The sequence below is a fragment of the Phascolarctos cinereus genome, unplaced genomic scaffold (genome assembly GCF_003287225.1).
Source record: "Phascolarctos cinereus isolate Bilbo 61053 unplaced genomic scaffold, phaCin_HiC Scaffold_1;HRSCAF=81, whole genome shotgun sequence".
In the NCBI taxonomy this organism is placed as follows: domain Eukaryota; kingdom Metazoa; phylum Chordata; class Mammalia; order Diprotodontia; family Phascolarctidae; genus Phascolarctos; species Phascolarctos cinereus.
Window position 1 is genome coordinate 129,014,113 of NW_027555514.1, and position 118,540 is coordinate 129,132,652.

The window sequence follows — 118,540 nt, forward strand, 5'->3', positions numbered from 1 at the left end:
ATAAACATGAATATTTTTGAAGACTTTTATAAATTAATGAAAGGACAGCTAGGTTGCATAGTGGATAGAGTGCCAGGCCTGGAGTCAGGAAGACTCATTTTCATGAGGTCAAATTTGGCTTCAGACACTTACTAGCTGTGTGATCCTGGGCATTTCACTTTAATCTTGTTTGTTTCAGTTTCTTCATCTGTAAAATGAGTTGGAGAAGAAAATGGCAAATCACTCCAGTTTCAAGAAAACTACAAATTCACAGAGTTGGAACCAACTCAAACCACTCAACAACAACAAATAAACTAAAGAAGAATGAAATGAGAAGAACCAGGTGAACAACTTATAGAATAACAACACTGTAAAAATAAAAACCAAAAAGAAAACTTCAAAATCTGTAAAAACTATGATCAATACAATGTCCATTCTTGGTTTCAGAACACCTATGATGACACATGCCATCCATTACTGAGAGATGAAGAATTTAGAGTATAAAATGAGATATATCTATTTCTGGTACCACCACTGAGAATTTGTTTTACTTGACTATGAAAATTTGTTACAAGAAACTTGTTTTTCTTTTCTTTCTTTTTAACGGTGTAGAGAGTGGGAGGATGATTTAATAATGGGTTAAAGTTAACTTTAAAAAAATGGAGGGAGGATGCTACAGATGTGGAAAGTTTTTTGTATTTTCAGATGATGGCACCATATCATTATTTTTAATTGCCTTACTTTATTACAAAAACCTCGCATTAAGTGAAAGTAATCTGTAAAAGTGAAATACAAACCAAAACATCAATAAAACTTCAAAAAAAAAAAGGAAAAGGAAAAAACTCAAAAAATGTTCCTTGGTTACTTCTCATCTCCATATGCCAGCTGATTCTGGGTCACTCCTGACCACAGAGGATTTAAGAGGGCTATCGACATACGAAAAAGAATGTGGTGCCATGGGGCACAGACAAAGAAGAATGTACATGTGACACCTTATGAAGCATATAGTTGGCAAGCATTTATTAAGCATCTGCTAAGTGCCCTGAACTGTGCTAAGCATTGGAGCTATGAGGAAAGACAAAAATAGTCTCTCCCTTCCAGGTTGACAATCTAATGAGAGAGACACCATTTAAAACTATGCATTAATACATACACAGACAGCATAAATTGGAGATAATCTCAAAGGGAAAATTCCTCATTAATGAGGTCCAGGAAAGGTTTCTTGCAGGAGAGGTTTTAGCTGAGGCAGAGATGAGAAATGAGAGTATTCCAGGCATGGGAGAGAGCCAGTGAAAATGCAGTCAGGAGATGGAAGGTACAGCAAGGAGGCCAGTTATCACTAGATCTTAGAATACATGGAGGGAGGTAAGGTATAAGAAGACTGGAAAGGTAGGGAGAAGCCAGATTATGAAGGGCTTTAAAAGCCAAAAAGAAGATTTTTATATTTGATCCTGGAGGTTAACAGGGCCACTGAATAGAAGCTTCTATTACCTGGAGTTTACTGAATGGGAGAGGGTTGGGAGACAGCTGAGTGGAAGACAGATGTGGCATACAGGACAGTCCTCTACCACTGGGACTGCAGGGAATCACTAACTCTAATGAGGTCTGAACTAAGAGGCTTGGGTTTGAACCTTAACTCAGATAGTTACTAGCTATGTGACCTTGGCAAATACGTGATGTTTCAGAGTCTCAGTTTCCTTATCTGTAAAACAAGGATTCTAACACCATGTAGAATGTGCTTTGCTAGATACTGGGTGAAATAAAAGTTCAAATATTGTGGTCCTATACTCATGGAGCTTACAATCTAGGAAGGGCAGATGAACTTGGATTCAGGAAGGTCTGAGTTCAAAACCTATCTTATACACTTACTATATTAACTGGGTGTCACTGGGTGAATCACCTAAACTATGCTTCAGTTTCCTTATTTGTATAATGAGGGGGTTGGACTGGTAGCCCCTAAGGTCCCTTCTAATTTCAAATCTATGATCCTATGTGGGATATTTGCAATGATTAACATAATAAATCATAAATGCATGAGTGCCTGAGAGGTATAAATGAAGTGGAACAGGAGGCCCAAAGAACAAAGGGCATTAACCCTATAATTGGGATGAAGTAATGAATGAGGGTGGGGAGGGGTGGAGGAGGGTAAGGGTAAAGTGGTATTTCAGAAGATCTTTAAAGAATGGTTAGCAGCCCAGAAAGTTATGATAGGCATAGTCACAGAGCTGGGAAACACTGCAGCCCAAATAGGGGGTGGTCAGTAGTGCAGTTTGGTTTTAGGACAGAGTTTGCAGAGAAGAATATAATAGGAGAAAAGGCTAGAAAGTTAGGGTAGTACCAAATTGAGAAAGAGCTTCAATACAGAAAAAAGACATTGACTTTGGTTGTCAGTGGGGAAATGCTAAAGCCTTTTCAGCCTCGCAGGAATGAGTAACCAGATATATGCATAAAAAAGCCTGAATCTAGTAAAATATGATTTGGATAGGAGAATGAGTGGAGGAAAAATCCTAATAGAGGAGGATACTATAAAATTCTAGGGAGGTTGTAATGAGGACATGTCTTCTGGTGGTAATAGCAGAGATAGAGAAGAGGGAACAAATGGGAGAGACATGGATGAGATGGAGGGAACTGGATTTGGCAACTGATTAGATATGAGGTGAGAGAGAAGAAAGTATCAAAGTTAATCTCAAGTTCTGTGCTAGGCACTGGGGAAAGAAGTGAAGACATGTACACCTACAGACATATAAAACATACAAACAAAATAGATACAAGGTAATCTTGGGAGAAAAGGCCCTAGCTAGTGGCGAACCAGGAAAGGTTTCATATAGGAGGTAGTGCTAGACCAGAGCCGTGAAAGAAACAAGGGATTATAAAGGTCAGATGTGAGGCGTAAGTACATTCCAGACCTCAGGGATAGCCAATGTAAATGTATAGAGATGGAAAGGAGAAATGAAGTACCCTGTATAAGGAAGAGTAAGGGTAGTTTGGCTGGAAAGTAGGGTACATGAATGGGAGTAATGTAAAATAAAGCTGGAAGGGTAGGTTGGAGTCTGGACGTGAAGATTTTAAAAAGCCAAACTCTAGAGATAAGAGGGAGTCTCTGGAGCTTATTGAGTAGAGGGCTGATTTGGTCAGAGCTGTACTTTAGGAAAATCACTTTGACAGTTGTATGGAGGATAGAATGGGGCAGGGAGAAACAAGGAAAAGCAATTACAGGGCTATTGTGCTAGTCTAGGCAAGAGGTGATGAGTTCTTAGGGGAACTAGGTTGCTGGCTACATGAGTGCACAGGAGGGAACAAACAGAATGGGACAGATAACATTTAGAGAAGAAAAGTAAAAATTTAGCAATTGATTGGATATGCTGTGTGTGTGTGGGGGGGGGGTAAGTGAACATTTGGAATTGAAAAAGCCGAGGTTGTAGATCTGGGTGACTAGAAGTATGCTGGTGCCCTTGGCAGAAACTGGGAAGCACAGAAGAGAGAGAGATTTTGGAGAAACATTAATTCTATTTTGAACATGTTGAATTTGAAATGTTTACATAACATCCAATTTGAAACATCCAATAGGTAGTTGGTGATGTCTGGCTAGAGCCAAGAGAGAGATGAGGACTAGATATGTAGACTGGGAATCATCAGCATAGAGATAACAATGAAACATGTAAGCTGGAGAGTCTACTAAGACACTATAGGAAGAGAAGGCCTGAGCCAGATCCTTGAGGTATACCCACAGTAAGGGGATGTGATATTAAAGATGGTCCCTCAAAGGAGCCTAAGACTAAGTAGTCAGATAGGTAGAAGGAAGTTCAATAGAGTGCAGTGTCACCAAAACCCCATACCCACCCCCCCAAAAGAAACCCAGAGAAGTGAGAATCTCTGGGAGAAAAGTGTGGTCAACAGGGGCAAATGCCAGGGGGTCAAGAGGGATGAGGTCTGAGAGGTCAGCAGACTCATCAATTAAGAGATTATTGACCAGCTTGAATAGCAGTGGTACTGACAGAATTAGTGATGTCAAATGACAGGATAACTTTTTTTGCAGGAAGAGGGGAGCTAAATTGTGGATATAATGATTAGAAAGTGCTGGTGGGACATCTGGGTAGAGAGTAATGTTGAAGGCAGTCAGAGATGCAGTCCTGGAACTCAGGAGAAAGGTTGGGGACTAGAGCTAGAGATTTTTGAGTTACACGATAATGAATGATATTGCTATGGAAAGACAGAAGAAAGCCAAAGACAGAATTTTGGGAAACACTTTCAGTAAGGTATTAAGATGATAAGTCAGCAAGAAATAGGTGTGAAACTAGGAAAGTGTACTGTCACTAAATTCAAGGGAGAAGAGAAGGAAGAGTGTTCCACTGGATCAAAACTATAACCATTCAGCTTTTGAATTCCTGTCCTGGGGCTTGTACTGCCCTGGTCAGTGAGCACAAACTCACACGGCCCACTATATCAAGCCCACCTTAGGCATTTTTCACATTCATAGAATCACAGATTTTGGGCTGCAAGGGACCTCTAAGGCCATCTCACCTAACTGTCTTATTTTACAGATGAGGAAATTGTTACAGGACATTTAAACATGTCCAAGGTCATATCTAGCCATCTTGCCAACAGTCCCAATATCATAAGACTGTCCCCCTACTTTCCATCTCTTCTTCTGGGAACCAAAATCAAAACAATACTATCTTTAGTACTGGTAATGGCATGTCAGTTAACACCTCTAGGGCTCCACCTACCATTCCCCTTACTTTATAATCTCATCCTAAGAGAATGAAAGCTTCTTGAAATTTATTTTTGTATCTGTATACCCTTCTCACTCAGCACAGCGTTTAGCACAGCCTCCTAAATGGCCTCCTGGCTTTAAGTCTTTCCACAAAACCTACCAAAGAGTTTTACTTAATATTTAGTTCTAATCATGTCACTTACCCATTTAATAAACTCCAACGGCCCCTTATTGCTTCTAGGGTCAAAGCTTCTCTGTTAGACTTTTAAAGTCCTTTACAACATGGCACCCAACCCACCTTCCCAGCCTTATTACACATGACTTCTCTTCCCACACTCTGCAGTCTAGTGAAACTATCCCTATTGCTTTTCCTAATAAATGTAGGTCTCTGTTTTCCTTCTCTGAGTCTCTGCACTGGCTATGTCACATGCACTCCCACCTCAATTCTAACTCTAAAAGTCTTTTTATTTTTTGCCTTGAAAGCTGCTCAAATATCATGCCTTTCCTAATCATCCTCTCCCGCAGCTACTAGTGCCTTATAAATTTACCTTGTACTTATTTTGTACAGATTTCATAGACGCTTATTTATGTTTATATCTCCATCCACAGACTGTAAACTCATTGAAGGCAGGTACAGATGCTTCATGTTTGTGTTTGTATCCTCAGGAACTAGCAAAGTGCCCTTCACACAGTAAGTGCTTAATAAATACTTGCTGATTGATTTGTGCCTAATAACTTAGCTTTTTCATTTATTCATACAGAGAAAGACTTCTTTCAGTTGTAACATCAATAAATCTATTTGGAGAGGTCTCTGGAGCACAAATAGCTTCAGGGAGATGTTATCTGAGCTCACTTCCCTAGCCTCATTCCCATCACTACAATCAAATTATCATTAAGTTACCCTTCTCCCCTTATTCCCTGAAAAAACAGAAGAACTATATACCCAGCAGTATAAATTAAGACAAAGCAAAAGACAACAAATCTCACTTCCAATATAGTGAATAACATTAATTTCTATTTTTAAAATTAAAACAGCATGCTTGTATCAAAAAAGTGTATCAAACTAGATTTTTGTTAAATGAAAAAAAAGTTTAAAGTATATGTAGAGAATGAGCACTTTAGCAAGTAAAGACCCAATCTCATCCTGCAACAGTTTCTTTCATTCATGTTATTTTTTAAGTTCTGAATATATTACATAAGGATAACAATCAGGTAACCAGGGAGGTGAAGGATGCTAAGGAGATTAGTCTGGAAGACTGAACCAAGAAATGCTTTAAATTTAGTAATTTCTTGAGCCCTTTTCAGGACAGGAAGGCTGACCAGAAGGCTCATCCAAGAGAAGTTGTAACCACCATACAATTTATAGGCCTTTTCTTATTCCGACATGAAGTTAACAGCATCACAGAATGGCAAAGTACAATAGTCTTCTAGACCAACCTATACCTAAAAATAAATTCCACACTACAAAATACCAGATAAATGGCTGAAAGCCTTTGCTTGTAGACCTCCACTGAAACTTCGAAAGCCTCATATGAACTGATGCACAGTGAAATATACTATTTGAAGTTATAATTATATAAAATATGGTAATTGATTCCAGCTTGATGCAAATAAGAAAGAAATGCTGCCATTTCACTATTCAACTAATTGGAAACTAGCTCTAAAGAGAAGCAGCTCTTGCCTCTCCTTTTTAGAATGTGGCAGGGACTAGACTCTTGCTTTTCTATTTGTATTTCCAATTCATGGCACAGTGCTTTCCACTGCTAAGTGCATTAATAAATAAATTCTTACAGTCATTCATTCTAGTTGGTGCAGCAGATGGAACAGACTCTGGGAGTCTGAAAGATGTGAGCTGAAATACAGCCGTGGACTTCCCGGAGTTGTGACCCTGGCAAGTCACTTAACCTTTGTTTACCCTAGTTTCCTCATCTACAAAATGAGAACACTTATAGAACCTACCTCCCAGGGTTGTTGCGAGATAATTTGTAAAGTGCTTAGCATAGTGCTTGTACACTGTCCTGATACATATTAGCTATTATCATTAAATTAAACAGAACAATTTACAATTCGGTTGTGGAAAGAACGTCAGACTTTGTAGTCAAGAACACAATGGTTCAAATTTAATACCACTGGGGCTTTGTGCCAGTCATTTCACTGCTCTGCAAAATAAGTGGGCTTGAATAGGGAATGGCTCAAAGAACTTTGTAGAATTCTGCCAATCTAGGGTTCCCGGATGAGCAAAGCAAACGGTCGCTACGAAAGACATGCAACCTCTCCCCCTCCAAAGCAACACTACAAGCCTGCGATGTACCACGTGCCTCGTTCTTTGCTGGGAAGCACGCTGAGCGTGGGGGTTGGGCGAACGTAAAAAGCGCGCACGCACGTGCAGTTGTCGCCGTCCTCCTATGCCTTCCCACGCGCCCCTCTACTGCGCAGGTGTGGGCGCTCTGGGCTGCGCTGGGCGGGAGAGGCGGCTTGTGGGGTCGGGCCTCGGAAGTCCGGCGGGCTTGGCCAAAAATGGCGGGCTCTCTGGGTTGCCTGGTCATGGCAGGTGGAGGCGAGAGCAGCGACAGTGAAGAGGACTACTGGGACATCGGGTACATGGATCGTACGCCTCAGGTAGAGGGAAAGGCCGTGGTTTTGTCCCTGCAGTCGCCGGCCACATCCCCACCCCACCCTCCGGCCGAGGATGAGGCCGGGCCGAGGTCCAGGCCTGTAGTGAGTCCGAGGTCTCGTGAAAGCAGCGCCCTTGAGCCGCCCAACCCGAACAAAAACGTACTGGGGGCCTCACCTCCTGGTCCGGTGCTTATTTCCGATAAAATGTGACTTGGGTTACCTGCCCCACCCCCCAGCTTTTTGTTGGATATTGGAACAAGTACTATCCTCCCCTCCCCCCCAACTTCCATATATACCAGGATTTAGCTGTGTTTTGAGAGTTGTGTTTAATTTTGCCTTATTTTCATCTTGACCATTATGTTTAAAGATCCCTCAGGTAAAGACCCTCTTTTTGTGATTAACAAAAAGTTCATGATAAACATATCATTTATGATATTTTTGTCATAAAAGATTATGATAAAAAAGTGATTCCCTTTTTTGTTGGTTTTTAAAAAAGTATCAGACTAAAGAGGATGCTTAGTGTTGTGGCTTAATGCTGAACACAGTGGCAAGATGAGTAAGAAGCATGTTTCATATGCTTTTCTGGTGGCCGATTGGACTAAAGTGGTTGCTGAGGGTCCTTTCCATCTTTTAAAATCTATGACTCTTTTTGTGCTTCTTTAGACGATGAAAGGATCATTAGTGACTGAAGAAAAAGATGAAACTTTTAAGAAAGCTTTGACTTCAGGAGATGTTTCGCTGGTTGAAGAACTTCTCAATTCTGGTGAGAGAAAAGTTGTGGACTCAAGTTAATTAACCCTTGACCAAATTGTGACAACTCAAAAGATTTCAAAGTTTTTCTTTTTTTTCCCCCCAGCATAAAACACCTCTGTATAAAATGCTGCTATGAGCTAGAGTACAAAGGGATTTGTTATATTGACTCTCCTAATTTTTTTTCTCTTTTTGCATAATCTTTTCACATTGAATATTTCTGATCAGTAGTTTCTGGATACACACACATAAATAATCTAATGTTGAAAGTAAAAATATTGCTAACTATTAAGTACTACAAATGTATTTTACACCCCACTTCCTTTTCTGAGTCTTTTATACTGGCTATATCTCAGGTCTGCAGTGTTCTGCCACCCTGATGTTGGCCTCTTAGTTTCCCTTCAAGACCCATTTCAAATTCTGACTATTCCGGGAAACCTTTCTTGGTCCTCCCAGCTACTAATGCCTTCCTTTCTCAGAGTAACTTCCATTTTCTCTGTGCAGTTAAGTCCCAATTAGTTCAACTAATGAATCCTTCGATATTCCAGTTCCCATTTTTGGAAGTTAAAATTTTATGTAAAATGTGGTAATTGATTCCAGTCTAATGGAAACATGCCGTGAACAATTTTTAAAAATAAGGGTTTTTTAATTAACATAATAGTAAAGGATAAGGAAAATGCATTTTTGATTTATCTTATTACAGAGTAAGAGTAGTTAAAAAAGCAAAGTTTAAAAAATTCTGAACAGTGCATCTAAAGAAAAGTCTACATTGATGATATGTTGAAAAGATCATTATTGCTGTTTAGAACATTTTAGCAGCGTAGATTGAACTGTCTTTTCTTTGCATCTTCATACATATGCTGGTAGTTCAGAGAGCTTTATCCATATCTCTAAGGATTTATAAGCTTTCGTTTTCATGAAATGAACCAAGTGTAGTTGGATAGCCTAGAGCATTATTTAAAATGAGGAATGTTTTAAATGTGATATTGTTGTCCTCGCAGTATTTTTCAACATGTGGGCTAAAATAACCTGAAAATCAGTCTTCAAAAACAGCTGTCACCCATGCTTTCTTAGTTGACTGCCAAAGAATTGGAAATGATTGATAATCATTGCCTCTGAGGGTGACAATTTTGAGACCAATAAACAAGCATTGGTTTTCATTAAAAACCTCCCAATAAAAGTGTTAGGGAATCCTTAGACCCTTTAAATCCAAATCAAGTTTTTTTCTTCTTTAGAAATGAAAGTTTGGATCTGTCTATAGAGACCCAGCTCACACCCCTGTTGTTGTTCAGTTGTTTCTTTTTTAGTGTGTCAGACTTTGTGACCTAGATTGGGATTTTTTTGGCAAAGATACTGGAATAGTTTGCTATTTCCTTCTCCAGCTCATTTTACAGATGAGGAAACTGAGGCAAACAGAGTTAAGTGACTTGCCCAGGGTCACACAGCCAGTAAGTGTCAGGCTAGATTTGAACTCGGGAGGATGAGTTTTCTTGACGCTAAGCTTGGCACTCTGTCCACTGTCCCACCTAGCTGCTCTAATTCATATCCCTCTTCTTTTTCAAACCTCTGATGAGTTCTGCTCAACTTCCTTAGCACTTAATAGCTATACCAATCATATTATGCTTATCCAATACTGTATTGTTATAATTTCCTATGCAAAGGGCTGATGATAAATGGAGTTTGGATAGCCTGGGGGGGGGTGTAGGAGGGGACTCTATTATGGAGGGCTCCAAATACTTGGATGAAAAGTTTTTTCGCAATCTGATGCTCGGTTAGTTTTTTTGTTTGCTTTAGAGAGGAGTGACATACTTAAATACTTTTTTTTCTTTTTGGTGAGGCAGTTGGGGTTAAATGACTTGCCCAGGGTCACACAGCTAGTAATTGTTATTTGTCTGAGGCTGGATTTGAACTCAGGTCCTACTGACTTCAGGGTTGGTGCTCTATCCACTGCACCACCTAACTGCCCCAGACATACTTAAATATTCAAATAGATTTTTGAGTTCATCAATTTAGATGTGTACTCCTACAATGAAGATAAAAATGTATCCATGCTGACTCATCCTGTCAACTCTTGTCCATGTCATCCCATAAATTTTTCATAGTGGGTCTACTCAAAGCTGCCTTTGCTTTCTTCTGACAATAGGAAAAGTGGACTGGAGTATTGACTGTTCATCTGTGTTTCTTCACTGTTACTATGTGATAGCCCATCTTCTCTTCTTATCCCATAATTCCCTCAGGATGTCTTTTATGTCTTTGGCATTCCTCCTTGATTATATTTGCTGCCTGCTCATTCCTATTATTCACCTCTCTGTTTCCCTTTGTTGATATTCAGTTTTAATTTTTTGGAGACAGTTTCAGCCAGAAGCGATACCAGGGGAATTTTGGTATTAAAAAGATGTGCCTTTATTTTCATAGGAAGATTGAGATCATTAATGGAGCTTTGTAGTTTCTTGAAGGTATCTTGCTGTCGTATTCAGTTCAGAGTCCAATCCATCCATCTCTTGTCTTTCCCAGAGTTGAGAGTTTAGCAGCAGTATACAAGATGGAATGAGGATATTAGGAATAGGTGTCAGGGAGACTAACCTGGAGAGTATTGCATTAATTAGATTTGAAGTGATGAGCAAGGGTGATGGCAATATAGAAGAAAACATCAGCTTCAGAAACATTTGACAGGAACTTGACTGAGGCAGCATCGCCCTACACTTGAAGTCAAAAAGCTGGATCTTCATCACACTTCTAAAACTTACTAGCTGTGTGACTATAGGAACGTCACCTAACCTTTTTGAGTTTCTGCAGAGTTATTTGTAAAATGTGGGTAATAATAATATGCACTTCACAGGCTTATCAAAAAGATCAGATGAGATCATGTATGTAACTTACTTTGCAAACCTTCAAGTGCTACATAAATATAAGCTGCTACTTTGATGAGAGTAAGAAATTGAAGATGACTTTTAAGGTTTTGAGCTTGGAGAACTGGGAGAATAATTGTTTTACATCTTCCCATAGTGTCTCCCTTAATGTAGAACACATAGTAGCTGTTCAATAAATATTAGTCAGATGCATTAATAAATGAATAAAAGCAAGACTAGCAGAACAACTTTGTTTTCTTAATAGTGGAGATAAAATTGATAGTAATTTTACTTTATTTTTTCAAATGAAATCTTCCTTTCCCACCGTACCTTTCCACCACACTCTGTTGAGAAAGCATGAAAAACAGTATTTTTGTTACAAACTTAGTCATGCTAAACATTACCCCTCAAAAAAATCTCAATCTCACCTCTCAGGCAGTAGGTATCCTGTTTAATCCTATGAAATTACGTCTTGTATTGACCAGAGTTCCGAAGCCTTTCAAAGTTGCTTGTCTATACAATATTGTTTTTGTTTTATAAGTAATGCTCCTACTTCAACTTCTTTCTGTATCAGTTCATACAAGTCTTCCCAGATGTCTCTGAAACCACTCTTTCGTCATTTCTTATAGCACAATAATATTTCCATTACATTCATATATGATAATTTGTTCAACCATTTCCTAATTGATTGGCACCCCTCAATTTTTGATTCTTTGCTACCACAAACAGAACTATTATAAATATCTTGTACAAATGGGCCCTCTTTTCCTCTTATGATTTTTTGTGAGTATAGACCTTTATCGGTGGTTCAAAGAGTATGCACAGTTTAATACCTTTTGGGGCTTACAATTAGTAACAGTATTTCTTTGTGAAACTTTCTTTTCATGATGGTATGCCAATACCAACAGTCAACTGTAAGATATCACACTAGACTGGCTAAGGCTTCAGCCTTAGAAATAAAGTAGTTGGGCCATCTTTTCCAAATTTAAGGGCAAATAAATATGCTATCTGTATACATATGTACAACATAATATGAGTATACCAAACTAGAAATAATGGTTTTTAAAAGTGTAATATAACTCAGACAAAGCATGTGTTTACTTCCTTTTATTTTTTGAAATTGATATGTAGTTGAGAAATGTATAAGCAGTTGAACTTTACTATGCCAGATGTAGGATCTTGAGCAGACAGATAAGTGGTATTGAAGAAATATAGATCTATCATAGGTAAAACAGAGAGGTAAAATAGTGTAGTGTATAGAGAATCTGGGTTCAGGTTTTGTCTCTTGTATGCATGGGTTGTGTGTGACCCTTACGGATTACTCTAAGGTAAGGTGCCAGCCTACATTAGTAGAAAGAATTTTCCTTATCCAGGATTTGTTTATACCAATGAAATTACATGTCCAGTCCCTATATTGTAGGTAAAACAGATATAGTCCGTCCTTTTCATTTGAGGCTTCACTGACACTGGGAGTTTTGAATAGTGCCGAAGTCCTGGAGTTCCTAAAATTTATTTCCCCAACCTCTTCTAACATCCTCAGAGCTTGTGTGGCACAGTGGAAATTATATTGAGATTGGAGAGGACCTGGGTTTAAAATATTGGCTTTATTACTTTCTGTGTGACCTTGGGCATGTCACCTCTCAAAACCTCAGCTCCTCAACTGTAAAATGAGGGAATTGAACTAGGTGTCTTACAAGATCAGTTCCAGGTCCAAGTCTTTGATTCCTTATAATATGGTTGATAGGTCTAGCTCCAGGAACTGTGAGGGCATAGCAGTTTTTTTCCTAGTGTTTACAGGTATTTTCTCCTTGGGGAGGGGGGGAGGGAGAGAAACCTCTGCCCTATATAAAACCAGTTCAAAACAAAAAACATCTCATTAATGCAGAATCAAAAAGTAGTCTGTTTCTGTGGATATTCTTCCTCCAAACCTTGTTCTTATCCCAAAGGTCTCCTCTCATTTAACTTTTATACAACCTTTCTTCTTTCTGCTTCAAAACTCCCAGGTGTATATTTTACATATTCTAAAATATTTTAGTTAGTGTATAGTCATAGAATCTCAGAGTTAGAAGGGAAGACATCTTGTTCAGTCTGTGCCTGTATGGGAATATCCTTAATAATATCAACATTGGTAGTCACTCAGCCTTGTCTTTAAAAAGTTCAATACCGGGGGTGGAGCCAAGATGGTGGAGTGAAAGCAGTGACTTGCTTGAGCTGTCCCCCAAATCCCTCCAAATACTCATAAAAAATGGCTCTAAACAAATTCTGAAGCAGCAGAACCCACAAAAAGAGTGAAACAAATTTCCAGCCCAAGACAACCTGGATGATTGATCAGAAAGGTGTATCGTGCTGGGCTGGGAGCGTAGGGCAGCACAGTGTGGGCGCGCAGGCTCCAGCGAACCTGGAACAGGCCTCAGAGGAGTGAATCTTGGGCAGCTGTGGAGGTTTCCAGACTCCTCAATCCACGAATGCTAAAGACAACTTAGAAGGTCAGTGGGAAAAGTCTGTTTCAGTTGGTGGTCAGAGAGGAAGGCGGGGTTCAGCTCCATTCCCCAAGAGCGTGGCCCGGGGGGGGGGCCGCTGCTTCCCGAGCTTCTGGCCCACAGACTGAGGGGGAATCCAGTGGCTGAGCAGAGAGGGACTGCAGGGATCTCTTTGCCAGTGCTGAGGCAGGAATCTCTTGCTTTGCCTGTGTGTGGATCTGGGTCACAGTTCTGGGCGGCAGTGCTGGGGTGAGGAGGAGCTGGCGTGGTGGAGCTTGTAGTGGCTGTGGAGAGAAACCCTCCTCACAGTTACGGGACAGAAAGGAATACTTGTGGTCACAGGCCAGGAAAGGAGTAAACACTTCGCCCCTTATCATACCATCTTGGTAGAACTGAAAATTTACAGGTCCCTACAAGTATATCTGAAAACAGCTACACAAACCCCTGAAGCTTGGGACAGTACACTCTCCACATTGGAAGCAGACTCTTACCTTAACAAAGAGTTTAAAACTCAAGTAATTGGCCGGGATCATGAGCAACAGTGCAAAAAGAGTCAGACTATATTATCTTACTTTGGTGAAAAAGAAGATCAAAATATACAACCAGAAGAAGACAACAAAGTCAAAGCTCCTACATCCAAAGCCTCCAAGAAAAATATGAATCAGTCCCAGGCCTTGGAAGAGCTCAAAAGGGATTTTGAGAAGCAAGTAAGGGAAGTAGAGGAAAAACTGGGAAGAGAAATGAGAGTGATGCAAGAAAATCATGAAAAACAAGTCAACAGCTTGCTAAAGGAGACCCAAAAAAATACTGAAGAAAATAACACCTTAAAAAACAGCCTAACCCAAATGGCAAAAGAGGTCCAAAAAGCCAATGAGGAGAAAAATGCCCTAAAAAGAAAAATTGGCCAAATGGAAAAGGAAGTCCAAAAGATTACTGAAGAAAATACTTCCTTAAAAATTAGGATAGAGCAATTGGAAGGCAGTGACTTTATGAGAAATCAAGACACTGTAAAACAAATCCAAAAGAATGAAAAATTAGAAAACAATGTGAAATATCTCATTGGAAAAACAACTGACCTGGAAAATAGATTCAGGAGAGAGAATTTAAAAATTATTGGACTATCTGAAAGCCATGATCAAAAAAAGAGCCTAGACATCATCTTTCAAGAAATTATCAAGGAAAACTGCCCTGATATTTAGAACCAGAGGGCAAAATAGAAATTGAAAGAATCCACAGATCTCCTCCTGAAAGAGATCCCCAAAGGAAAACTCCTAGGAATATTGTAGCCAAATTCCAGAGTTCCCAGGTCAAGGAGAAAATATTACAAGCTGCCAGAAGGAAACAATTCAAGTACTGTGGAAACACAATCAGGATAACACAAGATTTAGCAGCTTCTACATTAAAGGACCAGGGCATGGAATATAATATTCCGAGGGCAAAGGAGATAGGATTACAACCAAGAATCACCTACCCAGCAAAACTGAGTATAATCCTTCAGGGGAAAAAATGGTCATTCAGTGAAATAGAGGACTTTCAAGCATTCCTGATGAAAAGACCAGAGCTAATAGAAAATTTGACTTTCAAATACAGGACTCAGTGGAACATGAAGAGGTAAACAGGAAAGAGAAATCATAAGAGACTTATTAAGATTGAACTGTTTACATTCCTGCATGGAAAGATGATATTTGTAACTCATGAGACTTTGTCAGTATTAGGGTAGTTGAAGGAAAAAAATTGTATGTATGTATATAATAGATAGATAGAGGGCACAGGGTGAGTTGAAGATTAAGGGGTCATATCTGGAGAATAAAATTAAGGGATGAGAGAGGATGATACTCGGAGAAGAAAGGGAGAGGTAGAATGGGGTAAATTATCTCACAAAAAAACAGAAAAGAAAAGTCTCTCACAGTGGAGGGGAAACAGGGGAAGGTGAGAGGGAATGAGGAATCTTATTCTCATAGGATTTGGCTTAAGGAGAGAATAACATACACATTCAATTGGGTATGGAAATCTGTCTTACCCTACAGGAAAATAGGGGAGAAGGGGACAAGAGAGCAGGGGGTGATAGAGAGGAGGGCAGATTGGGAAAGAGGGTAATCAGAAGCAAATACTTCTGAGGAGGGACAGGGTCAAAAGAAAGAATAGAATAAATGGGGGGCAGGATAGGATTAAGGGAAATAGAGTTAGTTTTTCACAACATGTCTACTATGGAAGTGTTTTGCATAACTGCACATGTATAACCTATATTGAGTTGCTTGCCTTTTCAATGAGGGTGGGTGGGGAGGGAGGGAGTGAGAAAATTTGGAACTCAAAGTTTTAAAAACACATGTTTTAAAAAAAATGTTTTCACATGCAACTGGGAAATAAGAAATACAGGAAATGGGGGTACAGAAGTCTATCCTGCTCTACAGAAAAATAGAAGGGGAAGGGGATAAGAGAAGGGGGGGAGAGATAGAAGAGAAGGCAGACAGGGGAAGGGTATTCAGAATGCATGCCATCTTGGGGTGGGGGGAGGGGTGAGAAATTTGGAACTCAAAAACTTGTGGAAGTGAATATTGAAAACTAAAAATAAATAAATTTATATTAAAAAATAAAATAAAATAAATAGAAAAAAAAATAAGTTCAATACCAAGGAATTAACTTCTGAGCCTCATTCAGCTTTTGGGGAGCTATAATTGACAGGATCAAGCCAGAATATGTCAGTTTATAACTTTCATCCGTTGTTCCTAGTACTACCTTCTGGAGCCAAAGAGAATGTATTTGATTTTCTTGTCCATGTGATAGTTCTTGAAGATATCACCTGTCACCTCTCCCACCCACATATCTCTTCTTCACTTTTGCCATTCCCCAATTCCTTGAACCAGGCTTTGTGTGATATAACTTTTAGTCCTTTATCATCCTGTTTAGCTTTGTTTGTACATTTTTCAGCTTTTCATGTGTTTTCTAAACTGTGGCACCCAGAATCATATGTGATTTCTTATATGGTCTGAATATGTCAGAGTAATTCAATTTAATAAGTATATAAGTGCCTAATATGTGCCAAGTGTTGTGCTAGGTGCTAGATATACAAAGACAAAATAGTCTCTTCCCTTAAGAAGCTTGCTTACATTCTAGTTCAGGGTAATAGCGGTTACCTGATTACGTATATGAATATGTACGAAGTAAATGCAATGTAACAGGAGGCAGGTGGAGGTAAGAAGGAAAAGCACTAAATGTTGTGAAGATCACGAAAGGCCTCTTGGAAGAGATGGCGCTTTAGCTGAGCCAATAGGCACGGGTGAGAAGAGAGGATATTTCAGGCATGGGAGACAACTTGTCCAAAGGCATACAAGTTTGGAGATATAATGTCGAGTATGAACAACAGCAAATAGACCAGTATGACCAGAATGTAGAATGTATGAGGGGAACTAATGTAAAATCAGCCCACAAAAGGATATATTGGAGCCATATTATAACTACAGCAGAATAGCCATGGCTGTTATTGAGGATATTATGTTTCTATTAATGAAGCTTTAGATCCTCTCCTATTTTGAATATCATACTATTAACTCATGCTTATATTGAGCTTAATAATTAAGCCCACTAAATTTCTCAGATTGTTTTCATATTAATTTCTAACCACATTTCCATTATCTTATACTTATGCCATTGAGTTTTTGAACTCAGGTATAGGTTTGTATATCTCTGTCTCTGTCTCTCTGTGTCATGCATGCACATATATTAGTCTATACATAATATACATGCATATGTGAGTGTGTGTATATATATATATTTGTGTATGTATGTGCATATATACATATGTGTGTATAAATATATTACATGCATAAATGCTTGTTGAATTTGCTCTGGCTATTGTTTGTGGGAGCCCTTACCCACTCTCCCCTTCCCCCATCTAAAAGGATGAAGATAGACCAGCCAGTTCTCAAGTGTCAGTAGTCAGTAAACATTTGTTATGCACTTACTATGTTCTAGGCCTCTAGGTCCTCAAGTGAAGCCCTTTGATTGAATCCAAACCTCACAGAACAAATCCCCTTAATAAAAGGGTTTGTTCTGTAAAACTTGGACTCAGTCAAAAGGCTACACGCGAGGACCGAGAAGGCCACATGTTCCCCACCCCTGTTAGGAACTGTGCTCAGCACTGAGGACACATATATAAAAAAGAAAGACAGTTCCTGCCCTCAAGGAACTTAAAATATAATTGGGGAAAAGAAAACACACAAAAGGAGGTATTTGATGTTGGGTGTTAATCCGCACCTTCTGCTAATGCAAATGCTGACTTAATCCTTCATAATTTCTGTGTTTAAGAATCCATAGCAAATTGAGGAGAGCTGCATAAATGTCTGTATCATACCTGACTATCTTTTTTTTTCAGTTTTGTTATAAAAAAATTATAAAGTGTTTGTCAGAGAGACTGTACAGCTGTCATTTGTTTTAATAAATAGGCATTTAAAAAACATTTAAATGCTTACTTAGAGATAAGTACTGTGCTAAATGCTAGGGATACAAATAGAAAAGAATATAGTCCTTGTTCTCAGTGAACTTAAATTCTAATTGAAGAAGATGTTATAAGTAGAAGAGTTGTACTGTAGTGTGAATAGAAAAGGCAGGTGTTCTAAGGGTTTAGCTACAGAGATCAGGGTAAGGCCCACTAGTCCTCAGACTGTTTTCATGTGTCCTGCTTCACAGGAGTGGCTCATCATCCCCAAAAACTGCTGTCTTTACTTTGGGGTCTTTTTGGTTGTAAACAAATAGCACATTTGGTGACCTGAATCCTATCAGGTAAACAGTTTTGTTTGAAAGAGATCTTTAATGGGGACCAATAAGCACAAAAATTTTGGGGAAATTTCTAGTTTGTGTGTATTCCCAAAGGGCAGTGCAGAGATGCATGCATGGTGGATATGGGTAGAGCATGGCATATTGCCAATGAATAACTGTAGGAAAATGATATAAAATATGTTTTCAGATCTATAAGTGGAAAAGGAATTGGGCCAATCTTGCAGCAAGCAATTGTGTTGAACTCCAACTAACATAAAGATATCTAGAGGAAGGTTCCCAGCACATCAGCTGGGCCCTCTATAGAGAATTTATGGGAAAACATGGACAAAAGTTGCATACGCTTAATTATATTGCAGTCAGTACTCTTGGAAGAAGTCTCTTCAGTGAGATCATGAAATTGAAGTATTGGGTAATGTGTGAAACAAATATTACTGGTGATTGAAGTGGAAATAACTTGGATATGAGGTGTGAGAAAGAAGGGAAGAAGCAGGTCAGGTATTATATGCATTAATTTCCCTAAGCAAAAAAGGAAAAAGGTGGTAGAGAAATATGTTGGATCAATACTCACTTGTGATAGCCATATGTTGGTATCTTGGGACCAACAGGTTTGGACGTGTTTAGAAAAAGGGGTGAGGTGGGAGAGGGCAGAACAGCTTCAAAGTAGAGGTAGAAACTTCACCCCAGCTGTTCATGAGATAATGGATTTAGAGCTGGAAGAGACCTTTGGGTTAATGCAACCCATTCATTTTATAGCTGAGAAAAATGAGGCCCAGAAAACTTAAATGAGTAAATGCTCAGAGTCAAAGGAATTACCAGAATTTGAATTACAGTTAAATCCAGCAATCTTTTGCCTGTATCTTTGTGCGTAATAGAATAATAACAACAGAATGGAAAGTTGAAAGTTGGATATTGATATACTATGAAGTTTCTTTACATAATTTAATTAATATCATGCCTCTTGCCATTAAAATCTATAAAATGTTTCATATATTCTTCTAGGGATCATATAAAGTAGCCTTTAACACAGTATTCTACTTCCAGAAGTCATTGTCACCAAGGGCTTTCTAGTATAATAAGAAATCCATGCCTTTACTTTATATACATTCCTTAAATCTAAATCTGTTTTGGTTAAAATGTATTTTAGCTATAGTGATAGAACCACTGAATTTTAGAGCTGGCAGGAACCTGAAAAATCATCTAATCCATCTCTCCAGTAAGAAACTGAAGCTCTCAAAACGTGTACATACTTTGAAGTCACAACAATAGTGATAAAGCAGTATTTATTTTCTCACTCAAAAGTGTGTTTCACAGCCTCTGGAGCTTTTTACAAGGTTCCATCTAATCTCAGGACTTATTTTTATGTTTACAGGAATGAGTGTGGAATCCAGTTTTCAGTTTGGATGGACTCCTCTTATGTGTGCTGCTACTATTGCTAATGTAGAGTTGGTGCGTATCTTGTTGGACAGAGGGGCTAATGCAAGTTTTGATAAGGGTAAGATATTTAAGAATTAACATGATAAATTTGATTATTGATATATATTATGTTGATGAATCCCAGTTAGTGCACTTTGATAAACAAAATAATTTCATCTGTATAATGTTTTAAGTACCAACCAAAATTAGATTTGAAATAATAGACATTTTGAAACTTTCTGTTAACACTTAACCACTCACCTCTCCTGTTCCTGTATTGAAAATGACTAAGAATGTGCATGTTCTTTGGTCCACAAAAAGATCTCAACATGCACTAAAATATTTATAGCAGCACTTTTTGTAACTACAAGGAGATGGAAAAAAAGTAAATACTAATTGCTCTTGGAATGTCTAAACAAATTATGGTAGGTGAACGTAATGGAATGCTTTTGCATTGTAACAAATGAAAGTGAAGGACACATTGAAGCATGGGAAGATATCAATGAACTGATACAAAGTGAATAAGGTAAATGGAAAGAAAACCAACAAAAAGCACAAAACTTAATGCTGTGTAAATTATGATGACCAAGTTGGTCCACAAGAAGAGTTAAGAAAACATATCTCTCCTTTGCAGAGATGGGAGATAAGTACAGATCAGTCACGCAATAGGCATTAAGCATCTACTGTTAGCCAAGCACTGAAGACATAGAGACAAAAATGGCAGACTCTTACCTTAGGGAGATTATATTACATTGATTATATTGCATATATTATCAAACTTTGTTGATATTTAATTATGCTGAAGTGCCTTGTTTTCTCCTTAATTCTTTTCAGTGGGGGATGTGGGGAAAGGAAATAGATGAAAGTTAAAGTAATCTGAAAACAAGAGTAGTAATTTTTTTAAAAAAAGCTTCAAACTAAAGAAATTAGTAGGTAGTTATTGTTGCATCCATTGTTACCAACTCTTAACACCTTGTATTGATAGGTATACTTGCCTTGCCTTGATTATGATAGTATAACTACCCTTTTACACTGAGACACAGTCTTTGGACTCGAAAGTCCTATTCATTGCCCTGATCATTGGCCTATGGACCTAAGGGATGCCATGAGAGTGGAATTCCCTGTCAGAGAGATATGGGGTGTGTTCTTTTCTGGTTTCATGAGATGAAAACATGTTCTTCCTCCTAAAGCACTGACTCTGGATATCTCCTTTCCCCCTATTACTCCCTACTTTGTCTTATACTTATCTGTGTACTTATTGTATTTATGCCTCCAGCCCACATTCTCTGTCTCTCTGTGTGTCCCCCACCCACCCACCCCCCACACGAACACAAATGGCTTGCCTGTACCACCTGCCCACACCCAAACTCCATTGCAGTCACTCAGCTCTGCCTCCCCTTTCCAGCTATGAAACTGCCCCTGCATGCCCTGGGACAATTCCTCTTTATTCCACCTTTGGGGACTTTGTATATGGACAATGGTAACTTACCTGAACTCATTCCTTAATGATTAATTTACTCCCTGATCAGTCATACCCTCCCCACCTCAATGACTCTAACTGCCTCCCTCTCCCCCTCAGATGATATTCATTGCTCCTACTTGCTCCTTCCCCACCCCACTGTCCTTCCCACCCTCTCCTCCAACTTCCTCATTCTCATTTCCCTCAATCCAACCCCAGCAATATTCCATTCTAAAGCTCCCCATCTCTTTCATTGTGCTCTCTGGAATACCTGCTCCATAAATAACAAACTAACTTTCATCTTAAACTTCCTGCCCTGTACTATGATAACTCCCTCAAGCACCTAACCTCTTAGTTTCTCACCTTATTTTTCTGTGACCTGTTCTTCCATCTCATCTCAGCTACATACAGAGATGGTCATGCTCTTGATTATGCTGTCACCCACAAATGTACCACTTCCATGCTTTCATGTTCATAAACTCTGAAATTTCTTTAGCCACGTATTCTGTTGTCATTCCACCTCTCCCCACCTCTCCTCTGCCCTGCAACCCCCAAAACCCAGTCTTCATCTTCACACTGACCCCCTTTTCCTCTGCCTCTTAGTTCTTTCCCAGGTCATCACTCCTACACTAACCTACACCTTCTTCTCTTCCCAGTCTTAACTTGGTCAACCAGTTCAACTGTAAGCGATCCTCTTCTCTCAAGTCCCTTACCTCCTTATCCTATCAAAAATCTTTCCCTGCCAAGCTTCTTCCCCGGATTACTCCTACTTGCACGTTGCTTAACAAAGATGGAAAAAATCATGGAACATGTTGACTGGATTATTTTGCATAATCTCAGTTGGGTCCTCATTGCAGCAAAGAAATCCTTTAATATCTCCTTAATTGACTCACAATTGCACTTAAAAAAGAAACTTTTCCAAGCCATTCTCAAGCCTTCAGTGACTCCTCCTCCTCCCCTCTCAGCTGAGAACTTGCTTCATAGGTCATTGAAAAAAATTAGGGCCATTCACATTCCCTCTTCTCCATTCCTTTTTATCTCACATCACTAAGATGCCTTCTGCCATGATCTCTTCCTTTATCCCTCTCTCACGTGAAGAGATGACAATTCTTGCTAAGGTAAATCCCTCTATTCATACAAGTGATTCATTCCCATACCATCTTCTCTAGCAGAGTGCTCCCTTTGTCATCTTTACTCTCATGCGCATGTCTCCCCATCCTCAAAAAACCCTCACTTGATACATCCATTTTTGTTCATTATTGTCCTTTAATTTCTCTGGCCAACCTCGAGAAAGCTGTCTACAATCAGTGCCTCACATTTCTTCTCTCTCCCTTATTAATTTTCTGTGGTCTGGCTTCTAGCTTCATCATTCAACTGAAACTACTGTCTCCAAAGTTACCAGTGACCTCTTAATTGCCAAGCTTAATCTTCATCCTTCCAACTTCTCTCCAGCCTTTGACACTGTCACCCTCTTCCTGATGGGCTCTTGTTTCTAGGTTTTCATAGCATTGCTCTCTCCTGTTTCTCCTCCTGCCTGTCAAATTATTGCTTCTCAGTCCCCTTTGTTGGATCTTCATCCTGGTCATACCCATTAATTATGTGTGTCCTGCATGTCTGCCCTAGGCCCTCTTCTCTCTATATACAATTTCACTTGGTGATGTTCTCAGTCCCATGTATTTAGCAATCATTGCTATATAGTGGACTCTCAGATTTATGTGTTCAGCTCTAACTTCTCTACTGACTCCAGACTTTCATGTTTTAGCTAGGAAGCTAGGTGGTGCATTGACTAGACTACTGGGCTTGGAGGAAGACTCATCTTCCTGAGTTCAAATCTGGCCTCAGACACTTACTAGCTGTGTGACTTAACCTTGGGGTAAGTCATTTAACCTTGTTTGGCCTCAGTTCCTCATCTATAAAATGAGCTGGAGAAGAAAATGGAAAATCACTCCAGTATCTTTGCCAAATAACCCCAAATGGAGTCATGGAAAGTCAGATATGACTAAACAACAACAACACCTCTCACAGTGTCCCCCTTCTGTCTTCTGATACTGCCACCACCTTGACTATGACAATAGCCCTTTCTCAAGTCTCTCTCTCTTCCTGTCTGTCCTCTACTCAGCTCTCAAATTGATCTTCTAAAGCCTAAGTCCTACTATGTCACCCTCATTCAGTCAACTCTAGTGGCTCTCTTTTGTCTCTAGTATCACATATAAAATCCTCTGTTTGGCTTTTAAACCCTGCCATAACCTGCCACTTTCTACCTTTCCAGTCTTCTTACAAATCCAGTGACATTGGCCAACTTTGAGGTAGACACTCCCATCTCCCAATTCCAGACATTTTTACTGGTGGTCCCCCTTACCTGGAACTCTCTCTCCTCATCTCTGACTCCTCCTAAGTTCACTGGCTTCCTTCAAATCTCAGATGAAGTCCCGTCTTCTACAAGAAGTCTTTCCTAGTCCTCCTTCATCTTAGTGCTCTCCCTTTGAGATTATCCCCAATTTATCCTGTCTGTATCTAGTTTGTACATACTGTTTTGCATGTTGCCTCAGCAATTAGATTGTCAGCTCCTTGAAGGTAGGGACTGCTTTTGCCCTTCTTTGTATGCCTAGGACCTAGCACATTACCTGGTACATAGTAGGTACTTGTAAAATACTTTTTAATTAAGACCCTTTGTTATTTTTTTTATTCTGTTTTTCTGTAGCATCCAACATGGTGCCTTGCATACAGAAGGTGATTATTATATGTTTAAATTAAGGAAAGGTAATTATTTGAAGAGCTGTCTTTGGAATTTAAATTCAATTCTTAAAAGGCTTGAATTAAGATAATGTAAAGAGCGCTGAGAGCTTTGAGTCAGGGCACCTGAGTTCTAAATCTCTAGAGATCTCTTAAAAAAATCTATGAATTTAATATCATTGTCCATACCTTTTAAAAAGTAAGCTGCAGTTTTATAATTTAATGACAACTCTTAATATATTTCTTTCTCACCTTTCCTGTGGGGGGTGAGTAGAAGAAATAACAATTAAACTATAAATGCTACTCTCCTCTTTTGTTAGTAATAAAGGAAAAGCTACATTTTAGATTCTTCCTCTTGTACTTTGAAGCCAAGAACCATAGAAGAAAATAAAGGACAGCCAGCATGTGTCAGGAGAAAGTTTATTACAAGAAGTCCATAATTATTTTGCTCAGATTATTGAAAATCCTTATAGGTGAACCATCATCCTGCTAAGGGTCCTACCTCCTCACATAAAGTGCCACAGTTGTCTTCCTTTCTACTCTTGGAGATTCCTAAAGATGTCCAGACTTCCCCTTTTTTTTCATTTCTTCTGAAACCTCAGTATTTCTACTAGTGTATTATGTCTTAGTTCAGAAATGAGGAGGAATATAATTCTCATACCCAGTGCCCAAGTTGAATCTGGGAAACCTTCCAGAATAGGAAATTGAGGGGACAGCTAGATGGCACAGTGGATAGAGTACTGGCCCTCGAGACAGGAGGACCTGAGTTCAAATCCAGCCTCAGACACATGATATTCACTAGCTGTGTGATCCTGGGCAAGTCACTTAACCTGCATTGTCTCACCCAAAACAAAACCAAAAAAAACTGAATAGGAAATTGAATTGTTTTTATGTAGAAATTATGTTAAAAAATATTTCGTCCTATAATACAACTATTAGCATATTTCAACCATATTTTCAGCTAAATGGCTTTTTATGGAATATCCTAGGAACCTGACCCCAATTTCAGACATTTGTAGGATTTAAAGCTATAAAGGACCTCTTGGACATCTAGTCCAGCACCCTTATTCTACAGATAAATGACTTGATCAGTATTATACAGTGACAAGAGAATCAGGAATCAAATGCAGGTCTTTTCACTCCAAAATGCATAGTTGTATTGAACAACATTGTTTTTAAGAGAAAAGTGTTTTGAATTCTGAATTTTAAAAATTGATGGACAAAACAACTTTTAGAATGTAATCTACTTGCCAGCTAACTCTCTGGAATATTTGTAGGTTTTTAGTGAGGAGAGTGGGTCCAGATCTGTAATTTCATCAAGGGGAGGACTTTTGAAACTCCCTCTGCTGATGCAGATGAGCAATTTGTCTGTAATGTAGCCTTAAAGAGTCAGCACTGAGAGGTTAAGGGACTTGTCCATGGTTATTTACTAGTATATGTCAGCCAGGACCCTGAAATTCATAATTGTAAAGCTAGTCCCATATTCCACTGTACCATGCTAACTCTCTTTATTATGTGCTATTAAAACAACTATATTTTTTCTTAATGATATGTATTTTCTCTATTTCACTATAGATCAATATACTATTTTGATGGCTGCATGTTCTGCACGTGCTTCAGAGGGTCAGATTTTGAAGAGTGTAGAACTGCTACTTTCGAGAAATGCTGACCCAAATGTTGCTTGCAGGTAAGGGAAATTTCTGAACTACTAGTAAAAACTAAGTAATTTTTTCTTCAGTTATATTGGATTTTTGAACTTTTGCCAATCTAGCCTCTGCTCTTTATCATGAATAAATGCATGTTTTCCTGGCCACTAAAATTGTAATTTTAAATGGCCCAATGATGATATCAAAAATAACACATGGTGGTGGCAGTCTTTCACTTTTTTATTTTCAGAGGTAAAGAAGTGAGACAGTGATGAGGAGAAAAGGCTACCTATGTATTTTATGAGCCACGTGCTTTAAAGAATAATATAACTCAGCGATGGCAAAGCCTTTTATGTGTCCTTCAACTTCAACTAGTTCGAATTTTGTAACATTGGTCAGTTAAACAAGTTGCACAAAAGGCACAAATTCAATCATGAACTGTGACCATCAACCAGTTACATGTCAGTTGTAATAAAAATTGATTTAATTTCTTGAGTTATTTATTCATCTGTACTCCCACTTTTATCTTCTCACTCAGTAAAAGACCTCACCTTCCAAAAATAATTAAAGCTTCAGCTCCCTCTTCATAATCTAATCCCCTCCAACATTTCTAGTCTTCTTACGCCTTACTCCCTGACACTTACTCTTCAATCCAGTGACAGTGGCCTTCTGGCTGTTCTACAGACAAGACACACAATCTCTCAGCTTTGGGCATTCTCTCTGGATATCCTCCATACCTAGAATGCTGTTTCTTCCTGCTCTGCCTACTGACTTCTGGAGCTTCCTTTAAGTCCCAACTAAAATTCCACCTTTTATAGGAAGCTGTGCGTAAGCCCTCTTAGATTTAGTATTTTCTGTCTGTTAATTGTTTCCTATTCATCTTTTATGTAATTTGCTTTGAATATATCTGTTTACATGTTTTCTTTCATTAAATTGTAAGCTCTTTGAGGGAAGGAATTGTCTTTTTACCTTTTTTTGTATCCCCAGCACTTAATAGAGTGCTTGATACATATTAGACCCTTAAATAAATGTGTTTTGATATGCTATATTTTGTTAAGGCATTATCCATTTAATAGATATAGAGTTTGCAGTTTTTGCTACAACAGGAAATGTTGTTATAAATATTTTCTACATAAGGGTTCTTTCCCTTTGTATTTTGGTTTTCTAGTGGTGGTATCCTTTGGCTAAACGATATCCATGAATTATTGAGTTTTTTGAGTGTTGTTCCAAATTGCTTTCCATAATGATTATACCAGTTCACAGCTCCACCCAACAGTGCATTAATATGTATGTTCTCCCATGGTCCCTCTAAAAATTGTTATTTTTTTTTGGGTCATCTTTACTAATCTAATGGATGTGAGCTGGCACCTTAGAGTTGTTTTAATTTGCATTTCTCTTATTAGTAATTGGGAGCATTTATTCATATGGTTGATGACGGCTTTGAGAACTGCCTGGTAATTCCTTTGGCCATTTTCTTAGAGGAATTTCTAATATTTTCTTCAGTATAATTTCATGAAATATTAACATTTGAAGGGAATTTAGAAATTGGTCCCAGTCCTCCCATTTCATAAGGAGCTGAGGTTCCATAAATTTGGATAGTAACTTCATTTCTCTGAACCTCTTCTATAAAATGAGTGTCTATAATAATACCATTACTACTGGTGATGATACTTAGGAAAATGCTTTGTAAACTCTGTGTGTGTGTGTGTGTACATGCTGAGTATTACAGTTATATTTATCATGTATTTTAAATATATTAACGAGAAGAACATGCTCTAAGAAAAGTAAACCTACATAGATTTTTTAATGTGACTATATAAGAAAACAATGAAATAGTGATGTATGGTGTTACGGCTTCTTGATTCATTTTTGTCAAGCCTCTTCTGGAAGTAAACACACAAATCTTATAGCTAGAAAGAAAATATATTTTATTATCAGAAGAAATGAGTTAGATAATTGAGTTTCCCCTAGTTCTTTGGAGACTTTGTATTCTGTTTTCCTTCCCAATCTAAATCATTCTCAAATTTTTATTAACCGAGTAAATTTCATAATAGCCTTCTGTCTTCATGTGATAGTCTTTTATTTGCATTCTTAGAATTTAAAATTTGTTACATAGCTAGGATAAACTTCAGACCTTATCTGTTGATGAAAGAAAACTGTATTTTTTTAAGATCTGACAGATTTACTAAGCTTAAAGAGTATCTTAGTATTTAGCAAACTATTCTTTTTAAATTTAATTCACAGAAAGCTTTTGCCCATTTTAGTTGATTGTAGAATTCTTAACTTGGTTCAATTTTCCTTTCCAGGCTTATTACACATTACCAACATCTGATGACACTGCACTTGTCTTCTTGCATTTCCTCAAACAGGAAATTACATCTTCTTGTGCTTTGGTATAGGCTCTACACACCTCCTTATCCCATGCCTAGAATGCATACTCACCTGATATCTAACTCTTAGAATCCATAGCTTGCTTGCTTCCTTCCTTCCTTCCTTCCTTCCTTCCTTCTTTCCTTCCTTCCTTAATGAGGATTTTCCTGACACTCCCAGCTCCCTCTCTGAAATTGCCTTGTATTTATTTTATGTGTAATTGCTATTTCCTTATGTGTGGACATATTGCTGATAGAATATTAGCTCCCTAAGGGCAGGGACTATAATTTTTTGTCTTTGTTTCTCTAGCACCTAAAATAGTGTCCAGCATATAGAAGGCACTTCATATATGCCTGTCAGTTGATCAATTCATTCATTACTTCTGATCAACAGTAAAAATAAATTTTAATATGAGGATAGAATTATATAGTATCAATATTCCTGGCCTTCAAATTAGAAGGCCTTGGCTCAGATCCTACTTCTTCAGAAGTTTCTTGCTAATTATGTGAACTTGGCTAAGTCATTTTTTATCTTCACAACAATGGTAAGCAGCCACTTCTGAAACTGTTCTTCTTGTTCTTCCAGAATCAAGAAATCTGTGCTACAGTGGCATAGATTTCTTACCCTAAATCAGTAACAGTCCCACATACTGCTAGGTTCATGCTAGGCTAATCTGAAGGTATTTGTTTCCTGAAGATTAGACTGTTGTATAGCACTAGTTTGTCAGTTGTTGGCATTGTCTTTTGTTTTTCTACCTCACGTTGCTTTGTGCTGTGGTGTGACATCCAGGTCTGCAACCTGAAACATTTGGTTTCTCTATACCAGCGACTACTGCAGTATCTCTCATAGTCATTGAAATGTGTTTCTTAAGAATCACTAATTTGATAAGAGAATACTGGAACTTGAGAATGCATTGCTGAAAGGTAGAATCTTTCTAGGCATTTTCCATGGATTGGGAAAAATCCAGCGGACTGACCTCATAGATGTAAATAAATTAGTATGCAAAAGTATTGTGAAAACTTCAATTTCTTTGTCAGAAAACCTTTGAAATTGAAATGAATGGCCTGTGAGACGGGATTGTGACAGAGGGGGTCACTTAAAACAACAAGCTAGCAAGGTTCTTTTAAGTCTTTTATAAGTATAAAGAAAAACATTTCAGTTTTTGAAACAGTAAGTGACAAGAAATCTTGTACACTGGACCAGAATGAAATCTGAAGGCATCAAGATGTAACTAAATTTGAAGTTTCTTTTTCTGTTTTATTTATGTAAGCATTTAGAGGTATAAAACTTCCCCTAAGAACTGCTTTCGCTGCATCCCATAAGTTTTGGTATGTTGTCTCATTATTGTCATTCTCTTGAATGAAATTATTGATTGTTTCTGTAATTTTTTGTTTGACCCAATCATTTTTTAGGATTAGATTATTTAGTTTCCAATTATTTTTTAGTCTATCTTTCCATGGCTCTTTATTACATGTAATTTTTATTGCATCATGATCTGAAAAGGATGCATTTAATATTTCTGCCTTTCTGCATTGGATTGTGAGGTTTTTATGCCCTATGTGTATGCACCATGTACCGCCCGAGAAAAAAGTATATTCCTTTCTATCCCCATTCAGTTTTCTCCAGAGGTCTATCATACCTAACTTTTCTAATGTTGTATTCACCTCCTTAACTTCTTTCTTATTTATTTTGTGGTTAGATTTATCTAGTTCAGAGAGGGGGAGGTTCAGGTCCCCCACTAGTATAGTTTTGCTGTCTATTTCTTCCTGTAACTCCCTGAACTTCTCCTCTAAGAATTTGGATGCTATACCATTTGGTGCATATATGTTTAGTAATGATATTACTTCATTGTCTATGGTGCCTTTTAGCAGGATGTAGTTTCCTTCCTTATCTCTTTTGATGAGATCTATTTTTGCTTTTGTTTTGTCTGAGATCAGGATTGCTACCCCTGCTTTTTTTACTTCAGCTGAAGCATAATATATTCTGCTCCAGCCTTTTACCTTTACCCTGTATGTGTCACTCTTTTTCAAATGTGTTTCCTGTAAACAACATATTGTAGGATTATGGTTTTTAATCCATTCTGCAATCTGTTCCATTTTATGGGAGAGTTCATCCCATTCACACTCACAGTTATGATTACTATCTGTGTCTTTTTCTCCATCCTTTTTCCCCCATTTATGCTTTTTTTCTTCCTTTCCCCCCTCACTAGTGTTTTGCTTTTGACCACCTCCTTCAGTCCCTCCTCCCTTTATTATCCCTTTCCCTTTTCTTCCCCTTTATCTTACTGCTTCTTCCCTCCCTTCTTCCCCCTCCCTTTTCTTTCCCCTTTTCCCTCCTACTGCCTATAGGGCAAGTTAGATTTCTATACCTAACTGATTATGTTATCCCTTCTTGAGCCAAATCTGATGAGAGTAAGGTTCAAACAATGCTCACCCCCTCCCTTCTTTCCCTCTGCTGTAATAGGATTTTCTGTCTTTTCCTGTAATGTAATTTACCCTTGTCTGCCTCCTTTCTCAGTACATTTTCTAAGATCAGATTAATCCACTTATTTGGATCCATTTAACCCACTTGATTAGATTTTTTTTTGTCATTACATCAAAGTCAACTAATATCCACCTCTTTATGTATACTCCTTTAACATGGTGTAATAACAATACAGTTCTCAAGGTTGCAAGTGTCATCTTCCCTTGTAGGGTTAAACAGCCCTTATTAACAACATATTGTATCTTTCTGTCCCATTTACCTTTTTATGTCTTCTTGAGTTGTACTTGAAGATCAAATTTTTTGTTGAGCTCTGGTCTTTTTATCAGGAAGTTTGGAAGTCCCTATTTGTTGAATATCCATCTCCTCCCTTGAAAATGATGCTCATTTTTGCTGGGTAGTTGATCCTTGGCTACAGTCCAAGGTCCTTTGCCTTATGAAATATCATGTTCCACACCCTACGGTCTTTTAATGTAGAAGCTGCAGGGTCCTATGTAATCTTGATGGTGGTTCCATGGTATTTAAATTGCTTTTTTGTGGCTGCTTGCAGTATTTTCTCTTTTATGTGGTAATTTTGGAATTTAGCTATTATATTTCTTGGCGTTTTCAATTTGGGATCTCTTTCAGGTGGTGAGCAGTGGATTCTTTCTATGGTTATTTTACCTTCTTGTTTCAAGACTTCAGGGCAGTTTTCCTTTATGATTTCCTGAAAGATACTGTCTAAGCTCTTTTTTTCCAACATTATTTTCAGGTAGTGCAATAATTTTTAAGTTGTCTCTCCTGTATTGATTACCCGTGAGGTATTTTACATTTTTGTCTATTTTTTCATTTTTTTTTTGTTTCTGTTTGACTGATTCTTGCTCTCTCATAGAGTCATTAGTTTCCATTTGTCCAGTTCTAGTTTTAACAGATTGTTTTCTTCTGTTAGTTTTTGTACTTCTTTCTCCAATTGGCCAATTGTATTTTTAAGGGATTTGTTTTCTTCAGCATACTTTTTTTCCAGTTGGCCAATTGTATTTTTTAAGGACTCGTCTACCTCTCTCATTTGACTTTTAAAATCCTTCTTGAGCTCTTCTAAGAAGGCTTTTTGGGCTTCAGACCAGTTCATATTCCCTTTTGATATTGCAGATGTAGATTTGCTGACAATGTTGTCCTCTTCAGAATTTCTGTCTTGATCTTCACTCTTCTCATAATATGAATCTATGGTGCATTTCTTTTTACTCATAGTGTTTCTTTATTCCCTGGCCTTTAAAGACATTGAGCTCTCCTGCTGGGGAGCAGAGGGCACTAATCTAAGCTTCTTGTGTTGGGAGGCTAGGTCTTGGTCACTGGCTTTGTGTGCTGGAGCCTCTTATGTTGGCAGTTGGAGGCTGTAGGGTTCTGCCAGCTTGCCTGGTGTTGGGTTGGAATCAGCAAGGTTGGAACTTTCAGGCAATTCTAGGTTGCCTGCTTTTCCTTTCCTTTAGCTTTCTTCAGTTCCTTTTAGATGGGTGCTGCAGGGTGTTTATCTGCCTGGGGCCCCTTTCAGCGCTGCCTCCCTTAGATCTGCTGAGGCACTTGGAGGCTTCTGTGCTGTAGAATGCCGAGGCACCTGGTGGTTTTCTGAGCTGGTTTCCACTGGTTCTTCCACCCTTACTGAGGCATTTGGAGGTCCAGGTGTTGGTGTTTGCCTGCTTTACCACCTGAGCTTCAGGATTTCCTCCTGGTTGGCAGTTGGAGGCTGTAGGGTTCTGACTGCTTACCTGGTGTTGGGCTGGAATCAACAAGGCTGGAATTTTAGGAAGACTCTAGGTTGCTTTCTTCAGCTCCTTTCAGATGAATGCTGCAGGGTGTTTATCCCCCTGGGGCCCCTTGTAGTGCTGCCTCACTTAGATCTGCTGAGTCACTGGGAGACTGGTTTGTTGTAGAATGCCAAGGCACCAGGATCTCCTCCTGTATGCTAAAGTGAGGCTGGGCTATTGCTTTGATGCTCCCCATCTTTCTTCTGGTTCAGCTGTTCCAGGGTTTTTTCGGGGATGATATTTTCTGGGTTTTCAAAGGTTGATGGGGGAGAGTGAAAGCGACTACCTTTTTACTCCACCATCTTCATTCATTGAAGTTTCAAGAAAATAAAATATTCACAAAGATTATCCTAAAGAGCAGTCGTATGCTTTGCTCTCTACCACTGTCTTTAAACTTTCCTGTTTTCTTCTATTCTACATTATTTGATTATTAAAAGATTAATACTGGAAAAAAAAGAATCACAAGTTTTGTATATTTCTTTGCAACAGTAGCCACAGAATTAAAAACACAATAAAAAAGAAATGAAATGTATGTGTAGCATGGAATCCTGCATTCAGCAAACTGAGAACTAACTAAATATGGAAAATAACCTTAGTCTACTTTCATTTGGTCAAGCTTAAACATTTGAGTCAATTTAGTGTCAAAGTACAAAGCCTTCATTAAAATGAAGCCATATCAGAATTATTGCTTTGTCTTGACTAATTTGCACTGAACCTTAATGTATCTTAAAGCTTTATTAGCTATTCTAGCTACAGTATCATACATTTGACTGAGTTTATGGTCTGCTAAAAAACCGGAGAATTTTTTAGAAGACTTGTCCAGCTTTGAAAGAGGTACATTGTGTGGTCCCCCACTATAATGCTCTTATTCTCTCCTTCTTTCTGTAATTCGTTTAGTAGCTTTTTCTTTTGATTTCATTGGCTTCCTTTAAGTCCCAACTAAAATCTCATCTTCTGTAGGAAGCCTTTCCCAACCCCTAGAGGCTTTCTTCTGTTAAATATTTCCTAGTTATCCTTTGTTTAGCTGTGTACATATTTGTTTCTTTATTGTCTCCCACTAGATTGTGAGCTCCTTGAGGGCAGGGACTGTCTTAGCTTTTTTTGTATCTTTTTTTGTATTAGCATAGTGCCTGGCACATAGTAGATATTTAATAAATGCTTATTGACTATAAAGCATTTAGATGCTATGTCATTCAGTACATATATGTTAAGTATTTACATTAATTCATTTCTGAGGTACCTTTACACAAAATGTACTTCCCCTGTTTATCTTTTTTAATTAGTTCTACTTTTGTTCTTTGTGAGATCATATTTGTTACCCTTGCTTTTTTGAGTTGAATTGAGGCTCAATAGATTTTGTTGTAGCCTTTTATTTAAACATATATATATATATATATATATATATATATATATATATATATATATATATATATATTTATTATGTAAAAATTTAAAAATTATAGTTGTGTGTTTTTCTTTTAAGTATGTTTCTTATAAACATTGTTTTTGTTGGATCCATATTGTTGGATTTTGTTTTCTAATTTATTCTGCCATCATCCTTCGTTATAAGTTAGTTCATACTATTCGCATTCACAGAGATGATCATTTTTCATGCATTTCTCTCCATCTTATTTTTTATAATTTTCCCTCTCTTTACTCCCCCACATCCTCTTTATTATCAATTCTTATCCTCTTCACTTTTTTTTAAACTCCTCTTTGTAATCTCCCCTCTAAGTTTGTTTTGTTTATGATGAATCCTTTCCTTTAAATATCCTCCCTCTGATTTCTTCCAGTCTTCTCTTCCTATTTCCTCCTGTTTCCCTATTCAGTTTAATTTATGTCTATACCAAACTTTTTATGTGGCTTCTTTTGACCAGTTCATATGAAAGTGAGATTTGGATGACTTTCTGTATTCTCATGCCTTTCCTTGCCCTTGACATCATGGTTATATAAGAATATTTATATCATCTCTTTCCTTAAAATGTACTTCATCTTTATAAAGTCCCTTCTTATTGCTTACTTGTTTCTCTCTCTGAGTTTTTCATCTGAAATGGTTGGAAGTCCTATTTCATCAAAGTTTCACTTTTTTCCATGTAGGATTATATTCAGTTTTGTTGGTAAGTTCCTCTTTCATCTTTTGGAATATCATATACCATGCTGACCACTCAGTTACAGTGGTAGCTACTATTTTCTTGTATGATACTGTGATTCCTTGAAAATTGAAAATTCTGGCTACTTGCAATATATTTTTTTGATATGAAGGCTGTAGATTTTGTTTATGATGTTCCTGGGGTTTTTCATTTGGGGGCTTCCTTAAGGATGTCATCATTAGTTTCTTTCTATTTTTACTTTGCCTTCTTATTCTAAGATTTCTTTAAATATATGTCAACAGAGCTTTTTTGGGGGGGGGGGGCAATGTGGCTTTCAGATGGTCCAGTAATTTTTAAATTCTCTCTCATTGATTTGTTTGCTAGTTAATTTTTTTTTTAGCTACTTTATAATTTCAATTTTTTTCCAATCTCTTGAATTTTGTTTTAATATTTATTTTGGTGTCATAGGGTCATTAACTTCTATTTGGTCCATTCCAATTTTCAGGTTTAATATCTGTCATGCTCAGCTGTTAATTCTCTTTCCAAGTCTCTCCTCCATAGATCTCTTTTGTTTTTTTAGTGTTTTAGTGCTTCCATTTCATTTTTAATATCATTTGTAACTTTTTTAAACTCTTGCTTCATTTCTTCTAGGAATTCTAATTAATCTTGTGTTCAGCTGTTTTTCTTTGAAGCACTGCTGGTAGGTGATATGAAGCTATTCTTTTCTTCCAGGTTTGAGTATTTGGCATCTCTGGTCTCATAGTAGCCCATTATCTTTTTTTTTTTTTAATTAGTCTTCAGCCTTACATCCCTGATTGGGACTTTGTTTTAAGACCAAACTCTATTAACTTTTGGCAATACTTTTGTATCCTTGTGTAGTTCTGGACTCTCTCATCTGCATCCTGCCTCTGTGTTCTCTTGAGTCTTTCATGTTGTGTTAAAGTATTATGGGGTACTTTGTACTAAACTTTCAGTGGACCCTATGTAGCCTGCTGAACGGCATAATTTGCTGCCCTCCTGGACTTTCTAGGCTTCAGACCCTGGTTTGGGTTTATTCCATTCAAATCAATAAATATATATTAAACACCCACTGTGTACCAGGCACTATGTTAAGTGCTGGTCTAGGCAAAAAGCCTGCAGACTTGTTGCTGGGTAGAGTGCCAACAGAGAGCTTTTACCTCCAGCTCCTGTCAGCTATCTGGAATATTTTGCAGGTTCAGAGTGACAGTACTGCATGCTTACCTCTCTTCTCCTCCCAGGACTAAGTCTGAGATCCTCTCTCTGGGTCAGGGCAACAACTTTGCAGCCCTCTTTTACTTCTGAATTGCAGCATCAATTGTTTGACCTCTGTGCCCTGAGGCTGTCAAATCCTAATCCCCTTTCTGGTATCATAATGATATTGCTGTGATACTATTCTACACTTGGGGTTTGAAACCTCTGTTTCATAATTCCCTTGCTGGCCACTTGCCTATGGGTCGAATCTGTGATCTTGTACTGGAAACTGGGATTTCTCCTTAGAGTTCCAAATCATTACTTGGTCTAATGCATTTTTTTAGATCTTTGTTGGAGTATTGGTACTGTATAAGTTTGTGAATAATGGAATACCACAATCTCAGAAAAATCAAAATTTTAGATAATCTAAATGACAATGAAAGGATCTTATTGGCTATAAATATGGTGTGGTATACTATATTGATTTATTTATAAGAATTAGTAGAAAAGGTATGACCATAGACCTGAATGAAAAAAGGAGGTCTTTGTTATTGAGCTAAGGGCTAACAAATACTTGGGGTACTAGATTTCTACCTATGAAATACTGAAAGAACCAGAGGAAGATTTCCATTTTACTGAATAGATCCCTTTTTTAGTATATATGTTGTTTATATTTCTTTTCTATCTCAATTACATATGAACAAATTTTAATTTTTTTTTTAAAGTTTGACTTCAAGTTCTCTCATTCTCTTGCTCCCTCCCCTCCCCTCTCCTTGAGAAGGAAAGCAGTTTGATGTAAATTATACATGTGCAGTCATGGAAAACATTTTCACATTAGCCATGTTAAAAAAGAAAACAGAACCCTCCCAAAATAATAAAGTTAAGTATTCTTCAGTCAGCGTTCAGATTCCATCAGTTCTTTCTCTGGAGGTGGATAGCATTTTTCATTATAAGTCTTTTGTATCATTGCATTGCTGAGGCTAGCTAATTCACTTGATCATCCTACAATATTGTGAAGACAGTTGATCATTGTACAATTTTACTATTATTGGGTACAGTGTTCTCCTAGATCTGCTCATTTCACTTTGTATGAGTTCATATTAGTCTTCCCAAGTTTTTCTGAAATCAGCCTTCTTGTCATTTCTTATAGATCATCATGATCATATACCACTTGTTTACCCATTCCCCAATTGATGGGTATCCCCTTAGTGTCTAGTTCTTTGCCACCACAAACAGAGCTACTGTATTCTGTATTTTAGAATATAAAGGGGGGTGGAGCCAAGATGGCAGAGTAAAAGCAGTAACTTGCTTGAGTTCTCCTCTAAACCCCTCCAAATACCTGTAAAAAATGGCTCTAAACAAATTCTAGATCAGTAGAACCCATAAAAAGACTGAGTGAAACAAATTTTCAGCCCAAGACAACCTGGATGGTTGATTAGAAAGGTCTACTGCACTAGGCTGGGAGAGAAACTCAGTTCAGTGTGGGTGTACAGGCAAAACAGGTCTCAGCTAAGCTGGAACAGGCTTCAAAGGACTGAATCACAGGCAGCTGTGGCAGTTTCCAGACTTCACAACACACAAACGCCAAAAACAACTTAGAAGGTCTATAGGAAAAGTCTGTGACCACAGTGAGAGAGAGAAGCTAGGGCCCACGGCACACCCCCGGGACAGCAGCTACTCCCAGAGCTTCTGGGCCCACAGACTGAGGGGGTATCCAGTGGCTGATCAGAGGGGAATTGCAGGGATATCTTTGCTGGTGGTGAGGCAGGATTCTGTTGCTTTGCCTGTGCTTGGATCTGGGTCACATTTCTGGGTGGCAATCCTGGGGCAAAAAGGAGTGATGATGTGGTGGAGCTTGTGGTTTGGTGAAAAGAGAATCCTCCTCACAGTTCCAGGGCAGAAAGAGTGCTTGTGGTCACTCATAGACCAGAGTGCAGGCCAGGAAAGGAGTAAACACCTCGTCCCTTATTTATCATACCACCTTGCAAGAACTGAAGATTTACAGGTCCCTAGAAGTATTTCTGAAAACAGCTGCACAAAACCCCTGAAACTTGGGACAGTACATTCTCCACACTGGAAGCAGACCCCTACCTTGACAAAGAGTTTAAAACTCAAGTAATTGGCTGGGATCATGAACAAACTGCACAAAAAAAGTCAGATCGTAGAATCTTTCTTTGGTGACAAAGACGATCAAAACATACAATCAGAAGACAGCAAAGTCAAAGCTCCTACATCCAAAGCTTCCAGGAAAAATAGGAATCAGTCCCAGGCCATGGAAGAGCTCAAAAAGGATTTTGAGAAGCAAGAGAAGTAGAGGAAAAACTGGGGAGAGAAATGAGAGTGATGCAAGAAAACCACGAAAAACAAGTCAACAGCTTGCTAAAGGAGACCCCCCCAAAAAAAATACTGAAGAAAATAACACCTTAAAAAATAGACCAGACCAAATGGCAAAAGAAGTCCAAAAAGCCAATGAGGAGAAGAATGCCTTAAAAAGCAGAATTGGCCAGATGGAGGATGAGGTCTAAAAGGTCACTGAGGAAAATAATTCCTTAAAAATTAGAATGGAGCAAATGGAAGCTAGTGACTTTGTGAGAAATCAAGGCATTGTAAAACAAAACCCAAAAGAATGAAAAAATAGCGTACAATGTGAAATATCTCATTAGAAAAATAACTGACCTGGAAAATAGATCCAGGAGAGAGAATTTAAAAATTATTGGACTATCTGAAAATCATGATCAAAAAAAAGAGCCCTGACATCATCTTTCAAGAAATTATCAAGGAAAACTGCCCTGATATTTTAGAACCAGAGGTCAAAACAGAAATTGAAAGAATCCACTGATCACCTCCTGAAAGAGATCACCAAAGGAAAACTGCCAGGAATATTATAGCCAAATTCCAGAGTTCCTAGGTGAAGGAGAAAATATTACATAGCAGCCAGAAAGAAACAATTCAAGTATTGTGGAAACACAGGATTTAGCAGCTTCCACACTAAGGGACCACAGGGCTTGGAATATGATATTCCAAGATAGGAGATAGGATTACAGCCAAGAATCATCTACCCAGCAAAACTGAGTATAATCCTTCAGGGAACAAATGGAAATTCAGTGAAATAGAGAACTTTCAAGTATTCTTGGTGAAATGACCAGAACTGAATAGAAAACTAGACTTTCAAATACAAGATTCAAGGGAAGCATGAAGAGGTAAACAAGAAAGAGAAATCGTGAGGGACTTATTAAGGTTGAACTGTTTACATTCCTACATGGAAAGATGATCTTTGTAACTCGTGAGACCATTGTCAGTATTAGGGTAGTTGGAGGGGGGAAAAATTGTATATATAGATAGATTTATAGATAGATAGAGGGCACAAAGTTGAAGATGAATGGGTGATAGCTGGAGATTAAAATTAAGGGGTGAGAGAGGATTGTACTGGGAGAAGGAGAAAAGGAGAGGTAGAATTGGGTAAATTATCTCACATAAAACAGATAAGAAAAGGCTTTTACAGTGGAGGGGAAATGGGGGAAGGTAAGAGGAAATGAATGAATCTTATTCTCATCATATTTGGCTTAAGGAGGGAATAACATACACACTCAATTGGGTATGGAAAGCTGTCTAACCCTACAGGAAAATAGGGGGGAAGGGATAAGAGAGCAGGGTGATGATAGAGGGGACAACAGATTGGAGAAGGGGGTAATTGGAAGCAAACACTTCTGAGGAAGGACAAGGTCAAAAGAGAGAATAGAGTAAATGGGGGGGGGTGAGATGGGATGAAGGGAAATATAGTTTTCCACAGCATGACTACCATGGAAGTGTTTTGCATGACTACACAAGTATAACTTATATTGAGTTGCTTGCCTTCTCAATGAGGGTGAGTGGGGAGGGAAGAAGGGAGAAAATTTGGAATCCAAAGTTTTAAACACAAATGTTAAAAAATTGTTTTTCACGTGCAACAGGGAAATAAAATATACAGGCAGTGGGTTATAGAAATCTGTCCTGCCCTACAAGAAAATAGAAGAGGAAGGAAATAAGAGAAGGGAGGGTGGAGATAGAAGAGAGGGCAGATTAGGGGAAAGGGTATTCAGAATGCATGATGTCTTGGGACTGGGGGAGGGGCAAGATGGGGAGAAAATTTGGAGCTCAAAATCTTGTGGATGTGAATGTTGAAAACTAAAAATAAATTAATGAATTTAAAAAACAAAAAGAATATAAAGGTTCTTTTCCTTTTTGCCTGATCACCTTGGGAAACAAACCTAATAGTGGTATTACTGGGTCAAAAAGTATACATAGTTTTATAACTCTTTGGGTATAATTCCAGATTACTCTCCAAAATGGTTGAATCAGTTCACAATTCAAACAGTGTATTAATGTACCAGTTTTTCCACATCTCCTCTAATATTTGTCATTTTCCCGTTCTATTGTTTTAGCCAATCTGATAGGTGTAAAATGCTGTCTTAAAGTTGTTTTAATTTGTATTTGTCTAATAATGATTTAAAGCATTTTTTATGACTATAGTTTAGATTTCTTCACTGGAAAACTGCCTGTTCATATTCTTTGACCAGTTGTTATTTGAGGAAAGACTCATATTCTTCTAAGTTTGACAAAGTTCTTTACACATTTGAGATATGAGATCTTTGTCCATGTTTATAAAAATTTCCTCCCAGTTTTCTGCTTTCCTTGTTATCTTGGTTATATTAGTTTTATTTGTACAAACCCTTTTTAATTTAATCAAAATTATCCATTTTATATCTTACCGTGCTTTCTATCTCTTGTTTATTCATAAATTCTTCTGTCAGTAAGTCTGGTGGTTAATGTTTCCATGTTCTAGTTTTCTTCTGATAGTTCCTTTTATTTCCAGGTGATGTATCCATTTTGACCTTATCTTAAATGGTTTAATACTGCTCTATACCCAATTTCTGCCAGACTTCTTTCTAGTTTTCCCAACAATTTTACCAAATAGTGTAAGCTTATCCCCAAAGCTTAAATTTTTTCATTTATCAATCATGATTACTATAATCATTTACTATTGTGTATTGTATGTTTACTCTGTTCCACTGATTCACCTTCTTATTTCTTAGCCAATTGATAATTACTGCCTTATGATATGGTTTAAGATCTGGTACTGCTAAACTTACATCATTTACATTTTTATTAATTCCTTTGATATTCTTGACCTTTTGTTCTTCCAAATACATTTTATCATTATTTTACCAGCTCAATAAAATAACATTTTGGTAATTTAATTGAGATGGCATTAAATAAGTAAATTAGTTTAGGTAGAACTTCCATTTTTATTATATTGGCTCTGCTTACCCATGAATAATTACTGTTTCTTCAGTTATTTAAATTTGACTTTATGTGTGTAAAAAGTGTTTTGTAATTATGTTCCTGTAGTTCCTCAGTTTGTCTGGGCAGGTATATTCCCAAGTATATATGTAGTCTACAGTTATTTTAAATAAAATCTCTCTTACTATTTCTTCTTGCAGGGTTTTGTTGGTGATATATAGAAATGCTAATGATTTATGTGAGATTATTTTACATCCTCCTATTTCGTTAAAATTATTGTTTCACCTAACTTTTTTGATTGAATTTTTAGGATTTTCCAAATGTATCATCATATTGTCTACAGAAAGATATAGTTTTATGTCATTCCATTTCTGATTCCTTCTATTTCTTTTTCTTATTGCTATTGCTAGCGTTTCTAATATAATACTGAATAATATTGGTGATAAAGGGTATCCTTGTTTCACTTCTAATCTTACTGGGAAAGCTTCTAGCTTGTCCCTGTTACAAATAAAGCTAACTGATGGTTTTAGGTAGATGCTTCTTATCATTTTAAGGAAAAATCCCTTTATACCTGTACTTCCTAGTGTTTTTAATAGGAATGAGTATTGTATTTTGTCAAAAGCCTTTTCTGTATGTGTTGACATAATCATATGATTCTTGTTACTTTTGTTATTGTTATTATAATAACTTTATTGTTATAGTAATTATATTCATGGTTTTTCTTATGTTAAACCATCCTTGCATTCCTGATATAAACACCACTTGGTCACTATGTATAATCTTAGTGATATATTGCTGTAGTCTCCCCAGCTAGTATTTTATTTAGAATTTTTGCATCCATATTAAACTGGTCTATAATTTTTTTTTATAATTTTCTTTCTCTATATGTGCTGTTCCTGATTTAGGTATCAGCATCATATTGTTTCATAAGAGGTAGGACTACTTTGTCTATTTTTCCAAATAATTTATTTAATACTGGAATTAGTTGGTCTTTAAATGTTTGGTAGAATTCATTTGTAAAACAATCTGGTCCTGATGCTTTTTTCTTAAACTCGTTTATGCCCTGTTCAGTTTCTTTTTATAAAATAATTTTATTTAGATATTCTATTTTCTCTTCTGTTAATGAAGGCAGTTTATATTTTTAAAATATTCTTCCATTTCACTTAAATTGTAAAACTCATTTGCATAGAATTTGGCAAAATAACTCCCAATAATTGCTTTGATTTTTATCTTTGTTAGTGATATATTCACCCTTTTCATTTCTTTCTAGCTGCTTGCAATATTTTCTCCTTCACCTAGGAACTCTGGAATTTGGCTATAATAAATAATAATTTTCATTTTGGGATTTCTTTTGGGAGGTGATTAGTGGATTCTTTCAATTTCTATTTTACCCTCTGGTTCTAGAATATCAGGGCAGTTTTCCTTGATAATTTCTTGAAAGATGATGTCTAGGCTCTTTTTTTGATCATGATTTTCAGATAGTCCAATAATTTTTTAAATTCTCTCTCCTGGATCTGTTTTCCAGGTCAGTTGTTTTTCTAATGAGATATTTCACATTGTATGCTATTTTTTCATCCTTTTGGTTTTGTTTTACAATGCCTTGATTTCTCACAAAGTCACTAGCTTCCATTTGCTCCATTCTAATTTTTAAGGAATTATTTTCCTCAGTGACCTTTTAGACCTCATCCTCCATCTGGCCAATTCTGCTTTTTAAGGCATTCTTCTCCTCATTGGCTTTTTGGGCCTCTTTTGCCATTTGGTCTGGTCTATTTTTTAAGGTGTTATTTTCTTCAGTATTTTTTCGGGTCTTTTTTAGCAAGCTGTTATCTCATTTTTCATGATTTTCTTGTGTCACTCTCATTTCTCTTTCCCATTTTTCCTCTTCTTCTTGTACTTTTCAAAATCCTTTTTGAGTTTTTTCTGCTGTTTGCTCATGATCCCAGCCAATTACTTGACTTTTAACTCTTTGTTAAGGTAGGCTATGCTTCTAGTGTAGAGGGTGTACTGTCCCAAGCTTCAGGGGTTTTGTGCATTTGTTTTTAGAGATAATTCTATGGACCTGTAAGGTTTCAGTTCTTTCAAGGTGGTATGATCTAAAGAGAGGTGTTTACTCCTCTCCTGGCCTGTACTGTGTACTCTTTTCTGCCCTGGCACTGTGAGGAGAGTTCCCTCTCCACTTCTGCCACAACCTCTGCTATGCCAGTGCTCCTCCTCACCTCAGGACTGCCACATAGGACTACGACCCAGATCTAAGTATGGGCAAAGCAAGAGAAACCTACCTCAGTGCCAGCAAAGGTATCCCTGTAATCTCCTTCTGATCAGTTGTTCAATCTCCTTACTGCCTGTGGGTTGAGACCTCTAGAAGCAGCCACTGCCCCAGGGCTCTGCTAGGGCCAGGGCTGGACTATGCTTCTTGCTCATCCAGGTTCAACAGACCTTTCCCACTGACATTTTAAGTTGTCTGGCGTTTGTGGGTTGAGAAGTCTCAAAACCACCATAGCTGCTTGTGATTCAGTCCCATGAAGCCTGCTGAGGTCTTTGCCTGTATGGCCCACTGAACTCTTCTCCCAGCCTCGTACAACAGATCTTTCCTGTCAACCATCCAGGTTGTCTTGGGCTGGAAATTTGTTTCACTCTGTCTTTTTGTGGGTTCTGCTGCTCTAGAATTTGTTTAGAGTTATTTTTACAGGGATTTGGAGGGATTTGGGGGAGAGCTCAAGCAAGTCACTGCTTTTACTCCACCATCTTCAGCAAGTGACCATCTTATCTCCACCTAATTTTTAATGTGTGTTTCCATGGTCCCTTATTAAATATAATTTTGTTACATTATAACCTAAAAAGGATGCATTTGATATTTCTGCTTTTCTGCATTTAACTGTAAAATTTTTATGCCCTAATATATGGTCAGGTTTTGTAAAGGCACCATGTACCACTGAAAAAAAGGTGTATTCCTTTATATTCCTATTCAGTTCTCTCCAGATATCTATCATAGCCAGTTTATCTAAGATTCTATTTATCTCCTTGACTTTACTATTTTTTTTTTGGTTAGATTTATCTAGTTCTGGGAGGGGAAGATTAAAGTCCCACACTGTTATAGTTTTGCTATTTATCTCCAGATGTAATTCATTTAGCTTTTCTCTTAAAATTTTGGATGCTCTAGAATTTGGTGCATATAGGTTTACTATTGATATTCATTATCTGTGGTACCTTTTTTCATAATGTAGATTCCCTGTTCATCTCTTTTAATTAAAGCTATTTTAGGTTTAACTTTGTCTGGATCATGATTGCTACCCCTGCTTTTTTTTTTAATCAGCTGGAGCATAATAACTTTTACTCTAGCCCTTTATTTTTACTCTACATGTATCTCTCATTTTTAAATGTGTTTCTTGTAAGTAACATATTGTCTGGTTTTGGTTTTTAATTTTTTCTGCTGTTTCCATTTTATGGGTGAGTTCATCCCGTTCACATTCACAATTGGGATTATTAATTGTATTTCTCTCCATCCTATTTTTTAACCCTTTCCCTCCTTCTCTTTTTTTACCCTGTCCCTCCTCAAAAATTTGTTTCTGTTTCTGACCTCTACCTCCCTTAAACCTCCCTCCCTTTTGTCAGCCCCCTTTCCATCCTCTTTGCCTGCTACTTCCCTGTAGGGTAAGACAGATTTCTATGCCCAACTGAGAGTGTGTGTGTGTGTGTGTGTGTGTGTGTGTGTGTGTGTGTGTGTGTCTGTATGTTATTCCTTCTTTGAGCCAATTCAGATGAGAATAAGTTTCAAGTATTACCAGCCACTCTCCCTCCACTCCATTTTCCCCTCCATTGTATTAGCTGTTCCTTTTACATCTGTTTTATGTGAGATAATTTTCCCTTCTTCCTCTCCCTTCCCCCTTCTCCCAATGAATCCCCTTAACTTTATTTTTTGAAAGTGTCCCCTAATAGGCATCTCATACCCATGCTTCTGTGTATATATACTCCTCCTAACTGCCCTAATGATGATAAAATTTTTAAAAGTTAAAATAATCCTCTCATATAGGAAAGTAAACATTTTAACCTTAGTGATTCCCTTTTCATTTCTCTTTTATGTTTATCTTTTTATGTTTCTCTTAAGTCAGATTTTCTATTCATCTTTGGTTTTTTCATCAGGAATGCTTGAAAGTCCTCTCTTTCATTAAATATCCGTTTTTCCCCTGATGGATTACACTGTTTTGCTGGATAGGTTATTCTTGATTCCAAGAATCCATATTCCAAGCCTTCCAGTCCTTTAATGTGAGACGAACCTTTCCTTGCCCAAGTTGTCTTGGGCTGGAAAATTGTTTCACCCAATCTTTTGTTGGTTCTGCTACACCGTAATTTGATTTGAGGTGGTATTTTAGAATTCTTTGGAGGGGAATTTGAGAAAACTTGGCTGAGTACTTCTCTACTCCACTATCTTGGCTCCATATTAGAGAATATGTAGAAAGGTATATAAATTAGACAATATTATATGTTGAAAAGTGTGGTGGGTTTACAGTCTTCCCTTATGTAGGAAGTGTCCACATCAAAAAATTTTCAAAGTACAGATTCAGTGATGCCCTCAATAGTTATTGAGGTATACAGGCCTTCTTATCTCTATTAAATTTTCTATATTGCTGTGGTTTTAATTAGTGTCCAGTTTTATTACTTTTCTAACTTTTCTAGTGTCATTTGTGGTTTCTTCCTGCTCTCATGTTCTTTTTCTGCTTCTAGGCTCAGGTAACCATAACCATGCTTCTTAGATTTAACTACTTACAGCCCGTGTGCCACTTGAAAGGATTCTGGCTGGCCTGTGAAAAATGTAGAGGATGTAAAAGAGGCCTGCCCATGGGCAGTAACATCTGGCAACATCAGTGCTTCAGAAGAAGCCTGCAGATATTACTGTATTATATAAATATTCTCTTTGAAAATGGCCTCTGTCAGGGGCAGAGCCAAGATGGTGGAGTGAAAGCAGTGACTTGCTTGAGCTCTCCCCCAAACCCCTCCAAAGACAACTTAGAAGGTCAGTGGGAAAAGTGTGCTTCTGCGGTGCTGAGAGAGAAAGGCAGGGTCTCAGATCCAGTTCCCCCCAGAACGCAGCCCTAGGGTGGGCAGCTGCTTCCGGAGCTTCCAGCCCACAGACTGAGGGGAAAAAAGTTAGAATAGAGCAGTTGGAAGCTAATGATTTTAGGAGAAATCAAGACTCTGTAAAACAAATCCAAAAGAATGAAAAATTAGAAAATAATGTGAAATATCTAATTGGAAAAACAACTGACCTGGAAAATAGATCCAGGAGAGATAATTTAAAAATTATTGGACTATCTGAAAGCCATGATCAAAAAAAGAGCCTAGACATCATCTTTCAAGAAAGTATCAAGGAAAACTGCCCTAATATAGTAGAGCCAGAGGGCAAAATAGAAATTGAAAAAATCCACCGATCTCCTCCTGAAAGAGATCACCGAAGTAGAACTCCTAGGAATATTGTAGCCAAATTCCAGAGTTCCCAGGTCAAGGAGAAAATATTACAAGCTGCCAGAAAGAAACAATTCAAGTATTGTGGAAACACAATCAGGATAACACAAGATTTAGCAACTTCTACATTAAAGGACCACAGGGCATGGAATATAATATTCTGGAGGGCAAAGGACATAGAATTACAACCAAGAATCACCTACCCAGCTAAACTGAGTATAATCCTTCAGGGGAAAAAATGGTCATTCAGTGAAATAAAGGACTTTCAAGCATTCTTGATGAAAAGACCAGAGCTGAAAAGAAAATTTGACTTTCATGCATAAGACTCAAGTGGAACATGAAGAGGTAAACAGGAAAGAGAAATCATAAGAGACATATTAAGGTTGAACTGTTCACATTCCTGCTGGAAAGATGATATTTATAACTCATGAGACCTTTGTCAGTATTAGGGTTGTTGGAGAGGGGAAAATTATATGTATGTATATAGATAGATAGCTAGGTAGCTAGGTAGAGGGCACAGGGTGAGTTGAAGATTAAGGGGTCATATCTGGAGAATAAAATTAAGGGATGAGAGAAGATTATACTAGAAGAAGAAAGGGAGAGGTAGAACAGGGTAAATTATCTCACCAAAAAAACATAAAAGAAAAGGCTCTTACAGTGGAGGGAAAACAGGGGAAGGTGAGAGGGAATGAATGAATCTTATTCTCATAGGATTTGGCTTAAGGAGGGAAAATAACATACACATTCAACTGGGTATGGAAATCTGTCTTACCTTACAGGAAAGTATGAGGGGAAGGGGACAAGAGAGCAGGGGGATGATAGAGAGGAGGGCAGATTGGGAAAGGGGGTAATCAGAAGCAGATACTTCTGAGGAGGGACAGGGTCAAAAGAAGGAATAGAGTAAATGGGGGGGGCAGGATAGGATTAAGGTAAATAGAGTCAGTTTTTCACAACATGTCTACTATGGAAGTGTTTTGCATAACTGCACATGTATAACCTATATTGAGTTGCTTGCCTTTTCAGTGAGGGTGGGTGGGAGGGAGGAGGAGAAAATTTGGAACCCAAAGTTTTAAAAACACATGTTTAAAAAAAAGTTTTTACATGCAACTGGGAAATAAGAAATACAGGAAATGGGGTACAGAAGTCTATCCTGCCCTACAGGAAAAATAGAAGGGGAAAGGGTTAAGAGAAGGGGGGAGATATAGAAGAGAGGGAAGACTAGGGGAAGGGGTATTCAGAATAGATGCCATCTTGGGGTGGGGGGAGGGGTGAGATGGAGTGAAAATTTGGAACTCAATATCTTGTGGAAGTAAATTTTGAAAACTTTATATAAAATATATACAAAATTTATGTATATATATATAATTTATATACATATAATATATATAAAATTTATATTAAAAAATAATGAAATAAAATTCTTAAGAAAAAAATGGCCTTTGTCAAAAAATTAATCGTTTCATATCATTTACATGTGACAACCACGCACCGTAAGGATGAAGACTTGAGTGATATTGATAATTAAAAACAATAGATAACTTTTGCATGGTTCAAAATCAACTGATCAGTCTCTAAAAGTAGGGTTACCCTTTCCAATAACATAAAGAAGTTTTGATGATTGAAGACCTGCCCCTTCAAAAGATAGCCCAGGATTGGGTATAGATCATGAATAAGTTTGCTCATCTCATAAATAGTCATTTCCTTAATTGTGAGAGGCAACATGGTATACTTGAACCTGAGAAATACCTTCATTATGTGAGTAATTATTGAAGGATTTACAAGAAAATATAGGCTAAGATGAGAAAGTGTAAGAGGATTTCCATCTGCCCCAGTGGAAGGTATGTCTAGCAGCCCATCAGAGTATAAATCCGGTAGCATTGGAGATAGTTGAAAGCCTCAGTCAAGTCCCAGCTTGATCATGTAGTGTCTGTGTGACTTCTGACATGTTATCTAGCCTCCTTGAACCTCAGTTTCCTCATTTGCTGAGTGAGGATGATAAAACTTGTAGTACTCAAAGGATTGTGGTGAGGATCAGATGAGATAAAGCAAGTGAAGAGTTTGTCTTTTTAAATGAATATTGTTCTCCTTTCTTAGGAAATTGTGTATCTTGCCCCAGAAAGAGTTGAAAATTTATTTTGCAGTCTAATTGGGCTGTCTTGTGTGCAAATTCACTTTTAAAGGGTTCTTACACTGTATTCAGCCTATTCATTTTCACATTTGTCAAAGCCCCAAGAAATTTACCTTTTTCAGTCACTTAGTCATGATGACTAACAAGTATGGTATGAAGTCTTGGAAATTCTCATGATCAGTCTTCACATTTGAAAGTTCCCTGACATAGATATCACAGTTGTATTGATTTTTATTTATTCCCAGTGGTTCAGATTAGTTAGAAGTATTTTCTTCAAATTCTCTTTAAGTCTTAGTAATGGTAGTAATATATTTTTCTGAGAACTTGCTTAAGTTTCTGAACTCATTCTTAACTGAAATTTTTAATCTTTTCCTCCCAAACACTTCTACCTTCCAAACTTTCCTATTACGATTGAGGCTACCATTATCCTTCCATTCTGACAGGCTTGGACCTTGATGTTACTTTTGATGCCTCACTCTCACCTTCCACATCCAATCTTTTGCCAAGGTCTGTCAATTTTACCTTCATAACGTCTCTTGCCTGTACCTGCTTCTCTCCTCTGATACCACCATCACCTTGGTGCAGACCCTCAACATCTCATACTGGACTATTGCAGTAACTTGATAGGTCGGCCTGCCACACTCCAGTCTCCCCGCTCCAGTCCATCTACCGTATAGCTGTCAGTGTAATCTTCATTAGTGCATGTCTGACCATGTCATACTCCTATTCAATAAACTCCAGTGGCTCTCTGTCATCTCTAAGATCAAAAATAAAATCTGGCATTTAAGCTCCTTATAACTTACCCACACACAGACATACACACACATACACACCCCTACACTTACCTTTCCAGTTTTCTTACACTGTTCCCTACCCCCAAAGTACTCTTTGATCCAGTGATCTGGCCTCCTTGATGTTCCTTAAAAACACTATTTCTTGACTCTGTAGTCATTTTCACTGGCTATCCCCCGTGACTGGAATGTTCTCCCTCTTCTCTTCCTCCTACTCTGGCTTCCTTCAAGTCTGAGCTAACATCCCACCTTCTACTGCAAGTTTTTCCAACCACTCTTAATTCTAGTACCTATCATTAGATTACAATACAGTGTCAAAAGTTCTATTTTGGGCAACTTATTTCTGTTCTTTTTATTATATGATAAGTGATGCCAGTGAAATAGAACACAGATCTTCTCCCAGTTTGCTGTCTGTATGCCCATCCTTTCTTCTAACTTATTTGTGCATTAGTCATGGCCTAGGCAGGGTAGTAACATAATACTTTAATTAAAACGATATTTCCTCTTGCCAATAATAGGATTTTTGAGCTGCTATTAGAATATGCAGATGCTAGCTATAATGAAATCTATTAATAAAACGTAATTCTCTTCATATCTCATTTTGTGAATCAAGAGCTTAATTGGGTCAAGGATGAAGATATCCTTCATGTATCTCAGTCCTACAATAAAATATGAAATACTACTGGTTATAAAATAAAACAACACAAAAAAACTTCTTGATAATTTAGGTAAATGGAGGGGAGATCTCAGACATAAATTGCCCTAAATCACAAATAATTATCAGATTGCATGTACAAAACAGAAATTTTTATTATTTGTTTCTTTTTTAATTTAGTTGAGTACCTGTTGAATATTACTTAACAGATTTGAAACTGACCTAATTATTTTTCCCAAAACCCATCTTCCTTCTGAATCTACATATTTCTCTTGAAAACCACCATATTTCCCAGTCACTCAGGTTTGCAACCTGGTTTTTCATCTTGATTCTTTATTGTCCCTAACCCCTCACATTCAGTCAGTTGCCACATATTGTTTCTACTTAAACCAGTATCTCTTGTTTCTACTCACATCATTACCACTCTAGTTAAGGCCCTCAACACCTCTTGTCTAGACAGTTGCAATAACCTCCTCACTGGTCTCCCTGGCTGCAAGGCTAAAACTTTCCAATCTTCAATCCATCTTCTATACAGTTGCCAAACTGATTTTTTTTTTTTTAGCAGAGAGTGCGTTGGGGTTTAATGAGTTGCCCAGGATCACACAGCTAGTAAATGTCTAAAGCCAGATTTGAACTCAGGTCCTCCTCACTCTAGAGCCAGTGCTTTATTCACTGTGCCACCTAGCTGCCCCCCCCAACTGATTTTCTTGAAGTACAAGTCTGAACCCGTCACTCCCCTTCTCTGTAAATTCCAAAGGTTGCCTGTTGGGTCAAAATTCATTTCATATAATTTCTAAATAATGAACAAATATGCCACCATCCTAATTTCAGAAATTAATAATAACACAACTTTTAAGGTTTACCTTTGAAAGCTCTTTGCAACCTGGCCCAACCTCCCTTTCAGGTGTTATATTGCTTTCTCTGTCATACTCCATGGTCTAGTTAAACTGAACTTATTGTTGTTTGTCATCCAGGGCCATATATCTTCTGTTTTTGTACCTTTTACATAGGCTGTCTTCTAGTGCCTAGAATGTACTTTCACCTTACTTCTCCCCTTTGAAATCCCTTATTTCTTTCAAAACTCTACTCAAGAAGCATCTTCTGCATTAAACTTCCTCATCTCTCCCCAGCTGCTAGTCTCTCCCTTACCTCCTATTGATTTTGTATGTACATGATAGTATGTAAACTCCCTGATATCAGGGACTGTTTCATTGTTATCCATGTATCCCAGAACCTAGTACAGTGCATGGCATATGGGCACTTAATAAATGCTTCTTGATTAATTAAATTCGTGGTGTAATAACTGTCCATCCTTTGCCTTATACTCTTAGAATCATAATATTTGGACCTGCAGGAGACCTTAGAGATTGTCAACTCTCCAGATGAGGAAATTAAGGCCCAGATAGTTTCAGGTCATAGAGTTAAATAGAGGGTAGAGAGAGTTTTCAAATTCAGATCCTGTGATTTCATATCTAATGTTTTTTCCATTCTATATGTTCCAATAAGTTCAGAACAGAGTAGACAGAAGGAAATGTTGCAATTATTATATTAACAACTGATTCTTAGTCTTGTTGTGATAATTGTGAAATGAACAGTATTTGTGGTCTCTATTCATTATTTAGAAATAATTTGAAATGGATTAATTTAATTTTTTTTCCCTTTTTCTTTTATGCCCTCTAGTGGACATTCTATTAAGATGAAGTTAGTAATAGCAGATAGGAAGAAAAGTTATGCCCTAGATAATCCATAAATTTCATCATGTTCTGAATATGTAGAAATGAGATTTATACATATAAAAATATACTGTCTGTAATTTATATGTACTCTTGTAGTATTATACTTAAAGTCTTTACTATGAAAAGGTTGGGGAGAGGTTAACTTACATAATGGTAAATCAGCAAACTATACTTGGAATTCTTGAAAAAAAAATTTTCACACATTTTATAGATGAAGGAATAAAAATCAGATTTCATCCAGGTCATGCAATTGTTGACAAAACTGAAAAGAACACACAAGCATCTTACTATGCACCAGGCACTGTGCAAAGTGCTCTATAATTATTATTTCATTTGATCCTTATATGATTACCTCAAATGAGGTGATATTTGTAAAGTGCCTAGCACAATACCACGCATATAGTAGGCTTTTAATAAATACTTGTTTCCTTTCTTCTCCTAGCTGCCTGGTGCCCTCTAAAAATTATCTTGTGTAGTCAGTCCTGCTATAATGCTTATTTCAAAAACTCAAATTTGTGTCAGTGGGATTGAGCATTAGGGAACGATTTGAGCATGGTGCAGATTTTATGTTTATGCACAAAATAGCAAAAACTACACCCCTTTACATAATTCACAAGATGCAAATCTTCTGAAGCCTACTTCCACACAAAAAAGTTTTCTTTTTCAAGGTAAAATGATATATTCATTGTATATCTTCTGAATTACAATAGGACCTGTGGACTAAAAAGGCCTGGTTTGCCCCTATGACTTTTTGCACTACCGTGACTGGTCCCCTTTATTCATCTCCCTTGCTCCAGTTTTAGCCCATTAAGGCTGCTCTCTCCTCCTTAGCAGGTTAACTTTGCCAGCCTTGGCTTTGTTAGAACTGAATCACAGGCCAATGTGCAACCTAAGGCCATAAATACCTTTCATGTAATATTTGTGTATTTCTTAACCATTTAACTGTACTACCATTTTTGTGAGGTACCTGTTTTATGTGTAACTGATAAAGTATTTAGAGTGTGGTTTCCAGACCGCATTTTCCACATAAGCCCTGTGGTTTTTATTGTTGCATTTTACATAGCATGGTGATTTTTAGGAACATATATGTCCCATTGTAGTAGAACTACTTTTTTAATATTTTCTTTATATACTTATATATGGCATGTTTTGCCTCCCCTAGTAAGATGTAAACTCCTGGAAGAGTTCCTTCCTTCCCTCCTTCCTTCCCTCCTTCCTTCCTTCCTTCCTCCTTTCCTAGGTGGGGGTAGAGGGGTGCCGTATCCTCAGCACCTAGTACAGTGCCTGGCAAATAATAGATGTTTGATAAGTGCTTGTTGATTCATCATGCATTTTTCCTTTTTTTTTTTTTTTTGCTTTTAGGCAATTGGGGTTAAGTGACTTGCCCAGGGTCACACAGCTAGTAAGTGTCAAGTGTTTGGTCTGAGATGGGATTTGAACTCAGGTCCTCCTGATTTCAGGGCCGGTGCTCTACCCACTGTGCCACCTAGCTGTCCTTTTTTTTTTTTTTGCTCAATAAACATTTATTGAATTTAATCACATCATAGTGTGTGTGTGTGTGTGTGTGTGTGTGTGTGTGTAAAATTACAAAAATGATAGCATCTTCCTCAATGGATATGACAGTGCAGGTGGCAAAATGTAGCCATTCTATTACATAAACATTCTGTGATGTCAGCTAAGCTGATTGACAAGAAATATATATGGACTTGTAAAGCTTGAAGTATTAGTGACTAAGTGAATTAGGAAAAGCAGCCCCTTCAAATCATCTAAAACATGTGTATTGCTGTCTCGCTCTTTGTTTGATAGGTGGCTCTGTGCAGGTTGAAAACGTCTTCTCCAAATTGAGTATCAGTAGAATGCTACATATAACATCGCTAACCAGTGAAGAAAGCTAGATTTGAACATAAATAGGTGAGAGACAGAACAGCTGAATGTTTCCACACTTCACTACATTGGCCAACTAGAATCCATTTACTGAAGCAGGATGAGATTAGCTAGTGACATGATAGTGGAGATGGTGTCTGACTGCAACAGGAATCTGAATCTTCTAGTAATATGGACAGGAGCAGATTAAAGGAAATGACAAACATTTAGCAAAATAAATGGCTATCTTGATTCTAGCTCAATATCAGTCAGTACCTCTACAGCAGGGGTTCTCCCTGTGAAACCCAGTGAATACTGTTAGTCTTTAAAGTTCTTGATATTAGTCGGTTTTAATTCTTGTAAATATTGTACAGTCTTTTGATGCATCTCGCTCACCTGTTGCATGTTCTGTCAGTAACTTGAATTTACTTACTAATAAGCAATAGAAGCCCCTTGAAGATTCCATATACTGGTGGCTTGGTGATTAGCTAAAGTTTTGGGATAGGCTACTAAGGATAGTAATATCTAAAATAGATATCAGAAAGCCCTTTTGGCAGTTCTGTAGGCATATATAGAGGATAGGTTGGCGTCATTAAAGTCTCCATGTAATTACAGACAACAAAAATTACTCTATACCATAGCTATTAGTTGAGTATGTGAGAACTAGAATGTTTGAATGAATCTAGTTTCAATGACTATCTCAAAGTGAAAAGTCCTAAATTAATCCTGTCATCTCCAGATATATTTCCTATTGCAATGGGAATTGCTTAGTCAGTAATAAACATAAATAGCCATTTTACTTTTAGCTCCCTCTAGCTAAGCTAAACATAGATTCAGCTCTTAAAAGGAGATAGAGAAAAATAGAATTTCTCTTCTTTGAAATGCAAGGGATTATTATGAAATAAAATTATGCTTGGATTTCTGTGAGTACTTCTTCCTCTGGTATAGATGATAGCCTTCCACCTTTTCTCTTATCCATGTTTATTCACAAATCGTCCCCAAAGAGTCCACTATGCTAGTTTTTCTTTCTTTCTTTTTTTTTGTTTAGTATATCTCAGTGGTACCAGTATAGCATTCAGACCATTCTCCCACTTTTTTCTCACTCTTACTCCACGATCAATTTCCCCTTCTTTTTTGTGCTACAACAAAAATTTTAAGTGTTTGCTGTATTAATGAATATTTTGTTAGTCTTGGGAAGAGAAAAATATTTTCTGGTTTCTGTCTTTTTTTTAAAAAAAAAAACTATTTAATATGGTAGAAGTAAGTGCAACAGAAGACTCTGGGAAGGTGTCAGGGTAGGTCAGAAAATTCCAGTCTCCAAATTTCCCCCATGAAAAAGACAGAATATTGCCTTATAGTGAATGTAGAGCAGCAGAAATAAATAAAAGTGGGGTAAAGCAGTTGTCCTCATTATTGTGTTTGTCCTTCGGACTTTAGGAAAGACAAGACTTCAAGGAAGGGAGGTTCAGCCCAAGTGAAATGCAAACACTTTCAGGCAGACTCTGTAGATTCAGTGTGTGACAGTAAGCCCTGGGCTGGCTGGATTGGGACGCAGCCTCGGTCTCAGGAACTTTCACCTTACATACAGAGTAGGAGTTGGACAGCTGAGTAGGAGAAATTGAAGGACCCTCTGCTGTCTTGAGATTCCAATCTCAGCTGTGTTGACTGGATGTGGTTCAGAGCTTCAGCTGTGGGTGAAAAGGAGTGAAGACACACCTAGTGAGAGGCAATAGCAGTGGGGCAGGGCTCTGCTAGCTGAGGGCACTTGTAGAAGAGCAGAATGTCTGGTTTCAGCTCCAGGGCAGAGGGGAGAGCTGGCTGGGGTCCCTAGTCATGGCTTAAGGGTGGAGAGGAGTGCCTATGGTTGGGCTTCCAGACATAACTCAGAAAATAACAGTAAGAAGAACTTTAGGCCTTGGGGCACTGTTCCCCATACCTCAGGAATAGAACCAATTAGGATAATAAGCTGCTAAAAATAAAACAAAGTTAAAATGAGTAAGCAAAGAAGAAAGAACTTGACCATAAACATCTACTATGGGGATAGAGGAGATCTGGGTTCATATTCAGAGTAAGATATCGAAGTTTAAAAAGATATTCCTAATTCAAAAAAGAAACATCAAATGGTCAGAAGCCCAAAAAGGGTTCTTGGAAAAATTTAAAAAAACAAATGAGACACTATGGAAAAACTAGGAGGAGAAAAATAAAAGTGATCCAAGAAAATTAAGAAAAGAAAGTCAACTAATAGGAAACAGAGATCCAAAAACTTACAGAAGAAAATAACTCCTTGAAAACTAGAACTGGGCAAGGGGAAGCTAATGAAATTATAACACACCAAGAAAAAATAAACCAGTCAAAAGAAAAAAAAGAAGAGAATGTGAAACTTATTAGAAAAACAACTGATCTGGAGGACAGATCGAGGAGAGACTATATGAGAATTGTTGGACTACCTGAAAGTTACAATCAAAAAAAGGATCGATACAATATTACAAGAAATTGCTGAGGATAATTGTCTTGAAGTTTTGAATGAGAGGGTAAAATAGAAATTAAAAAAATTCACTGATCACCACCTGAAAGCTATCCCAAGATGAAAACTTACAGGTGTTATCAGCCAAGTTTCAAAGCTTACAGATAAAGGAGAAAATATTACAAGCAACAACAACAAAAGAATTTAAATACCACAGAGCTAAAATCAGGATCACACAAGATCCCAGCAGCTTCTACATTAAAAGACCATAGGTCTTGGACCATAATATTTTGAAGAGCAAAAGCGCTGGGGTTGCAACCAAAAGTAACTTACCCAGCAAAGTTGAGTATCATTCTGGAAAAAAAAAATGGGACATTCAGTGACCTGAAAGATTTTTAGGTTTTTGTGACAAAAAGACTAGAACTCAATGGAAAATTGGATATATAAGATTCAAGAGAAAAAACATAAGGGAAACATTAAAGAACAATTATAAGAGATTAAATTAGGGCCAGGGATGGGAAACCTGTGGCCTCACGTGGCCCTCTAGGTCCTCAAGTACAGCCCTTTGACTGAATCTAAACTTCCCAGAAAATATCCTCTTAATAAATTCTGTGCAGCAGGTTCCCTACCTCTGGGTTATACGTGAAAATGTTATCAGTACTCTTTAAGTCTGCCATTATTCCTTGGGTAGTTTGAAAGAAAGGCTTGGGCTGAACTGAGAATGTTGGGTTGATTCTAAAAAATAAAGCTGGGTGGGAAGAGGTGAAAAGGAGCAATTATCTCATACAAATGAGGCATGAAAGGAAGAACTGATATAAAAGAAGCAAGTAGAGGTGGAGGGCTGGTAGTGCTGGAGCCTTACTCATTGGAACTGGGTTAAAGAGGCAACAACATATACATCTAGAAGGGTATAAAAGTCTAAATTTATGAAGAATAAGAAGGTGAGGGGATAGGATGTGGGAAGGGCTTTTAGAAGGGTGTATAGATTAAGAATTGGAGGTAGAGGATAAGGGAGGGACTCTTAGAGGAGTGGGTAGGAGTAGGAGGTCAAGGTAGTGGTTAGAAGCAAACAGGTAGGATACAGTTAGGGTAAACAGGGTGAGAAAGATAAATAGTGAGGAAAAACAGGATGGAAGGAAATGTACAACTAGTAATTATAACTTTGGAAATGAATGGGATGAATTTACTCAAAATAAAAATGGATTACAGAATGGATTAAAAATCAAAATCTGGCAATATGTTGTTTACAAAGAAACACAAATGAGAGATACACAAAGTCAAAATAAAGGGCTAGAGTAGCATTTGTTATGCTTCAGCTGATGTAAAAAAAAAAGCCAGGGGTAGCAATCATGATCTCTGACAAAATTAAAGCTAAGATAGATTTAATTGAAACAAATAAGCAGGGAAATTGTGTCAGTATTGTTTTAGAAATGCTACCAAGAAGAGAAGAAAAAGAAATTGAAGGAATCAATGGAAAGTGAGGTAATAAACTATCTTTGTAGATGATATGATATGTTTGAAAAAATCCTTAATATTCAACTAAAACTTAGCTGAAATTAATAATTTTAGCAAAGTAGTAGGATGTAAAATAAACCCACATAAATCATCAGCATTTTTATGCATCACCAACAAAACCCCAAAAGAAGAGATAGCAAGAAATACCCCATATAAAATAACTGTATTCAGTATAAAATACCTGGAGAGTTTACCTGCCAAAACAGACCCAGAAACTACATGAACATAATTATAAAACATTCTTTATACAAATAAAATCATATTTAAATAATTAGAGAAATATTAATTGTTCATGGGTAGGTTAAGCCAATATAATAAAAACGACAATTTTACCTAACTAGTCTAATGCCATTCTAATTAAATTTCTTTAAAAAATCATTTTACTCAGTTAGAAAAATAATCACAAAATTTATTTGGAAGTACAAAAGATCAAGAATTTCAAAGAAACTAACAAAAACCTATATAAAAGGAGGTTCAGCAGTACCAGACCTCAAACTGTATATTATAAGGCAAGAAACAGCAAAACCATTTGGTACTGGCTAAGAAATAGGTTAATTAATGGAAGAGAGTAGACATACAATACACAGTAATAAAGGATTATAGTAACTTTGTGTTTGACAAATGTAAAGATTTAAATTTTGGGGATAATAATTCATTATTTGGTTAAAAAAAAAAATGTTGGTGAAGTTGGAAAGCAGTGTGGCAGAAATTGGGCATAGACCAATATCTTAAACCATGTACCAAGATGGATACGTGTATCAAAATGGATACGTGACCTAGATATAAAGGAGATAATCACAAGAAAATTAGAAGAACATGGGACATGTTACATTTCAGACTTATGGAGAACAATTTGTGAATAAACGAGAGAGCATTGTGAGGTGTAAAATGGATAATTTTGATTGTTAAATTTAAAAGGGTTCGCATAAATAAAACCATTGTAGCCAAGATCAGAAGGAAAGCAGAAACCTCCAGAGAAAGAAATGATAAATAGGAATATGTATATTATGGTGTTACATGTATATGTATATACACATACATACACATATACATTAATGTGTGGATATATACATGTATATACATATATGTATATATGTGTATTTGTGTTTAATTGTAGCCTTCTCTAGGGTGGGATGGGTGGGGAGAGAAGAAGAAAGAAAAGTGCACAGCAGAGAACAAAAGAAAACTTAGAAGGAAAAACTGGGTAGCTTTGAAATAATGTATAGTAATTACCTAGTTTTAAAAAAAGTGAACAGTCTGAAATGAAAATTAATTTATAGTGAGTCTTTTTTATATTCTGTTGCGTATGTGGAAATATTCTATTTTTTCTCTTTGTATTTAAGTTTAAAATGAATAAAAAAATTAAAAGGAAAAAAAAGTATAGCCTTGAAGGCTCTTCTCAAACCAGGTTTTATCTTTATATTCTTTAAAATCATGTAGCAGCAGAAATAATTTTGTTAAATGCTGCAGCAAGTCTTGACACCAAGTATGTATGCTGTAACGAAGTGAAATATATGCTCACTTTAATGATTTCCTAGGTGATAGAAGGTACAAAGCAGATTCCAGACAAAATAATCCTGCAAGGTTGGCAAGGTACTCCAAATGTTGTTATTTGCAGATGATGTAGTAATTGCATTGGAAGCCAAAACACTCTAGTCTTTTCAGTGAAAAACCACAACAATGCGAGATAAAATGGGGGTTAGCAAAATTTTGGTGCAAAATAAAGAAAATTAAACATGTTTATTAGACACAAAAAATAAATCAGTAAGCATTTATTAGGCACTTATTTCCTGCCAGACATAATTTCTTACACAATTTTATTTATATTTTAAAGGGAAACACTAGCATTGAAATTTTGTCATAGAAATAGTCTTTGCATTATACATCAGAGTTCTGTGAAATATAATTTTGGGAATATTATTTTGATATAAAGATGTTATTACTACCTTGTAGATTATATTCTATTTATGACTTGCATGAAATTGTAAAGCTGAGTCAGTGATTATAGCCCATATCTATTTGTAATTGATGTAGTACAAGGTATTGAGTTTAGAATCCTAAGAGCATGTGGCTCTGCTACCTTCTGCCTCTGTGACCCTGAGGAAGTCATTGTGCCTCTTTGGGTTTCAGTATTCCTCATAAAAATGGAAAGATTTTGATTAAATCACAAAGTTCCTTTTTAATTCAAAATCCTATGATCCTATAATCTATAAGTCATGACATCATCGTAATAGAAAAAAGATAGCATAAATAAATTGTTATAATTTCTCCTGATTAAGGACTTGCCAAAAATAGATAACCTCTTATGAACTGAAAAGTCACTTATAAAAATAATTGGCACTTATAAACCAAGTTTATAAGTATCTTGTCATTGCAATGGCTAAAGGTGTCATTAGCAAAGAAAATACTTTTTTTCTGTCTTGTCAACTATAGTTAGGTCTGCTTAGACTGTTGTGGTTTCACAGCCATTATTTACTCAACAAACATATTAAATGCCTGTTTGGCATAAAGCTCTGTGCTAGGTGGTGGGGAAGATATAAAGTTTAGAAAGGGTATCAGCTCTACTCTCCTAAAGCTTACGGACTAGTAAGTACTCAGTGAGAAAGAAAATTTTATAGCCTTCCCAGCAACGCTTCATTGAAGTATAGGAGCTCTGGCAGAAACATTAAGTTATTCTTGGAATAACCAAAAAGAATGATAAAGCACTTGAACTATAAATTTTTTTTTCAGTTGAGAAAAAGGCATTTAGTAGTATTCCAGGGTGTCATTTATACTGTAATAAAAGCCTTATCAAATGTTTTATAAATGCTGTTTTCATGGAAGATGTTACATTTTGCTCCCCAAAACTGATAGAGATTACTCATACACATATAGGATTCCAGAATGAACAAGTTCTTGTTCTATATATGATAAAGCTTTGGAGAGCCATCCTGGGGCTATAGTAATCTCTGTAGGTTTTTCCATAGCTCCTTATCCAAAAGTCCAGTGGCCTTTGGACCTAGGTTCCCAATAAAAGAGAGATTCTTGGTCATATACCCAGAAATATAAGCATTTAGGTTAACAGAATTATCCCTTCCGTAACGTGACTTTCCCTATCGCAGTTTTGATATATCACTTACATCCTGCACATTATTATGGGTGTATGCTCTGGGTCCTCCTTCTTTCCCTCTCGACGTCCTCTTTCTTAGTGATTTTATCAGCTCTCAAAGGTTCAGTTATCAGGTAACTTCTTTTAGATCTAAGTTCAAGTCTTCTTCCTGAACTACATCACCAACTGCCTATTGGATCTTTCCAGATGGATGTTAGATAGGCATCCTAAACTCATCTGTCTAGAACAGAATTCATTATCTTTCTCCACCCACCCATCTTCCTAATTTTCCTTTTGTCAAGGGCATCACTAGCCTTCCAGTCCCCCAGGTACTCAATCTAGGAATAACCTTTAATTAAGCTCTTTGTCACTTCCCAAGTCATAACATCTCTCACATCTGTCCTTTTGCTTCCACTCTAACCTACTACCCTTCTTGAAGCCCTCCTCACCTCTCTCAAACTATTACAGTAGCCTTATAATTAGTCTCATGATGGACTAATTCAGTTTCTTACTTTTCTATTGAATCTTCCACTTAGCTGTCAAAGTGACATTCCTAAAGGACAGTCTGACCGTATCATTACCCTATTCAAGAAGTTCCAGTAACTCCTCTTGGCTCAAGGATAAAATAAAAACTTTTGTTTGATGAGCAGTGCCCTTCAAAGCTTGATTCTAGCCTACCTTTCCAGACATTTTTTACGTTTTTCCGTTTGTGCACTTTGTTTCATCTAAATTGTACCTACTACCTCCTATAAGAGCCTTTTCTAATCCTTAGTATTAGTGCCTGCTCTCTGAGATTATCTCCAGTTTACCCTATATAAATCCTGGTTTTGTACATAACTATTTATATGTTGTCTCCCTCCTTCAGACTGTGAAATCCCCAAGAATAGGGACTGGGTTTTTTTACCTTTCTTTGTCCCCCCCCATCCCCCAAACACAGAAGATAGTCTCTGACACATAGTAGGTGCCTATTAAATGCTTTTTGATGACTGAACTTTTCCATTTTTCATCTTGTTTATTATTATTATTATTATAGTTTCATCTTTAAATGCCATTCTGATGATTTAGTTTAGTTTCTCACTAATTTTTTTGTGTGCTTATTTTTTTCTCTTTACTGCTTCTCAGTATTTTATGTATTGAAACTGTTCATGACTTTTCATCATTCTCCTTAGTAAGAGTCCCACTATTGTATTTGCTGTTTTGCCTGGATAAAAGTGATTTTTTGCTCCTTCATCAAATGATCCAGAAAGGAGATAGGAGAATCTCACAAGAGTATTTTGCAATTCTTCTGTAATGTTTCCTAAGTGAGTTTATATTATAACTTACTAATATGAGGAATGTTGGCTGCCATATTGCTCTATTTACTTAGGAGATAAATACTAATGGGTAAGTTAATAGTTAGAGGTAGTCTAAAAATTTGTTCTTACTAACCTCTTCTCCCTTTTCTATTATTTTACCACCATTATTATTACAGAAATATAAAAGGTCTACCCTTAGCTAAAGACAATTTTGTGTTTTTCTTTGCTTTATGGATTACCATCACCAAAGAGTTCATCACCAAATGCCCAGGCTATTATGATGAGCCTCTTCATACTCACCTAAGCTCATCCTTGGAAAGTAGATATAGTCTGTTTTGAGATCCCTATTCATACTTGCACAAAGCTCTATCCCACTGCCTCCCTGTAGCATGATAATAAAATTATGTCATAAGCAAAAATAAATTTTTACAGTAAGATTTTCAGCGTTCAAAATTATTGTATACCTGGTTATTATAATTAAAATTTTCTGAGTAAGAATCTTCAAATGTAAATTTGTTCAAGCCTGGTCAATTCTTTTATATGAGTGAAAAAGATTTAAAGTTTCATGATGGAAATTATGACATTCTTTTAATAAATATTACATAGAGTTTCACTAGAGGGTGCTATGTAAACATTTATCATACAATATGAAGAAAGCCTCTTTCCTTTTATTTGTTACTGTTATTGGTATGGTTTGCCCATTTTAAAATATATTGACTTGTCATAAATCTTCATTTTATATTCTGTACCATAACACCAAGATAGAAGTTTGAATAATTGAAAACAAGTAGCTGTTAATAACAGTATTAACAGGTGTTCTCATTTTAATATTGAATATTTTGTTTTGTTTTCTCCCTAGGAAATGTATGACTCCAATCATGTATGCAGCTCGAGAAGGCCATGCTCAGGTTGTTGCTCTCCTTGTTGCTCATGGAGCAGAAATAAATGCCCAAGATGAAAATGGTTATACAGTATGATTCCTTCTATTCTCTATTGTTAAAGGCTCTTGTTTCTGCAATATTGATAACATATAGAAAATTCCTTAAGTCTATAGGAAAAGCTAGGAGGTAGTAGACTCATTGGACATGTTCTTTGCTGATGTCAGAAAAATGGCACCTGCCTCAAGCAAACAGAACCTCTGCTTATCTACAAAGCCTTACACTTGGCCCCCAAATGGAGATATTTTATAGGAGAAAATGTTTGCACTAATTAACTGTTAATTAACAAGTTAATTGTTAATTAACTGGATGGATCTTTTTATTCCATGGAACCACAAAATTTTGGTTTTGTCTATTACTTTATTTTTATTAAAATTGATATGTGACAGGGTTTGGAATTAACTTTAGGAGTAATCAGGCTTACAATAAGATGAAATTAATCCTATTTATCAATATTTGTTTAATAATGATTTCTTATTCTACTGAACAATGTTTTCAGTTTTACTCTTTTTTCTTTGTTAGGCCTTAACATGGGCAGCACGACAGGGTCATAAAAGTGTAGTTTTGAAGTTGCTTGAACTGGGAGCTAATAAAACAATACAGACCAAAGATGGAAAGACAGCAGGAGAGATTGCTAAACGAAATAAACATCCAGAGGTATTGTCCCAAACGTAAAATATAACTTCCAAAGATGGAGGAGGTGGTAGAAGGGGAAGATGAAGACAACCTGATGGTTTTTGTGTAGGTACTTAATCACAGCTTGTTGAATGAGTCCAAAAGATCATTGTGGTAATTAACTGTCATATCAAAAATAACTTTTGTTCTAATTTTTCAACACAATACAAAAAGAAACTTGGAGATACTAACATCATCCATGCTACTGGGTCAAATTAATCCCCACAATAAATTTTAACATTTATGTGTTATTTCTTAAACCTGCATAAAGCAGTCTTTAACTAGTTTACTGCTAGATTAATTTACACATAGACTGTATTTGATTTCATACAATAATAATTATATTACCATGCATAATTTACTTGTTAAATTATGTCCCAAAGATTAAAATAATTTTTTTTGTTTGTGTGAAATCAGAATTGTATAAAATATACTTTAAGCACTGGCCAATAGCTTTCTATTTGAATTTTGACATTTACATTTTGAGTTGTATATCTTTAAGATATGAAGATACGTTTCCACGTTGATATTATGTATCTTTAGTTATGTTTTTAGAGTTTGCATTTTCTAATTTGAGATAGATTTTTTTGAAGTCTGTCTTTCCTAACTCTTATTTTAATTTTAAAATATACGTGATCCTCTAATTGTTTTCTTCAAGGAATTATTTTGAGAAAATGCTTTTTGTCTCCTTCACCTTACTAAAATTTCCAATAAGGATATGAGTGAACATGTGCTTCAGTTAATTTAAAGTTAACATGGTAGTCACCATTAATGTTAACTATATTTAAATGAGTTTGTTAAAATTTTCAGCTCTTCACTTTACTTTCTTTCAGCTCTTCACTTTACTTTCTTTGACTGTGAATCCATTGCAAGGAAAGCTCCAACACTTAACTAAAGAAGAAGCTATATGTAGACTTTTGACAACAGATGGTGATACAGGAAAAGAGCACAAATTTAGGTAAAGTTATATCACTAAAATTTTAAATAAATTAAATGCTAACTCAATATTAAATAAGTGAATTGTTAGATATTGAATGGCTGTAAGTAATCATTGAATAATATGACTATTATAAGTTACTTGTTAACATAATATTGCAATAAAATAGGATGATCCATTTAGAATAAATTGCATTTTAAAATTTCACAAAAATGTCACAAATTAAACATGTCCCCCAGCACCTCCCACCTTCCGTATTAGTGTAGAGGGCATCTTTCCATTCCCTCAGTCTCGTAGCCTGGGAATCATCTTAGATTCTTCACCCCACCTCCCCAATCCTATATCCAAGTTGTTGCCAAGGCCTGCTGATTTTACCTTTGTAACATCTACCAAATACACTCCCTTCTCTTCTCTGGCATTGCTGTCTAGTACAGGCTTTCATCACCAGACACTTTGATTATTGCAATAGCCTTTGGATGGGTCTGCCTGTCTCAGGTCTCTCTCCACTCTAATCCATCCTCCATTCAGTCACGAAAGTGATTTTCATAAAGCTCAAGATTTATCATATAATCTCCCTACTTAATATCTTGTGGCTTCCTATTGCCTCCAGGCTATGTTCTGTTGGGCATTCAAAGCCCTTTAAAACCTAAACCCCTCCTTTCTTTCCCATTTTCTTACATCTTACTCCTCAGAATATATTCTATGATACAGTGACACTGGCCTCCTGGCTGTTCCACAAATAAAGCCCTCCATCTCTCAGCTCCAGGCATTCTTTTTTGACTGCCCCCCTTGCCAGAAATGCTTTGCCTCCTACAGGAAGCCTTACCCAACCCCTCTTGATTACTGTGTCTTTCCTTTGTTAATTATTTCTCATTTATCTTCTATATAGTTTGCTTTGTATGTATTTGTTTGCATGTTGTCTCCCCCATTAGATTGTAAGCTTTTTGACAGCAGACACTGTCTTTGCCTCTTTTTGTATCCCCAGTGCTTAGCATAGTGTCCTGGCACCTTTTGTTTTTGTTCAGTTGTTTCATTTGTGTCCAAGTCTTCATGACCCCATTTAGGGTTTTCTTGGTAAAGATAGCAGAATGGTTTGATATTTCCTTCTCTAGCTCATTTTACAGATGGGAAAACTGAGGCAAACAGAGTTAAGTATCTTGCCCAGGGTCAAACAGCTGGTCAGTGTCTGAGCCCACAGTTGAACTTGGGTCTTCCTAACTCCAAGCCCTGAGCTCTAGCCACTGTACCACCTAGCTGCCCTACCTAACCCATAGTATGCTCTTAATAAATAGTTACTGACTGATTGACTAATTATATATAAAGTCTGCAAAACACTTTACAATATTACCTCATTTGATCTTCACAAGAACTTTGGGAGCTATGTGTTATTATCCCCATTTTACAGCTGAGGAAACTGAAACAAATAGGTAAAGTGACTTACCGAGGCTCAAACAACTAGCAAGTATCTGAGGCCGAATTTGAATTTGGGCCTTCCTGACTGTAGGTCCAAGATGATGCTTAAGCAGCATTGTACTTTGTTTTCCACTTCTTCATATTTTTAAGAAGGTAGAAATTTTACAAGTAAAAAAAAAACCTTAATATTTATGACTATTACAATTAAATTAAGGAACTTAGGTGAATGATTAGCCAATAATAATGTTATCCTGAATACCAAAAGATAGTTCTAAACTAGGAAGTTATTGGCACTGAGTCCCATATTTGATCATCACAATTTTATACCTTTCACACTTCAGAAATCTTGATATTTAATTTAGTACATTCAGTGTCTAGTTTATGTCTATAAAAATATCTTTGATTTATGTGAATATTTAACAAATATTAATTACTGGTGTATGTACTTTCCTCCTCTCAAATTGTTATGAATATACATAGTTCATATACAGCTTTTGGTGATCTGGAAGTATTTTTACATGGACTTGGACTTGAGCATATGACAGAATTACTAAAAGTAAGTTTTCATTTGAAAAAATTTCTAGTGTATTTTACTGTGAAATTACATTCAGATTTTTACAATATCTCAAAGAATTTTATAAGGTGTTTTTTTTTTAATTTTTGAAACTTCTTTTGCTTCATAATGGATCTGAAAGTTTGCTTTAGTAACTCTTTAGTACCATCTTACACATATATACAATATCAAGAGTTTTAGTAGTTCCTACCACCTGACACTTAGCTATCAGGAACTCCACAGCTATTTTCCTTCTTAGCAAAACATTAGTTCTTAAAGAATAGTCATTCTTTTCATGAATTCCACTATTCTGTAATCATTCTTTTCATGTTATTCAAGTATTTATATGGATTCTTTATTCCAGTTGACCTTGAATCTTCATCTAGAAACCTCATCAGCTAAAGAAACACTGAGTTAAACAAACTAAAGGATATTTTAGTTTGATATAACATTAGAAATAAATTGTGTTCTTGAAATAAAACTTCTACAATTTCATAGAATTATTTATTTTTAAGAGGGAATGTATAGAACTAAAGTTAAAAAACCAAAGTTTATTTTGTTTTATATTCTATAATATTTTAAATTGAATATTTGTTATGTTTTAATTCATGTAAATTTTGGAAAGTGGACATTTGCCTACTCTTTGGGGGAGAATATAAATAGAAACAATTTTTTCCTTCTCCTGAATTAACAAACTTTTTTTTTCTTCTCAGGAAAGAGACATAACCTTACGGCAGCTTCTGACAATGAGAAAGGAAGACTTCACAGAGGCTAGTGTTTTTTACAACATTGAATTGTATTATATTTTTGTATTGCCATTTTTGTTTGAAGCTTATTTTTAATTTTAAATTATAGAATAGGGTTTCATTCAGTGATAGAGTTTTTACTATTTCTTTCATTTTAAGTCACCAGTTCCATATGCTTTCTTAGCATCATAATTTGCTTTAGCAAAAAATTAAAAAGCACAATTCTGCTGTTAATTTGGTTTTTTATTTGGACTCAAGAGATGTGTCAATATGGGTAAAATAGTGTTTGCATTCTAAATACAAAATACATTTATAAACCAGTAGGCCATTGTTGAGTTTGACTCTTTCAATGTATCTCCCAGACTTTTTAACTTCTCTATAGGATCTTTGTGAAAACTGTGTGATTATCTTGCCATCTAGTGGTTTTAATGAGCAGCTACTGTTTGTAAAGCGTTATACAAAGAATGAATGCCCAACTGAAGTTATACAGAGAAGATGGCCTATAAAAGTTACTGCATTTAAGAGAATAATTTAAGGTTTTTGTGATTTTGTTTGTGTTGCTGTATCTCTGGCTTCTAGCAAATGTCTGGCATGTAATAATCAATAGATGCTAGTTACTTGATTGAGTGAAAAATAGAAGAGGGTCTGATAAAGGAGAGGAGGAGGATTATCATATAATCATATCATATATAATCCATACATACCACTGACTCCTATTTTTTTAAAATGAAATACTATTGTAGTGTTTAGTTTACTTGCATATTGAAATCTCAATAATCCTTAATATGTTTAGATTCTGTATCACAGTTAGTGTAAATAAGTAATTATGTTAATAAATAATAACAAACATAGTAAAATAAATAAGTTCCTAAAATGGAAACATAGTTAAAGGTACATACTAAAAATTAACCAATCTCAAATCAGAAGCTTATTCATTTCATTTTTGCAGTGTTATAATGAATAGAGAGATAAAGCTGGCCACGGACCCAGTCTCCATTCAGTTAAGTTCTACCTCTGACATATACTGGCTGTGTGTAAGTCAGTCTAGTCAATATTTATTTAAGCACCTGCTAAGGGCCAAGCACTGTACTGAGGGGTGAGGATACAGAGAGGCAAAAGACATTCCTTACCCTCAGGGAGTTCACAGTCTAATCAGAGAGACAGCATGAGCATAGCTATGTACAACAAAAGCTTTTTACATGGTAAATTGGAGATAATCAAGGGAGGAAAGGCAAATTAAATAACCTCTCAGTGCTCTAGACAACTCTTCGAGAATATTAGTTGTAAAGAAGATACTGTCCTGCATTGGTAGAAGAATTTTCTTCGTTCAGGAGACAATAGGTCCAGTTATTATCCTTACTTATTTCAATATGTTATTCATCAAGTAACTAGCTTTCTTAGAAATCTAGTGTTATAACTCTCCTAATCATTATAACTGAAATTTTATTTTACATTTAGAATGGAATTACTAATATTAGAGACCAGCAAAAAATTCTGGATGCTGTTAAAGAATTACAGGTAGAGGAAATAAAATTTGGAGAATTGACTGAAGTAATAAACTTGGAGATCAGGTAAGATAAATGTATTTTAGCCAAATTATTTATTAGAACAGAAGTGTAATTTTTTTTTCAAAACTAAATGTTGTTTTTAATTTGCTGGTGATTATTCTGCTTATTTAATAATATTTTAGACAGTCCTTAAAAATTTTGCAAGGCAAATACTATTTTAAAAAAATACAATTTCCCTCAAAGAATTTTGTAGGGAAGATTCATGCATTAGGTAAGAGAGTTATGTTATGTGACTTCTAACTCTAAAATTCTCTGATTCTATAATTTTGGTTTTTTACATCAATTTTTAAAAGCATGATACAAACAACTGAAATAATACATAGTCTTATGAACTCACATATATTTTCTCTCTTGCCTTATTTTCTTGTGGCATCTTATTAGAGGCAAGTACACAAGTGACTACTCACTCTTCTTGGTATGGCTCCCTGTTTCTTTGTTTCGATGAGTCATTTTGAAACTTAAGTCAACATATCAAGAAAATTCATGTTCAAAATTATAAAGTCTGTCAGGTCCTAAATATTAATGATTGAAAAATTGATTGTAAAACTTTAGAATGTCATATAGACCATATATACTCTATATATGCCCTAAGGCCATATAGGAAAAATAAACCACCTACTTTTTTTCCTAATTCTTTATTCGGATTTGTATCAGCAGAGAATTCCTTAGCTGTTAGCTAGGCCTATTCGGTCACTAATGGAGTTTCATGAGTAAATGCCATTCAGAAAATACCAATACTAGCAGTACACCCTGGAAAATACTCATTTAATGTTGCTAATGATTAGTATTGCCCCTGAGCAGTGCTAATGTTTAGATCCACAAATTTATTCAGTCCTAATCTCTGATCATCTAAAATTCAGAGAACTGACTTCATTATGATTAAATTTAAGAACTGGAATGAAGTCAAGGACTGACTATAGCTTCCATATAGAGAGTGGTATCTATTCCTGTTCCCTCATTATGTCTTATGAATTTGAATTCCTTACCAGGGATTCGTCTACATGAGTTAGTCCTCTTGGTGTTATTATTGTTGTTGTTTTTTTCTTAATAACGCCAATACCCCCAAAAAGCATGCAGAGAACACAAAAAAGTGTTATGTATGTAACCATGAATTTCCTTTTCGTGCTGTTTGTTGCTTTTAAAAGGTATAAAATAAATTTCATTTTTTGACTTTCAGAACTGTTCTAGTTGGCTGTACTTTATTCTGACCTTTCTGTGTTCTGTGCATTTTAAAATGTTTCACTGCTGCCTTTTTTTGTAATTACAGCCAGCCTCCCTTCTCTCTACCAATGTTGTTCTCCCCTCCCCCATTAAAAATTGAGGAGGGGGGGACTTCTATCAAATAAGCATAGTCAAACAAATTGAGTTCACACAGTGGCCATGTGAAAAAATGTCTTTTTCTGTGTCTCATGTCTGTCACTTCTCTGGAAGTAGGTAAAATGTCCTCTGGAGACATAGTTGATAATAAGAACAAGACTGTAAAGAAAAATAACTTTAAAAGACATCAGTCAGAGTCCTTATGTCTTTTAAAGTTATTTTTCTTTACAGTCTTGTTCTTGTATAAATTACTTTCTTAATTTTACTTGTTTCATATTAGTTTATACTATTCAGGATTCTCTGCAAGTGGTTTTTTTTTAAACTAATATGTAATCCATTTTTGTAATCTATTACATCAATATACTGTAATTTATTTATTCAACCATTTCCCGATTCGTGGCCAGCCCATTAGATTCTAGTTTTTTAAATTTCCTTTTTTCCCCCTTTTAATTCCCCCCCTTAGGATCAGGAAGTTTATTTTGCTTCAAGTGTTTCCCACCTGGGTATTATCCTTCCTCTTAACCTATCCCTTATGCCTGCTTGTTTCCCTCTTGAGTTTAATATATTTCTACATGAAATTCTGTGTGTTCAGCTTTACTTTGCCCATTTCAGATAAGAGTGGGGTTCATCTGAGCCATCCCTTCCTTCATTTTATATTCTCTTCTTCTCATGTACCCCAATCACAGGAGATAGCAAGTTCCATTCCCTTCTAACTCATTTGTGCAGTAATATATTCTAACTTTTTCTTCCCCTTCTCTTTCCCCGTTAAAACCCTGATTGGTAATTGAAACGATCTACCCCCAGGTCCTGCATTTTTCTTATTTAACTCTCTTAATACCCTTTAAAGACATTAAGGTTCAGAAAGAATACTTGTTTCTTTTCTCACTATTAGAATGTTAGCACTCCATCGTCAAAGGGTCCATCTAGATGTTCGAATAAATTTGCCTTTCTAGGTTTAACTTTATTTTTACTTTTTTTCAATAAACGAAAATCATTTCTCCATTACTCTTCCCTGTCCTGTTGAAAAGAAAAACTTTATTACAAATGTTCATAGTCAAGTCAAACTAATTCACGTTAGCCATGTTTCATTCTTAAGTCACTTCCCTATGAGGAGGTGGATAGAGTGTTTTGTCATGAATCCTCTGGAGTCATGGTTGGTCATTGCATTAATCAGAGTTCTTAAGTCTTTCAAAGTTGTTTGTCTTTACAATACTGTTGTTATTGCAATAATTTTTCCCCTGGTTCTCACTTCACTGTGCATTAATTTGTTCAAGTCTTTCATTTTTCTCTAAAACCATACTCTTCTCCGTTTCTTAAAGGACAGTAGTATTCTAATTTTATTGAAATCATAATTTTTTTTCAGCCATTCTCTCATTTTTGGATAACTCCTTAGTTTACATTTCTTTGCCATCACAAAAATAATTGTTGCAAACACTTTTGTATATAAGGTCCTTTTCCTCTTTCTTTACCTCTTTCTAATTCGGCAGTTTAGTAAATAGGTCATAGTTCCAGATTCTTTCCAGAGTGGCTTGACTAGATTACAGTTATACCAGCATTAATGTGCCTGTTTTTTCATAGCCCCTCCAACAATTTCAATTTCCTTTTTTGTCATAGTGGCCAAACTGATAAATGTAAAGTAGATCGTTAGAGATACTTTAATTTGCATTTATCTAATTATTAGTGAAGTAGAGCATTATTTCATGTGTCTCATAATAGCTTTGATATCTAACTCAGCAAACGTCCTGTGAATATTCTTTGATTGGAGAATGTCTCCCAGTCTTAGAAATTTGAATTAGTTCTGTATATATCTTAGAAATAAAACCTTTGTCACAGAAACTTACTACAAAGGTTTTTTTTTTTTACCGTTTTACTGCTTCTCTTCTAATTTTAGCTGCATTGGTTTTGTTTATGCAAAAACTTAAATTTTATGTAATCATATTTGTCCATTTTGCCTTTTATGATCCTCACTGCCATTCTCTATCCATAATTCTAATAAGTAATTTCTTTCTTACTCCTCTAATTTGTTTTTGATGTCCCCCTTTATGTCTAAATCATGTAGCCGTTTCGAACCTGTCTTGGTATGAGGTATGAAATGTTGATCTGTAGCTTCTGCTAGACTGCTTTAGAATTTTCCCAATAGATTTTGTCAGATAGTTCTTTTCTCAACTGATCAGATCTTTGTGTTTATCAAACACTAGACTAATGTGCTCATTTGCTTCTATATATTGTGTACCTAATCTGTTGCACTGATCAACCTCTCTCTTAACCAATATCAAATCATTTTTGAGGCATTGCTAAATTATGGTGTAGTTTGTACTGCCAGGTTTCTTTCCATCCCATTTTTTGCCATCACTTCTCTTGAGGTTCTTGACCATTATTGCTCCTGAATGAATTTCATTTTAATTTTTTTCCTAGCTCTGTAAAGTAATCCTTTGGTACTTTGATACAGCACTGAATAAATAAATTAGTTCAAGCTTTCAACTAGACACTTTTTCTCATCCACATGACCTCTCAAGCTTCAATAAAATAGGAATTATGAGCAAGAGAAAAACAGTTTCAGCTGTCTTTATAGTCTTAAGACATTAACAGCCATAACAAGGTAAAAATCTAATGAACAGCAGAAAAGGCTAATCCTTAAACTCACACTCTGCTCCTACTGTTTGACAGAGCTGCACTAGCTGACTCAAAGGCTTGCAGCAAAACTCACCTCCGTTTCCCCTTTCTTCCTTGTGCCTCAGAAAAACAAAAGGCACAGGCTCAATTTAACTGCCATTGCAGTGTGGCTCTGCCACAGAGCTCAGCCAGAAAACTGAGGAACAAAGGAAGCTGTGGTAGAATAGCAGTTTGTTTGGCTGTGTGATGCTTGATTAAGCCAGAGTGATCAGCATCTAGCTAGAATTAATTCCCTCCTTCCTTCCCTCCCCCCCCCCACCCAGAAGTGAATTGGGATAGAGACTGAGTTACTTAACCCCTGAATTCCCCTACATGGGAGGAGTCTGAGAATAGCTTTAAGATCCAGCCACTGGAGTAACCACCATCAAAAAGGAAGAAGTCAGAAAATGATTGATAACGGAAAATAAGAAAAAAACAATTACCAAAGATCTTAGAGGGAAGAAGACTCGGCAGATGACCATGAGAATAAACAGATAAACCAGCAAAGAAGGTATTAATAACAGAAGGGAATATGGTCCCCAGATCAGCTAAATAAGTCCAGACATCTGTGAATAGATATTACAAAATGAGAATGAGGGAAGAGGGGGCAGGGGCTTGAGGTTTAGGGGAAGAGAGCCTATGGGAATACAGTTGACAAAGTAGATTGAATTAAAGCAGCTAAAGAGAAAAAGTGTGTCTGTAGAGATGAAGAGGGGAAAAAATCCCAATTTGGGAATAGAACCAATTTCAGAAATAAGTGGAGAAAAATTTCAAGCTAACTTGTAGAACTTTTAAAAAATCCAATAAAATGAAAAAGAGTGACTAACCTGGATAAGAAAACAGAATAGCACAATCTGTTGCTTACAAGAAATGGACTTGAACAAAAATGAAGGGTAGAACAAAATTTATTGTGCATTAGGTTAATCCAGAAAGACAGGCATTGCAGTTGTATGATCAGACAAAGCAAAAACAAACATTCAGAATATAGAAAGGGATAAAAACAAGGAAAACACGCTGTGGTAAAAGAAACTGTAGACAACAAACCATTATCAAATGCCTTAGCATTTAATTTCATAAAAGAAAAAAAATGAAAAATTATAAGACAGCCAACAATACAATAATAGCAGGAGATTATAATCTCTCGGCTCATGACAGAGCTATCAGAAAGTTAAAAAGGAAACTAGAATTGAAAAAATTGTTGGAGAAACTAGAGAAACCCAATAAATTCTCTCTCCACAATTAGTTGGTATAGTTGTGGAAATGTCAGCAGTAAGAGAAAAGAAAGAAATTAAAGGCATCATTATGGTCAAATAGAGGAAATTATTTGAATTTGCTGCTGCTACAATAGTTTACTTAGAAAATCAGCAAACAGCACAGTTGCTGTATACAAAATAAACTCTCAAAAATCATTAATATTGGGGGCTGCTAGGTGGCGCAGTGGGTAGAGCACCGGCCCTGAAGTCAGGAAGACCTGAGTTCAAATCTGGCCTCAGACACATAACACTTACTAGCTGTGTGACCCTGGGCAAGTCATTTAACCCCATTGCCTAGCCCCCCCCAAAAAAAATTAGTATTTCTAAATAATAATATTAATATGAGACAACAATAGAAAAAGAAATCCCATTCAAAATAACTAAAGTGCATAACATATTTGAGGATCAGTCTACCAAAGCACACTAAGTACTTGTATAGATTAATTTACCTAGTGCTCCTTAAAGAAAGAGCAACTTAAATATCTAGAGAACTACTCGCTGCATATGATTGGGTTGTGCCAAGCCAATAAAATAAAAAATTGTATTATTGCCAAAGTTAATTTACATTTTTAGTGCTGTGTCAATCAGATTATCAAAGGTAACCTGTACAGAATTCGACAATATAATTCATTTGGAAAAGCAAACATCTAGAATATCAAGGAAAATAGTGAGAAGAGATAGGAATGGAGGGGGAATCTCACTTCTAGACATCAAACTGCATTACAAAGTAAAAATCACCCAGACCATTTGTTATTGCTTTAAAAAGGGTAGATCATCAGTGAATGATTCTAGACAAGGGAAAATCAGAAACACTGGTGTTCAGTAACCCAGTGTTTAATAAACTAGAAAACATAAATTACTTAGGAAAGAACTCCATATTTGTTTTAAAAAAAAACTGCTGGAAAACTAAAAAAAAAGTCTGGCAGAAATCAGGCCTAAACACCAAGAGCTTAAACCATATTCTAGAATACATTGTAAATGAATAAGTGATCTTAAAATCAAAGACTATAATTTTAAAAAAACTTGGGGGGGCAGAGATCATAGACTTTAAACAGATATAAATAGATGTATTCTTAACCAAAGGACAGCTTGGTGTCTTAATGGACGCAGTGCCAGGCCTGAAGTCAGGAAGATTCATCTTCCTGAGTTCAAATCTGGCTTCAGACACTTACTAGTTGTATGTCCCTGGGCAAGTCAGTAACTGTTTTCCTTAGATTCCTCATCTGTAAAATAAGCTGGAGAAGGAAAATCTTTGTCAGGAAACCCCAAATGGGGTCACAAAGAATCAGACTGAACAACAAAAATAATTCTTAACCTACAATGATAGAAGCAATGTCAAGAAATAAGATTGATAGCCTTGTTCATATGAAAAAAAAGCTTCTGAACATTCATGTAGGATAAAAAGGGAAATGGATGAATGGGCAGAAATTTTGTCTTTGTATAAAATTTCTCATATGAGGATTTATAATCTAAAGATAAATAATAAATATATTTACAAGGCTAAAAGCCATTTCCTAATAAATAAGTGGTCAAATATATGAACCAATAGTTCTCAAAGGGAGAATTTTAAAGTACTAGTAACTATATGAAGGAATCATCCAAATCATTAATAATTATAGAAACGTAAATTAAAACAATCCTGAGATTTTACTTCATAACCTTGTAAATTCACAAAGATAACAAAAGATAGTAGCAGTCAGTGTTGGAGGATAGGCACACTAGTGCATTGTTGTTTGAACTGTGAATCAAAATCTTCTTCAAAAACATTTGGGAATTATTTAAAATGACTAAAATGTCTACAACTTTGGACCTTGAGGTTTCATCACTAGCTTTTAATATTCCAATGAAGACATTGATAAGAAAGTCCCCATACACACTAAAATGTTTATAGTAGCACTCGTTGTGATAACAAAGATTTGGAAATAAGATGGATGTCCATTGATCAGGTAATGGTTACATTTGGCATGTGAATGTAATGGAAGATTACAGTGCTGCTAGAAATGATGAATGCAGAGAACCATGTGAAGATCTGTGTGAACTGATGTGGAAATGAGTAAGCAGAGCCAAGCACACAACATATACCATGACTGCAACCTCATAAATGGAAAGAGTAATCACACACAAAAAAAATTCATAAGTGAATGTTGCAAAATATCAAAGAATAAGCATGCCTCAGAAGAGCTGTAGATTGTCCTACCCCCCTCCCTTTTCAGAGGTGGGAAGTCCATGAGTGTGTTATGTTGCACATTCAAATTTTTTCAATGTATTAGCCATTTGTGCTACATTTTCCTCATACTCTAGAAAAATATTATTTGTTAAATGAGATGGCTCTCTAGGGTGTGGAGTAGGAAGGAAAGTAGGAGAAATTCTAGTGATATAAATAAAACAATTGGGCGGCTGCTTGGCACAGTCGACAGAGTGCTGAACTTGGAGTCAGGCAGAGTCATCTTCCTCTGTTCGAATCTGGCCTCAGACACTTAAACTAGTTGTGTGAACCAGGCAAGTCACTTAACTCTGTTTACCTCAGTTTCTTCATCTGTAAAATGACCTGGAGAAGGAAATGGCAAACCACTTCACTATCTTTGCCAAGAAAACCCCAAATTGAGTCACAAAGAATTGGACATGACTGAAAATGACTGAACAACAGGAAAATAAAACAAATGATGTAAACAACCTTTCTTTTTAAAAAGGTGCATTAATACAATAACAGCCACGTTATGCGATGACTAATATTATTAAACTGAGCCCTTCTCAGCATTACAAGTATCTAAGACATCTCCACAGGCCTCGGGATGGAAAATGCTGTCCACATCCAAAGAAAGAACTATGGAAGTCGAATCGCTATCACTTATTTTTACCTTCTGTTGAGTTTTGTTTCATCTTTCTGATGGTTCCTCCTATTGGTTTTAATTTTTACTTACAACTTCACTAATGTGAAAATATGTTTAATAGGAATGTAAATGTAAAACCCATATCATATTGTGTGCTGTCTTGGGGAGGGTGGAGGGGAAGAAGGGGGAGAAAAATTTTCAACTCAAAAGCATATAGAAGTGATTGTTGATAAATCAAAATAAATTAATAAAATTTTAAAAAAACAAAATAAAATAAAAGGGTACATTAATTTAAGCAGTGTTGTTATTTTTATTATATTGGCTTCACCTTCCTATGAGCAGTTAATATTTCTCCATTTAGATCTGTATTTGTGTAAAGAGTATTTTGTAGTTAAATTCACATATCTGTTTATCTTAGCAGGTAGACTCCTCAAGTTGTTATTTTAAATATAATTTCACTTTCTATCCCTTCCTGCTGTTTTGTTGGTAATATGCAGAGAAGCTGGTGATTTCATAGCCTGCAACTTTGCTGAAGTTTCTAATTTTTTCAGTTAACTTTTTAGTTGAATACCCAGGGTTCTTAAAGTGAGCCCTCACATTATCTGCAAGCAGCAATAATTTTGTTTCTTCATCTATGCTTGTTCCCTCGATTTCTTTCTCTTCTCTTAAAACTATAGGTAGCATTTCTACCACTGTATTTAATAGCAATGGTTATAGTGGCCATCATTGCTTCACCCTTGGTTTTATTTGACAGGCCTGTAGTTTATTCCCTTACATAGTACACTAGATCTTGGTTTTAGATAGATAGTAATTATACTAAGGGACAATCCATTTATTCTGATGCTTCCTCATATTTTTAGCAGATATGGTATTATATCTTATCAGAACCTTTTTCTGTGCCTTGATATAATCATATGATTGTTTTATAATTATGGTAAATTATATTTCTTGTTTTCCTAATAATGAACCAGTATCATATATCGGGTACAAATCCAATCTGGTCATAATGTGTAATTTTTCTGATGTGGTGTTGTTGTAGTTTTCTTGCTAATATTTTATTTAAAATTTTGCATCAGTATTTATTAGGCATATTGATCTACAGTTTCTCCCTTCTCTCTTTTAACTCTCCCCAGGTTTGGTATCAAGCCCATATTTATATCATGGGAGGAATTTGATAGGACCCTTTGTTTTCCTATTTTTTTCAAACTTAAGGCAGAGAAGCTAATTTTCTTTAAATGTTTTATAGAAGTCTCTTGTAAATCCATCTTTTCCTGGGCTTTTTTTCGTTTAGGAGCACTTTTTTTTTTTCCTGAGATTGAGTTAAGTCTTCTGTTTGTTCTGTTAATGTAGACATTTTATATTCTTGTAAACATTTCATCCATTTCATGTCCATTTTGTTGGCATGTAGTTTCTAATAATTTTACTTTATTTCTTAAGTTATTGTGAATCAATTTTTAATTTTTTATAATTTGATTTTCCTCTTTTTAAATTAAAATAGCTAATGTTTTATTTGTTTTATTCATTTTACAAAAAAACTCCTAGCTTTATTAATTCAATTTTTTGTATTCAATTTTGTTCATCTCTTTGATTTTTCAGGATTTTTATTTTTGTCTTTAATTGAGGTTTTTATTTGTTGGTTTTCTAAATATTGTTGTTCCATAATCAGTTTGTTACTTATACCCTTTATCTTATTGATGAAAATATTTAAAGATATAAATTTTCTCCCAAAGAACATTATGACTGCATCCCAAAATTTTTGAGATATTTGTCTTTTTTTCCCTGTTGTCTCACTGTTGTCCTTGTCTTTAATGAAATTATCTATTGTTTCTGTGGTTTAATTTTTGATCCACCTATTAGTTTGGATTATTTTAATTTATGTTAAATCTCTAATTAATTTTTAATCATTTTTAACGATCCCTTATTGAATGTAATTTATATTTCATTGTGACCTGAAATAGGTGTGTTTAAGATTTCTACTTTTCTTCAAATCTGGTCTCATACCAAACACTTGACACTTACTAGCTGTGTGACCCTAGACAAGTCACTTAACCCCAATTGCCTTTAAAAAAAAAAGATTTCTACTTTTCAACATTTTTGAGAGGTTTCTTTTTTGGCTTAATACATAGTTAATTTTTGTTAAGGTCTGTGAGTCAGTGAACATTCATTAAACATCTGTGTTCTAGGCACTGTGCTAAGCACTGGGGATACAAATACAAAAAAAGACAAGTCCCTGCCCTCAAGAAGCTTATAATCTAATGAGTGAAGACAGTACACAAAAGGAAACTGAAAAGGACGGTAGGGAAAGGAGGTAAAGAACCAGGCTGGGGGCATGATGGAGAAGTCTTAACTGAGTGCGTCCAGATGGTAAATGAAGAGATGACTGTTTTAAGCACCCTTCTTAAATGGAAGTCTGAGGAGGAGCTCTCTGCTCTTCCCTCCAATTAGAGGGGTGCCAAAGGCAGAGCTTATTAAGGAGGTGTGAGTACTAAAACTAATGTGATCTTGCAGGATGATGAGGCTTCTAGTGGCTTCCATCTATCCATCCTATTTTCTTATACTTGTCAATTTATTTGTTTTTCACCTCTTTTTTTATAAAGTGGTCATGACAGATATTTGTTCAGCACATGGTCTTTGGTTTGATGCGATCTGCTTCTGTTCCTCTACCCCTTTTCTCTTTCCCTCTCCATGAGCCCAATCACAGGTTCTTATTCTTTCTTTCTTGTCTTTTAAATTCTTCTTCATAATTCTCCCATTGTTAAAATGTGTTTTGCTTAGTGCCTGACCCTTCCCTCAATCTAGTCTCCTTATTCTCTTATGTCCCTTCTCCCCTTTTCCTCCTGTTTAAGTGTGGAGTGAAATGTATTTCTGTAATCAGTTCTTGTGAGTGAATTCCTTCCTCCTTTTATCAGTTCAGATTTTCCAGGTTCAAGTGTTACTCACAAACCCCCACACCTTCTTCCTTATGTAGAGTCTTTGACTTGAACACTACAATTATGTGAGATAATTTCTCCCACCTTTCTTCTTCCCACCTCCTCCTTCCTTTCTTCTTGCAAGATCATCAAAACAAAAAATCACTTCCAAGCCTTTTTTCTTAATACATTCCTTCTTTGCCTCGTGATGATGATGGTGTTCTAAGGGGATAAATATATCATCTCCCTATATTATACTGTAAACATTTGAGCCTTGTTTAGTTTCTTGTGATAGCTCATTTACATTTATTTTTTTTATATTTCCCCTGACTCCTGTGTTTGTACTTCAGAGTTTGCATGTAGTTCTGGAATTTTTCTGAGACTGAGAAGTCCTTTATTTCATTAAATATCCATTTTTTCTCCATATAATTATGCTTAATTTTGCCAAGTATGTTATTCTTGGTTGTGAACTTTCCTTCTGAAATTGCATATTCCAGGCACTTCTTTCTTTTATAATGGTAGTTGCTAAGTCCTGTGTGGCTCCTTGTATTTGAAATCTTTCTGGCTGATTACAGACTGTTTTTTTTATTTGAAGCTCTGGTTTTGGATCTTTTGTACCTGGGTGTTTTTATTTGGGGTTTTCTTTGTGGATTTTTTTTTAAACTATGCCCTCTTGTTCTCAGAGATTTGGACAGTTTCCTTTATGATTTCTTTAAATATGTTGTATAGGTTCCCTTTTTTGTCATAGCTTTCAGGTAGAAGAATGATTCTTAAATTATCTCTCCTCATCATTTTTCAGTGACTGGGCCTCATGCCCAAAATGTTTTCCCCTCTCATCTGTGCCTTCTGACTTCCCTAGCTTCCTTTGAGTCTCAAGCAAAATCTCACAGTCATTTTTTTCAGCCTAAGTTAGCATAAAGACACGTAGGGATTTAAAAGCCAAACAGGGTTTTATATCTGATTCTGAAAGTAATAGGGAACTACTTGAGTTTGTTGAATAAAGAGATATTATGGTCTTTGTTATTGTTTGTCTTTCAGTCCTATCCAACTCTTGTAACCCCATGGATTATGGTATGCCAGGCACTTCTCTCCTCCATTATGTCTCAAAGTCTGTCCAAGTTCATGTTCATCTATCCATCTGTCTACCTCATCAATGATATTCATCTATCCATCTCTTTCTTTGCCATCCCCTTTTCCTTTTGCCTTCAGTCTTTCCCAACATCAAAGTCTTTTCTAGTGAGTCCTGTCTTCTTATTATGTGGCCAGAGTGTTTAAGCTTCAGCTTCAGGATTTGACCTTCCAGTGAATAGTCTGAATTAATTTAAGTATTGACTCGTTTAATCTCTTTGCTCTCCAGAAAGATTCTCAAAAGTCTTCTCCAGCACCACAATTCAAAAGTATTGGTTTTATGGTGCTCAGTTTTCTTTATAGTCCAATTCTCACAACCATAACTTTGACTGTATGGACCTTTGTCAGCAAGGTGATGTCTCTGCTTTTTAGTATGCTGTCCAGATTTGCCATAGCTTTCCTTCTGAGAAATAAACATCTTTTAATTTCATGGCTGCAGTCACAGTCTTTGAGCCCAAGCACGTAAAGTCTTACACTGCTTCCATTTCTTCTCCCTGTATTTGCCAGGAAGTGATGGGACCAATTGCCATTATCTTAGTTTTTTTATGTTAAACTTCAAGCCAGGTTTTATACTTTCCTCTTTCACTCTCATTAGGAGGCTTCTTAATTCCTCTTTACTTTCTGCCATCAAAGTGGTGTTGTCTGCATAACTGAGATTTTTATTTCTCCCAGCAACCTTAATTCCAGCTCTTGATTCATCCAGCTTTGCGTTTCATGTGATGTGCTCTGCATAGAAGTTAAATAAAGTTACAATATACAGCTTTGTCATACATCTTTCCCAATCTTAAACCAATCAATTATTCCATGTTCAGTTCTAATTGTTCCTTCTAGACACACATATAGGTTCCTCAGGAGAGAAGTAGGATGATCTGGTACTCCCATCTTTTTGAGAATAGTCAGACTTGTGCTTTAGGCGGATCAATTTAACAGCCAAGTGGAGGATGGATTGGAATGAGGAAAGATTTAAGCTAAGGAGACCAATCAGAAGGCTACTGCAGTAGTAGAGGTGTGGACTGAGGAAGACTTGCACCAGGTTGGTGGCTCTGTCAGAGATGAGAAGGGGATGTAAAGAGATGTTGTGAAGGTAGAATAGACAAGACTTGACAACAGATTGAATATAGGGTTGAAAGAGAGTGAAAAGTCAAAAATGATACCTATGTTGCAGTCCTAGGTGACTGGGAGGATGGTGGTGTCCTCAGCAGTAACAGGAAAGTTAGGAAGTGTTTGGAGAGATAATGAGGTGCTACTGTTATCCCCATTTTACAGATAAGCAAACTGATACATAAAGTTTAATATTTTGCCTAGGTCTGAGGCAGTCTCCTCTCAACCCCTGTCCTTTTTAGTTTATAGACAGTGACCCTAGTTAGGTTATTACTTCCTTGAGTTTAGTTACCAGCCTAGTCCTTCAAGGACCTTTCTTAAAACATTGAAAGGGGTTAGGCCTTTGGAAAGAGGTAAAAAGGATGTAGTGCAGAGCATTATTTTCTTAGAAGTTTGTTTAAGGACTTGATAAGGTTTTTCAAAAAAATCTGAAAGAATTTAAGTTTAAAGAAATATTTCTTAATATTTTCTTTAAGAGAAAAAAGAAGGCATGAATATGCTTCCAAAGCAAGAATTTTTAAATCTGGTTCTCTTGTTTATCTTTTCCTTGCTGTTGCCCCATTTTACAGAAAAATATGCCAAATGCCAAACAGTTGACTTAAAATTCTAAAAATGTAAATCCCTCTGGTCAATTGTGGAACGTCTCCTATAAAATAAATTTGGGAAAAAAGCAATGTTAGTTCAAGAATATGAAGAACCCCAAATGGTTCAGTTATTGGAAGTGTTGCATTTTTTAAAATAAAACTTAGACATATATATTCCAAGAATTTGACGTTGTTATTAAATCACAGGTTGTGTTTACATGCTGTTATGGAGAAGGTTTTACTTCTCACTTATTCGGAGTCATTTTTAGGGAAGAAAATTAGTCATTGTCATATAAAAACTAACAGAGAGAAAACTTGAGCTGATTGATTATAAACTCCTAGTGATGTTACTTGAACAATTAAGCTAATTATTTTAATATGATTTTCTTCTAGTTGTTAAATTTATGGTTGTATTCAATATCATAGTCTTTCAGGTATGGAAATTTTTAATGTGGACACAGCATCATCATACAATGCATTTATTAGTCTTAAAATTCTGAAATGCATTATAAAATTTTCAGGCATTCTATTACTGCTTTGGAGGTGTTTTTAAGAAGTTCAATTAGCTTGAGATGTAACTCATATTTTTCATCTTTTTGTGGCAGTCAGCTATCCCTGGAGGTGAACTCTGCTGCTTCTATTTTTTTAAAGTAGTTATTCTAATTGTCAAATGACTATTTCATTGTAAAAAAATCTAGTACGTGTAATAAAATGATAAGTTTATATATTTCTTTAGGAAGTAAAGTGAGAAGGAAACTAAAATGCTGTCATTTTAAAAATCCTTTTTAGACTTTGAATTTAGTCGGTTCATTAAATATTCCAGAAGGGACCAGCTGTTTTACTTTTGTCTTTATATCACTAGCACCTAGCATGTTGCTTATGAGCACATAGTAGGTACTTAATCAATGTTTGTTAAATTGAAGTCAGCGGTGTAATATGGCAACCAGAAAAGCTAACATCGTCTTAAGCTATGTTAGGAGTATTATAATGTTCTGTACAAGGGAGTGGTGATAGTCCTGCTGCCCTGGTCACTTCACCTTTTTTCCTTCTGTCTTGACCACATAGTTCACTAGTTAAACTGTTTGTTCTTCTCTACATTTGAATCCGTTGCCCCAGTGGACTAAAGCTACTTATGCTTTGACAAACTCTAGCTGTGGTTTACCTCCACCATTCCTCCTTTGTTGTTATTTATATGCTGCTGAATTATGCTGGAGAAAGGCATAAACTATTGATGGGGCAAACTACAAATTTGTTATTTATTCTCAGCTGGGCCCTAATTGCAGCAAGGCAGTCCTTTTACTTTTCCCTATGATACACTCCACTCACTACAGCTATTGCAAACCTTTCTGCCCTTGAGCCTCCTTGCTCCTGAACAGATGATTGCATGGCTGATTTTACTTGAGAAAAACAGAGTCCAGTTGCCATTGAGTTAGCTCTCTTTTCTCCCCTCTTGTTATCTCAAAATCCCTTTATTATTATTTATAATCCTTTTTTTCCTTATCTCAACTCTTCTCCCTAATATCTGTCCTTTTACTTTCATCCCTCCTTACCAGTCTCTTCTGACAGATTGTCCCTACAGTCTTCCCATTCCTCTCTCTGATCTTTGACCTCTCCCTATCTCCTGGCTCTTTCCCTGGTACCTTAAAAATATGTCCAGGTCTTTTCTATCCTTAAAAAAAAAAAAAACTTCATTTGATGTTACCATCCCTAGAGGTATGGTTTTGACTCTCCTTCCTTTTTTCCACAGCTTTTACTTCCTGTCTTCTTATATACTTTTTATCCTCTTGCAGTCTGGCTTCCAACTCCATCATTTACCTGAAACTGTTCATTCACTTCAAGGTTTCTAATTATTCTGTAATTGTTTAATCTAATGATCCTTTTTAAATCCTTAGCCTCAATTTCTCTGCAACATTTGCCACTGTTGACTCCCCCTCCCCTTCTGGATCCTCTCACATCCTTGGATTTTTCATAACACTGGTTCCCTTCCTGCCTGTCTGACTACCCCTACTTACATAGTCATCTCTGTACTGCCCTTAAAGTTTTGGTGAACCCACAGCTGTGTCCTGGGTGCTCTTTTTTACAATCTCTTTCTTAGTTATCAGCTCCTATAATCACTATAAAGATAACACCCAAGTCTATATGTCTAGGCCCAGTATCTCTCTTAAGCTACAGTTGCATATCATCTACCTTTTGGACATTTTGAATTGTAAGTCCTGGAAAGAATTTCATACTCAGTAGCCAAGAATTTCATACTCAGAATGCATTATCTAACACACACACACACACACACACACACACACACACACACACACACACACACACACACACACACACACCCCTACACCCCTGAAACCCCCCTATGTTTGTTAATAGAACTACCATCCTTTTCTAGTCACTCAAAATAATGCTCTACTCTTTGTCTCATTGCTTATCACTTTTCCAGTTAGTCTTGTTGATTGAGCTTCCACAACAGCTCTCCTATCTATCTCTTTTCTCCTTATTCATGAGGCTACTACCAGGCCCTTATCACCTCTTATCTAGACTGTTATAATAACCTCCTAATTAGCTTCTTGCCTCCAGTCTCTCCCCTCTCTCATCCATGTTTCACAGAGTTGCCAAATTGATATTCTAAAGTAAAGGTCTGACTGTATCACTTCCAACAATCTCTATTTCCTCCCTGTCACTTTGATAATAAAGTAGAAAATTTGTCTATCATTTAAATCCCTTCACAATCTGACTGCAGCTTACCTTATGCATATGTTGGACATTACTTTTCTTGACACATTCTGTAGTCTGTCCATACTGGTCTTCTTGCTTATATGTGGCATTCCATCTTCTTTCTCTCTGTGTCTTTTCAGTGACTGTCCCCCATACCTGAAGCAGTAGCTGTCTACTGTAGATGATTAGACCATTCTCTTTCAGTTGATTCATTAAGAAAACTTTGTAGTGTTCAGAGCTTAATGCAGTAAGCAAAATGGCATCTCTGTATAGGATTATTTAGAGGACATCACTGTAGGTAAAGAATCTTTCTTTTATTTAGACTACACAGGACGTGTTCCATGACACTAGCAAATGCCATTAGTAAGCATAGATGTCTCTATTTTTGCCACATTTGAAGCTAACATTCAGCACAAAGTTACTTCTATAATCACATCTTTCATAGAATCTTATGAGATTTTAACATGTGTGTGAAAGGCTTGTTTGAGATGAGCCCTTAAGGCTACATTGGTTCTGCTGTCAGCCAAAAATAGATACAGCAGTATTTTGTGACTTTTAATATATACTGCTGTAGAAAATAATCTGCCAAAGCTTGCCTGTTTCCCATTTCACATTTTTATCAATGATACCCTTGCTGCCTGCGTGAGGAAGCCCTTTGGATCAGTAGTTGTTATTTTTTCTTGGTCATATTTTTTTAAGTACTGTCGGTGATCTTTTCCATTCTTTTGGGGCCTTCCCCTCTTTGAAATTTCTCAAAAAATCAATCACTGAAGGCCTTTGATACTATGTCATTTCCAACACAGATTTCTTCCATATGTGTTTGGAAGGCCCAGCTGTTCATCCCAACTTTATCTTCATAAGCATAATGGCATTTCATCACATAGTATATTGGGTATAGAGGTTTTGGAATCCAAATGTGGTCTTACTTTTTTGTCACTGATAAGAATAGGCCATATTGGTACCATTTTTTTTTTCATTTTGCCTATGTTTGTCACCACCTTTCCAGTTCTCTGTACAAATGTTCTCAAGATGATCTGGCTTAGCCAGGATCTTATGATAATCTCTGATAAATAGACTAATTTTCCCCACAGTTGCTTTGTTGGTGGGGCAGTGTTTCTCTTTCCCTATCAATATATCTTCTATACTTCTTTGGTTCTCTTGTAACATTTTCTAAATAAACTTATCTAAATTAGTGTTACCTTTGGTAAGGAAATCTAGTTTTTGCTAGCAGAGGTGGTTTCTGAGCTTTTATCTTCCTAAGTGTGATGATTCATTGTAAACCACATAAAATTTATGTAAGTAATGTTGGTAGAAACATTATCTTTACTCTGAGCTATTAACCATTTTTTTAATATTTGGTAGCTTGTTTAAAAGATTCTAGCCACTCTGATTTCACACTGCTTCCCATCCTTATCCTTTCTTCTGTTAATATTGAGAAACATGATGTAATGAAAAGAGTGCTGAATTGGGAATCCGAGGAACTCTGTTATTTATATATTTTGCACAAAACATATTAAATATTAAATAAAAATGTTATTTTATATAAAATATAAAACTGTCATTTACTAGCTGTGTGACCTTGAGAAAGTTAGATAACCTCTCTGGATCCTAGTACATTTGTTAAATTGGGGAGATTGACTAAATGATTTCTGAGGTCTTTTCTAATTCTAAATCTACAGATCTGTGATTTTGACCTTTTCAAGTGTGTGCTCCCAACTGATCCTGAAATGATTGCTTAGTCAGTGACTGTGTTTTTCCTGCATTAAGGTATAACAAATTTCATGAATTGTAATTTGTAGGTGGATAAAGTATTCATGATGAATTGGAGTAGTCTCAAGCCTTTGGTACTGATATTTCTTTATCTGAACCTCTTTTTTTCCAACTTAGTTTTCACCCTTCTTCCTATAGTTACATTTACTTTGAAGTAACTGAGTAGGACATTAACTAAGTTTAAAGGATTTTGTCTGCCTGCTCATAGATTTCTCTGTTTCTTCATCTTCTGTAAGATGTTGGCTCATAAGTTTCCATTGTTTTGTTGATAATATCCTTGTCTTGCAAGGTGAGATGATGGAGTATCCTATAAAATGATATTGCTCTTAAAGGAGACCGAAAAAAATACTGAATAAAATAACACCTTAAAAAATAGCCTAACCCAAATGGCAAAAGAGGTCCAAAAAGCCAATGAGGAGAAGAATGCCCTAAAAAAGCAAAATTGGCCAGATGGAAAAGGAAGTCCAAAAGCTTACTGAAGAAAATACTTCCTTAAAAATTAGAATGGAGTAATTGGAAGCTAGCAACTATATGAGAAGTCAAGGCACATTGTAAAACTAATCCAAAAGAATGAAAAAATAGAAGAGAATGTGAAATATCTCATTGGAAAAACAACTTACCTGGAAAATATATCCAGGAGAGAGAATTTAAAAATTATTGGACTATCTGAAAGCCATGATCAAAAAAAGAGCCTAGACATCATCTTTCAAGAAATTATCAAGGAACAGTGCCCTGATATTTTAGAACCAGAGGGCAAAATAGAAATGGAAAGAATCTACCAATCACTTCCTGAAAGAAATTCCGAAAGGAAAACTCCTAGGAATATTGTAGCCAAATTCCAGAATTCCCAGGTCAAGGAAAAAATATTGCAGGCAGCCAGAAAGAAACAGTTCAAGTATTATGAAAACACAATCAGGATGACACAAGATTTAACAGCTTCTACATTAAGGGACCGAAGGGCATGGAATATAATATTCCAGAGGGCAAAGGAGATATGATTACAGCCAAGAATCGCCTACCCAGCAAAACTGAGTATAATCCTTTAGGGTAAAAAATGGTCATTCAGTGAAATAGAGGACTTTCAAGCATTCTTGAGGAAAAGACCAGAGCTGAATAGAAAATTTGACTTTCAAACTCAAATGAAACATGAAGAGGTAAACAGGAAAGAGAAATTATAAGAGACTTATTAAGGTTGAACTGTTCACATTCCTGAATGGAAAGATATTTTGTTTGGGTTTTTGTTGTTGTTGTTTTTTAGGCAAATGGGGTTTAAGTGACTTGCCCAGAGTCACACAACTAGGAAGTATTAAGTGTCTGAGGCCATATTTGAACTCAGGTCTTCCTGACTCCAGGGTTGGTGCTTTATCCACTGCACCACCTAGCTGCCCTGAAAGATGATATTTGTAACTCATGAGTCCTTTGTCAGTATTAGGGTAGTGGGAGGGAAAATAATTATATGTGTGTATATGTAGGTAGATAGAGGGCACAGGGTGAGTTGAAGATGAAGGGGTGATATCTGGGAAATAAAATTAAGGGATGAGAGAAGATTATACTGGGAGGAGAAAGGGAGAGGCAAAATGGGGTAAGTTATCTCACATGAAACAGACAAGAAAAGGCTTTTACAGTAGAGGGGAAACAGGAAGGTGAGAGGGAATGAGTGAATCTTACCCTCATAAGGATTTGGCTTAAGGAGGGAATAACATACACAATTGAGTATGGAAATCTATCTTACCCAACAGGAAAATAAGGGGAGAAGGGGACAAGAGAGTAGAGGGATGATAGAAGGGAGGGCAGATTTGGGGAGGGGATAATCAGAAGCAAACACTTCTGAGGAGGGACAGGGTCAAAAGAGAGAATAAAATAAACGGGAGGTAGGATAGGATGAAGGGAAATATACTTGGTTTTTCACATGACTACTATGGAAGTGTTTTGCATAACTATACATCTATAAGGAGTTGTTTGCCTTTTCAATGAGAGTGGAGGGGGGAGGAAGGGAGAAAATTTGTAACACAAAGTTTTAAAAATGCATGTTAAAAAAGTTGTTTAGATGATCTAAAGTTCAAAAAATGATATTGCTCTTGTTGCCTTCAGTAGGAGGGCAAAACCAACTTCAAGATTTCCTTTATTCACCTCTTTCAGGAACACCTTTCAGTTGTCTTTCCATTTAGTTCCATATTCTTTACATCTTTTTTAGTGGTAATAAGTGGAAATGTCAGTGTGAACATGCTTCACTACTTGAAGTATTTTATTCTTTCATAGTCATTGGACAAAGATTGCACAATGAAAGTTCAGCAGTTAAATTACTTTATAGGTGCGTCATCTCTCTGCTCATTTCATTCTGCATCAGTTCAAATAAGTCTTTCTAGGTTTTTCAGAAGTCTGCCTGCTCATCATTTCTCATAGCACAATAGTATTCCATTACATTTGTATATCACAACTTGTTCAGCCATTAATTGATGGATATCCCTTCAATTTCCAGTTCTTTGCCACACCAAAGAGCTGCTGTAAATAATTTTGTACATGTGGGTCCTTTTCCCGTTTTTTATGATCTCTTTAGGATATAGCCCTAGAAGTGCTATTACTGGGTCAAAGGGTATGCACAGTTTTGTACTCCTTTGGGCATAGTTCCAAATTGCTTTCCAGAATGGTTGGATCAGTTCAGAACTCCATCAGCAATGCATTAATGTTCCAATTTTCCCACATCTTCTCCAACATTTATCATTTTCCTGTTTTGTCATGTTAACAATTCTGATAGGTGTGATATGGTACCTCAGAGTTGTTTTGATTTGCATTTCTCTAATCAATAGTGATTTATAGCATTTTTTCACATGGCTATAGATAGCTTTAATTTCTTCCTCTGAAAATTGCCTGTTTACATCCTTTATCAATTGGGTAATGACTTGTATGCTTATAAATTCAACTCATTTCTTTTTATATTTTAGAAATGAGGCATTTATCAAAGACATTGGCTGTAAAAGTTGTTTCCCAGCTTTCTGCTTCCCTTCTAATCTTCATTGCATTGGCTTTGTTTGTGCAAATACTTCAATTTAATATAATCAAAATCATCCATTTTGGACTTCATAATGTTCTCTATCTCTTGTTTGGTCATAAATTCTTCCCTTCTCCATAGATCTGACAAGTAAACTATTCCTTGCTCTCCTCGTTTGCTTACAGTATGAGCCTTTATATCTAAATCACATACCTATTTTGACTTTATCTTGGCATAGGGTGTAAGATGTTGGTCTATGCCTAGTTTCTGCCTTACTGTTTTCCAGTTTTCCCAGCAGTTTTTGTTAAATAGTGAGTTCTTATCCCAAAAGCTGGAGTCTTTGAACTTATCAATAAGTAGATTGCTGTAGTCATTGGCTGTTGTGTCTTGTGTACCTGACCTACTCCACTGATCCACCACTCTATTCCTTAGCCAGTATCAAGTAGTTTTGATGATGGCTCCTTTATAGTAACAATTTAAGATCTGGTGTAGCTACGCCACCTTCCCTTGCATTTCTTTTCATTAATTGCCTTGATATTCTGGACCTTTTGTTCTTCCAGATCAATTTTTTCTAGTTCTGTAAAATAGTTTTTTGGTAGTTTGATTGGTACAGCACTGAATAATTCAGGTAGAATTGTCATTTTTATTATATTAGCTTGGCTTACCCACGAGCAACTGATATTTTTCCATTTGTTTAGATCTGAATTTATTAGTGTGAAAAGTGTTTTGTAATTCTGTTCGTATAGTTCCTAGGTTTGTTTTGGCAGGTAGAATATCAAGTATTTTATAATATCTACAATAACTTTAAATGGAATTTCTCTTTGTCTCTTGCTGTTGGGCTTTGTTAGTAATATACAGAAATGCTAATGATTTATGTGGGTTTATTTTATATCCTGCAACTTTGCTAAATTTGTTTATTATTTCAATTATTATTTTTACTTGATTCTCTAGGATTCTCTAAGTATATCATCATATCATCTGTAAAGAGTGATAGTTTTGTTTCTTCTTTGCCTATTCTAATTCCAATTCCTTTTTCTTCTCTTATTGCGAATGCTAACATTTCTAGTACAATATTGAATAGCAGTGGTGATAATGGACATCCTTGTTTCACCCCAATCTTATTGGAAATGATTCTAGCTTATTCCTGTTAACATATAATGCTTGCTGATGGTTTTAGATAGATACTACCTATTACTTTAAAGAAGATTCTATTTATGCCTATGCTCTCTAGTGTTTTTAATCAGAATGGGTTTTGTATTTTGTTAAAAGCTTTTTCTGCCTCTGTTGAGATAATCATATGATTTCTGTTTATTTTGTTGTTCATATGGTCAATTATGCTGATAGTTTTCCCAGTAAATCCTACATGGTCATAGTGTATTATCCTTGAGATAAGTTTCTGTAATTTCTTTCCTAATATTTTATTTAAAATTTTTGCATCTATATTCATTAGGAAAATTGATCTATAATTTCTGTCTCTGTTTTGACTCTAACCAGTTTAGGTATCAGTACCGTATTTGTATCATAAAAAGAATTTGGTAGGACTCCTTCACCTATTTTCCCAAATAGTTTATATAGTATTGGAATTATTTGTTCTTTAAATGTTTGATAGAAGCCCTAGAGATTTTTTTCTTAGGGAGCTCATTGATGGCTTTTTCAATTTTTTTTCTGAAATGGGGTTATTTAAGTATCTTATATCTTCTTCTGTTAATCTGGGAAATTTATGCTTTTGTAAATATTCATCCATTTCACTAAGATTGTCAAATTTATTGGCATGCAGTTGGGCAAAACAGCTCCTAATTATTATTTTGATTTCCTCTTCATTGGTGGTGAATTTACCAACGTTTTCATTTTTTATGCTGGTAATTTGGTTTTCTTCTTTTTTTAAGTGAAATTAACCAAAGGTTTATCTATTTTATTGGTTTTTTTTTTTCATAAAACTAGCTCTTAATTTTATTTATTAGTTCAATGGTTTTCATGACTTCAATTCTATCAATCTCTCCTTTGGTTTTCAGAATTTCTAATTTGGTATTTAATTGCGGATTTTTGTTCTTTTTCTAGCTTTTTTAGTTGTATGCCCAATTTATTGGTTTCTTTTGTCTCTATTTATGTAAGCATTTAGAGATATAAAATTTTCCCTAAGAACCGCTTTTGCTGCATCCTATAAGTTTTGGTATGTTGTCTTATTATTGTCATTCTCTTGGATGAAGTTATTGTTTCTGTGATTTGTTGTTTGACCCACTCATTCTTTAGGGTTAGATTATTTAGTTTCCAATTAATTTGTAGTCTGTCTGTAGTCTGACCCTTTATTACATGTAGTTTTTACTGCATCATGATTTGAAAAGGATTCATTTAATATTTCTGCCTTTCTACACTGGATTGTGAGGGTTTTATGCCCTAAAACATGGTCAGTTTTTGTGAAGGTGACATGTACTGCTGATAAAAGAGTATGTTACTTTCTTTCTCTATTCATTTTTCTCCACAGGTCAACCATATCTAACTTTGATAAAATTCTTTTCACCTCCTTAACTTCTTTCTTGTTTATTTTGTGATTAGATTTATCTAGTTCTGAGAGGGGGAGATTGAGGTCCCCTGCCAGTATAGTTTTGTTAGTTTTGTTGTGTATTTCTTCCTGTAACTCCCTTAACTTCTCCTCTAAGAATCTGGATGCTATACCACTTGATGTATACATGTTTAGTAATGATATTACTTCATTGTCTGTGGTACCTTTCAGCAGGATCTAGTTTCCTTCCTTATCTCTTTTGATTAGGTCTATTTTTCCTTTTGCTTTATCTGAGATCAGATTTTTTTTTCACTTCAGCTGAAGCATAGTGTATTCTGTTCCAGCCTTTCACCTTTACTCTGTGTGTATCTCTCTGCTTCAAATTACATACGTACAATATGTATGTTAACAACATATTCTAGGAGTATGGTTTTTAATCCACTCTGCTATCCACTTCTGTTTTATGGGAGAGTTCATCCCATTCACATTCACAGTTATGATTACTGTGTCATTCTCTCCATCCTATTTTCCCCCCGTTTATGCTTTTCTTTCTCCTTTCTCCTTTTCCCTCCTCACCAGAATTTTGCTTTTGAGCACTGCCTCCCTCAGTCTGCCTTCCCTTCTATCAGCCGCCTCCCTTTTTTTCACCTTTACCCTTACTATTTCCTCCCTCCTTTCTATCCACCCCCTTCCTTTTCTTTCCCTTTTCCCCTCCTAAGTTGCTATAGGGTAAGTTAAATTTCTGTTCTTAATTGATTATGTTATTCCCTCTTTGAGCCAAATCTGATAAGGTTCAAACAATGCTCATCTCCCTGCCTTCTTTCACTCCACTGTAATAGGTTTTTGTGCCTTTTTATGTGATGTAATTTACTCTGGTCTGCCTCCTCCTTTCCTCTTCTGCCAGAACCATCCTTTTTCACCACTTAGATTTTTTTTGTCATCACATCAGTGTCACCTTATACCTACGCCCTTTGTCTATGTATACTCCTCTTAAGTGTCATAATAATGATACAGTTCTCAAGATTTACAAGTGTCATCTTCCCTTGTAGGGAATGTAAACAGTTTGCCCTTATTAATAACATGTTGTCTTTTTCTTTCCTGTTTACTTTTTTAGGCTTCTCTTGAGTCTTGTATTTGAAGATCATATTTTCTGTTGAGCTCTGGTCTTTTCATCAGGAAAGTTTGGAAGTCCTCTATTTCATTGAATGTCTACCTCCTCCTCCGAAAGATTATGCTTAGTTTCAGTGGGTAGTTGATCCTTAGTTGTAGTCCAAGCTCCTTTGCCTTACAGAATATCATATTCTGTGCCCTCTGATCTTTTAATGTAGAAGCCACAAGGTCCTATGTAATCCTGACTGTGGTTCCATGATATTTAAATTGTTTCTTTCTGGCTGCTTGCAGCATTTTCTTTTTGAACTGGTAATTTTGGAATTTGGCTGCAATATTCCTTGGGATTTTCAATTTGTGATCTCTTTCAGGAGGTGGATCAGTGCATTCTTTCAGTGACTATTTTACCTTCTGGCTCTAGGACCTCAGGACAGTTTTCCATCACAATTTCCTGAAAGGTGCTGTCTAGGCTCTTTTTTTCATCATAGTTTTCAGGTAGACCAATAATTTAGTCTCCTGGATCTATTTTTGAGGTCAGTTGTTTTACCAATGAGATATTTTACTTTTTCTTTTATTTTTTTCATTCTTTTGTTTCTGTTTAACTGATTATTGGTATCTAGTAGAGTCATTAGCTTCTACTTGACTAATTTCTAATTTTTAACAAATTGTTTTCTTCTATTATATTTTGTGCCTTGTTTTCCATTTGGCCTATTTTACTTTTTAAGGAGTTCTCTTTAGTTTTTGTTCCTCCTTTTCCATTTGGCCAATTCTACTTTTTAAGGGCTTGTTTTCTACAGTTAATTTTTGTCCTTCCTTTCCTAAACTTCCTTTTAGAAGACTCTCTCTTTCCTTTTTCTGTTTTTTCTCCTGCTTCTCTTATGTGACTTTTAAAATCCTTCTTGAGCTCTTCCAAGAAGGCTTTTTGGGCTTGAGACCAGTTCATATTCCCCTTTGAGGTTTCAGATGTGGGTGTATTAACAATGTTGTCTTCTTCTGAATTTGTGCCTTGATCTTCCCTGACCCCGCAATAATCTGTGGTCATCATCCATTTCTCCTTTTTGTTCATGGTGTTTGCCTGTTTCTTGGCTTTTAAAATTGAGCTCTCTTGCTGGTGCACAGGGGGGACTGACTCAAGCTTCTTGTGCTGGAAGTCCGATACCTGGTTACTGGCTTTGTGTGCTGGGGCCTCAGGTGCTGGCAACTGGAGGCTGTAGGCATCTGGCAGCTCACCTGGTGGTGAGCTGAGGTCAGCAACACTGGAGCTCCTAGGATGGGGGTGAGGAGTCTGGCGCCTGAAGGATGCCTGCTCACCTGGGTTTCTTTAAAGCACTTGAATATTTGGCTGCTGGAGGATATCTGCCAATCTGGAGCTGTGCCTCTTGGATTTGTGTTTCCTGGAGTTGTGTTGAAGCACCATGAGATTTTGCTGCTGGAGAATGCTGGTGTACTTGGTAGTTTTCCAAGCTGGTGTCTACCACTTCTCCTGCCTGTGCTGAGGTACTCAGGAGGTGCTGGTGTTGGCACTTGCCTGCTCCACCAACCTAACACTCAGGATCTCCCCCTGGTGCTTGGGATCTCCTCCTGGTTTGCAGAGATGGGGCTTGCCACTGGGTGAGATGCCTTCCATCTTGTACTGCTCCCCTTCCCCCAGATCAACAGGGGCCTCTCCTTTAATCTCTCCAAGCTTCCTGGGCTACCGTATTGCTGCACCCCATCTTTCTTCTGGCTTAACTGTTCTAGGGCAATATTTTCTGGGCTTTCAGAGATCAGTAAGGGAGGGTGAGACTTACTTATTCCACCATCTTGGCTCCCAGAACTTTGAAAATCTTTTTCATAGTTGGCTTGGTTGGTCTTTAGCGCACAGAAATAATCTTTTGCCCATTACTATACTCAAAGCTTGTCAGAGTTTGAACTCTATTGGCATAGCCTTTGAGAACTTATATCACCTCCATTCCACTCCAACATAACTTTTGTAGACTCTGTGTGTGTGTAAATGTCAAAATATATTCTGTCATACTCATCTTTTATTTGAGGTCTTACAATGTATGTGTTGGAGATAAACATTTTCTTATTTTTAAGTGTCATTGGCTTTGTAATTTTACATATATATATATGATTATAATATTCTATCAAACTTTCTGTAGAATCCTAATATAATTTAATATTAATTTCATCCTAAATCCATAGGTATTGCAAAGAAAAATACTCAATCTTGTACTATCGGTGTTACTCAAATTAAAAAAAAAAACACAAAAAACTTAACCACTTTGGAAGGTTACTTACTTTCTTCCTCAAAATGATAAGACCTGGTTTATCACGAGATTTATAAAATGTATTTAGCTCCATGTCTTTATATTAACTCTTTCCTATGCCTAGAATGTCTTCCCTCCTCACATCCACTTCTTAGAATACTTTGTTTCTTTCAAAACTCATCTCATCATATTCTACCTGAAGCCTTTTGTGATTCCTGCCCTATTGCCTTCACTCCCTTATATTCACTTGCCTTATATTTGCTTTCTTTGCATTCTATATGTGCTTGGGTATGTGTTGGCTTCCCCCAATAAAATGCAAGTTCCTTAAAGCCAGGGATTCTCATTTTGTCTTTGTATACCCAAAACTTAGCACAGTGCTTGAAACATCCATTGGTAGGTGGTTAATAAATGCTTGTGATTGATGCTTGTTGATTGATAGATTTGACAGTTAGACATAGAAAGGATCCCTGCTTATACAATGCAGTACCAAACAAGGATAACTGAGAAGAATAGACCCAAGGAAAATTAATGGATTCTTAATTAATGAGACAAAGTACTCTAGACTGTATTAGAACTCTAATAAAGGGAAGAAAGGTACAGTGATTCAGTATAAAACTACAAAGTATTATCAGCTAAAAATTCAGTGGTTTAAAAAAATTTATGTGGTATGTGTATACATATATATACATATATAAATGCATGTACACACATACACATGTGTGTATTGTTTCTGTAATGTGTACGTGTATATGTATCTATATCTCTATATATGCTTTTTCACTTAAAGTCTTCTCTTATACTTCATCATGATGTAGAAATGACTCTAAGTTATCAAAGATTATGCCAGACAAGTATAAGTTCTTTCAGCCGTTCAAGGTAGAACAACTTTAAGTATCAACCAATGATGGCATATCTGACTAAGGACCAACCCAGCTAACAGTGGTGTGCTTAATATGTGCCAACACAGTGAAAGTCTGATATCTGATACAGAAATGTAAGTTGAATAAAATGAAAAAGAGAAAACTTATGCAATATTAATATTATGAATGGCAGGGGAGTTATATCAAAGTATCTAAAAATCTAACTTCTCTACAAATTTATTCACATACATGTATATACAGTGTATGTGTATATATGTATATACACGTGTAAATATTTTTGCAATACATATTATACTGCCTTTGTTGAGTATTGCAAAGTCTAGCACTCAGTTTTTCTCTCTGTTGATTTATTAACATACTGCAAATATGTAAAATAGGCTCAAGTGTAATGAAAACATTTTAGTAATTTATGTCTACATGGGAAGCTGTTCTCTCTTTAAAATTCAAAACCAATAAGTAATGTCAAGAACAATTCATATAAAAGTTGCCATTTTTTTAGGGATATAGATAGTTTGAACTTATTGTGGTTCTTTTTAGCCTTAGATCCATTATCCCCTCTCCTAAATAGAACTAAGTGACTTCTAAATCAAAAAAGAGTTGAAGAAAAGCATCTTATGTACATTAAGGGCATCAAATTAAGTGGCTACACTGAAGAAAGTAAACAGCTCTGTCATCTCATGGAGTCTTTCTCTAATGATAACAGAATGTCATTTGGACTTAGTAAGTGTAAAATTCTTAACATACACCAAGGGAAAATAGAGACTGAAGGCTATGAGTTTGAATCTGGAAGTTACATTGAACAAATGGATGAAGGTGATAACCTACATATACCTGTGTCTCTTCCAAGGAAGAAACGTAAAAGATATAAAAGATTGAAGGCTGTGGCTGAATATAGTAAAAGATTGGCATCTTGAAATAAAATCTGAATGGAAGAAAATGTTCAATACCTATGTAGTAGCAGTCTTAATACACATTTTAAGAAATGTTAAACAGACCACAGCAGATTTGGAAGGTATCTTTTAAAAACAAAACCTGTACTATATCAGTGGAACATAAGACAGCTATAGAGGTATTAACACAGAAAGAAGAGAATTGATGTGTTCTTAGAGCAAGAATACATGAACAGACATTGTAATGCTGTAGAAATATGTTTGTAGCAAGCAGACATTGATTTATTGAGCAGTAACAAAGAATGATAATGGGTACGTGCCATCAGATTTGTCAAATATAACCGTAGTTACATTTCAATGGAGCCTATGAAATGGCAAGATTCAAGAATAGAATGCCTTCTGGGACTGACTTGCACATTAATTTGGCCATCGTTGTGTCAGCAACTATTGAACAAATGCCTTGGCCTTCAGGATTTGTTAGTGGAACTCAGTAAGTATAATTCTTCCATTTAAGTATAATTCTTCCAGTAAAATGGAGAGCCACTGAATTTTACCATCTGCCCTGCCAATGTGCCCTAAGGACCACTGGATATTAGGTACTACTATGATACCTTTCCATATCTCTGGGCCTCACAGTCTGTCCTCCTCTAATATGTGTTATTTCTACAATTAGAGTATGAGCTCCATGAGAGCAGGAACTGCCTTGATCTTCTATTTGTGTCCCTAGGACAGCGCTTGGCATGTAGTAAATGTTTAATAAATGCTTTTTCATTCATTCACAGAAACTTTAAGATTTTTAAATAGATGTCACTATAACAAATGTTCATGCTACAAGGAATAAGAGCTTTCAAGTATAGAAATCTTGCACTGGAGTTAAGAATCATGGAACAGGATTGATACATATCCTTTTGCTTTCTATTTCTAGCAGTGTACCAAGGATGTTATCAGTGAACCTACTTTTATTCAACTATAAAAAGCAGTTACTTTATCTTCATCTTCCTGTGCATTAAATACAAAAGAATAAATGTAAAATAATATCTCAGAGCCATTCTAGTGAACCATATCAGACAAGACAATGATAATGAATATATTCATAATCATAACTAACATTTATATGACTATTTAAAATTAACAAAACACTTGCATACATTATGTCATAATAACCCTGTAAAGTAGGTACACTATATGGCTCTGCAAATTTTAAAGTGCCTTATGAATGCTAGCTATTATTAATATAGTTATTCCATTTAACAGATGAGGAAACTGCAGTTGAGAAATATTAAGTGATCTGTCCATTGTTACACAATGTCAATGCGATTTGAACTTATGTCTTTCTAACTCCAAATGCAATACTCTGTCTACTATATAAACCATTACCTCAGGTTAAGGCCTCATCATCTTAATTGCCACTGTGTCTGAAGTCACTCCCTACTCCAATCCATCCTCAACACAGCTGCCAAAGTGGTTTTCCTCAATTTGACCATTTCATTCCTCTACTCAATAAACTGCAGTGACTCTCTGCTGCCTCTAGCATGAATTATAAAATCCTGTTTGCCTTTTGAAAAAGCTCCTTTACAGTCTGTAATCAGCATTTCTAGTCAATATTCTTCCTTCCCATACTCTGTGGTCTGGCTGAACTGGCTTTCATGTTTCTCACATAAGACCCACATAAATCTTCTGTCTCCTTGCCTGTGCACTGGCTGTCCTCAGCACCTGGAATGTATTCTGTCTTCTGCTCTACCTTGTAAAATCACTTATTTCAAAACTCAGCTCAAGTTCCACTCTACAAGAAGCCTTTTTTTATATCCCTAGCAACTAGTTCTGAACTTCTCCCTAATCTACTTTGTATTTATTTTGTATTTACTTTGTATATACTTATATAGATACAAATTGTCTTCATAGAATATAAACTCATTGAGGGCAGAGACTGTTCCATTTTGTCTTGTTTCTGTGGTCTAGCACAGTGCCTGGCACAAAGCAAGTGCTTAATAAATACTTGTTAATTTATTGGCTGCATGACTGAACTCTGCTGACGTAGCCTTCAAGAAGCCAGCATTACCTCCATGCTATAAACCACACACAGTAAGTCTCTGGATTAAGACTTTAAAAATCAAACAATACGCACGTAGACATATGTGCACGCACGCGCATACACACACTCACATTTTCTCTCTCTCTCTTTTTACATATAAGCAAAATGGAGTTTTCAGTAGTGAGAATGGAACAGATGTAGAAGCAAAAATGACAGGATTTATGGATTGTTTAAGTATGTCGAGTAAAGAGTCAAGGCCTGGCATTATCTCAGTCCTTCTACCCCATCCAATTATCACTTCAGCTTTCTTTCACTAACAGATTTCTTAAAAATGTAATGAGACAGGGCAGCTAGGTGGCACAGTGGATAAAGTGCTGGCCCTTGAGTCAGGAGTAGACCTGATCTCAAATGTGGCCTCAGACACTAGCTTTGTGACCCTGGGCAAGTCGCTTAGGAAAAGACAATGTTATCAGACCTAATGCATCATATTCCTTATTTATTCGCGGAGCCTACTTTCCCTTAGAATTTAAGGCAGCTGGGTGGCACAGGGCCTAGAGTTAGGAAGAACTGAATTAAAAACTGGCCTCAGACCCTGGGCAAGTCACTTAGCCTCTGTTTGCCTCACTTTCTTCATCTGTAAATTGAGGATAATAATAGCAACTATCTCCAAGGGTTATTGTGAGAGTCAAATAAGATAATAATTGTAAAGTGTTTAACACAGTGCCTAGCACATAACAAGTGCTGTAAATGTTAGCTATGAATTATTATCTAGTTTCTGTTTTCGCTGCACTACTGAAATTTTTCACTCAAAAATCATCAATTCTGTCATCAGTTTATATAACTTCCACGTTGTCCTCCTTGATTTTTTTGCAAGAATTTTTTACACTTATGGGCTACTCATTCCTTGTGACCAAATTCTTTCTTTCCTTCATTTGCCAGTACTTTTTTCTTGTTCCTACTATACCCCTCTAACTATTGTTTCTCTGGCTCTTTGAGTGACCTTTCCCAGCTCCTTAAATGTAAATGTTCCCCATGATTCCTTCTCTGTTCACTTCCACCTTTGGTAATTTCATTCATTCCCATAGCTTCAGCTGTCACTTTCTGAAAGTGATTCTCAAATCTGTATCTCCAGCCTGACCTTTTTTCTCATCCTCCATACCTTGATTGCCTTCATCTGTATATCCTTCTGGTAACTCATTTTTACCATATCTAAACTTAAACTTATTAACTTTTCCCCAAAATAATGCCACTTCTAACTTCACTGTTTGTCAGTAGTGCCACCATTTACCCAGTCAATCTTATTTGCAATCTTAGTGTTATGTGTCGTGTACAGGGAGCTAGTTTGGATAGAATACAGTGTATGATAGCTGTATCCCCTCAGTGATATCCACTATCTACTTCCTCCTATTTCCCCAGGGCATTGAGCTTCCGCAAAAAAAGTTATAAAATCACACTTTAACCTACATAAGGCTACATAAGACCTTAGCTATACCTTATCTGCTGCTCAAGGCCATTCTGTACTTTTATACTGTATGTATAGTCCTTCTTTGCTATATTAATTCCCCAACTCATTCTTCAAGCAAACTATTCCAGACTTTTCCCTTTTCTCAAGCCTCCTAGTTTCTCTAGACTTCGACTCCCCAAAAAGAAACAAATGACCTAGCTTACTACTAAACTGAGAAGATTGATGCGTCCAGCAGGAGTTTCTTTAGGTTTCCCATTCTGTTCCTTAAAACTTTGTTAGCTATTGTTGTTTTCCTCCTGAGGAATATGACAGTTCTTTTCCTTACCAAGGCTAATATCTCTCTTTTTTTTTAGGCAATTGGGGTTAAGTGACTTGCCCAGGGTCACACAGCTAATAAGTGTCAAGTGTTTAGTCTGAGTCCGGATTTGAACTCAGGTCCTCCTGACTTCCGGGCCGGTGCTCTATCCACTGCACCACCTAGCTGCCCCTCGGATATCTTCTTTTTTTTTCTTTATCCCATTCCCACCTCCCACATAACTTTACCCCCAGCAATCAGTCTTCTGTTCACTCTGTCTTGTACATCTTCAGTCACTTTTTCACCACTGGCTCCTTCTAAAATAACTAAGTACTATCAGATATCCCCAATCCTCTGAAATCTCTCCTTGAACTTTCTGTCACATCTAGGTGTCTACCTAGCTTTCTTTTCCTATTCATGGCTAGACTTATAAAAAGTAGTTTATACCTTATAGTTTCATTTCCTTAACTCCTATAGCCTTCCATTCTCACTGTTCTGCTAAAGCTACTTTCAGAGCTTACCAGTTACATGCGTAGAGCTAAGTCCAATGGTCCTTCCTCAGCCTTCATTACCATTGACCGTTATATAATATTTGATGCTACTGACCACCCCTTCTTCCTGGATAATCTCTCCTTCCTTGACTTTCTACAATGAATCTCTTAATTTTCCTTTAACTGATCTTTTACTGCCTCCTATGTTGGCTTTTTTCTTCTCTGTGCCTGGATTGCCTGGATTCCCTCTTAAAATGAGAATCCCCAGGGTTCCAAGTTCTTTTTATTTTTTCCCCTTAGCCTCAGTAACTTCCATGACTTCAACTTTTAACTCCGCAGATAAGAATCCTATGTATCTGTATATCTGGCCCTGACCTCTCAAAATGCAGACTCTTTTTTCCAACTGCCTACATGATAGCTCCATCTTGAAGACTCTCCATAATTTCATATCCAGCATATCAATAACTCACTTTTTTATCTTTCTACCAAAATCTTTTCAACTTTCTATATATTTTTCAGATATGTGTGTGTATATATATATATATATATATATATATGTTTCATTACCATTACTTAATCTGTGTTTAAATTCTTTGTCTTATCTCCAAGTCTTCCTTTTCTCTCACCTTTTCCATATAAGTGATTACTACCAATTCTACTTCATCAATGCTGTTCTTATCTATTTTCTGTGTTCTCTTTTATTACACTAGTACAAGCTCTCATTGCAGCCTGCTCATTTCACTGCTAGATTAATCTTCTTTTCTGTAAATCTGTCATATCACTCCTTTGCCCAAAGTTCTTGAGTAATTCTTGCTGTCTTCCAAATAAAATTCAATATCTTACTGACATTCTAGCTGCTACATATGGTACCACCCTGCCATTCCAGCTTTATCTCATAACATATCTCGTATATATTCTAGGCTTCAATAAAACTGCATTCACTATTCCCCTTTCCCACTTTCCGGTTCTTATATCTTTGCTTGTGTTGTCCCTGTTCCTGGATTGTAATCTCTCCTTCCACCTCCAGCTATTGAAATTGAGCCGGTCCTTGAAAGCCCAGTCATATGTCACCTTTTTCATGAAACCCTCTTGCCATAAGGTAATAATCGCAGCCTCTCTTATTTTGTATTGTTTTGTATTATGGGTTTTTTTGCATAGTGTCAGTATTCCCTTATTATATGGCAAGCTCCATGAAGGAAGTGATCTTACAATTTGTTATTCCCACAGAGCCCAAGAGAGTGATCTGTACATTATGGCAGTTATAATGTATTGGATCAAATTGTTGAACTGACAAACAACTTGGTTGTTCAAGTAATTCTTATTTTGTTCTCTTTTCCCTTTTAGTGGTGATGAGTTCCTCAATTTCCTGCTGAAATTAAGCAAACAGTGTGGTCATTTAACTAAAGCAGTGCAGAACATAATTAACCAGTTACCAGTAAATTCTCATAAGGTAATCAGCAAAATATACCATTAAATGAAAATAACTGGTCAACTGTATTTAAAGTAACTTAATTATAAATGAAAAAACAGTGATTTGGTGAAATTATATAAATCCCCATAATTATATGAAATACATGCTCAATAATCTGCTAAAATTTTCTGTTTTGTTTCCTGCTAACCAACCTAAAACACGCATATGTTCCAACTTTTAAAAAGATAATTACCTGGACTAAATTTTGAACAAGTGATTAATGAATGAGTAAAACTACTTTTTTCCTGATTGATAATTCAGTTGTTTAAAACATAAAGTCCAAGTGGAAGTTGAAACAAGATATTGTGTTTAGTGTTACAATCTTTCGTGAGAAATTTTGGAAAAAAACTATATTTGGAAATGATCACAATTTTAAAATAGGAAACCATTTAGTGGAAGCCTATGACAATGGATACCTTATAGTTTGTCTGCTCATTAGGTTCATCAATTTTTGTGTATGGTTTAAAATGTCAGGGCTTCTCTAGAATATTTCTATATCATTTGTGACTCTAGTATGAGAAACTTAGTTTTTGTTTATGTTTTCATAGGGTGATTTGATGAAAATGTGCATCTACACATAGATGTGCTTTATATACCCATATGTAATACAAACCTAGTAAATATAAAGGCTATTTTAATTCTGTATTTAAAAGTTAATTTATTTTTCTGTACTTTGATTAAGTTTCATTGTCACTGTTCATTATGAACAAAACAAATGTCTTTGTGACCCTGGACTAGTCACCTAACCTCTCAGTGTTCTAGACCAATAATGTCAAACTCAAATATGTTTTATTCCTAAATGCCACATATCAACTTAGAAAACCAGAAATTAACATTATCTGTGTTTTGTTGTATTTTTTTATTTTGTAAAACATTTTCCAATTACATTTTAATCTGATTCAAATAGCAGTGTTTTGCGGAGTTTGACACTAGACAGCTCTCTAAGTTACACAGAAGGTACTGGCCAGTATTGATAGAATCTTCATCTGGGAATTCCCTATATCAGTAAAATCACAGGTCTAGTTCTTACCCTTACACCTATAATATGTGTTGTTTACTTTAAGAAATGTATTTATATGTATATAGTTGGCAGCAGTTGTTTTCCATTCTCTAAAACATACATTTTGGCCATCTTAACAGATAGTACTAGAATGGGGATCCTCCCAAAGGTTTACATCAGTTTGTGAAAATTTGGTTTGTAATGTTGAAGATCTGGGTGAAGAAGTCTGTAAACTAAAAGACTTAATTCAGAAGGTATGTATTTACATTGTAAAATGACAAATTAGATTGTCTTGAGTACAAGTATATGAGTTTTTTGCTTTAAGAAGAATGGATAGGGGGCAGGTTGGTGGCACAGTAGATAGAGTTCCGGCCTTGGAGTCAGAAGGACCTGAGTTCAAATCCAGCCTCAGACACATGACAGTTACTAGCTTTGTGACTCTGGGCAAGTCACTTAACCCCAATTTCCTCATCAAAAAGCAAAAAAAAAAATGGATATATGAAATTTAGTTTATTGGAAAAGAGCAAATTGAGTAAATGATAATCTGTATCGTTAAAGGATTTTCCCTTAGTTCATTACTAGGATAAACTCTCAATTTTTTAGTGATTATTATATAAATTTGATATACATAAACATTTTAGGAGCACATTTGTTTTATAAAGTAAAATATACCTGTATTTTATGTAGTTTAGATAAAAATAGTCTAAGATAATCTTTAATATAATTTTCAAAAAGTTTCTTGCCCTAAAATATTTACTAGTCCACAGCAACTCCAAACCATTTTACTTTATCATTTCCTAGTTTGCAGTCGAACCAAATCAGTCAGTCAGAAAGCATTTATTAAGTGGTTACTATGTGCCAGGCACTGTGCTAAGCACTGGGGATACAGAATTAAGCAGAAAGACAGTCTGCATTGAAGGGTCTTCCATTCTATTGGAGGAATTCAACCCATAAAAGGAAGCTATAAAGGAGAGGTTAGAAACAAGAGGCATAGTGGAGAAAGTCTGGAGTGGATCCTAGAAAGGAATAAGTCCTGGGCACCTTCTTAAATGCAGTATTTGAGAGGATCCAGCCAGTCAGAGGGAAAGGCTGCTGGATGAAGATACTTCTAATGTGTGAATTTCAGAGCTGGAGTAAGCATTCAGGATGAAGATGTTTCTGGTGCGTGGTCAAGAAACTCCAAAGTACAACTTAGGGAGAAAGATAGTGATGCATAGTAGTATCTCACTGCGTATATCATCTCATTCATGTGGTTACTTCCTCTATTAGTGAAGATTTAAATCCATTCACACCATCTCATTTTTTGTGACTCTTGCTCTTGTCCTCCTATAATTCTCTACTGTCCACCCACTATTTAAGGAAACTTTGTCTAGATGTTCTGATATTCCATGAATAACAAAGGCATATAGAGGCTTTGGTTCACCTCATTTTCTAGTCATAGATCTGTCTGAGGGGCATCCTTTATTCCACTTACTTCCATTTACCCCCAACTCCTCAACAGTAATGTTTCAGCCTTCTCATCCCCACCATTTACCTCTAGTTTGCCCTTTGGGTGATCCTAACCATGAATTCATCTGAGATTGGTCTTCCATGACTGCCATACAGCATCACAGGAAGAATTTTGATGTTATGGGCCTTTGTTTCAAGGAGCAGCTTGAGGTCACTAAAAGCACTGTATGGTTTTCCAAACACTACGCAGCTCTTTTCCTTCTTCGTATTCAATTCTGGGACTAGTTCATAACCCCAGTGTTGGTATAAGATAAATGTACTGATGGACTATGAGTTGTGTATTTGTTTACCCATCATAGTTTAGAAAATAGTCATTCATGCACTTGTTTTTTGCTATATAATTATGTCAGATTTTTTTGAGTGATAAATAATCTCATTTAGAAGGCTCTGCAGTTTTCTGGGGCTTGATCTCTTCATTACAATGTCCTCTAAAAACTGGAGCATCTCTTAGAGCTCATCATCTAGAACCCTCTTTTACTTGGACTCTGAATTGTGTATCATTTGTGGAAGTGGGCAGACATTTGTGGGAGAATCTGTCTATTTATATACCATGTTTGGTAAACAGGTGGTTATCAAATTTACCTCTGTTGTTACTTCTTTCAAGGAATTTTATATTTAACGTTAGAGCTATTCTCAAACAATTGACATAAAAATGAAGTGAATACATGATTCTATTGTGTTTATTCATTAACCATGAAAAGGGATTTAGTTTAGTAGAGCAAAATGCCACTTTATCAAGATTACTTAAAAGAAGTAACAACATATAACATGTTTGATAGACATTTTGTTTTTGGTAGAGTGGCATTTTGCTCTACCAAATCAAATACATTTTTATAGTCAACAAATAATGAGCACAATAGAATCATATATTCACTTCGCCTTTATATCAAGTATGTGAGTGTAAAGTTATATTCTGCTTTGGAATATTGTTTGGAAAAGCCTGCCCATTCTCTTCTCACACCATCATCAATTGGTCCTCTGAACCCTCCTATATATTACAGAGATGGGGAATTAGGCCTATGGGTTAATAGTTACTGATATTTTCTTGGTCACTCTTTATTGGTATTTAGAAGGTAGTGTTTATTTTGGGATTTTTTAAGCTTCTTTCCTGTATCTGGAGAATTGATCTTATAATCTTATTTGGAGCACCTCTACCACAGATCTCTTCTTATACATTTGTTAATCTAGCTATCCATCTTATCTGGTTTTCCACTAATGCCGTGTCTCCTTCCTCATACTTGAAATCTAAGCCTGTTATGTTGAGTTCAAATATAATGGAGCCATTGTATTGCGAGTAAAGAGTTTGTTATAAAAATCTTCACAGATATTTTTAATTTTTCATCAGTTTCTTGCCCTTCTAATTTCATTCTTAAATGCATTCAAGTTGATTCTGCTATTTGAGTCTCTTAACAATTTCCTATAAACTTGTTTTTCCTTTGACTGTTTCTGTTTTATGAGATGACTCTACTCATTGTCTTCCACCATCCTTCATAAGATTTTACAAACAAGTTTATATTCTACACCAGTGTTACCCATGGCTTCCATCTTTCTCCTGGCAAGAAAGTCACATTGAAATACGTTCTAATCTCTTTTGATATCCTTGCTGGAGCAATTGCTTTATATCATTTAAATTTCTTTGGGAAATGATAATATCTGTTGATTTTTATTTTTTTTAAATAGGTTAGGTTGGAGTTGTCTGAATTGAATTCCATATCCACTTATTTTTAATTATTTTTCTAATTTTATGTTAACATTGCTGTTTGCATATAACAAGGTCAGAATCGGACTGTGTACAGACAGATGATGTGAAAATTAGTCCCATGTCTGTAACCAGGTGTTTCTTGTGTATTGGAATACAATTATTTTATTTTGGGGGAGGTATTATTTGATGTTCATCATGCACAGTGCCTACTTTATTTATGAAGACAGTATTCATGAATAGAGGTGAGAGGCTACTGTATAGCCTCTGTGAACTTCTAGCCTCCCATTTCTGTCTCCTGAACCATATTTTCCAACATAATTTTCACTATCATTCCGTATGCTCACTTTTGCATTGACGTCACCAAGCATTAAAGTATGCACCAGTTTAATTTAGATTGTCATATATAGTATATAGAGAGAGTTTCTCTACCTCCTCATCACCTACAAACTTTTTGCTATAAGTTCTCTTCATGATGATTTGGGGTGACGAAGTTTGTCTATTCATATTCATCTTGGGCACTGCAGAATAATACAACTATCTGTCCCATGAAATGATGCTTCTTACTGCCTTTAGAAATATCAAACCAATTCCACTGACTCTTTACTTTCGTCTTTGGAGGATCATGAACTATTTTCCAGTTAGTTCTAACTACCTCTTGTTTTCATTTATAGCAGTAATCTTAATAACGGCTAGCATTATAGAGCATTTTAAGGTCTACAAAGGATTTTAAATATGTTAACTCACTTTATCTTCACAAAAACAAGGAGAACTAGATGGTATTATTAGCAAGTATCTAAACATTGATGTGATTGAGGTCCTCCTTTTTCACTGGACAAATATTTCACATTTATAGTACCAGCAGTCAATGTCTATTAAAAGTTCAGAAATCATGATTTGTAGAACTCAGTTGTCTGCTTCCCTGTCACTTTGTTATCTTCATAGGAGAAGTAGAAGAGGTTTTACATAAGACTAGAGGCTACTTTGTATTTTTCTCTTAATTTCTAAAATTATACTTTAATTTCATGGATTCCTTTGGCCAAAGAATCATCACTATGTGGCCAGCCTACTGGTAATGAGCTTCCCTAAACTTAGCTAACCCTATCCCTCAAATTAAATATTAATCTGCTCTCAAGACCATACTAAAAGCTAGCACTTCACTGACAATAGATTTTGAAAACTAAAGTTTATCTCAATACTTCGAAAAGATTTGGGAGTAGGATTCCAGAGGCATGGTTAGTAATAACTTCTCCATATAAGTAAATGCCAATAAATTTTGTGCAAAACAACCCTTCCCCCAAAAAAAGAAAAAACACAAAAGACTAGTAGATCCATATGCTACAAATTCCATACAAAAACTTTACTTTCCTAAGAGGAGGAGTCAGGGAACATCTTAAGAAAGGAAATATCTTCCAGTTATTCATGGACAGAGCTTAAGCTTGATGTCACCATAATCTAAATTTATAGAACCAGACAAGCCACTTCAGGTACAGAGAAGCAAAGGAGAATACTTTCTGGAGTTGCATTTATTTTAAAGCTGTATTTGTCAAACTTAGGTCTAAAAAAATTTAGAGTGATTGATAGAACCTGTTCATGTAAACCACTAAACACCTGATTACTGATGTCACTCTTGAATTGTGAACTATATATGGATCATAGAACTAAAGCTGTAAGGGGCCTCAGAGACCATATATGTATGTAACCACCATCTTTTGATTCTTAAATCGCTTTAAGTTCATATACTCCATACTTCCTTGTCTGTAACATTGGCTTCCAGTAATGGCCATGACAAAATCAAAATTATAGAGCTCCTAATATATTTGACAGTAGACCCTCCAAATGAAAGATGATTTTTTCCCCCCTTGGAGGATTTTGACACTTTGGAGTGAGGAGAATGTGATTACTAGATGGAAAACATTTTGAACCATTACTTAAGGAACTAAGGTTCCAAAATACAGCAATTATAATATAATCAGGGATTTTGATATTCATTTTTTAAAATTCTTAGTCAGAAATTTTCTGTTTCCCTGGTTTGGTCAGAGTCCTATTTTTTTTCATAAAGTCTGATTTTAATACATTTATGTCCATGAAATAAGCAAATACTTTGTGGATCTGTATGATACCATGGGGGGCAAAAACATTTAAAGTAATTTATAGAGCCAATATCTTGGGTCATTGCCTAGAAGCATATCTGTGCTTTTCTCAAAACAAGTGGTCATGAGATTTTGATTTGGGGGAGTGTCAAGGCTACAAGATTTGGGGACTCAGCCACTATTCCTTTTATAGTGCAAAAGATACTAATAATGACTAGCGAGTACTTACTTTTTTTCAGGAAGGTATGAGTTATCAGAGATAAGTGTACGGAGGACAAAGAAAGAGGGTAGGGGAGAGGTCAAGGCTAGACGTTAACACCACATCACTCACTTTCAAACCAACACAATGACAGGCTCTTGTCAGAAAGGGTCAGTTTAAGTAATTGGTTAGTAAAAGGAATGACCATCCCAGGATTCGGTAAATGGAGCATCAGTGTCAAAAAGGAATCTGTTACTGAATGAAGCCATGTGGAAGTTAAGCTAAAGAATATAGTATTAATGAGATTGGCATTGAAGTCCTTTATTCAACTGTAACTTAAAATTAATTTTGCAGACTCCTTTCCTTAAATATTTACATTGTAGGTTTTAGAAGTAGTTATTTCTGCTAAGTTGAAAGTATTTATAGCACCAGTCCAGCACAAGATGTTTCCAGCAAATATCACTCTATAAAAGTGCCTGGACATTTTTTATCTTTTAAAGATCTTTAATTTTATATTTTGTGTGTTAATGTGGGATCCTCAACATGGAATTTGTTTGAAGGGGTCTGTCAAAGTTGGACAAAATAAGTTTTTTCCAAAGAGGTGTTAAAGCAGCCATTAAAATTTTTTAATTAAAAACAGGGTTTAAATATCTAATTTCAATAACTCTTGGATAAATTTCAGAGTACAGATTTTCTGTAGGAATATTTTATAATCGTATATTGTTCTGTATATCATTGATACTTAAAGGGAAGATGATATAGTGTCTATCAGTCAGCATTCCTATTAGGTAACTTGTTTCAAGCCTCACATCAGTTTTCTAACCAATTTCAAATGAAACTTTTGATACATTTATATATGAAATTATTTATTTCTAATATAATGTTCATGCATTTTTTCATAATGGGATATTATCAAAAGTCATTTAGAATGTTTTAAAAGGCATTTATCTTCATTGAAAGTCTTCCTTGATTAAGAATAGCAGAGCTTTAATCTATTACTATAATGCCACTTTAAGTCACATATGAAGTAAAAAACAACAGCACCCTTTGAGGAAGCCTTTGGGTTAGATGAGCTGTACTCACCCTTGAGGTTTTCAATATCAAATGTCTTCTTTTAGAAATTATTATATTTTAGTTCACTAATTTCTATTTCTTTTCTCATATCAAATATTAGTTGCAAAATGACCAGAAAAATGATCCCTGTCGTGTACTGCCTAGAGAAACATATTCTGCCTGGAATACCAGATTTTTGAAGAGGGCAGCATTTACAGTATGCGGATTTGGGTTTCTCCTTTTCATTTGCAAGCTAACTTTCCAGAAAAGCTAATGTTAGTTCTTATTTTGAGCAATGTGTATAGTCTTGCCTTTGGAAGAGAGTTGAGAACTATCATTTATGTTGTTTTATACTCTCACTTTATAGAAGCATTTCAGAAACAAAGTCGCTCATGTTTCTTCACAGATTTTTCTCTGTCAGATTTCTAAATTTAATTTGTTAATTTTGATAAAGATGTAAACAACAGTAATGCTATGATTTTAAAAAATTCATTTGAATATCGTATATGACTATTGATCACCTCGAAATAAAGTTTTACCTAGTTTGTCTTTGATCTGCCATATTAATGTGTGTGTTTTGCGCAGGAATGAAAAACTGTGCCCATGTGGAATACATTTTTTCCCTGTAATTTGGAAAATATTCTCTAAGGTGTTTATGTTGATATGTCTCAGAGAAGTATAAAGTGTTTTCTGTTAGTCCAAAATATGTCTTTCCTTTGGAATTTTATATTGGTCCTTAAGATGAAATTTTCTCATTTATAAAATTTGCAAAATATAATGGTTTTGAAGCATTCTAATCAGTGTTAATAAAAGTACCAGCCAAATGTAACATTTTTAGAATTATGAAACAAAACATGGGAAAATACAAAGGAGTAGTAATAAAATTAAATAAGTAATAGCTAGTAAAATAGTTATTTTGCCAAACTGATTGTGAATGTGATTAGGTGATTTTATGATGCTTGATACGGTTTTTTAAGGTGTTACTTTAGATTTATGTTGAAAATGGATGTTAACTATTATATTTCTCTTGTCAGTTTGTTGAAAACTAATACAGTATCCATTTTGGTTTCCTCTTATTCAGGGTTAGGTATGAGGAAAAGAGACATGGGCAAACAAAAAGGAAAAGAAAAGGACTAACTTAACTGTGAATATAGGAGTTAATTTTCTTTCTTGGCTGAGTGCCATGCTTACAACAGATGTGGTTGATCTGCAACTGCTTGAAAGGTAAACAAGAGAGGGGAAGAAATTGTAGCAAGGAATAAGAGTGTGAGGAGATATGATGAGTAGTGATTTCTATATGTCAGTTCAACAGAAACAATAGAGCCAGATTAATCATTCTATTTCTGAGAACATGTTCAACCATGTGAAAGCAAATGATCACACCATGAATCAGTGTCTGAGATGAGATTTTAACTGTTTGTCATTTGCTCTTTAGCAAAGTGAAGCACATCTCCCTCATAAACTGAATTAGACTTCAATGGATTGGAAAATAGATTGGACTTAAGATAGAAAAATAAAATTTAGACTAAAAACAATCATCATTTATTAATAGCAGATTGTCATAGGATTTAAAGCTGGAAGAAGCCTTATAGATCATCTCATCCAACTCCCTCATTTTTTCAGAGGAAAAATCTGATCCTCGGAGACATTACATGACATGCCCAAGGTATCACAGTTGGCCTAGTAGCAAAGCCAAGAAAATCCAGGCCCTCTGGCTCCATGTCCATTGCTCTTTCCACTACCCCGTAGTCCTATTACTCTTTTAAGGAGAAATGACTTAATCTTAATTGTACACAGATACAGGGTATAGTTTTCCAGTTGTAATAATAAGGATAACAGGGTTAATAAAAAGCAAGTTTTCCTATTACTATGAATCGTTTTCCTTTTCCAGTAGGTGTATCTTATAGATAAGTATCTCTTTCACTAGCTACATTTCTTCTTTTGGCTCTAAAAAAGTAAACTTAAATAGCACAAACTCAATTATTACAACTACTTGAAAATTTGTGGACGTTAACAAGATCAGAAAACTACTTGGAGAAATGTAAATAATTTAGTTTATTAGGTTTCTCCTACACACACCAATAGTGCTTATGTTTATCATTTAAAACAAACAAAAATAAAAGTGCAGTTCTATCTTAAGGTAAGCAAAGAGCTGTGGTAACTTGCTTTATGAAAATGTATTCACCGTGAGGAGTTTTAGATAAGGAACTCTACTTAAGATGCCTAATCTCTGTTAAAAAACACTTCAGGAACATAATTATCATCAATGAGGAACATCTGTATATTTTAAGTATCAACAATAGAGTAAAATCTTACGGACACATCTAATGCTTCATTCATTATCAATATAGAATAGGGATTGAGCTGAATTTGATTTTCTTTTAATGTATTATTTATTCATAGGCTAAGATAAATTAATATTAAGAAAACTTAAGGATAGTAATGCTTCTGAAGTGGTTGTGAAGTCTTTTTCTCAAATATTTATGTTAAATTAGATAAAATAATAATTACACTTGAAGCTACTACCTCCCTTCTGGCTCTGTGATTATCTGATCTGATTAAAACACTTGAGGAAAAAAATCTCATTTCATTTCAAGGTATCAATAAGCCTAAAAATGATAGACTACATTTCAGTTATTATCAATTTATTAGAACAGGTCTCTCTTTTTTTTGTTTGTTTGTTTTTTTTTTTGGCTAGGCAGTGGTGTTAAGTGACTTGCTCAGGGTCACACAGCTAGTAAGTGTTATGTGTCTGAGGTCAGATTTGCACTCAGGTCCTCCTGAATCCAGGTCCGGTACTCTATTCACTGTGCCACCTAGCTGCCCCACTAGAACAGGTCTCTTTAAGCCCTAGCCAATCTAGAGTTTTTAGTGAATTTTGTCAGCCTAATTTAAATAAGTTTTATGTACTTGAAAGTAATAAAACCTAATGTCTTTGACAGTACTCAGTAATATAAATTTTTAAGTCTTCTGTTATCTTTGATTACAGAAATTTTGATGTACTTTCTGAACTACCTTATCTGTGTAAGGTGGAGGAATTATAACATCATATGTACTTTGGCTTTTAATAAATGTGTCTTGATAAAATATAGTTCACCAGCCTGCCAAAAATGTTACAATTCCACTATCACTAAAAATACAGCTACTCATCTGTGTCCTTACTTATGTTCTGAGCAGCTTTAAAGGCTTACCTGACACACCTGTTAGCTTCCTTCTTTATCACCACTGACTTACTGCCTTAATAAGTCACATCTATTAGCAAACTAATTTTCTCAAAAACTAATAATGTCTAACCATAAATGATTTTTTTTTCTTTTTAAGGCTTTCCCAGTACATAAAAAGACTTTCCTTTGACTTTCTCAAAACCCTTAATTCCTGTCATCTTCTTCTTGCGTGTTTTTTCCATACCTTAATCCCAAATTGTTCTTTCCAGCATGCTTTGTTATGTATCCACCCCAGGGCAGCCTACTAACACAAGTCCCTGCCCTAAATGGATCACTGGAAGGGAAAGTTGGCTAGAAGCTGGTGGTATGAGGATGAGTAGTCAATTAGAGGGCAGGATTTCCAAGAGTATTGTTAATTGTGGAGACTTTATCAAGGGAAACTGTCCAGAGGCCAAAAAAAAAAAGTCATACTGATAGGAAACTTTTAAACAAAAGAGTGTTTTAAAAAATGAGAAGCGCTCTTATGAGGGAAGTGCTTGGAAATTAAATGTATGACCTCGAAAGTTTTGCCTACATGGCCTTAAAATTGTGATGTGTAGAGAGGACAATCTGAAATATATTTATAGAATTAATAATTGAATTACTTTATGAAATTTGACATTTGTGGTTTTCCATGCCCTCAGTTTTTAATCAGATTTCAACCCAGTAATTTTGCGTAATATTTATAATTTAAATTCAGTAAGAAAAATACCTCAGGAAGATAAAAGTCACAGAACTAGATAAATTATTTTGGGTATATTATCTAAGTAAATATGAGTATAAATTACTTGAGCTCCTTAACACAGAAAGATGTAAAACAGTACAAAAGTTCTGGGAAGCTCCTGTGACCTGAGGAACTACTGTAGAGAGTTCCTAACACCTGGACAAGGGATCAGAATTTGTTATAGTCCACTTTTTGTTGAAACCAGGTTTATTCATTAGGGGTTTCCAAGATGAGTTACAACTCTAGGTATGTTGAGAAAAAGATAGCCTCAAATAACCTGTGTAGCCTTACATCTCAACCAAGTGGAACTATTGAAAAGCTATATTAGCTAAAGTATAGCTTTGGAGAGCTCTGAACTTGCTAATTGTGATTTCTCTACTCTTGTGTATGCAATTAATTTTAAAACTCATAATGAGAACAATTATTCTGTAAAGAGAAATGTAAATTATGGCAGAATGAAGCACAATGTTTTCATGTAGTTTATATCTAAAACTAAAGAAATTCATATGATTACAGCAACTAGGTGATTTAATGGATAGAGTGTCAGGCCTGGAGGCAAGAAGACCTAAGTTCAAATCCAGCCTTAGAAACCTAATAGCTGTGTGATCCTGGACAAGTCACTTAACCTCTGTTTGCCACAGTTTTCTTATTGGTAAGATGAGGATAATGATAGCAGCTACCTTGCAAGGTTGATGTGAGAATCAAATGAGATAATATTTGTAAAGAACTTAACACAGTGCCTGGCACATAGCACTATATAGATGTTAGTTATTGTTATTATTATTAGTTTCTGTTGTTTAAATTGAGATTATAGTCCTCATATTTATATACATATCTAAAGGATAACAAAAGGCCAAGAAATAAGTATTTGATGATTTGTTATGCATGAAGTTTGGATTCAAGTATTAGTAAAGAAATGCTGATTACTAGTGATACTTCTAATTAACTAGTGATGCTAACAATATTTCTCGTTGCCACTGATACTTCTTTGCATTCATAGTTTAAACCAAAATATTGTTATGTAGTATAAGTTTTACTCTAATAGAAGAAAATTATTTCTAAAATCACTCCTCCCAAGTTCCATAAAGCTTTATTAATCTGGCCTCCACTTATTTAGAGGCTGATAACTCAGAAAATACAATACTTGAAGCAAATCAACAGTAGAAACAAGATTCTCAAGGGGAATATTTACCTTTTTTTTTTAAGTTTTGTTAATTTTTGTTTTTAATGTTCTCTTTCTAATTATTGAGCATTTTTAAACACCTGTTTACATACAGGCAAAATAATAATAGTTATACTGTTTAGTACCAGTTGGCTGATGCACACAAAAGACTTGATAAATAACTAATTAATTTTATTTTTAAGTTTATTTTACCTCCTTCTCTCCCTGCCTCCCAACATTTGAATTTCAGCAGGTCATTCAATCTAGTATACGGAATAAGCATTCATTATAAAGTATTTGAAAGAATATTCATTAAAGCTAATATCTATATTATCAGACAGTACTTTGTTCGCTGCAGCTGTTGAGTTATTCTGTTAACTGGCACCAAGTAATAATAGCTAAGACATGTTTCAAAATTTGCAAGGTGTTATATATGTACCTATATATGCATATGTGTGTTTGTGTGTGTCTATAAAGACATACTGAGAAGCTAATATGCAGAAATCCTACATAGAACACCAGACTCAGAAGCTCCATAGCATTTGCACTCAGCTACCAAAATTCTGAAACTTTTGATAAAAGTAAATTTCAGACATCTTTTTTTGAGATTACATCTGTAATTTTAAAGATTGGTTATTCCATCATTGTGTGTAGTCTTTACACAGACAGAATATAGTCTCTCTACCTCTTAAGAGAGAACTTGAGTTGTCCTTTAATCCTAGTGCGAAGTCTGGAGATGAGTCTCTCCATGCTTATCTAGAGTTGCTAACTGTTTTTAGACAGTTCAACACAACGTCATACTTGATGCCTTTCCCAGTTGTAGTATTTACAATGCCAGATGTACATAATTAAATGTTTGGATCTAATTTAATTGGCATAGCCTTTGAAAACTCAGGGTACAATTATAGATTACATTTATACAGTTCTATACATATGTCATCTCATTTTACAGATAAAGAAATAGTAATTTGCTCCTGGTCCCACAGCTAATAAGTGAAAGAAATTGAATCTAGGTCTTTCCTGACCAAGTATTCCTTCTATACCACCACACACCTTCTTCTGGAGATAGAAACTGTGTATTAAACCATCAAAAGTCAAAAAGGAAGGATAGCGAACAGGTACTTCGACAAAGATTATAAATTTTTTTTTGTTTTGGGGGGCCAGGGGAGCTGTGCTGCTGGTAAGGTATAGTAACTAAAAGGCCTGTTTAACCCAAACATTCTTGAGAATTTCTTAAACTTTCCACTTTGCATCTCTGTGCTTCCAAGCTGTAGAAACTGCAGTTTAAAACAAGGAAGTACAGGAAGAGATACTGATTAAAATGGTATTCTAGATTTATTTTAAAGATCTAGGAACAACTTGAGATTTGTTTTAATCATTACTATAAACCTGATTACTTCAACTGGATTCTTTGCTCCATTTGGTTTCTAAGATTTCCCTTCTCCCTTCCCCAATTTATACTTAATAAACAAAAATTTAAAAAATAACTACTTCTTCATGGGGTTTTGCAGCTTTATACTTGGTGCTTGTCTAAAGATTGAGTAAAAATTTTATTTCAAAGTCTTGTAATTTTATTTCTCCTAGTAGGAGACAGTCGGGGTAGTAGCCAAATCCAGGGAGGAGCTATATTGACACTGGTTGGTGGTCTGATTACAGAGTAAAGATTTATGGTGGTTCAGTTATATTTCTAGTTTAGTCACATTAGAGATCAATCAATACAAGTGTTCACTCATGAAAGCCCTCTAGGCATTGGGTCCAAATTTCTTCTTATACAGTCTACTTGAAGCAAATGGAGATAGTGTGAGAATAGTAACACAGTAAATAATAAGCAAAACATATTTTAAAAAGCTAAATTCTTATATATAGACTAATGGATAAACTGATGAAGGTGTTTAAGACATGAAGATTTGTCATAAAATGGATTTTCAAGAGTAATTGTTGGAATCTTATACTGAACTAATTTATGTGATGTAGTCAACAGAAGAGTAATGCTTTAAATAAGTTCCAGATGTCTGTTATTTTAATACCTTACTTTACATGCAAGTAAGAAAAATAATATAATTTTTTTCTACTACTTGATAAAGATTCCTTAGAAAATTGGGTTGACTGTAAACCCTGAATTGTTCACCATGTAATGTTGATTTAAATTTATTGAAGTCATTGTAGATAAGTTATTATTTAAGTATGTTTTATAACATTTTCATTGTGCATACTTTTCCACTTTTCACACATCAAACATTTTTGTTTGGTGTTTATATTGATTTTTGCAAGGAAAAATAATTACATCCATCACAGTATTTTTAACTGCACAGTTTGTCCAAAGCTCCACCACACCCTTCTCTGTGAAACTTTCTCACAAAACATTTTGTTTCTTTTCTGCTTACATCCTTAAACTGATAGCCCACAGATTGCTTTTGTAATAAAGTGTGAACTTTCTCAAATTGTAGGGTTTGAAGTACTTAATATTACTGATAAACTCCATCAACATAATGTTTGCAATTATTCATTGTCAATTTGTCCAAATCCCACAATATCAGATTCTCAGTGTATTTTCATTATCTCATAATGCAAATTTGGATCAGTTTTTCTTAAGTAAGCAACAAGCAGCAGAGAACACAAAAGAATTGAGCTACCAAATAGAAAATAGAAAAAGATTAAAGGGACAGAAAATTTTTGAGAGGGAGAAAAGTATGTGGAAAAATATCTGGTTGAGTATAGTAAGGGGAAAAGGTGAATAGAATTCTCTATTAGGAAAATGTGTTTGATTTTCTCCTTTCATTTTCCCTCCCAAAAGAATAATGAATATTA

General features: G+C 35.9%; 1 protein-coding gene across 1 annotated transcript; it reads left to right on the forward strand.

Moving 5' to 3' along the window:
• The first annotated feature begins 7,092 nt into the window (after window positions 1-7,092).
• ASZ1 (ankyrin repeat, SAM and basic leucine zipper domain containing 1) lies at window positions 7,093-111,051 on the forward strand. Its single transcript, XM_020976049.2, has 13 exons — window positions 7,093-7,312; window positions 7,973-8,072; window positions 19,534-19,656; window positions 25,345-25,456; window positions 62,484-62,595; window positions 63,085-63,219; window positions 64,071-64,195; window positions 66,068-66,143; window positions 66,854-66,910; window positions 68,345-68,457; window positions 102,964-103,069; window positions 104,231-104,344; window positions 110,765-111,051. The coding sequence occupies exons 1-13, from the start codon at window positions 7,211-7,213 to the stop codon at window positions 110,915-110,917; spliced, it is 1,428 nt and encodes a 475-aa protein (XP_020831708.1). The 5' UTR covers window positions 7,093-7,210; the 3' UTR covers window positions 110,918-111,051.
• The last annotated feature ends 7,489 nt before the right edge of the window (window positions 111,052-118,540 follow it).

What these genes read in the sequence shown, in the direction of transcription:
- ASZ1 (XM_020976049.2), top strand. Translation starts at nt 7,211, where the DNA reads ATGGCGGGCTCTCTGGGTTGCCTGGTCATGGCAGGTGGAGGCGAGAGC. An exon ending in TGAAGAACTTCTCAATTCTG is followed by an intron (nt 8,073 to 19,533) that starts GTGAGAGAAAAG and finishes TTATGTTTACAG; the next exon opens with GAATGAGTGTGGAATCCAGT. An exon ending in AACGAAATAAACATCCAGAG is followed by an intron (nt 63,220 to 64,070) that starts GTATTGTCCCAA and finishes ACTTTCTTTCAG; the next exon opens with CTCTTCACTTTACTTTCTTT.